The following is a 144,179-nucleotide window of genomic DNA, read 5'->3' on the forward strand; positions in this document are numbered from 1 at the left end:
ATCCATCTCACACTTCGAAGTACCTTCTTCAGAGTTAAGGAGAGCTGCTTTATAAACAGTGTGGTCAAATATAGCCACATATGTAACAAACACTCCCGCAGTGTCATTGAGTCCCTCTGTGAACAGTCTGCTCAGCTGGCACTAAGTACTGTGGCGTGCTGGCCTGGCTCTGTACTTCAGGTCACCTACCGTCTAGGACTCCCTGCCTACCAGAACCCGGGTGTCACTGATCTTGCGAAGAAACTTCTGAGCTTGTTCTGTGACACATATAATTTAATTTACTGAAGTTTTTAAAGACTGAGAGATATCTGTGAATTTCATATGCAAAAATAAAATTTAAAGTGTCCAGATAAATTGTGCTACGCAGTTTTATTTACAACTTGGATGACTTTATGATTGCTCAGAATCTGACACAGACTAATAAGTTTTATTGTCTGAAAATACTCATAAAATACCTCATCTCCAAAATAATTCAAATGAGTAATTAAATGAACGTTTTGAAAATGAGTTTTCAAAAAGGAAAATTAAACACATTTTAGTAAATATACATGTTTTATTTGTCAAGAGTAAATGTCAGTTTTATTTAGAATATTCAAGTACAAAAAATGAAAATTTATATATCTATGACTGTTAAGAAATGTTAGAAATAATTAAAATGTTCTGAGAATACTAGCAAGGCACTGAATGCAAATACCACCTGAAATATGAATTATGTGTATTTTCATATCTTTAATATTCAGATGTTCATAGTTATTTTCTCAAAATGTATTTTTAATAAAATGATTCAACCTTATTATTTTTCCCCTGGAAGACAGAGTTTAAACAAGTATGTAATGAAAAGTTTTCCTAATGAAAGCTGTGATACACTCATACTCAAAGGTACTTTATCATTAGGAAAAAAGAGTTTATATATTTGGATGTTTTAACTTTTAAAGATATTTTGTTCCACCAGAGTAATACATCAGCCATAATAAGGCATAATAAAGCATGAAGTCATATTAAATAATTTGACATAAAAGCTTAAGATCGTATCACCAACTGGGTAACTGTATCAAAAATTTTTAAGTTCTATAAAACTATTAAGAGGTTAGAGTTTCAGCTCTATAATACATCCCAAAACATATTCCCCAAAATTTTTAGTATAAAAAAGGTTCATCTTGGAATATAAATGCAATCATATAGTCACGATATTAATGGGTTCTGTATTTTCAATGGCACTGACACTTCGCTCTTTGGTATAATGCACTGCAGTGACAATAGCTTGGTAGCAAGACAAAAGATTTAGATTCATCACAAAACAGCAACTTAAAAATTTCTAACAACAGTGAATATATATGAATATATAGGTACAAGCTGAGTATCCCTTATCCAAAATGCTAGGGACCAGAAGTGTTTTGGATTTCAGATTCTGGAATATCTGCATATACACAATGGGACCTGACTAATTACATAATTCATGTTTCACATCCACCTTATACATATAGCCTGAAAGTAATTTATACAACATTTTTAATAATTTTGTGCAAGAAACAAAATCCGTTTAAACTGAACCATCAGAAAGCAAAGGTGTCAGGTGGGGAATTTTCCACTTGTGGGGTCAAGTCAGTGCTCAAAAAGATTGAGATTTTGAAGCTTCTGGATTTCAGATTTTTGAATTAGAGATGCTCAACTTGTAGTATCACTCACTCTGGCTTATGTATTGACCTTGTACTTGAAAGTACTTTTCCATAAATATCAGTAACTGTGGCCGTTCACCAAATACAGAGTGATAAAACAAATACAAACAGCAAAATCAAAGCACACTTCTAGTTTTTTTTTAATGAAGTTTGCTTGTGATGATGACCTTCTGTGCTCTGGAACTTCTGTTTTACAAAAAATTGGAGCTGTAAAGAAAAAGAACCTTTTGATTGGTACACTTTGAAAGAAAACATTCAAGAAGTAAAAATTAGCAAATACGCATCTAGTATATTATAGGATATCCGGCTATGGGACTTTGAAAAAGCAAAGAAAAAACCAAAAACACTAAACCATATTTTCTTGAAGATAAATTCCTCTAGAGAGCTCTCAAAAAATATGGGTTTGGCCCTGATTTTGCAAACAACAGCACGGTTCTCAAGTGGAGCAGGGTGATAATTTTTACAAGGTAAATGTAAATTATCTTTCATATAGGCGAAAAAATGGGAAATCTAATTTTAGTAACACTGGGTTAAGATGAAAGGAAAAAAGGTATTAATAAAAGATCCATAAGCTTTAAAATCCAAAGCAGGTTGAAAAGCAGTAATAAATTTATAGTTTATCTTTTGAAATTCAATGCTTGAATAAAATACAGCTTTTATACTACTTATTCTTTAAAAAGTAATTGCATGCCTACTATGTACCAGACAACTGCTCTAGGCTCTGGGGATGGTTATATCAAGGAACAAGATAAAGATCCATGCCCTTGGAGAGCTTACATTAAAAGATCATACATGCGAATTCCTTCCTCTTTTCAAAAAAAAAAAAAAAAAAAAAAAAAGTGTAAAATATATAAGCCAATAAAACCTGCCAAAGTCCTGTGGTTTACTTCTCCATGTTTAAAAAATTGAAAGCCACCAATGGGCCAAGATTATGTTTTACTATTTTAAAGTTGAGTTGCAATATTCTGAAAATGGGTCTGACATAGATGCAGTGAGAGCATTAAACCAGATGTGTTGCTCTGTGGGGAACATGGGAGCATGAAATGCTGCTAGCACAGAGGCAGCTAGAGTAAACTGAGGCAGAGTCCCCCAAATGAGCATTCTGAGCAGAACAAGGCATGATGAATTTCCTCAACAGCCAAAGAGTTAAACCGACAGGGACATCTTAAGTGGGAGAAATAAAACAAGGGATACAAAGTACAGAAGGAAATTATCAAAAAGGAAAAATAAACTTATTTTCTAAAACTTGGGTAACTGATTTTAACACATACCCCAAACCTACACGCCTTGTGATTATCATCCACATGCTACTCATGGCCGCCCCCTTGCACTGTGGCCCTCTCTACCTTTCTCTGCATCTTTACGTCCACCACTGTTTTCACAAGTTCTGACATCAACGCACAGGAGTTCGAATCCACAGCCTGGTTCCCTTATTAAAATAAAAATTCTCAGAAAATCAGTATCAGTAGAATTTGTTCTAAAAAAATGAACCTAAGAATTAGTTTAATAAAATACTATCTATGTCTATAATTCCCCAACAAAGGGCACAGCTTCATTTAGACATGAAATTCAAAATAACTCATGGGGTCAGCAGCCATTAGCTGTGTACTAGGGTCACGGCTGGGCTATGAAATAAGAGCAGCCATTTTCCCCCAGCTAACTGATCCTTTCTACACTGTGATGTATTTTTATTTTGTTCCTTCATTCATTTTGGCAAACACTGAACACATAACATGTGCCAGGTGCTGTTCTGGATGCTGGGGAAACCGCAGTGGACAAGAGAGACAATGTCTCTCCTCTCCAAGAGCTGACATTTAGTTGGAGGAGGCAGACAAAGCATAAGGAAGCAGAAGTAAGAAGCGCAAGGAAGATCCGACGGGGCCATGTGACAAGTGCGGGCAGGGCTGCCAAGGAGGGTGGCTGGGTCTCTTACTTCTTACGGTCCTTGTCCTTCCTCAGGTTGCTGCCTGTTGCCACAAAGGACTGGCTGTGAAATATCTCGGAGGTAGCTTTCTTTTTAGAGAAAGCAATTATTTCTTCTTCCAAAAGTCTTCTCTTTTCTTCAAGTTTCATTCTCTCTTCTTGGTGAAGTCTCTTAAGGTGCTCAAATTTGGCCTGTAGCTGGAAACAAAAGTGCAATCCCCACTACTGACACAGCACGGCAGCAGAGGCACGCTTTCCAGATCAGCAACACAAAGGCAGACCCCACAGCACAACACAGAATAACCTACACAGTCAAAGTCTTCCTCAAGTCTCAGAAGTTCACAGTTCAAGGAAAAGTTTACATATGGAATTCCCTTGGTAACTTTAATTCTAAATGAGTTCCCATGCAAAAAATGCTTAAACTAAATATAATAAAAATCATAGCTTTATGAACAAAACTGTTTTTAAAACACTGTGACCTTTTCCTAGAGTTTTTATTTTCTTGGTGTATATTTTCCCCACAAAACTTCTTAAAGTCTCTTAAGTCCATGCTCAATAAAAATAAGAGATGCAAAGTATAGAAAGAAATCACCAGAAAGGAAAAAAACAACAACACTATTTTCCAAGTAAAATATGTGCAGTAAACAGTTATTGAAAACTGTACTGGTAAACATCACTGGAAAGCAAGTGTCAATTGTCAACTATGTCAAGAATGTCAAAACTGTATTCTATTTTCCCAGTCTTTCAATGTCTTGAGATCTAGGCTTAAAAATATCCTAAACTCAGAGAAAGTTTTACATATAAAAATACTCATCATAGTAGAATTTACACTATCCAATAAAGATAAAGTCAAAGAATACATTAATGCTAAACACATCTGATGAAGCTGTAGGAGAGCAGAATGTGCAGGACTGTTGAGCTGAGAGCAACTAAGCAGCAGCAGATACAGGAAAGCTCTCTGACCTCCCTTTAGGTACCTAAAGGCAGGATATAGATGTACAAAGACAAAAGGTATCCAGCCCCCTTCCCCAACCAGGGAGAACAAAGGTTAACCACCAAAGACAACTTCAGACTCTTTTGGGCCTGGAGACTGGAACCAGACAGCTCTACATTAACTAGCTTTGCTGACTAGCCTTCCTCTGCCAGCTACGTGCCTTCCTCCAAGTTGCTGTCCCTAGAGACTCCAAGTCCTTTTCCTTTGTCTTGTCATTTTTGTAAAAATTAACTGTTCTTTGTTGAAGTTGCTATAGAAGGTAGAATGCAGTCACCTCTTTGAGAACTACTCACTGACTGTATCACCCATGTATATGTGAAATACACATGTTAATAAACTTGTTTGTTTTTCTTTTGTTACTCTGAGAATAAGGGGTCATTCCAATGAAGAACCTATAGGGTTTATACTTCCCCTATACAACTGTTAAATGAGTTTCACAAAAGTTTATAACATTACAAGAGATTTCTCTTAAGTGAAAAAAGCAGAAAAAATTATTTAAAGAATAAAATTCAGTAGTTTTTCATCTCCTTGGGGCTGGAAATCACTTGATAAACCATATAAAGGGAGCAATGTCACCTTGGATGTCAACTTAGGGGCAGGTCTTTTACTTTATATTTTTCCACAATTTAAGGAATGCCCTATATGGATCATAGAAGGCATATTTCTCAAAGCTATGAAGGGCATAAAACTCTGGAAACTCACAAATAAAAAGGAAGCTTTAAAACAACTGGGATATACCAAAAGAAAAATTCTATCTAACGTTTTTACCAGGATGGCTGGCATTGAGTAAGCACTCAATAGATATTACCCATTGTTAATAACAAAGAATAGGAAACTTAGCTTGCTCCAACTGCCACCCTGGGTAGTTCTTTGTGTGCCCTGTGCTCTGTTATAGGTGCAAAAGAGAAACCCTTAGCACACATGTGCTGGGCTAACTGTGGGAGCAACGTCTCCCTGAGGATTACTTAGGAGCTATGTCTTTTTTATTTTTATACCCCCAGCACAGCACACAATGCTGCTCATAAAAGAATTCTAAAAGATGTAGAAGAACTAGTAATGAGAAGAAATACAGATGAAAGTTATGTGAAGTTCTGCATGCAAGTTCAAAGAGACAAGGTCCAAGGAAGAATGTAGGTGGTCCTGGTTTAATTGTGGCTTACCTCAAAAAAAAAAAAATCTAGGGTCTTAAGCCAGCTCCATACGAATCAGCTGTGTGCTGTGCCCTCTAACAACACAAACACAGTGTCTAGAATCTACATTTTAAAAGATAACCTTATTTTTGGTCCTCTGATCTGGTTAGGTAAATCTAACATTAACGTTTTAGTTCCGGGTAGAAACCTAGCATTCATGCAAACAAAGCAGGACTTGGTGTCTAGAAAAAGATGACATAGCTGGACTGTGGTAGCTCATGGAGGTTTACAGGCATGAGCCACCGCACCTGGCTATGTCATTAAGACACCAAGGTGTCTAGAAAGGGGGAGACCTTTGGGAGGTCAAGGCGGGTGGACTGCCTGAGCTCAAGAGTTCAAGACCAGCCTGGGCAACACGGTGAAACCCCGTTTCTACTAATACAAAAAATTAACCAGGTGTGGCGGTGTGCACCTGTACTCCCAGCTACTCAGGAGGCTGAGATAGGAGAACTGCTTGAACCCGGGAGGCTGAGGTTGCAGTGAGCCAAGATAGCGCCATTATACTCCAGCCTGGGCGACAGAGTGAGGCTCCATCTCAAAAAAAAAAAAAAAAAAAAAAAAAAGGATGACATACAACATTTGAGGAAATATTTCACTGAAAATCAGAGACTGAGGGAAGAAACCAGAGAGCTAAACTCTGGTCTAATAAAAGTGTTATGTTCCCAACACGGAACAGGTTGTCCTGTGAGCCAGCGAGCACCTGACAGGAGAAGTATTCCAAGGGAAACAAGGTTAAAACAGATAATCGAATAAGGCCCTTCTAACCTAAGATGCTTTTATTCCAGAGGATGTCTTTTCAGAGAAGCATCAGTTCCTTAGTATTTGTTTATTTAAATGGTTCCTGCTTTTAAAAAAGTTATATGCTAGGTACATGTGTGTGTTTAAAGGGCACGCTACCCAGATGTCATTCAAATCAGTGGCACAAACAGAGTGACAGTTTTCTGCACACGTGTGCACTGGTGATGTGGGAGAGGAGCAGGAGTGGGGTAAAGTCTGGAAAGGAAGTGGCAAGGGCAGGTTTCTATCACGTGACTAGAGATAGCTCTCTGGTTACTCAAATGGAGGTTGCGTACCTCATATGCATATTAAAATATCTTGAAAGGTCACAGAGCCCTTCATACATCATTCATGAGGTTGACTAAAAATTTCCAGGAAAACTATAAAGAGGGAAACATTAAACAAGATGGTGGGGAGGTGTGAATGTGACTATTATTCACATTGTGTGGCATTTCCAGCTCTGGCTATCAAGAACTATTCCATACACATGAAGCATGCATTCTTGGTTCCATTATTCACTATGACAGGCAGTTAATTCAAATACATTTTCAAATTCTCAAAAAATTAAAAACAAGGGATCTTTTGTGCTATCAACAGTCACCAATTCTCTTAAGAAGATTAAGTTATCAATATGGTACGACAGTCTCCCCTTTTCCATGGGGGATATATTCCAAGACTCCAGGAGGATGCCTGAAACCACAGGTAGTACCATACCCTATGCTTTTTTCCTCTATATAGACACCTATGGTAAAGTTAAGGCACAGTGTAAGAGACTAACAATAACAATTAATAATAAAATAGAACAATTAATATATGTAATAAAAGTTATGTGAATGTGGTCTCTTTCTCTCTCTCTCTCAAAATATCTTATAGTAGTATTTTCAGACAGTGATTGACCACAGGTAACTGAAACCTCAGAAAGCCAAACTGAGGATAAAGGGGGACTACTGTACAATGCTGTATCTTTTGTAAACACTACTTTTAAGGATACTACACATTCTGTCACTCAAAGATCCTTTTAAAAGTATCTTTTTTCTTTGGGAGGCTGAGGTGGGCGGATCATGTGGGGTCAGGAGTTCGAGACCAGCCTGACCAACATGGAGAAACCCCGTCTCTACTAAAAATACAAAATTAGCCGGGCATGGCGGCGCATGCCTATAATTCCAGCTACTCGGGAGGCTGAGGCAGGAGAATCGCCTGAACACAAGAGGCAGAGGTTGCGGTGAGCCGAGATTGCGCCACTGCACTCCAGCCTGGGCAACAAGAGCGAGACTCCGTCTCAAACGACTTTTTTTTTTTTTTTGAGACGGAGTCTCGCTCTTGTTGCCCAGGCTGGAGTGCAGTGGCGCAATCTCGGCTCACCGCAACCTCTGCCTCTTGTGTGGAGTCTCACTCTGTTGCCCAGGCTGGAGTGCAGTGGCATAATCTCGGCTCACCTGCAACCTCTGCCTCTTGTGTTCAGGCGATTCTCCTGCCTCAGCCTCCCGAGTAGCTGAGATTACAGGCGTGCACCGCCATGCCCGGCTAATTTTTGTATTTTTAGTAGAGATAGGGTTTCACCATATTGGCCAGGTTGGTCTCGAACTCCTGATCTCAAGTGATCCACCCGCCTTGGCCTCCCAAAGTGCTAGGATTACAGGCATGAGCCACCATGCCTGGCCCCATTTTTAGAAATTAGAAATAAATACTAGGGAAAATATTTCTCTCTGCTGAGCTAGCACATGACTTCCATCTAAATTCTGTGTGGTCCCTTCTGCCCTGCCCACCTAGAAGTTAGAGCCTTAGAGCCCAGTCTTCGTGTTCACTTAAAAATTCCCTCGACCAGGGTTCTCAGCTGCCCTCTGTGCAAACCCCTTCTTCATACCCTGTATTATAAGGCTCCTGTTCTCCTCATGTTCATGGTTGTAACGTAGCTGCATTTCTAAATTGCAAATTACTGAGCATACTTTTTGGAAATATGAGGGGCATAAATGTTAAATGAAAAAATTATCCCAAGATATAGACTGACATATCAAATCGGGTAGTAATAATAACTTAATGATGGTCATGTAACCTGAGGGATAAATATAAACTGTAGTTTTTCTTAAAGTGGGGAGGGTATATGAGAAATCCGTGTGTCACACGCAACATGCCTCATGAGTTCTTCTAGAATGTTGTCAATAAAGGAATAGGGAAGACAGAACGTGAACAATATTTGGAGACATCATTTGTTCTGTGCATCTCCCCGCTCATCTAATGTTCACACACTATTATCTAAGCATACATCATTTTACTAACCTACCTATAAAAATCTAGATTTATACAAAAGATAAGGGATAATTGTTTCACAACAATATTGGCAAGGACATATTTAAATAACAGTCCTTTATTATAGAATTAAATAATGTTTTGAGTGGTATCTTTTTTAATAGTGAACTAGGTAAAACTAAGAGTCATGCTATATAAGAAACTCTTGAATAAAAGAAACTAAACAAACATAATACCCAAGTACAATATGTAATCAGTGATTGCATCCTGGTTCAAAAACAAAAACAGAAAAATCACCAAATAAAAAGGAATGATTTTGAAAGCCAATCTTGGGACAACTAGGGAAATCTGAATAAGGACTGAAGATTGGGTGAGATTATGGTATTCCTATTTTCTTAGGTAAGGGGAAGGACATAGGCATCCTATACTTTCACTTTTCTGGTGTTTGAACTTTTTCCAAATAAAACATCAAAATTCGAATTATAAATAAATCAGTAAACTATTACTTTTACAAAACCATTTCCTGCACAGTTCACTTACGCAGCAAGTACTATAAGTGTATCTGAAATAATAAACTAGCACAACTGGATTACAGATTAACTCTTCAAGAAATCACGTATTTCCAAGAAAATAGCTTTACTCAAAACCTAAACTGCTGCTTGAGAACTAGAAGCAAACAAAACTACGGAAGTTCAGTGGTGATTTTTTTGGTTCCAGGACTACCCCAAGGTCATCTAGACCAGGGGTCCCCAATCCCCAGGCCACGGACCAGTACTGGTCCATGGCCTGTTAGGAACCGCTGCACAGTATGGGGTGAGTGGCGGGCAAACAAGCAGTATTGCCTGAACTCTGCCTCCTGTTAGATCAGTGGTGGCATTAGATTCCCACAGGAGAGCAAACTGCGCATGTGAGGGATGTAGGTTGTGCGCTCCTTATGAGAATCTGATGCCTGAGGATGTGAGGTGGAACAGTTTCGTTCCGAAACCATCTCCCCTGGTCCGTGAAAAAACTGTCTTCAGGAAACTGGTCCCTGGTGCCAAAAAGACTGGGGACCACTGATCTAGACCACCTAACTACACCCTGAGAGACTGAGAGACTGGGTTCAAATGGGAAGTAAAGCTACTTCACAGCCTTCACAAATCCCCATTTCAGGGCAAACAACCACCCCAGTAACACTCAAAAAAGGCTTTATTAAGCCATAGAAAAAATGTTTATGGCTCATGGTTAAGACACTTCTCAGTAACCTAGTCCATTACAAGCCCTTGATAAACTATTTCAAATGGAAGAATATTTGCTCAAAAGGCCAAAATTATCTTTGGTCTCAGTTAAAGGAGTGAGATGACAAAGGGAAGGTCATCGTTTGGAAAGCATCACAGTAAGACGCATACACTGTGTTGCCACTGTGGCTGTGAGGCCTACCACCTTCAGGAGTTGGCCTGTGGCAAATGTGGCTTGCCCTGCCAGGCACAAGAAAACATCCAGTGGTGTTTCTTCTTTTAGCTTTGGCACTAACAAAGACAAACCACCACTGAGACTGGTTGAATAAGGCACCTAAAAATTGTATACTGTGGATTCAAGGCATGATGGATTTCATGAAAGAAAAATGTCTGCACCCAAGAGGGTAGCTGCTGCAGCTTCCAGTTCGTTATGAGAATTTCAACGATTAGTCACTCCATAAATGCACTACTTTTAAAAAAAAGAAGGCCAAAGTTTTCATTTAATTTCAGGCTATGATTTTAAGTCAATATTCAAATACTATGTGTTGGAAAAGCTACTCTTTAAAGAACAAGTAGCCTACAAAAGCATCTCAAGCGAATTCTTGGAATAAATCCTCCAAATTAATAGGACATCTAAAAAATAAATGCAAATCACATCAAACCAGCATACTTGCCTCTCTCTCAGTTTCTTTCAATATGGCTTCTTTCTCCTTTACTCGCTGCACAAACATCTGCTTCATTTCTTCTTCCTTCCTCTGACGTTCACCATGGAACTCATGTCTTTTGGCTTCATAGGTCTCTTGAAGACTAAAAAGTTATTTGTGTTACTCTCCTGTTAAAAAGTGATATAGGCCGGGTATGGTGGCTAACGCCTGTAATCCCAACACTCTGGGAGGCCAAGGCAGGTGGATCACCTAATGTCAGGAGTTCAAGACCAGCCTGACCAACATGGTGAAACCCTGTCTCTACAAAAATACAAAAATTAGCTGGGCATGATGGCAGGTGCCTGTAATCTCAGCTACTTGGGAGGCTGAGGTGAGAGAATTGCTTGAACCCAGGAGGCAGAGACTGCAGTGAGCCGAGATCATGCCATTGCACTCCAGCCTGGGTGACAAAGCAAGACTCTGTCTCAAAAAAAAAGTGGTATAATTGGCCAGGCCTGGTGACTCACACCTGTAATCCCAACACTTTGGGAGGCTGAGGCGGGAGGATCACCTGAGGTAAGGAGTTCAAGACCAGCCTGGCCAACATAGTGAAACCCTGTCTCTATTAAAAATACAAAAAATTAGTCAGGCATGGTGGTGTGCACCTGTAGTCCTAGCTACATGGGAGGCCGAGGCAGGAGAATTGCTTGAGCCCAGGAGGTGGAGGTTGTAGTGAGCCAAGACCATACCACTGCATTCCAGCCTGGGTGACAGAGTAAGACTCTGTCTCAAAAAAAAAAAAAAAAAGTGATATAATAAACTTTAAAAAATACAAGTGCTCACCTAATGCCATTAACAGGTTCTTGAAAACTGTAACTTTTAAGTGAAGCGACGTATAATTAAACCGATTTTTACCGTAGGGTAATTGATATAAACAAGAATTAAGTTCCTATGGCATATTTCTGGTCACAAAAACACTACCAAACTTGTAAGTAAAGACTCAAAACCTTCCTAATATTAAACATAGAAATAAATGTTAGCTATATACACATTTAAGAAAAATTAAAAACAAGTAGGACAATTAATTACCCAATTTTTGGTGCATCAGTGAGTGATGGCAGTCATCGTGGTGGAGGCGAAATCAGGGAATAAATGTTTGCAAAGGGAAAACTGTAAAGATCATCTCCTACCATAATGTAATTCAAAAACAATAACGACAAATACGGCAGGCTCACTGAGTTCTTTCACACCACATTGCTTACTGTCCTACATTTGTGTACTGTATAATTAATAAATTTTTATGTTACAATAATATGTATTCATTCATTCTTTCTCCAACCTGCTTACTCCAGTTCAGGGTCATGGATGGCTGGAGCCTATCCTGGAAGCTAAGTGGGAATCAGCCCTGGACAGCACGCCATTCCATTGCAGGGCACACTCACACCACCCACACCCAACTCAGACTGGGACAATTTAGACATGCCCATGAACTTAACGCTGACAGCTTTGGGATGAAGAACCCAGAGAAAACCTGTAGATACAGGGAGAATGTGCCAACTCTACACAGACAGTGGCCATCACTAGGAATCAATTTTTTTTCTTATCAATGTTATAACAAAATGACATTGAACAAAACATTGCTATTTAAGAACCTACCATACATCTCATGTTCAGCCTCATATATATAACAGGTACCAATATCTTTTTACACATGGTAACCCAAAACATGAAATTTCCTATAGCATGAAATATGAAGTCACCCGTGTTAGTGCTGATATGGAGTACTAGAGTCCTGAAGTCTCTGCTTAAGCAACTCCTTTACAAGAAATACCCTCGTTTCAGCCTAAACACGTCCCTCTTTCAATCTCTGTTCACTGGAATCACTGTGTGTAGAAACTTGGAAATCCTGAGTCATCTTTCACTCTTCCCTTACCCTATCTCCCTATCTCATCACCAAGGTCCATTAGTTCAGCTTCTGAAGCTAAGCCTCTTAATATAAGCTTCTTTCCATTTCTACAGATTATCTGATTACAGCCAAACCTGATCTTTGTGATTTTCTGCCTTCACTACTGCAACAATCTCCTAATTCATCTCTGAGCTTCTAGTTCCTCTTTCACTTTGTTCTTGTCACTCTCTAGATTTTCCACCAAAAGCACAGATCTCATTATCTTTTCCCACCACATTAAAGTTATGCTGTCTACAGAATAAGGTCCCACCTCCTTTAAACTGCACTCAAGAAACTTTATATCTGGCCTAATTTTACCTTTCCAGATTGATTTCTCACCAAGCAATTCTGATACCCTCAGGTTTCAGTCACACCAATGAACAGCCACATCAGTTCACTGTTCCTAGAATGTACCTGGCATTTCAGGCTTCAATTTGTGGCCACTGTCCACTTTCTACCCCCATGCTGCCCTGCTAATCTTCTGCCCCTCAAGGGCAAATTCACATACAACTTCCTCTGTAAAGTCTTCCCCACTCTCCCCTGTTGCAGGCTGAAAAAATGAGGGTCATGATCAACTCAGTATACCACTGGAGGCTTTATAAGTAAAGAGCAAACTGTTCTCATAAATCCAGAATGTTACAAACTGACAAACTGCGTCTGCCGTCCAGGAGGAATGCTGAGGGCAGTCACAACACAGGCACAAGTGTTTCTTGTGACCATCTACAGGGCACATCTGAAGCCTGTTAGCAATAATATGAACCTGTGATCAATTAGGCAGCTGACCAATCATTACCTCTTCCTCCCTGTTCTTTCTACCCAATAAATATGAAGGGCTGAAGAAGCTTGGGGTAGCTGCCTTTGCCCACTAGAAGCAGTGTGCTCTCTTCTTCCCCTGGCCCCTTCCTTTAAAACAGTTTAAGTTTTCATTTCTGCGTTTGTCCTCCTTCGTTCAGTCCTGTAGTGACTGCCACACTCCCCAGTTAGAATTAACTGTTCCTTCCAAGCACTGCCATGGCATTTATATCCTGCCTGCCTCTCCTTTCTCATAGATCAAAAATCTTGAGAACAGGAAAATGAATCCTTATTCATCTCTGTGACTGACTATCCAGCAGAACTCTCTAGACATTTCAGTTTCTTTATAAATGTTCATTCCATGACAAATTTCTGGGAGAGGGGAGGCAGACTGAACCAGCATAACCAGCAAAGAAAGGACTATCCTGGAACTCTACTGGTAGCTGTCCTTTCCTATGTGTAGCATTTTGGAGGTATAATTAACCTTCCTATATGTCAGAAATGCTGAGCCCTTCCATTTGGGCTTGCTATCAGAATATCCCAAAGGTTTGACAGAGAACACAAATTCACTTTCCAGCTGCATTAGTGAGAAATTTCTATTGCTTATAAAAATAAATCAATTTCAAAATATGATGAATTAAGAAATCTTATTAATCTTAAATTTTATAACTGGAGACATCAAGCTTTTAAGTATAGAATTCTGTAAGTTCAAAGAAACACAGAGTAAGAAATACTACACAACAGCTACCATGGCTGAGAGGTGAGTGTGAGGCATGCACAGGAGGGGTTCCAAGAAGAAACAGATCCTAAACACTTGCAGAAACATGTTCTTTAAAAGAAGAGATTACAAATGTGCAAAATACCCTAGATATCACATGTCTCACACCCCAAGGAGGCATTTTACTTAGTACCAGGCTTTTTGCTTGTTTGTTTTGATCTTTTTTTTAAAGAAGCCCCTGTATTTATCAGCTACTTTAATCATCTTTAGAAACTTCACTACATTTCACTAGTCCAACATGACTGATAGTCTTTAAAGACAAGCTTGATGTAAAAATATCTTGAATTCATAACAAACGTAAGTTTTTTTTAAAACAATGCTTCATTAATCTATACAAGCATTTGAGTTGTTCACAAGGAAAATACACCTACCCGGTGAAGAGAAGAGACCTAACATTTGCTGAGTATCTGCTACTGGCAGGATACTCTTCTGGACTCCTTTATGTTGACTATTTAATTCCCACAGCAACCCCGAACAACAAGCCCTGACATTCTAAATAAGAAAACTAAAGCACAGAGAGTAATCTGCCCAGAGAAACACAGCTGAAAAGTAAAAAGCTGGGATTTGAACCAGATTAGACTTGTTCCAAAGTTCATATTCCCAACTACCACAAATCAGATTGCCCCAATGTGATGTCTCAGCAGAAGAAAGTGATGGACTGCTTCCGCATATTTTGCATCTTACTGTGCTGCTTTCCAACTTCTGACAATGTAAATTTACAAGGCCAATTTCAAGTAAAGAAACTTGTACTATTTTTCAAAAGGTGGTAAAGAGTCAGATCTAGAAGACAATGGTCTATAAAGTTAGTATTCTAAAACTAATGCAATCATTGTTTCTTATAGATTTATTAAATAAAAATAAAAACATTTTCTTGCTATACTATTCCCTTTTCTAGCATAAAAGTAGCTTGCCATCATAATTTTTTTTTTTTTTTTTTTTTTTGAGATGAGCTCTCACTCTGTCATCCAGGCTGGAGAGCAGTGGTGCAATTATAGCTCACTGTAGCCTCTACCTCCTGGAGTCAAGCAATCATCCTGCCTCTATCACACAAGTAGCTGGGACTGTATAAGCATGCCACCACAGCTGGTTAATTTCTGTATTCTTTGTAGAGATGGAGTTTTGTCATGTTACCTAGGCTGGTCTCAAGCTCCAAAGCTTAAGTGATGCACCTGTCTGGCCTCCCAAAGTGTTGGGATAAGGCGTAAACCACTGCGTCTGGCCTGTCATGAATATTTAATGCCAACATACTACTATTGTTGCAAATCTCACTGATTTAAAGTTGAAAACCAAAGAGAAAGAAAGAAAAAATCTCAGATGCTCATGTCATCAAGAAAAGTCCTTTCCTTCAATTGGGACATGTTTGTGATTCAAGTACAGTTCCAATAAGCCTAGTGAACTTTTTCCAAGTCTACTATGGACTACCTGAAGAACTATTTAGTTCTTGAGAGTTCCAAAGACATTAAGTTTTACTAAAATTACGTCAAACACTTAAGCAACTCTAAACTACTACGCATAAATCTTCCTTTCAAAGCTATAGGTCCCACAGTACTTCAATGACAGTGATTTTGTGCTAAAAAGTTAAAGGTGATTAACTGTGGGAAAGAGATTAGTTAGGTTAATCTTTATTAAACTTGGGGATTTAAAAAGTTTTATAAAGGCATGTTTCCAATGGTTGAAATAATTAATATAAAATGTTAAGATCAGTTCATTAAACTGTAAGACTATAATGTTATTTACGTGGGGCTCGTGACAAGCCTACAATTGGTGCTGGCAGATTAGGATACCCACTATGACTCAGCATACACACTCAATAAAATGTAAGTGGAAAAACAAACGGAAGTTCTGGCAACAAAGAGGGCCAGGAAGTACAGTGACATAAAGGTCACCCAATAGGTTCGCATCACTTGTCTTTATTGCTAGACAGATGTAATACTGGGGGACAGATTTTACATGCCAACCAAATTACAACTACCAAATTAAATGGGAAAAGACTCCCCAGAAAACAGACATAAATTCTTTTTTTTTTTTTTTTTTTTTTGAGATACAGTCTCACTCTGCTGCCCAGGCTGGAGTGCAGTGGTGTGATCTCAGCTCACTGCAGCCTCCACCTCCCAGGTTCAAGCAATTCTCCTGCCTCAGCATCCCACATAGCTGGGATTACAGGTGTCCGCCACCACGCCCAGCTAATTTTTGTATTTTTACTACAGACAGGGTTTCACCATGTTGGCCAGGCTGGTCTTGAACTCCTGACCTCAGGTGATCCACCTGCCTCGGCCTCCCAAAGTACTGAGATTACAGGCATAAGCTACCGCACCTGGCAAGATATAACTTCTTGAAACTATAAAAAACAAAAGTTTCCTAATACATCAGACTATAATGAGCTACAAAAGCCTTATCAAATCATTTAATCACATACGACAAAGCACCAGAAGAGACATTTTGCCTCAACTTTACCCAAGTGATCCAGAAATACCGTAGAAAGGTCTACTCTCTCAGAAGACAATACTGAGCTACTGCTCCCACTAGCTCTGTAGCCTGACCTAAACTTACTGAGTTTCTTCCAGCCGCTGCTCCCACCCAGTCCATAGCCTGACCTAAGCTGAAGAACCTCCCTTTCTAATTTCCTCTTCTTTGTGTGATCAGTGAGCAGATGCTTCCCAACCTGAAGAAATGCTCAGTAAATGGATGTGATGGGCAATCTATGATTCCTGACTGCCTATCATTGAGCCCTTTCCTCTTGGTAGCATTATCCTCATTACCTTTTCGGGGGTTACCTGTCCCCCATGGGATACAGTCTTGTGGGACAATTAATCAGGTTCATACTCACTCCTAAACATGAGATGGGAACATGACCTACATTGGGCCTACTGGACTTTCTTTCCCTGGATATGAATTGTGAGCAGTGAACAAACAAGGCTGGCAATGGTTTCAGTTCATCCATTCTACTCCCAGAGCTAGAACGAAAATGGTTTCTTCCTGTTGTACGCCTTCCCTTCAAATCTGCAAGTCCAGACCTATGTAGCCTTCCAACCACTGCCTTTTTTTTCTTTTTTTTTTTTGAGACGGAGTCTCGCTCTGTGGCCCGGGCTGGAGTGCAGTGGCTGGATCTCAGCTCACTGCAAGCTCCGCCTCCCGGGTTTACGCCATTCTCCTGCCTCAGGCTCCCGAGTAGCTGGGACTACAGGTGCCCGCCACCTCGCCCGTCTAGTTTTTTTTGTATTTTTTAGTAGAGATGGGGTTTCACGGTGTTAGCCAGGATGGTCTCGATCTCCTGACCTCATGATCCACCCGTCTCGGCCTCCCAAAGTGCTGGGATTACAGGCTTGAGCCACCGCGCCCGGCCATCTTTTTTTGTTTTTTTGAGAGGGAATCTCGCTGTCACCCAGGCAGGAGTGCAGTGGCATGATCTCGGCTCACTGCAAGTTCCACCTCCTGGGTTCATGTCATTCTCCTGCCTCAGCCTCCCAAGTAGCTGGGACTACATGTGCCCGCCACCAAGCCGGCTAATTTTCTGTATTTTTAGTAGAGATGGGGTTTCACCGTGTTAGCCAGGATGGTCTCGATCTCCTGACCTCGTGATCTGCCTGCCTCAGCCTCCCAAAGTGCTCGGATTACAGGCGTGAGCCACTGCGCCCGGCCCCAGCCACTGCCTTTTTGAACTGAACACAAAGTGGTCTTCATTATTCTCCGAGAATTGTCAAGGAAGCACCTCTGTACTTGTGCAGCATAAACTTGGCCCTCAACTTTGACACAGCAGCACACTCTCTCTTTCTTGATCCCCTCTGTCAAGTTTCAAGACGTGACACTGCTGGTTTTCCTCCTCCTCCTCCCTTCTCATGCTCTCCTATCTGCTCCGCCAGCTGACAAATACTAAAGTGACTCAAGGCTGTTTCCGAGTCAACTTTCTTTCTAGATGTACTTCTCTCTACAGGCAGTCTTATCTCTGGTCACACTTAGAATTAATCATTTAAATGCCCATGACTCTTAAGCATATTTCTTTGGCCCAGCCCTTCTCTGACCTCCAGAAAGATACCCCAAAGTGTTTACTTGTAATTGTCACTTTGCTGTTTCAGAGGAAACTCAAAGTCAACAGGTCCCAAACTGTGACCTCCACTGTGCCTACCACTGCTGCCTCACACACACAAAAAAGCTAGTCCTCCTTCAGCCATACCTATCTAGATGAATGCAGTAACTATCCACCTAACCATGAAACCACAAATTCAGGAGACTAGGAGTCTCCTTCTAGCCTCCTGCTTTCTCAGTTTATTAATATCCAAACAACTACTAAGTTCTTCCAATTTTATCTTCTAGTCATCTCTCAAATATGTCCAGCTCTTTATTGTCATTGATCTCACTTTAGTCAAAGAAATGCTCTCCTAACTGGCCTCTCCTAAGCATCTCTGCACACCCCTTCAATACCTCCTTCACATTAGAGCAAAGAATAATTTTTAAAATGCAAATATTATTCCTAAAATAAAGTTGCCTTCCCCTTAGGACAAAGATCAAAATCCTCCCCAGGGCCTCCATAGCTGCTGCCTGCCTGTTCTCTCCTCTCATCTCATGCGCGCCCAGACCTGCCTCATCTGTCCTGCTGTACTGCGGTGCACTGATCTTCTTCCAGATGCCATTCTCTCTCCATCTTCAGCCCTCTGTATATGTCTTGCTCTGTTTTCCCCAAGTTATTACAGCTCAAAATAGTCACTGCCTCAAGAAAGTCTTCCCGAATTTCCCAGCTTAAATTTGGAACCCCCCCACCCACACCACCCATTTTACACTGTCTACCTCTCCTTTAGTGCTTATATCACAGCTACAATGTACTGTGCAATTAGGTGTTTAATTTTTGAACTCCCCTACGAGAACGTAAACTCCATGAGAAATAATAGTAATCTCTAGCATTTAGCAGAACCTTTCAAAAAATACTTAAGATTTTACCCAGTATTATTCACTGTTGACTCCCAAATTACTATGGCAGCCCTAACTTCTCCCTTGCTCCAGATTCATGTTTGTAATAACCTACTCAAACTCTTCAACTGAATATTAAACAAGCAGCTTAAATGTAACATTTCTGAAACCTCTGAATTACCAACTACACCCCTAAACTCTCCGATTTCCATCCTGCTCTGGTCAATAAAGATCACCACCAGTCACCCCACTTTCTAGGTCAAAACGGTGACAGTTATCCTTGATTCCTCTCTTTCCTTCAAATCCCATATCCAAAAATAATTTATCAGTGGGTCCTCCTCTCTTTCCTTCAAATCCCATATCTAAACTTAATTTATCAGTGGGTCCCACAGACTTTAACTTTAAATTACATATCCTCAGCCAGGTGTGGTGGCTCACGTCAGTAATCCCATCACTTCAGGAACCCGAGGCAGGCAGATCACTTGAGGCCAGGAATTCAAGACCAGCCTGGCCAACATGGTGAAACCCTGTCTCTACTATAAACACAAAAATTAGCCGGGGGTGGTGGTGCATGCCTGTAGTCCCAGCTACTCAGGAGGCTGAGGCATGAGAATCACTTGAACCTGGGAGGTGGAGGTTGCAGTGAGCCGAGATCACGCCACTGAACTCCAGCCTGGGCAACACAGTGAGACTCCATCTCAAAAAAAAATAATAATAAAATAAAATTAAAAAAAATTACATGTCCTAAGCATACTTCTCACCCCTCTGTCACTACCACTCTCTTTCATGCCTCCATCTTCTCATGGCAACCTCCTAACTTGGTCTCCCCACTTCTGCCTCCCTCCCCCGAACTCTCTTCTTCACATAGGGGTCCTCCTCCCAGCCCACAATACAGACTGTACACAGAGAGGGTCTCTTGTTTGATCCCACAGTGCACATATACCCAATGGCTAGCATTTGGCTGAGCAGACAGCAGACAAACTAATTATTTGCTGAATGACTAAGAATTCTGACTGCAGACTTCTAGGCTTCATCCCTGGAAATTCTGACCCTGAATTTCTTAATCATCCACAGGTGACTGATGATGACTCCACCAGACACCCAGGCCCATCTCCTCAGGGAGGACTTCAAAGCTGTCCCTGCATGCTCTTACTCAGGATCCCTTCCACCTCAGTGCACAGAGGCCTCTGAAGTGACCTTTGGAAGAAATGAGAAGAGAGCCTCCTCTGAGAAACACTAGGGAAGCTAAGTCAAGATGATTAATCTTTAGTGAAGACAGTATCATAAGAAAACTGTCAGTTTACCAGAATGACTGGCCCATAACCAGAAGCATCCTATGCCTGAATTTGGTGAGGGTGGGTTAAGTACATACAATGTTTTTTTTTTATTTTCTTTGAGATGGGAGTCTCGCTCTGTCGCCCAGGTTGGAGTGCAGTGGCACAATCTCAGTTCACTGTAAACTCTGCCTCCCAGGTTCAAGAGATTCTCCCACCTCAGCCTCCTGAGTAGCTGGTTTTACAGGAGTATGCCACCACACCCAGCTAATTTGTGTAATTTTAGTAGAGACAGGGTTTCACCATGTTGGCCAGGCTGGTCTCGAACTCCTGACCTCAAGTGGTCTGCCCGCCTTGGCCTCCCAAAGTGCTGGGATTACAGGCATGAATCATCACGCCCGGCTGTAAGTATACACAATTCTTAATTCACTATGCTACCAGAAGTGAAAACATTAATTAACTCCATAGACTGAAGAAATTTAAAATTTTAACTTCATCTAAGATTAAGTCTTCCAAAAGCTTATATGCAACAGCAGCACTGATTTGATGCACTCCTCCTCCTTTCGTGTTTACTCAAGAATCAGGGAAATAACAAATGCAAACAATGCAATGGAAAAGGAATCCTCAGTCTCATTAAGAGAGTTTAAAATAGCATTTGTCCCAAGGATCTCATGCTTTCCTCCATGCAAACACTGTTCTGGAATGCTACATCAAATCGACTTGATTCAGTACACTAAGGATTCGAGTTTCATAAAGTCTGGGATACAGCACCATATGAAATTACCAAGGAAGTTTCTACAACTTTTAATGCTTTATATTACTGAGCAAGGAGGTGTTCGGATTCTAAAATTCTTATAACTACGCTGTAATATGGCAAGAAACAATCTACTCTCCGACTCCCTACAAGCACTCTCATTCTTCCTCTATAATACGTTTTGCTAAGCTTCACTCATTCCAAAACCTTTACAGAAGAAAAACCAACAGAAAATGTTTTAGTTTATTTTAAATGATTCCTGAGGACTGGTATGGAGGCTCACATTTGTAATCCCAAAGCTTTGGGAGGCTGAGGTAGGAGGATCACTTGAGGCCAGGAGTTTGAGACCAGCCTGGGCAGCATAGTAAGACCCTGTCTCTACAAAAAATAAACAAATAAAAATAAGAAAATGATTTGTGTTCCAACTTACCTTTATGAAAACAGTTAAATATATCATCTGTCTCAGATAAATACAAAAATAAATCAAATAATGAGGGTATTTTCCTTCAGTTACTCACGTCAGCATGAACTGAAACAGGGGGCCTCTGTCATACATTCTTCATTGTATTTAACTCTTTCTGAGTCAGACAAGGACTTAAAAAGCAAGACTCTTCAAAAGCAAGAAGGAGTCAAGTGATTCAAGAAGCACAATAATTAGTCATTACCAAATGATTCTATATCGTGGTTTTGGGAGATTCTAAACAACACATGCCCCATCACCCTGGATATATAAAAATATGCAATCCTTTCTAACTTCCTCTTTGGTTGGCTTCCCAAGAACCCAACCCTACCTGACCGGCTTGTTTTCTGGGCCCACATCTGTAAAGCCCATTTCCTCCAGTTTGCAGCGCCTGTACAGCTCATAGTGCCTGGTATGGGTCTGCTCTCGCAGGTCCTCCATGTTTGTACAAATGAGCATTTCCCGCAGCTTTACAAAGTCACAGTGGTTTTCATTTTCCACTAGCCAAAAAAAAAAAAAAGAAAAGAGCAACACTGGATTTTAATTCCTGGCACACAATTAAGTGTTTGCTGAATGAACAAATAAATGAAAACATGTGAAATAACAAATAGCAAAATGATCAGTTTGTTTAATTGCTACGATTATTTTATACAGGCAACCAAGGAAGAAACTCTTGCAGTATAAACCCTGTATCATAGGCAATGTGAATTAACAGACCAGGAGATTTACTTTAAATTTAGTAGCCAATGGACCACCAGGAAATAGCAAAAGAGACAGAACTTATTGTTAACCAACTGTTCTAGTTATTTCACACTAATATTTTGTTAGCAGTTTACAAACTATCCTGAAGACGTTTCACATAATGTTTAAAAAGAGTATGTAATATTAGTTCACTAAAACTTCAAAGTAGTAAATTCTACAAACTCAAGAATACTATCTATCCATGCTATAATTATCAAATTCTTTTTATACAACACATTTATGATCCTGTGTTAGACACTATTCCAAATTAGTGAACACACTTACATGATCCTTCTTCTATGTTTACGGTGACTAGAGGACTACAAATAAATATATGTTATTGTGACCAACACTCTTTAGTATAATTATTACTTTTATATTTTTTATAAAATTAAAAATGTTACATTTTCTCGATATTTTTCATTAATTACAAAATTTATCAATTAAGAAAAAAATCAGCATTTGGAAATCTATACTAGTAAAGGTTATCTATTCACCATTAATTAGCACTATAAGTAAATGAACCATACAGTACTACTTACTTACTCATTATAATGTCAGATAAATAATCTAAATGTCAAGTGGATTTAACTTTTTAAGTTGGCTGACTGGTTTATTCCGGAAATAGCTGGCAATACTTTTATCAGTAAAAATAAATAAATTTATAAGATGGTTAACCGTCCTCATAGTTAAGTGGTAATTAGTGATGTTTTATGTCTTAACACTAGTTTCTACATTCACATTTTGGTCAGAGTGCCCCACTGTTGTTTCCCACCTACTAACAGGGTACCACGGGGAGGTAATGTTTGTGTGGCATAATGAGAAGGGGGAGGCTCTACATGGCCTCCAGACTTTGGCTAAAATAGTACACAGCCAACTCCTCTGACAACCAATCACATCCAAACTAAGCATCACCCCAAAGAAGGCATGAAAGGCAGCTTTGAGATTACTAGATACATACTTCTATTCATCCTTTGTCTCATTTACCTTGTACAACACCCCAAGGGTACTGGCGAGCTTTGACCACCTTGTTTCCAACTTTCACCTCATCCATACTTCCCACAACAGCAAACGGCAACAGTCCCTGAAAAAGAATAACAAACACATCTCATACCAGTGTGATAACTGACTAGATAAAAGACATTTTATGTAAGAGAGAAGAGAATAATTTATTAAATAACAAACCTATTAAAATCAAATGGTCAGCTATGCCTCAGATTTTAAAACCTGCCAGTGAATATGTGCTAACTGTTCTACAAGAGTCATCTTGGCCGGGCGCGGTGGCTCACGCCTGTAATCCCAGCACTTTGGGAGGCCAAGGTGGGTGGATCACGAGGTCAGGAGATCGAGACCACAGTGAAACCCCATCTCTACCAAAAATACAAAAAATTAGCCGGGCGCGGTGGCCGACGTCTGTAGTCCCAGCTACTCGGGAGGCTGAGGCAGGAGAACGGCGTGAACCCGGGAGGCAGAGCTTGCAGTGATCCGAGATTGCACCACTGCACTCCAGCCTGGGCGACAGATCTAGACTCCGTCCCCCCGCCAAAAAAAAAAAAAAAGAGTCATCTTTGGGCCCCATAAAGAAAAGTATTTACATGCAAGGCATTATGCTATTGGGAATACACACAAACAAAGAAAATCTTATTTATTTATTTTTTTTTGAGACAGTCTTGCTCTGTCGCCCAAGCTGAAGTGCAGTGACATGATCTCAGCTCACTGCAGCCTCCGCCTCCTGGGTTTCAGTGATTCTCCTGCCTCAGCCTCCCAAGTAGCTGGGATTACAGTTGCCCGCCACAACACCCAGCTAATTTTTGTATTTTTAGTAGAGACGGGGTTTCACCATGTTGGCCAGGCTTGTCTCAAACTCCTGACCTCAGGTGATCCGCCTGTCTTGGGATTATAGGTGTGAGCCATCTATAATCCCAAAATGCTGGGATTATAGGTGTCAGCCACTACACCTGGCCGAAAAACAATCTTCCCCTAAAAGACAAAGATAATGTTGAGGAAATTACACATATACACACCCACAGTATACATACTGTATATGTGACTACACAATAGTGTATTCCTATTGTGTGTGTGTGTACAGTGTGTGTGTGTAGATATGATACTAATATAAAGTAGTATACAAAGTCCCAAATTAATGTCAATATAGTAAATGTCCTAGAAATTGAGAGGAGTGAGAGATCACTGGGAGCAGGAAGATAAAGCTAAGCCAGATCAAGAAGAACAAGATTTAGATGGATGAGCAAAGTGGGAAGAAATGGCTTAGAAAAGGAAAAGATTCTGAACAAAATGCAATAGCTAGGTTCAGGGGCAGGAGTAGACTGGTCTGTCTGAAGTTGAGGATTAATACAGGGGAAAAGTCTAATGTAAAAAGTATTAATTACTATGTTTAATATTTTTAAATTGACATAGTTTCTTAATGGTGGCTTTCTGAATATTCTAGGTGAGCACAAGAAATAAAATTAGATGTAAAGACAATTTAACATACAGGAATTAAGATCACCTCATTTACATTAGTCAGTTTTTTTATAGACTTAGTTTAGGTACATTAATATAAAAGTGGTATGAAAAATCAGAAAAGGAAAATAGAAGAAATGGAATGAACAATTATTCAAAGTCACTGGTAGGCGCTTAACAAAGGTGACATCATTTATCCCTCACAACCACCCTTAAGATGGGCAGTATTAACCTAACTCTGTAGATATGTTAAGTCTCAGGGAGGTTAATAACTCCAATGAACATATGGCCAAGCCTGTCGGATTTCAAAATCCATGATCCTACAAAACATAACCAGGTGTTTTAAAAATGTGTTAGCTTCAAGAAAGTAAAATAAAGAACCTAGTAACCTTCCATTGTATTAAACTACAAGTTACATGAATGTAATTTGGCACTATAAGAGAGGAGGAGCATAAATACTAGCTTTAAGAGGCCTCCTTAAAGATTTTAAGATTCTACAGCATGCAAAGAGAGGCTATAAAGTCTTCTCATGTTTATAAAGACAGGGTAGGAAGGTGTCATCTTTCTAAGGCAATTACATATGGTTCCACAAAAGGTATATCCCAGTCTCACAAATGTATCACTTTATTTTGGTGAAAGCAGGGTGAAAGAAAGAAAAATATGCTTAAAAATAAATTCTCCTTACACTTTTTCCAACTTAAAAAATAAAACAATTTCTCATACTGGACTTTTTGAAAATTCACCTTGTTTGAGGTCTTTTTGGAAGACACAAGTGAAAGTATATTAGTAGCAATATTACTAATATACTATATTAGTTACAGTATATTACTAATATACTATATGTTACAGTTTTATTTTCACATGGAAAACAGAATTAACATTCAATCAGGAGCTCACATTCATCGCAGCATTGTCCTTAGCGATAGTGTCATCATCCGTTGGGAACTGGTATATCTGGACGCCATTGCTGACCAATTCACTCATAAGCTTGATCTTAAACTCCTGTAATTCAGTTTTAGAAACCGTATCTGCTTTGGCAATCACAGGTATAATGTTTACCTATTAAGAATAAAGAAAAACAAAATCTTATTGAGGATTTTTTTTTAATCCTGTAGCTGTTTTTTCACTCAAAACCGTTCATTCTTTCCCTAAACCTAGATTGGAAGGCTGGCAAACTACGGTCCATCTCGCTGTTGATTTTTATACATAAAGATTTACAGGAACACTGCCATGCCCATTTGCTTGTGTACTGTCTACAGTCGCATTCACACTACAACAGCAGAGATGAGTTACTGCTGCCAGAAACCACAGAGCCTATGAAGCCCGGTGTATTCACAGCCTGGCCCTCTGCAGAAAACGCATGCCAACCCAGACCTAGATGGCCACTCTCCTGTATATATACACCCCTTACACGTTCATTCCTACAGATGCTGGCCACACAATCTTTTTTTTTTTTTGAGATGGAGTCTCGCTCTAATCCAGGCTGGTGTGCAGTGGTGCAATCTCAACTCACTGCAACCACTGCGTTCTGGGTTTAAGTGATTATCTTCCCTCAACCTCCCAAGTAGCAGGGATTCCAGGCACCTCAATCAATGCTTTCAGAAAGCAGAACTCTTGTAAGATTAATCTTTCATTTGAATTTAGGTTTAGAAATCTCACATTTTCTTTTAAAATCTTGCAATTTCATCATATACTTAAAAAGTAAAATGTGATAAAAGGTAAACTGAATTGGCTCCTTAAGTCACTAAGAATTTCTATTTTTTAATAATCTAAGCACTAAGTAACCAGGGTGATTGATCCCTCAGCAAAACTAAAAGACAGGTGAAGCTTCTCTTTCTGCCTCTTGTTTCAGGACTGACTCCATGCCTACCTGTGCCCCATTGTCACAGACTTACTTAGACAGCAGAGGAAGGAAACCGTACATACTAATACCAATTAAAAGTGTTCATGATGCAAAGGAATAACTTCCTCAATATTATTTAAAGTCCTATCACTGACAGAGGGGAAGAGATTTGGGATTGTGAAGACTGAGTAACTTGTAAATTTAGTTCTATAAGATTAATATCCCCACAAAAGACTGATAGCTCCACAAATTTGTGACTGGTGGTTAAGTTTTTTAGTTTGTTTTTCATCAAAAACCTCAGGCTAATCAGTCATATGTATCAAGAGAGTAAAACCACAATGTAATTTTCAGATTAAAAGTAAAAAATTGGCCAGGCATGGTGGCTCACGCCTGTAATTCCAGCACTTTGGGAGGCTGAGGCAGGTGGATCACCTGAGGTCGGGAGTTCGAGACCAGCCTGACCAACATGGACAAACCCCATCTCTACTAAAAATACAAAAAACTTAGGTGGGCATGGTGGTGCATGCCTGTAATCCCAGCTACTCGGTAGGCTGCAACAGGAGAATTGCTTGAACCTAGGAGGCAGAGGCTGCAGTGAGCTGAGATCACGTCATTGCATTCCACACTTCAGCCTGGGCAACAAGAGTGAAGAAAATGTGGCACATATACACCATGGAATACTATGCAGCCATAAAAAAGGATGAGTTCATGTCCTTTGTAGGGACACAGATGCAGCTGGAAACCATCATTCTCAGCAAACTATCACAAGAACGGAAAACCAAACACCGCATGTTCTCACTTATAGGTGGGAATCGATCAATGAGAACACCTGGACACAGGAAGGGGAACATCACACACTGGGGCCTGTTGTGGGGTGGGGGAGCGGGGAGGGATAGCATTAGGAGATACACTTAATGCAAATGACGAGTTAATGGGTGCAGCACACCAACATGCCACATGTATACATATGTAACAAACCTGCACGCTGTGCACATGTACCCTAGAACTTAAAGTATAATAAAAAATCAATTAAAAAGAGGAAAAAATTATAATTCCTATTCTATTCTTAATTTTTTTTTCTTCTCAAATTTCACATTGATGCCAAGTATATATCTGAATGTATCAGTCTTCCATATGCTCCAAAGGAGAGAAATGTTTTCTATCTATCTATGAAATTAATGGCAGAATACTTTCTAGCAATCCTAAGTAAACAACTCTCCTGTTAAATTAGTCAAAGTACATAAACATTTTGATGCCAGGTCCTTAGTTTCAATATTATATACTTAGGTATTCAACAAATTATGCCAAGTTAATAACTTAGAATTGCTTGCACAATAAACTGCAGTAGACTGAATACTAAACATCAATGTTTACATGACTATTAGAGGGAAGGAAAGTAACAGATATTGCCCAAAGAGGGTCACTTGCCACCAATGGCATAAGAGAAGATAACTTTCCATGTCAAGCAGTTGAGTGTTCTGATTTTGAGGAAAAGAAGACAACTATCCGGCGGCAGCCTGGGGAGTGGAGATGAGGTCAGCAAGCACACCTCTCATCTTTATGTAGTGCCCTTGTGTAAGTTAGAATTTCCCTTACACCCGCCAGCTGCCCCTACAAAAAATCTGTGTATTGCTATTTCCAATGGGCCAAATCAAGTAATTTAAGCATATCCTGGTTTTTCCTTTAAACTTATAACAAAGCTTAGGTGTTAACTTCCTGTCTAGTTTGTACAATAGAAAGATAAAGGCAGGATTTTGATAAGGGAGTCCCAATTTTAGAATTCGTCTCTCATCAACTGAATAAGGCAGAAATGAGTAGTGACAATCTTTAAATGAGTGCATGATACCCGTGACCTTTACTGTTACCATAAAAGATTTCATATTGGTTTGAATGAAATAAGGTATTGGTCAAAAGGTAGTATTGTAAAGCTCATCAATGTCTTTACAGCTGCCCCCCTCATCATCTGTGGGTTCTGCATCCACAGATTCAACCGAGGATCAAAAATATTAGGGGAAAAATTTTTTTTAATGACAATATAATAAAAATAATACAAATTTAAAAATACAGTATAACAACTATTCACATAGCATTTACATTGTATTAGATTTGTTTTTTTCAAGATGGAGTCTAGCTGTCACCCAGGCTGGAGTGCTGTCACGTGATCTCGGCTCACTGCAACCTCCGCCTCCCAGGTTCAAATGATTCTCCTGCCTCAGCCTCCCCAGTAGCTGGGATTACAGGTGCCTGCTACCATGCCCAGCTTTTAGTATTTTAATTTATTTATTTATTTATTTATTTATTTATTTATTTATTTTTTGAGACGGAGTCTCACTCTGTCGCCCAGGCTGGAGTGCAGTGGGCAATCCCGGCTCACTGCAAGCTCCGCCTCCCAGGTTCATGCCATTCTCCTGCCTCAGCCTTCTGAGTGCTGGGACTACAGGCGCCCGCCACCTCGCCCTGCTAATTTTTTGTATTTTTAGTAGAGACGGGGTTTCACCGTGTTAGCCAGGATGGTCTCGATCTCCTGACCTCGTAATCCGCCTGCCTCGGCCTCCCAAAGTGCTGGGATTACAGGCGTGAGCCACCACGCCCGGCCAATTTTTTGTGTTTTTAATAGAGGCGGGGTTTCACTATGTTGGCCAGGCTGGTCTCGAACTCCTGACCTCATGATCCGCCCTCCTCAGCCTCCGAAAGTGCTGGGATTACAACCATGGGCCACCACACCTGGCCTGTAGTAGGTATTATAATGAGTAATCTAGAGATTATTTAAAGTATATGCAAGGATACAAGTAGGTTATATACAGTCATGTGCTACTTAACCATGGTGACATGGTTTGGATGTGTGTCTTCGCCCAAAATCTCATGTAAAATTGTAATCCCCAGTGTTGGCGGGGTCTGGTGAGAGGGGACTGGATCATGGGGACAGAGTTGCCCCTTGCTGTTCTTGTGGTAGTGAGCAAGTTCTCACGAGATCTGGTTGTTCAAAAGTGTGTAGCACCTCCCCCTGCTCTCTCTTCCTCCTTCTCAGGTCATATAAGACATGCCTGCTTTCCCTTCACCTTTCGCCACGGTTTTAAGTTTCCTGAGGCCTCCCCAGCCAGGCTTCTTGTATAGCCTAAGGAACTGTTAAGTCAATTAAACCTCTTTTCTTCATAAATTACCCAGTCTCAGATAGTTCTTTATAGTAATGCAAGAACAGACTAATATACACATGTTGACAGGAATGCGAATATGACCTTAGGTGATTATGATGTTGTGTGAACATCACAGAGTATACTCTCACAAACCTTGATGTTATAGCCTATGACACACCTAGGGTGTATGGTATGGCTCATTGTTTCTATACTAGAAGCCTGTATAGCATGTAACTACACTGGATACTGTAGACAACTATAATACAATGGTAAGTATGTGCATATGTAGGCAACTATAATACAATGGTATGTGTGTATCTAAACATACCTAAATACAGAAACATATAATACAGTACAGTAAAAATAAGGTATAATCTTATGGGACCACTATTCTATATATGGTCCCTTGCTGACTAAAATATAGTTTTGCACTGCAAGACTGTCCTACACTATTTTATATAAGGAATTTCAGCATCCTCAGGGTATTGAAATCAATCCCCCTTGGATACCAAGGGATGACTAGGAAGCATCTAGAATTAGTTATTACAAGAGTTTGCAGGTTGAACTGCTGGTTCAAGGTGGACTGCCTCTGAACAAGTGCTCATTAGCTCTTCCATTTATTCCTGAAAATCCACTAAGGGAATACATCAATATAAATTGCTAGAAGTACCATATGACCCAGCCATCCCATTACTGGGTATATACCCAAAGGATTATAAATCATGCTGCTATAAAGACACATGCACATGTATGTTTATTGCGGCACTCACTATTCACAATAGCAAAGACTTGGAATCAACCCAAATGTCCATCAGTGACAGCCTGGATTAAGAAAATGTGGCACATATACACCATGAAATACTATGCAGCCATAAAAAAGGATGAGTTTGTGTCCTTTGTAGGGACATGGATGCAGCTGGAAACCATCATTCTCAGCAAACTATCACAAGAACAGAAAACCAAACACCGCATGTTCTCACTCATAGGTGGGAACTGAACAATGAGATTACTTGGACTCGGGAAGGGGAACATCACATACCGGGGCCTATCATGGGGAGGGGGAAGGAGGGAGGGATTGCACTGGGAGTTATACCTAATGTAAATGATGAGTTGATGGGTGCAGCACACCAACATGGCACAAGTATACATATGTAACAAACCTGCACGTTATGCACATGTACCCTAGAACTTAAAGTATAATAATAATAATTAAATAAATAAAATTGCTCCTGGCTAACACTTCTTAAAGACTTCTGATGACTCAAAGGTGGGTGGGTTGGCCAGTACCTCGAATACCAATACATAAATATCCTCAATAAACTGTGCCTGTTAATTTTTAAATAAGTTTTAAATAACAATAAATAACAGAGGTCCTTCATATATGCCAGGCATTGTGCTAAATGCTTTGTAAGGTTCATCTCAGCTAATCTTCCCAAAAGTCTTAGAGTGAGCTCTCCCTAGCCCTTTTTTTTTGAGATGGAGTCTCGTTCTGTTGCCCAGGCTGGAGTGCAGTGTCGTGAATTCAGCTCATTGCAAGCTCCACCTCCCGGGTTCACCACATTCTTCTGCCTCAGCCACCCAAGTAGCTGGGACTACAGGCACACGCCACCACACCCTGTTGATTTTTTTTGTATTTTTAGTAGAGACAGGGTTTCACAGTGTTAGCCAGGATGGTCTCGATATCCTGACCTCGTGATTCGCCCGCCTCAGCCTCCCAAAGTGCTCGGATTACAAGCATGAACCACCGCGCCTGGCCTCTAGCCCTATTTTACACATGAAAAATTGAATCCGAGTTCATCTAGGGCCACAGAGCTGCTAAGTGGCGGGGCTGAAGCAGAATCCAGGCAGTTCAGCATGACGGCCATGTCCTAACCCCTCTTGACTGCCTGTTTTATACCCGGGGAGACCTCAGCTAACTTTTAAGACAATCTTCTGTTTTTTTTTTCAGATGGAGTTTCACTCTGTTGCCCAGGCTGGAGTGCAGTGGTGCAATCTCGGCTTACTACAACCTCCACCTCCCGGGTTCAAGCGATTCTCCTGCCTCAGTCTCCCGAGTAGCTAGGGCTACAGGCGTGTGCCATCATGCCTGGCTAATTTTTGTGTTTTTAGTAGAGACAGGGTTTCACTATGTTGGCCAGGCTGGTCTCGAATTCCTGACCTTGTGATCCGCCCGCCTTGGCCTCCCAAAGTGCTGGGATTACAGGCATGAGCCACCATGTCCGGCCCAACAACCTTCTTATGTAAAATAAGAGGCAGGTAGTTTTACAGGGTAGTTTACACTTTTATCATAAAAAATAAAGAATATATTTAAATCACCAAAGTTGGAAAAGATTAGATAATATATACTTACACAGTATACTAAAGCAAACTTCTATGGCAGATAGGCTCTTACTGAGCATGCCTATTTGCTAAACCCTCTATTTACATGGATCAATTTAATTAATTTTCATATCTGCCTCTTGAGGTAGTTCTTCTCCCTAGTTTTTATTTAAAAGTGGAAGACACTGAAAATCACTTAAGTTCACTGAGGCTCAGAGGGCTAAAGAAACTTGCAAGATCAGACAGCTAGTAAATGACAGAGCCAATATTTAGAGCCATCCTCCACTGACACCAGCTTCTATAAATCTTTATACAAACTACCTCACGTTGCTCCACTCTAGCTAAGACAAAACTGCACACTCTTGTTTTTATGTTCCTTTAACAAATATGAATTTCCATATAATCAGACTCAACTATGAAAACAACTGGTTAAACGGTTAGAACATCTGATCACACGTGATCAGGTGAACAGACTGTCATATAAGCTACATCAATTTCTGCTAAAACCAGGGGACCAAGTGATTAGTCAAAAGTAAATCGACTGATGTGCCAAAGCTTCACTAGGCAGGCCTTCAGGCTTTCCATACAGGTTTCTGCAGAGAAAGAAGCAGCATCCAGAACCTTGGATTTTGAATTCAACTTACACAGTTAGTAACCAGGATCATGAAAGCTTCATTTTGCATACCATTTGAGATTACGGAAAATTCTAATGTTTCTTTAATATAAGATTACTGTCTTTAGCCATCTTTTAAACAAATATAAAAATCTGAAGTGAGTTAGTTTATGAATTTTTCTATAGCTCCCCTAAATTTATATATAGCTCCTTGACTCGGAAATTCAAAAATAGGTTTTCTCAGTATGGTCCAAATTAAAATGTATTTTATGACAATATCTAATGAAACATTAGACCTTAATCCTTGTTAATGAAGTTCTTCTCACTTAATAGTTTCATAAAGTAAAATTAGTATCAACTAAATTCTGCATTAAAAATGTAGAGAATACCAATGTTCTTGGCATGCAATTTAAGCACTAAAAAGGGAACTACAATTTTATTGCAATATTCCTTCTTTGCATCTCATCTTCCAAATTGAATTTCTCTGAAAAAATAAGCTAGATGGAAATATAAAATGTTTTAAAGATTTCCAGGCACTGGGCATGGTGGCTCATGCCTGTAGTTCTAGCACTTGAAGAGACCAAGGAAGGAAAATCACTTAAGTCCAGGAGTTTGAGAGCAACTGGGCAACATTGCAAGACACCCAACTCTATATAAAAAAAAAATTTAAAAAGTTAGCTGGTGTGGTAGTACATGCCTACAGTCCCAGCTACCTGGGAGGCTGAGGCAGGAGGATCATTTGAGCCCACAAGTTTGAGGCTGCAGTAAGCCACGATCTCACAACTACCTCCAGTCTGGGTGACAGAGTGACTCTATGTCTAAAAAAAAAATAATTAAAAAAAGATGCACAGGATAAAAGTTACAATACATACCCATATTGTAAAAATATTTTAATAGTTCAAAATAAATATGAAAGTATGGTAAGTTGATTCCTTTCCTCAACCCACCTTGCTGTCAAGGTTCTTCATGGTTAAGAGATCAAGTGTCTTCAGAGAGTGGCCTGTTGGTGAAATGAAGTAGAGGCACACATGGATGCGAGAATCATGGTAGGTAAAGAGAGAACGCTTAATCTTCAGCTCTTCTTGGAGATAGGCCTCAAACTGAGCATCTATGTAGTCAACTATTGGTTGGTAGCTGAAAAATTATTTAAATGTTTAATACAACATTATTTGTGCTACCTTACGATATCTGTGCAACTCTTAGAAGGCTGAGGTCTATATTTTCATTGATTAATAAACAGTTAATATCTATGCTGAACAGATAACTGTAGTGATAAAAAAATGTGCAGAACATGCACAAAAGCTATACAAATGCTTCTCAACTTACAATGGTGTTACATCATGAAAAATCCATCACATAAGCTGAAAATATTAGCTGAAAGGCATTTAATATCCAAATAAACCTATCATAAAGTTGAGAAATCATTAAGTCAAACTATCCTAAATTCAGTATCATTTGTACTTCCAAAACCGTCAGGGTAATCTGTGCTTGAAACGGTATTGAATTTACATTGATTCATTCTCATAGTCACTCACACACTGAGTCCCTTTCTGACACAGCTTCCCACACTTACCAGACTGCTGAAAGAGGCTGGCAGCAGTCTAATTTGTAATCAAACTGGTACATGGCTTATTATTTACCTAATTGAGAAAATGCATAGGTATCAATACTCAAAAGATATTTAAGTCAAAGTCCATGACTCCTTGCCTCTTAGATTTACAGGGCACGAAAAGCGTAAGTAAAGAAGAAAGGCATACATCAGCTGAAAGTATCTAACTAGTAATGCTGGCATGTTCTTATTTTTATTTAATTATAAATAAAGGAAAGGCCAATTACATCCTCTGCTCAGATAACTCCTCCCTGGAAATGCAGTCTTCCTTCTGGCTGTCTCATGTTATTCAGCCTTCAAGATGCAAATCAAATCACAGTGCATGTGCAGAGCAGTGTGCTAATGCTGTTCCAAGAATAGTCTGTGAGCATTCCAAGTTCTGATATGTTAAACCACTGTCTTTGCAACTTACTTTTCTACTCTTAACTATTCTCATTAAACAAATCTGGGTTTCCAAGTGAAAATAACAGCAAACAGTTCCCATGTCAAATTCCCTGGAAACCTTTGTAATTATCCTTCTAGCCCTATAATGAACCAGTACCTTGAGCAGCTGAGGTACTTAATAAATGTGTACAGAATTAAATTCTTCTATAAAGTTGCCTGACCTAGTCCTTGAGGATCATCACTTCTTTTAAAATTATAGAATACACATTGTTCTCCCTATGCAAATGGTAAACAATGTGAGGACTGAGACAGTATCTTATACATCTGTGTTTTCCACTAGAACTAGCATAGGCTAGGCTCAGTGGCTCACATCTATAATCCCAATGGTTTGGGAGACCAAGGCAGGAGGATCACTTGAGGCCAGGAGTTCAAGAACAGCCTGAGCAACAACACAGCAAGACCCCCTAAAAAATTTTAAAAATCAGCCAGGCATTGTGAGGTGCCTATAGTCCTAGCTACTTGGGAGGCTGAGATGGGAGATCCCTTAAGCCCAGAAATTCAAAGCTGCAGTGAGCTGTGATTGTGCCACCAGCCTAGGTGACAAAGCAAGATTCTGTTTTAAATGAATGTTTTAAAAAAATTCATTTAAACACAGGGTCTCGCTGTGTTGCCCGGGCTGGTCTTGAACTCCTAGCCTGAAGCAATCATCCTGCCTTGGGCTCCTAAAGCACTGGGATGACAGGCATGAGCCACCACACCCGGCCTCAAAAAATGATATATGTTTTAATAAGTAAATAAATTAAATAAATAGCATAAAACCTTGAACATTACAAGAATTCAATTCATCATCAGAGTGATTATTATAACAACAGTAAGTGGTCCTTCGGAAAGTGGTCTAAATGTGACCCAATAGGATTCACTTCCCAAAACAATAAAATGGGAAAAATTAATATGTTAAGTATATATTTCAAATAAACAATCTAAAGAAGCTTTTATTAATGACCTGAAATAGGTCAGTAAGAGGACCTATTATATGACCTAAATAAATAACCATAAATATACCTCTATCTGAATGTTTTGTCTTATGCTATTCAAGAATGAAAACCGTAAAGATTTTCTGCTAAATAAATAATATGCCATTCTTTCATAATCTGGACAAAAAGATAAAAATATGAATCAGAGAGATTAAAAGACACAAGATATAATGAGAAGATCTAACATACATTTCATCAGTTTTCAAAGAAAAAAAAACAGAAAAAGGGGCAGAGGCAATATTTACAGAAGAAATGTCTGAGATTTTTTAAAAAGAACTGACGGACACTATTCAGAGTCAAGAACTCAAACATATCACAAGCAGGGTAAATTAGAAATTTAAAAAAACCCAGATACAGCATAGCAAAATTGGAGAACAATAAAAACAAAGATCTTAAAAGCACTGGAGGAAAAAAAGGAGAGGACCCTTAAGGGAGACTCCATAATAGCAAAGATAAAAGCCAGGAGAGCGTGGAATGGTATTTCCAATGGAAGAGAACTGGCAACCCAGAATTGTATATCCAACTAAAATTTCAAGTATGTGAGCAAAACAGAAATTTTTGGTTAATAAATGGTAATAAACATATACTGGTCATATAATAATACCTTGTGTAGTTAAAAAACAGAGAACTCGGCCAGGCATGGTTGCTCACTGTAATTCTAGCACTTTGGGAGGCCAAGGCTGGAAGATTACCTGAGGTCAGGAGTTCAAGACCAGCCTGGCCAACATGGTGAAACCCTGTCACTACAAAAATACAAAAATTAGCCAGGCATGATGGCGGGTGCCTGTAATCCCAGGTACTCAGGAGGCTGAGGCAGGAGAACTGCTGGAGTGCAGGAGGTAGAAGTTGCAGTGAGCCAAGATCGCTTCATTGTACTCTAGCCTGGGTGACAATGAGACTCCACCTCAAAATTAAAAAAAAAAAAAAAATAGAAAAAGAGAGAGAGAACTCGGTCAGGTAGTGGCTCACGCCTGCAATCTCAGCACTTTGGGAGGCCAAGGCAAGAAGATCGCTTGAGGCCAGGAGTTTGAAATCAGCCTGGCCAACATGGCAAAATCCCACCTCCACTAAAAATACAAAAATTAGCTGGTGGGGTGGCAGTCCCAGCTACACAGGAGGCTGAGGCTTAAGAATCACTTGAACCCAGGAGGGGGAGGCTACAGTAAGCCGAGATCGCACCACTGCACTTCAGCCTGGGTGATGGAGTGAGACTGTCTCAAAAAAAAATAAAATAAAAAGAGAGAGAGTTAATATATAATAGTAATCAGGAGAAGGGATTAACAAAATTTAACTGTTCTAAATTTAATTTCATTGTCTATTTGTATTATCAAGGAGAAGTATAAACACTCATCTTCAACCTTAAGTGAAAGATCATATGTGATAATGTGTAAGAGAACCACTATAAGCATAGAAATCAGGCAAGAAAGGAAAAATAAATATAGAACTGGCAGGACAAATGGGAAACACAAAAAAAGATGGTAGATTTAAACCTAAGTTTATCGGTAATTACATTAATTGTGAAGGAACTACACGATCAAATAAAGGGTAAGCATTTTCAGATTGGGCTTTAAAAGGACAATATACTCAATAAGAAACATGTCTAAAGCACAAGGGCACAGAAAGGTTCAAAGTAAAGGGACTGAAAAACTACACCAAACATACATAAGAAAGCTGCACACAACACAGACATGGAAGGAAGCATTACAAGAGAAAAAAGGTCACTACATAATAATAAAAGTGTCAATGCTTCAGGATAAAATAAAAATGGAATTAGAAATCTACTGAAGTTGGCTGGGCGCGGTGGCTCAAGCCTGTAATCCCAGCACTTTGGGAGGCCGAGACGGGTGGATCACGAGGTCAGGAGATCGAGACCATCCTGGTCTACAAGGTGAAACCCCGTCTCTACTAAAAAATACAAAAAACTAGCCGGGCGAGATGGCGGGCACCTGTAGTCCCAGCTACTAGGGAGGCTGAGGCGGGAGAATGGCGTAAACCCGGGAGGCGGAGCTTGCAGTGAGCCGAGATCGTGCCACTGCACTCCAGCCCAGGCGACAGAGCGAGACTCCGTCTCAAAAAAAAAAAAAAGAAATCTACTGAAGTTGTTGGCCGGGCGTGGTGACTCATGCCTGTAATCCCAGCACTTTGGGAGGCTGAGAAGGGTGGATCACCCGAGGTCAGGAGTTCGAGGCCAGCCTGGTCAACATGGTGAAACCCCGTCTCTACTAAAAATACAAAAATTAGCTGCGTGTGCTGGTGGGCACCTGTAATCCCAGGTACTTGGGAGGCTGAGGCAGGAGAATCGCTTGAACCCGGGAGGCGGTGGTTACAGTGAGCCAAGATCACGCCACTGCACTCTATCCTGAGCAACGGAGTGAGCCTCTACCTCAAAAAAGAAAAACACATCTGGAGAAAGCACCCAAGTTCCTGGCTAAAGATTGATATGTACATGCAGGACAGCAAAATACCCATGACCATGGCCATTTCCTATATTAGAGCTATGCTAGTGGTTACAACATGCTATACACTTCTGAAAATTCATTTTGAATGTACACTTAAAATCAGTAAAGTTAGGCCGGGAGAGGTGGCTCACGCCTGTAATCCCAGCACTTTGGGAGACCAAGGCAAGCAGATCACTTGAGGTTAGGAGTTTGAGACCAGCCTGACCAACATTGTGAAACCCTGTCTCTACTGTTTCAAAAATTAGCCAGGTATCATGGCGGGCACCTGTAATCCCAGCTGTTCGGGAGGCTGAGGCATGAGAATCACCTGAACCCGGGAGGTGGAAGTTGCAGTGAACTGAGATTGTGCCACTGCACTCTGGCCTAGGTGACAAAGCGAGACCCTGCCTCAAAAAAAAAAATCAGTAAAGTTTATTCTATGTAAAGTATACATTAATAAAGCTTATTTAAAAAGAACTAAACAAAGGTCTGGGGAAAAAAAGCCTATTTCAGAGCAATGGCTCCTCTGGAGGAAGAAACGGGACTGAACACACGGGAATGGCTAAAGTGTGTTCCAACTGATCTACACCATTTGATATTTTCACAGAATCATATTTATATATTGCTTTGGTAATTGATAGAATACAAACAATCCAACAAATAAGTTAATGAGAAAAAACAAGTTATAAAATGGGCAAAAGGAGAAAGCATTCCCCTTGAGAACTGAAACAAGATAAGGACGCCTGCGCTCACCACTCTTATTTCACACAGTACTTGAAGTCCTGGTCAGAGAAATCAGGCAAGAGACAGAAATAAAAGGCATCCAAATAGGAAAGAAAAAGGCAAATTATATCTTTGCAGACAATATAATTTCATGCCTAGAAAACTCCAAAGACTCCGCCAAATGGCTCCTGAACTGATAAACAACTTCAGTGAAGTTTCAAGATACAAAATCAATATACAAAAAATCAGCAGCATTTCTGTATATCAATAATGGTCAAGCTGAGAGCCAAATCAAGAATACAATGCCATGTACAACAGACACACACACACACACACACTCAGTCACTCACTCACGCAAAAGCCTAGGAATATATCTAACCAAGGAGGTGAAAGATATCTGCAAAGAGAACTACAAAACACTGCTAGAAGAAATCACAGATGACACCAACAAACTAAAAAACATTCCATGCTCATGGAATCAATATAGTTGGAAGAATCAATAGTTAAAATGGCCATACTGCCCAAAGCAATCTGCAGACTCGACGCTAATGCCGTTTTTTTTGTTTTGTTTTTGAGACAGGTATCACTCTGTCCACCCAGGCTGGAAGGGCAGTGGCATGATCACGGCTCACTGCAGCTTCGACTTCCCAGGCTCAGGTGATAGTCCCACTTCGGCCTCCCAAGTAGCTGGCAGTATAGGTGCCCACCAACATGCCTGTTAATTTTTTAAAATTTTTTGTAGAGACAAGGTCCCACCATGTTGCCCAGGCTAATATCAAGACTCCTGAGCCAGCGATCCTCTCCTTGACCTCCCAAAGTGCTAGGATTACAGGCATAAGGCACCACAACTGGCCTCAACGCTATTTCTATCAAACTACCAATGTCATTTTTCACAGAATTAGAAAAAACTATTCTAAAATTCATAATAGCCAAAGCAATACTAAGCAAAAGAACAAAGCCTGAGGAATCACATTACTTTACTTCAAACTATAAGGCTACAATAACCAAAACAGTATGGTTGTGGTACAAAAACAGAGAAATAGACCAATGGAAGAGAATAGAGAACCTAGAAATAAAGCCACACACCTACAGGCATCTGATCTTCAACAAAGCTGACAAAAATAAGCAATGGGGAAAGGACTCTCTATTCAATAAATGGTGCTAGGACAACTGGCTAGCCATATGCAGAAGAATGAAACTGGACCCCTACGTTTGACCATAAACAAAAATTAACTCAAGATGGATTAAAGACTTAAATGTAAGACCTCAAACAATAAGAATCCTGGGAGAAAACCTAGAAAACACCATGCGGGACATTGGCCTTGGAAAAGAATTTATGATTAAGTCCTCAAAAGCAAATGCAACAAAAACAAAAATTGTTGAGTGGGACCTAATTACACTAAAGAGCTTCTACATAGCAAAACAAACCATCATCAGAGTAAACACACAACCTACACAATGGGAGAAAATTTTTACAAACTATACATCCACCTATAGTCTAGCAGCCAGAATCTGTAAGAAACTAACAATTAAACAAGGAAAAAACAACCCCATTAAAAAGTGGCCAAAAGACATGGACATACAAGCAGCAACAAACATGAAAAAATGCTCAACATAACTCATAAGAGAAATGCAAATCAAAACCACAATGAGATACCATCTTACAACAGTCAGAATGGCTATTATTAAAAAGTCAAAACATAACAGATACTGGCGAGACTGTAGAGAAAAGGAAATGCTTGTACCCTGTTGGTGGGAATGTAAATTAATGCAGCCACTGTGGAAAGCAGTTTGGAGTATTCTCAAAGAACTTAAAACAGAACGACGATTCGACCCAGCTATTCCAACTTAGAATATATCCAAAAGAAAATACATCGTTCTACCAAAAAGACACATGTACTTGTATGTTCATCATAGCTCTGTTCACAATAGCAAAGACATGGAATCAACCTAGCTGCCCATTAATGTGGACTGGATAAAGCAAATGTGGTACACACATACCATGGACTCCTACACAGACATTAAAAAAAACTAAAATCAAGTCTTTTGTAGCAACATGGATGAAGCTGGAGGCCGTTATCCTAAGCAAATTAACTCAGGAACAAAAAACCAAATACCATATGTTCTCACTTGTAAGTAAGTGGGATCTAAACATTGGGTACACATGGATATAAAGATGGCAACAACAGACACTGGGGACTACTAGAGTGGGAAGGAAGAAGTGGGGTAAAGGCTGAAAAATTAACTATTGGTACTATGCTCACTACCTGGGTAATTGGATCACTTGTACCCCAAACCTCAGCATCACACAATATACACATGTAACAAACCAGCAATTGTACCCCAAATCTAAACAAAAATTTGAAATTGCTTTTTAAAAGGAAAAAAAAAGATACTTATAAAAGTGGAAATAAGACTGGGAGCAGTTGCTCACGCCTGTAATCCCAGCACTTTGGGAGGCCGAGGCCGGTGGATTGCCTGAGGTCAGGAGTTCGAGACCAGCCTGGCCAACGTGGTGAAACCCCCGTCTCTACTAAAAACATAAAAAAATTAAGTGTGGTGCCAGGTGCCTGTAATCCCAGCTACTTGGAAGGCTGAGGCAGGATAATCCCTTGAACTGAGGAGGTGGAAGTTGTAGTGAGTTAAAATCACGCCACTGCACTCTAGACTGGGTGACAGAGCGAGACTCCTCAAAAAAAAAAAAAAAAAAAATTGAAATACATTTCAAAAAAGAAAATGAAACAAAAAGTTATTGCTTTACCAATCCTTTTCCCCCTTTTATAGTTTAAATTTGATACAGAATCTCTACTCAATCTTTATACGAGCTTAGGAGAAATATGAAAAGAAATAGAGACATTAGGTAAAATATAAACTAAAATTTCACTATCAAAACTTTCCTGCAATGATTAATAATTTAACTGGCTAATTTGATTAGAATTTTACAAAAAATTCACACATCAGGTATTTGGCCATTGTCTATAATTGTTCTTGTATGTCTTACATTTTTTTTCTTCAAGGAGATAAGCCCTGCCTGAAAATTAGTATAATTAATATACATTGAATTTGCATGTCAGGAAATAATTAAAGCTACTTTCACTGAAATGCATATTTTAATAAGGTGATTCAAATTATTCTAAAGAAATTAGACAAATGGATAGAAAAATGTCAATGTGCTAATAAGAACAAAATATTGCTTAATTATTTTATTGTTAAAAATCAGTGTATGGAAGGAAAGGTATGGATTACCATAGGAGAAGATCAAATCATAGTTCATAGGGCTATAAGGCAAATGTCTTGAAATAAGAAAAACTTGTTTTATTACAAGAAGAAAACACGTACCTCTCTTCTTTATTTATTTGGTCACCAAATCCCACTGTATTCACAATGGTCAATTTCAATCGAACATTACTTTCCTGGAGTTCATATGTCTGAGCTTTAAGTTTAACATTTGGACAAAAATGTGAGGATTCATAGTCTTCAAAATTCGTATTAAACAATGTGTCAATCAGTGTTGATTTTCCAATTCCAGTTTCCCCTGAAACACACAAAGGTACATCTTTATGGTTGTATGAATGGCTGAAAAGAAATATAACTGAAAATGCCTAGAGTGGTTTCAAAGATCTCAAGTATTTCAAAGGCCAGGGTACGCATGAAAGAAATACACACTATGGCTGGTCCCCCAAGCCATTAGCAGAGCACAGAGTAAGTGTGCCACGCTACTCAGGACTCTTGACGACAACACTGAAATGTTTATAGAACAAGCCAAAAGTTTAAAGCTAAGAAAAACAAAACTAACAGAATCTAAACAACTGAAGAGAATCCCTGGGATCATGATTTCAAATTGATAACATAAGCATTGTTCTGCCCATGACAAGAATGAAGTGAGTACAAGGAATATGAAGGAACAACTTAGAGGAAGATAAGGTGGCACGTACCCACACAGAGAATATTAAAGCAGAAACCTTGCTGAATGGATCTGTTCACCAGCTGATCAGGCAAACTCTCAAAACCAACATGGCCAGACATAGTCAAGGAACGAATGTTTTCTCTTTTCTGAAGGAAAATAAGAACAAAAACAACAGCAATAATAATAGTAATAAAAAACTTTGACTTAAATAGGATGTAGGCACACTTGAAAGGATAAATATATCCAATAAATGAAAAATTTTATAATCATTATACCTCATCTAAGATACAAGTGATTAAGTAAATTTTCAGGAAAAGAAACCTGTGTCCAGATCCTCAAAACACACATTTCTTATCCCTTTCATACAACGAGAGTCTAGCACTATGTGTAACATTAAAACATTCGATTTCCAAAATAGGAAAATATCCAACTATGGCATATTCACTTACAAAATAAAAAGTTAAAGTCCATTTGTTTATAAATTTTTAACAACTTAGAAAATTCTTACATTAAAATGTCAAGTGAAAAAAAAATACAAAACAAAAGTACAGATACAGGTTCAGCTCCTGGTAATGGCAGAGTAACTTAGGTCAAATTTACCCACCTACTGATATTACTATTACAAGCAACCCTTTTAAGTCACTAGAGTGCAACCAAAGGCAGACAGACACTGGACAGAATAAGACTAGAGGGAAGAAAACTTATCAGGTGAGATGAGTTTATCTAGCTTTTTCCCTGAAGACACTCCCTAGTCATTATGGCAAAAGGAAGACAGAGCTCAGGAGGGAAGTTATAGTCTTCATGGGTTAAGATGTCCATTGGAGATTGGGGCAAGCAGATTGGTTGGAAATTCAGGGAGAAAATTCTAGAAAGAAGGGAGTCCAAAATCTACAAACACACTGTACTCAAATCCATGGCTGATGGCCAAACTGCACACATACAGAGGGAATACAAAGATCCCAGAAGGGGGAAAATGGAAATTGGGAGGAGTTATGCAGAGTTTTCAAGTGCCATCTTGAGGAGATGAACAGAGCTTAAATTTTAAGCCTGTAAGTTAAAGGGTCTCCTGTAAACACCCTAGCCTTCTACTGAAACCCTAGGAGTAAGGTCCATAACTCAGCAATCAGAAAGCATAGCTGAAGCAGACGTGCCTTAACAAAGCCTTTAACAAGGCTCAACATGATCAATGTGATCAGTCAGCAATTTAATTACCTGTTAGAACAAAGTTCAACATTCTGCAGAAGAAAACAGAATCTAGCATCTCCATAGTATCTACTATACAATAAAAAATATTATGACAGGGAAAAAAACAGAAAAATGTGATTCATGGTCAAGAAATAAAGTCAACAGAAAGAGACCCACAATGAACCAGATGTTTAATTAGCAGGTAAGAACTTTAAATAATGACAACAAATATGCTAAAGAATCTACAGGAAAAAGATGGCTATCACGGGTGGCATGACAGGGAATTACAGAAAGATACGAAAGAGCTCGCAACAGCAAAAAGCAGCAGACAATTTCTAGAATGTAAAAATGCAACATCTGAAGTAAAAAATATATTTAGTACTAACAGCAGATCAAATAATGGAAGAGACATTTGTTCAATAGTTATTATCCAAGCTAAAAATCTCACAGAAAGAAAAAAGATAAAACCATGCCAGTCTTAAAAACTTGTGTGAGAGTATCAAATGGTCTAACATACCAGTAATTGGAATACAAGGAGAAAAGTTAGAGAAAGAGGAGAGAAGGTGAAAGTGTGGGGTAGGAGGGAGGGAAAAAACTATCTAAGTAATAGTGACTGAAAACTTTCTAATTTTCTAAACTTGAACTCAGAACAAGAATTTTAGCAAACTACAAAGAGGAAATATCCAAAGGAACCCACATCTAGGGACATCACAGCAAACTGCTAAAAAACAAAGATAATGAAAACTTTAGGCCCGGCGTGGTGGCTCATGCCTGTAATTCCGTCACTTTGGGAGGCTGAGGCAGGTGGATCATGAGGTCAGGAGATTGAGACCATCCTGGCTAACATGGTGAAACCCTGTCTCTACTAAAAATACAAAAAATTAGCCAGGTGTGGTGGCGGGCACCTGTAGTCTCAAGCTACTCAGAAGGCTGAGGCAGGAGAATCGCTTGAACCTGGGAGGTGGAGCTTGCAGTGAGCCGAGATTGCACTACTGCACTCCAGCCTGGGTGACAGAGCGAGACTCCATCTCAAAAAACAACAACAACAACAAAAACACGAAAATTACCCGGGCGTGGTGGTGCCTATAATCCCAGCTACTCAGGAGGCTGAGGTGGGAGGATCACTTAAAGTCGGGAGAGGGACATTGCAGTAAGCTACAGATGTTGTTTAAGAGACAATGCAAACCAGAAGACAAAACAATGACCCCTACAAAATGCCAAAAAAAAAAAAGACAACGTAGAATTCTAGAGCCAACGAAAACATCCTTCAAAAATGAGGGCAAAATGAAGACAACTTCAGATAAATAAAATCTGAGAAAATCCACTGCTCGTTGGCCCACGGTATAAGAAATGATAAAAGCTCTTCAAGAGAAAGGAAAATGACAACAGATCTACAAAAAGGAATGAAGATCATCAGAAAGGTAAATATGTGGGTAAATGTAAGAGAGGTTTTTTTTTTAACTTCTTGAAAATAGAAATGTTTAAAGCAATAACAAAAACAATGTGTTACAGGTTACATGCACAAGTAAAATGTATAAGAAACACAAAATACAGGAGGAGGACTGAAGGAATATTGTTATAAGGTTTCCACAGTACACATAAAGTGTTACATACATACATTGTTTTTTGAGATGGAGTTTTGCTTTTTTGCCCAGACTGGAGTAAAGTGGTGTCATCTTGGCTCACTGCAACCTCCGATCACCAGGTTCAAGGGATTCTCCTGCCTCAGCCTCTCGAGTAGCTGGAATAACAGGCGCCCACCACCATGCCTAGGTAATCTTTGTATTTTTAGTAGAGATGGGGTTTCACCATGTTGGCCAGGCTGGTCTCAAACTCCCGACCTCAGGTGATCCATTCACTTCAGCTTCTCAAAGTGCTAGGATTACAGGCGTGAGCCACCGTGCTGGGCTAAAATTTTATATTGTTTGAAGGTTGGGTGTGGTAAATTAGAGCCTAGGTCAATTACTATCAAAAAAAAAAAAAAAAGCCAAAGAGGTATAGCTAATAAGCCAAAAGCAGAAATGAAATGGAGTCATAAAAATTCTCTATTAATCCAAAAGAAGGTAGGAAAGAAGAAAACGAAAGGACAATGGCACATATAGAAAACTAGTTATCAACAAAATGTACAATGTCCGCCTCCCGACTTTAAGTGATCCTCCCACCTCAGCCTCCCGAGTAGTTGGGATTAAAGGCGCCACCACACCCGGGTAATTTTCGTGGTTTTGTTTTGTTTGTCTGTTTTTGTTGTTTGTTTGTTTTGTGTTTTGTTTTTTGTTTTTGAGATGGAGTCTTGCTCTGTCACCCAGGCTGGAGTGCAGTGGTGTGATCTCGGCTCACTGCAACCTCCACCTCCCAGGTTCAAGCAGTCAGGTCAGGCGTGGTGGCTCACGCCTATAACCTCAGCACTTTGGGAGGCCAAGGCAGGCAAGTTACTTGAGGTCAGGAGTTTGAGACCAACTGGACCAGCATGGCAAAACCCCATCTCTACTAAACATACAAAAATTAGCTGGGCATGGTGGTGCATGCCTGTAGTCCAGCTACTCAGGAGGCTACAGAATGAGAACCGCTTGAACCTAAGGCGGAAGCTGCAGTGAGCCAAGATCCTGCCACTGCGCTCCAGCCTGTGCGACTGAGCAAGACTCAGTATAGTGTCTCAAAAAAATTCATAAAAATAAAAATAAATAAAAAGTAAATTGAATATCCAAAAAAGCAGCTAAAATAAAAAGGCTGAACATGTCAAGTGATGGAGATAACGAAGAACTGGAATGCTGATAAATTTGCTAGTCTGAATGCAAAATGGTACAGTTGCTTTGGAAACTAGCTTGGCAGTTTCTTATGAAGTTAAAAACATGCTATCATATAGCCAAAAAAAAAAAAAAAAAAACCCGCTTGGAGGTATCCAAAATAATGAAAATGTATGTCCACACAAGAACTTATGCATCAATGTTCATACCAGTTTTATTCCCAATGGTCAAAAACTGGAAACATCCCAAATATCAAACAAGTGGGGAATAGATAAATTATAGTATACTAAACTACTGATATATGTCACAACATGGATGATGAGCTAGGTATTCCGACAGTGATTTATTTACTGAGGTTTGAGATTTTAAAAATATGCATTATGTGCATTTTTCACATAATCATATATTCATACATATATACACACACACACACACACACACACACACACACACACACACAGATGTAAATGTCTCAAAGGGTGATGACAGACTATTGAGAGTGGTTACCAGTCAGCAGTAGACTAACAGGCTGGGGTGAGAAGAAATTGCTATTTATTGTATATAGTGGGCAGAATTCTAAGATGGTTGCTAATACTGATGCCCCTGGTGCACACAAACTTTCTCCCAGTTATTAAATCAAACGCTAACCTAGGTGTCACTGAGAAGAGATTTTACAGAGTGATTAAGTTCCCAAACCAGTCAGTCAGCCTTCGAAAGGGAGATTATCCTGGGTGGGCCAGACCTAATGAGGTAAATCGTTTTTGTTTTTTTTTCTTTTGAGACAGAGTTTTTGCTCTGTTGCCCAGGCTGGAGTGCAATGAGGTGGTCTCAGCTCACTGCAACCTCCGCCTCCTAGGTTCAAACAATTCTCCTGCCTCAGCCTCTCAAGCAGCTGGGATTATAGGTGCTTGCCACCACGCTCGCCTAATTTTCATATTTTTAGTAGAGACAAGGTTTCACCATGTTGGTCAGGCAGGTCTGGAACTCTTGACCTCAGGTGATCCACTCATCTGGGCCTCCCAAAGTGTTAGGATTACATGGGTGAGACACTCTGCCCGGCCATGAGGTAAATCCTTAACAGGGCCTGGACACTTCCTGGCCAAAGACCTGAAGCATGAAGGGAACGCCACCTGCCAGTTCTCCCTTGCTGGCTTTCAGAATGGAGTGGTCTCTAGGAGCTGACAACAACCCCCAGCCACTAGGGAACTAAATTCTGCCAACAACTGGAAAGAGTATGGAAGGAAAGCCTCCAGATAAGAACCCAGCAGCTGACCTCGTGAGCATCAAACCCAGAGCAGAGAAGGCAGATGGGTCACATCTGGCCTTTGACCTACAGAACTGTGAGCTAACAAACAGATGCTGTTTTAAGCAGCTAAATTTGTGACGATTTGTTATGCAGCAACAGAAAACTAGTATACTAGATTCTCTTTTGTGCCGTTTGAATCATTTGTAGTCATGTAAGCATGTTATCTTCATATATTTTTAAAGAGCGCTGAAGAAGCACTAGGCTTCTTCCTCGTGAAAGTGTTCAAGATGATAAGAACTTCATAACTTGTTAAAGTTGCTATCTGATAGGCATATGCTTATTACATAAAAGTTGAACTAAATGGCCTCTAGGATTCCTTCTAGTTCTACAATGACAGGATTTTAATGCCACCGGAAAAAAGAAGTATTTCAAAAATGAGGGTGTGGTCCCCATGATGTAACACAGAAGAGGGGCCAGGGAAAAAGAAACTAAGCCAACAGTCACTGGATGGACTAGTCACTAAAGATTACTAGTGACTCTGACAGTAATCTCTGGAGGATTAAACATCATTCAAAAAGTCTGTGAGGAAGATGGAACAGACTGTTAGTACCACTGATATATGGAGAAAGAGGGAAAAACAAGAAGAGACTACAGTTATCGGAGCACAGAACTAAAGAAAATTATTTAATCTTATTGAATTACTGGCCAGGCGTGGTGGCTCACGCCTGTAATCCAAGCGCTTTGGGAGGCAGAGGCAGATGGATCACTTGAGGCCAGGAGTTCGAGACCAGCCTAGCCAACATGAGCGAAACCCCGTCTCTAATAACAATACAAAAATTGGCCGAGTGTGGTGGCACATGCCTATAATTATAGCTATTTCAGGGGGCTGAGGCATGAGAATTGCTTGAACCTGGGAGGTGGAGGTTGAGTGAGCCGAGATTGCACTACTGCAGTCCAGACTGGGCAACAGAGTGAGCGAGACTCTGTCTCAAAAACAAACAAATAAAAAACAACTTACTGAATTACCCATGTTTGTATTTGCAATTTTCTTTCTAGCTAAAGTTTAAAACGCTCCTCTTTCACCAAATTAAATTTACTTCCTATTTTTAAATACAAATTTCAATATGAATTACCAAAACCCTCCCTGCAGATCCTTAGAAGCATCAGGTCTAATCTTGCATCAGGGAGGCATCTGGCAGGACCACCCCGGGGCTCCCTAAACTCTGCCATTCACAGGAGTTCTATGCACCCACCACATTCTGCAGTGTGCTCAAAAAAGAAATAACAGCCGGGCGTGGTGGCTCACACCTGTAATCCCAGCACTTTGGGAGGCTGAGGTAGGCAAATCACTTGAGGCCAGGAGTTCGAGACCAGACTGGGCAAACTGGCAAAACCCCATCTGTACTAAAAACACAAAAATCAGCCAGGTGTGGTGGCACACACCTGTAATACCAGCTACTTGAAAGGCTGAGTCACGAGAATTTCTTGAACCCAGGAGGCAGAGGTTGCAGTAACCTGAGATTGCACCATTGCATTCCAGCCTCGGCAAGAGAGCAAGGCTCTGTCTCAAAAAAGAAAAACAAACAACGAATGAAAAATGAGCCGGGCGCGGTGGCTCAAGCCTGTAATCCCAGCACTTTGGGAGGCCGAGACAGGCGGATCACGAGGTCAGGAGATTGAGACCATCCTGGCGAACACGGTGAAACCCTGTCTCTACTAAAAAATACAAAAAACTAGCTGGGCGAGGTGGCGGGCGCCTGTAGTCCCAGCTACTCAGGAGGCTGAGGCAGGAGAATGGCATAAACCCGGGAGGCGGAGCTTGCAGTGAGCTGAGATCCGGCCACTGCACTCCAGCCTGGGAGACAGAGAGAGACTCCGTCTCAAAAAAAAAAAAAAAAAGAAAGAAAAATGAAACAGGGCTGGGTGCGGTGGCTCATGCCTATAATCCTAGCACTTTGGGAGGCTGAGGTGGGCAGATCACTTAAGGTTAGGAGTTCAAAACTAGTCTACCAACGTGGTGAAACCCCATCTCTACTAAAATACAAAAAAAATTAGCTGGACGTGGTGGTAGTCACCTGTGATCCCAGCTACTCGGGAGGCTGAGGCAGGAGAATTGCTTGAACCCAGGAGGCAGAGGCTGCAGTGAGCCGAGATCACACCACCCCACTCCAGCCTGGGCGACAGAGTAAGACTCCGTCTTAAAAAAAAAACAGAAAAAAAAATGTCCTTAATGTCAGAATATTGTGTATACTCAATTATTCAATCCATCACTGACTTTTCACTTGAATCAACAGAAAAATTAATTCATGTCGGAGGTGAGTACAAACAGAAGTCTCTATCACAAGAGTCTATGAGCACTCCAAGTAGTTATTTTAAAATCACAGAAGCATTTACAGTACAATATGGTATCTATTTAAAAGACATACTCACTCTTTGTTCATCATCAGATCCTTGTGAAGACATACAAGTTGTTTTCGTTGCCATGTGAGACTGAAAGAGCTAAAAAAGGAATACAAAGGCTTAAAAGGAAACAGAAACATTCCTCCCCAAAACCCAATATCTAAATAATATATTTACATGAATAAGGTGTTATAATACTGTTGTTATCACCAAGTTTTGAAGTGTAGTCTACATTATTGAATCACGTTTGAAATTGTGGCTTTCTTGCTGGATAGGTATCTACATAAGTAAATCACATATAATATTCAACACATATGATAATATACTTACACACAAAAAAATTGTAAGAAATTAGTAAACTTCCATTTACAAGTAGGGAGACAAAGAACTTTTTTTTTTTTTTTTTTTTGAGACGGTGTCTTGATCTGTCACCCAGGCTGGAGTGCAGTGGCGTGATCTCGGATCACTGCAACCTCTGTCTCCTGGGTTTAAGTGATTCTCCTGCCTCAGCCTCCTGAGTAGCTGGATCACATGCGTGCGCCACCATGCCTGGCTAATTTTTGTGTTTTTAGTAGAAACAGGGTTTCACCATGTTGGTCAGGCTGGTCCCGAACTTCTGACTTCATGATCTGCCCGCCTCGGCCTCCCGAGCACTCCCTGCTCGGATTACAGGCGTGAGCCACCACACCCTGCCTTTTCATTTTTAAAGATACTCTAAAGAGCCATGAAGTCCCTCAAAATTAGGTATGTTCCACTGTAGCGTGTCAGAGGAAATATAAATGTCAAGAATGCTACAATTGCAGTGTGGTGGGGAAAGCAGGGATTTTATAATTTTAACAACTACCTTTGTCACTAAAATAATCATTTATAGAACTCATATTACACGTCCATATCACTATGCTAGCTCGTTAAGTTCATTTTCTTATTTAATCCTTACATCTGTGCTATACATATTATCATTCCCATAGTCTAGATGAAAAAATTCGGATTCTGAAAGGTTGAGTAATTTACCCAAAATCATACAAGCCAGTAGGGTGTAGACACAGGTCTGATTTGACTGCCAAACTGGTGTTCCTTCTACTGCCCCAAGCTGTAAACCAAATGGATATTCACTGTTCCCAACAATAGAGAATGAGGGAAGAGAGGTACAAAAAAACTGTACTAATTCCAAGGTGCTGCTATCCTACTTCTGAATACAGCACAAGATACTGAGGAAATGTCACATTATTTAAAAAGTAATATTAATATGAATGTGGTAAAAAAATTGCAAATGGTATCAATGAGAATATAGCGCACATTACTCCATTCCCACTCTTGATTCTCTAGCAGCTCAGCGCTCTTCCCGAGAGGCACCAGACCCTTACGCATTCTTCCAGAGAGGCTGTGCATGTCTAAGCAGGCCTCCTTTGTTTATATAAATAGTAGCTGTCTACTGCTCTGTGCTGTGGTTTTTTTTTTGCTGAATCTTTCCTGAGACTGTTTCGCAGTACTATTTAGATCTACCTCATTCTTTCTACAGCATAGTGTTCTCCTCTGTATACTACAGTGTGGTATATATACGGACGCTCTTCATTGAGACTGTCCTCTCCTCTGTACTTACAATGAACCATGCTGCAACAAATGGCACTGCAATGAAAGACAGAACTTGGGTGCTCCCACCATCTCACCCTGATCCTCTGCGTGCGCGCACACAGTGAATGAATCCTACACAGACAAAATAGTGCACATCGTGACTGACAATCTTTTGCTGGTACATTTTGATAAAACAGGCTGACCTTGTAACTGAACACTCCGAATAACAGTGTTTTTTTTGTTTTGTTTTGTTTTGTTTTGTTTTGAGACAGAGTCTCGCTCTGTCACCCAGGCTGGAGTGCAGTGGCGCAATCTCAGCCACTGCAACCTCTGCCTCCTGGGTTCAAGCGATCCTCCTGCCTCAGACTCCCAAGCAGCTGGAATTACTGGCAAGTGCCACCATGCCTGGCTTATGTTTGTATTTTTAGTAGAGATGGGGTTTTCACCACGTTGGCCAGGGTGGTCTCAAACTCCTGACCTCAAGTGATCCTACCGCCTTGGCCTCCCAAAGTGTTGGGATTATAGGCCTGAGCCCCCGCGCCCAGCCAACAGTGTTTTCAAATACTAAGTTTTTCCAACACAAAATGATGCTTGTCAGTTGGAAGATGCTCCTATATAAAAGCATGCAAAAGCTCATTGAGGGACACAATGGTCCTGGTTGTGTTTTCACAATCTGAAAAGTGAAAAGTATGTAATGATACAAAGCACATCAGAGACTAGCCTGATTTTAATACCTGGCCTCAGGCTTTAACTTTTAACTACACATATACTTCACTTACACCCTGCCATTCTGAAAGGCCCCCCAATCCCAGTCACCATGTGGTACCTAAGCAGTATCACATCCCTCGTCTGTAGAATACAAGCAAAGTGAGGAGCCCCTGGAAACAAACAGTGGTAGTTACAGAAATTTGGAGAAATTAGACATCATTGAAGGCAGGAGTCAAAGAAGAAAATGACTTTGAAGCAAGTCAGGAAAGAGGTAAAGATCTGGATGAGACATTTAAGGTAGAAAAAAAAAATCCCTAAATACCACAAGGCAGAATTTCGTACTTGAAGAAAGCACAGTAAGTGTAAGAATTGGAGGGAAAAAAAGGAACAGATTAGGGACAATACCTGAGTGGCAGACTGAGTAAACCGGAAGTGTCCATTTAGAGTCTGACTTTCTGCTAAAGGCTAAGAAGTGCCACAGATAATATGTGGCTAGGGGCCCTGTTCAGAGCCCTGCACTAGACACAATGAGGAGTAGGGTAGAACATTCCATGCTTGTCATTAATTCCGGACCTAACATACTACCTGCTTGCCTCTCAGCATCTGTCTCTACTATAAGTGATGCACTACACATATAATTCACTGAGGCTGTATTATTTTCACTTGTCAAGTATAGAACTCTGGGGAAAAGTTTAATTTTTATTTTATTTTAGAGACAAGATCTCCCTCTGTTGCTTAAGCTGTAGTGCAGTGGTGCGATCACAGCTCGCTGCAGCCTCAACATCCTGGGCTAAGGCAATGCTCCCACATCAGTCTCCCAAATAGCTGGGACTACAGGCACGCACCACCACACCTGGCTGCAAATCAAACTTTAAAAATTACTGGTAAAAAAAGTGGTTTTTAGTTTTTAATATAGTGATGCTATATGATCAGCATATGATGAGTTTTGGTAAAATGTTGCTTAGTGTTGATAAGTAAAATTTGCTTAGAAAAAAATTAGAGGCTTTAGGCCAGGCGCGGTGGCTCACGCCTGTAATCCCAGCACTTTGGGAGGCCGAGGCAGGTGGATCACGAGGTCAGGAGATCGAGACCATTCTGGCTAACATGTGAAACCCTATCTCTACTAAAAATACAAAAAATTAGCCAGGTGTGCTGGCAGGCACCTGTAGTCCCAGCTACTTGGGAGGCTGAGGCAGGAGAATGGCATGAACCCAGGAGGCGGAACTTGCAGTGAGCTGAGATCACGCCATTGCACACCAGCCTGGCAGACAGCGAGACTCCGTCTCAAAAAAAAAAAAAGAGAAAAAAGAAAAAAGAAAAAAATTAGAGGCTTTATACTCATTTACCATTAAATTTAAATAAAATACAGGTTAAATTTCTGTCATTTATGTAAGTTCATATCAAATATCTGCTTTTGTTTATTCATTTACTGTGTTTCTGAACATCTGCCAAAAAGCCTACATAAAATCTCAGTGGATGAATGTTTTGATCAGGAAGTTCAAATGAGTCACATTAAAGTAATATGAATCATTACTTCAAATATTTTCCACTAGTACTACTTGGTCAGTTAAATTTCCAAAACAAGTTTAATACTGGAAAAGGTTTTAATTTTTTTTAATTTATTAATTTAGTTATTTTTGAAACAAGTTCTGGCTCTGTCACCCAAGCTGGAGTGCAGTGGCACGATCTCGGCTCACTGCTGAGATCCTCCACCTCCCAGGCTCAAGCTATCCTCCTGCCTCAGCCTCCTGAGTAGATGGGACCACCGGCACATCCCAGTATGCCTGGCTAATTTTTTTGTAGAGACGAGGACTCACTCTGTTGCCCAGGCTGTTCTCGAACTCCTGAGCTCAAGCAACTTGTCTGCCTCCGCCTCCCAAAGTGCTAGGATTATAGGCCTGAGCCACCGTGCCCGGCTGGAAAAGGTTTTTAATAAATTAGCAGGAAAAATAACAATAGGACAAGTGTTGGCTGAATCCCTCTAATGGCAAACAGAGCTCTGTGTAGGGCTAAGAAACACTAAATTAGAAAAAAATTAAAAATCTGCAAGAGGAATTCTGGCCTGCTCTACCGCTGACCACTACTTAGTATGTGTAAACCACTCAGCTAGGCTCTGCAGTCTCAACAGTAGTAAGATATGGCCCTTGACCTTGTGACTGTGTCTCAGAGAAACATGAATGTACAACAGGCAACCACAATCTCGTTTCAGCGTACAAGGGGGCAAGGAGACTAACCATCTCAACCCACCTTTGACTACATAGTCAATTTGCTTTTCCTGTAGCTTCTATTTCAAAGATACATATATCACACACACACACACAAAACCTATACATGGTTTCCCAAAAGGAAAAATCCCATACAGTAACTTAACTCCTGGCAAAGTCTACCATATACTTTTTAAAAAGTTGTATTATCTATGAGTCCTAGAAAGAAGTGCCAGACGTGGGACAGCTGGAGGAAGGTCAGGTGCTCCACCTTCTTTAAAATCTCAGTTTGTGGGATACAGGCAATGTGAGAGACACACAATTCATCCTGGGGCCCTTGGGAGACATGGCCTTTTCCTATCCACCAATTACAGATAAACTTATGATGGTTCTTTCACAACAGGCCCCTAGATAACAATTTTCCTTACCCTGCTGGGAAACATTTCTGAAAATGCCTTACAGCCGCCCCTTAAGCAGAACAATGAGGCTCAGGCAACAGAATCCTAACTTAGCTTTATAATCTTCACTTTGTTTTTGTTTTGTTTTGTTTTTTTGAGATGGAATCTCGTTCTTGTTGCCCAGGCTGGAGTGCAATGGCATGATCTCAGCTCACTGCAACCTCTGCCTCCCGGGTTCAAGCTATTTGTCTGCCTCAGCCTCCCAAGTAGAGAAGCTGGGATTACAGGCATGCACCACCATACCCAGCTAATTTTTGTATTTTTACTAGAGACAGGGTTTCTCCATGTTGGTTAGGCTAATCTCGAACTCCCGACCTCAGGTGATCTGCCCACCTCAGCCTCCCAAAGTACTGTGATTACAGGCGTGAGCCACCTGCGCCTGGCCTTATAATCGCTTCCCTTTAACTTCACTTTTCCAAAATGTTTTATTATTATAAAGTTAGTCCAAAACATAGAACCAAAGTTTTTAAACCGTCCCTTGGGATTCTATGAGCTGTTTCTTGGCATTCTTTAGGACAATACGAGCAAGAGTGAGAGAGAGAACAAAAAGCAAAAAGTGGCCTAAATAATTATCATCTGGAGGCCGGGAGTGGTGGCTCAGGCTTGTAATCTCAGCACTTTGGGAGGCTGAGGCGGGTAGATCACTTGAGGTCAGGAGTTCAAGACCAGCCTGGCCAATATGGTGAAACCCGGTCTCTACTAAAAATACAAAAATTAGCCAGGCGTGGCAGTGCATGCCTGTAATCCCAGCTACTCAGGAGGCTGGGTTCAATTAATTTGCTCATTTGCTCCATTTACCAGGAGGCAGGAGAACTGCTTGAACCTGGAAGGCTGAGGTTGCAGTGAGTCAAGATCACACCACTGCACTCCAGCGTGGGTGACACAGTGAGACTCGGTCTCAAAAAAAATAAAAATTAAAAAAAAAATTATTATCTGGGCCTATTTTATGACTTTCAGGAGGGTGGGGTATTTGGCTTGAAACAATACTTTGAAAGATTCCACAGACTCATTATTTAAAATCATTTTATAAAATCTTCAGGTTATGGGAAAATTCAAGTTAAAATAAAGTTACAGATTAACAGTGATCCAAAATTTTCCTAAAACAAGTAGTAACATTAAGTTATTCAAGTTAATGCAGACCATACTGCTAGAAGGGGATGCTAATTACAGCCCAGAAAAAAAAAGAACTCAAGTGGAGGCCAGGCTCGGTGGCTCACACCTGTAATCCCAGCACTCTGGGAAGCCAAGACCAGCAGATCACCTGAGGTCAGGAGTTTGAGACCAGCCTGGCCAACATGGTGAAACCCTCTCTCTACTAAAAATACAAAAATTAGCCAGGCTTGGTGGTGTGCGCCTGTAATCCCAATTACTTGGGAGGCTGAGGCAAGAGAACTGCTTGAACCCGGGAGGCGGAGGTTGCAGTGAGCCAAGATCGCGCCACTGCACTCCAGCCTGGGCAACAGAGCAAGACTCAGTCTCAAAATAAATAAATAAATAAAATAAAAGAACTCAAGTGAAATTACCAAGAGTGAGCAACATAAGATAGCAGCAAGTTGGCCTCCAGTGTGCGTGGCCTGTTTGCATATCCCTGGGAGGATGTCAGTACAGAAAGGCTTAGAGTTGTCCAATCCCATCAAAATAGCACCTCCATTATATCATCCAACTCCAATAAATACATCAAAAGTTAAAGGATAACTGCAAATTCTACTTTTTAATCTCAAAAGATCATCAAGATGGGGAAATTCTCGAAGTAGTTCATATAAAAGTTAAGAGTCTCAAGCTTAACAAAAGCTTGCACTACAACAATAACAGTTGAAAATACAAATGCAATTTTATTTTAAAATTACTCCTCCTAATTAGAAAAGTATTTATTATAGAAAAAAATATCATTTCTAATTTGTGCTGTTTTAGTAACATTGTAATGAATGTTCCAATTTGTGCTATTTTACTAACACTACAACGAACTTCCTCTCATGGCAGCCAAAGAGGTGTGCCATTCCGATTCTCCCTTCAAGCAATACCTAGTCCTGTGCCTACAAAGATTGCAGCTCGCTGACCGTCTCCACCTGCAGAGCCTTCGGAATCTGCTGCAGTATAGACCCAAGACCACTTTCTCCCTAGGCAGCTGGTAGGTGAAGACTGGGCACAGGATGTCAGGGCTGCCTGGCCCAGACTTTGTCAGATCCACACTGTTTTGCAGCTCTCACTGCCCAACTGGGCTTCCTCCCTTCTTTCCTTGCATGGCTATCAAGATCTGGATCAGGGTCTGAAGGCTTCCTCCCCAACACCCACATGTCCTGCTTTCTTCCCTCTTCAACTTTCATAGGCAATATTCCCCCGTCCCTCATCTCCAAGAAATCTCCTACACTGCTAGCTCCTCCTACATGTCTGCTTCCAGAATTCCACCCAACTCACCAGTATAACCATCAATTATTCTGTGCATCTGACAATATCTTCGTGATAAATTCCTAGAATATCATTCCTGTTCCAAGCAAACTGCCAAACTGCCCCTCAAAAAGACTGGACCTGCTTATATTTCTAATATTAGCAATGAGTTGAAAAAAAAAAAAAAACACAAACTGTTTTCATCTGCTCTCACACAACACAGGATAATTTTGTGACCAAATGTGGGAAGTTTTTCCCACCCACCAAGCAAGAATCAGTTTTGCAGTGGACACTAGCTGGGTGCCCTCTAATTTAATTCTGACACTATCCACTTGGCAATAGAGTCAGATCCCACAGACTGAGGGCTCGTCCCCAAGACTGCCCCATCCCTACTCGACTTCTGCTCATTGCAAGTAATAAATGGCTAGAAATCAGGATTCCCACAACCCCCATCACAGGTTCAATTAATTTGCTCATTTGCTCCATTTACCAGTTTATTACAAAGAATATTTTAAAGGATACAAATAAACAGCCAGATAAAGAGATACAAAGCTCAAGATCTGAAAGAGTCCCAAGCCCAGGGGCTTCTGTCCCCATGGAGGGGGGTGTGCTACCCTCCCAACACATGGATGTGTGTAAGCCTCCACGTGTTTGGCTATCTGCAAGCTCTCTGAACCCAGTCCTTTGTTCTTAAGGAGCCTCCATTATACAGGCATGGTTGATTAACCATTGGCCACTGGTGATCAATTAACTCTCAGCCTCTCTCCCTTTCCTAGAAACTGCGGGATGAAGCTGAAAGTCCCAATATTCTAATCTTGCCTTGTTCTTTCTGGTGACCAGCCCCATCCTGAAGCTACCTAGGGGCTGCCAGCCACCAGTCATCTCAGTAGCATACAAAAGACATCACTTTGGAAGTTTTAAGGATTTCAGGAGTTGTATGTCAGGGGTCAAAGACCAAATACGTATTTCACAATAATCACAAATGTATAAAAGGGTCCATTTCATTATATATTAATCAGTACAGGGTATTAACAATTTTTAAATTTTTGTAAATTTGACAGGCAAAACTGACATCTTAATTTGACTTCTGGTATTTTAAACATTTTTTGGCTTACTGGCCATTTCTACTATATTTCCATAAATCACCAATTCATGTTTTCCCACCTGCCTATCAGGGTACTCCTTTGTTTCTCTTACTAGTAAGAGCTACTGAGTAGTGTAACTCTTTGCTTGTCATGTGTATCATAAATATCTTTTCCTGATTTATTACTGATCTTTCCAGTTTTCATAAAGTCTAATGTATAAATCTTTTCTTTATGGCTTCTTCCTTAAATATAAAGCTTAAAATATCTTTCTACACCCTGAAGTTAAAAAAAAAAAAAGTAACTAAATTTTATTTTATGATGTCTTACATATTAAGTTTTGTAATACTCTACGAGTTACTTTCTAGTACTATATGAGTCAAGGAAACATGACTTTTTCCCAATATTGTTAGCCCATTGCAGCATAAGAGGATTAAGGGACAGCAAAGTCTGTCATATGGAAATGAGCTTCCCAAGGGAAAAACCAGGACCCATGAATAGACTAGTGAGGCAGATTTTGACACAAGGAAGGGAAATGACTGAAGAACTCAAGTTGTCTAACAGAAATGAGCTGCCAAGGAAGCACTGAGCTCAGGCCCTGGAAGGGTTCCAACAGCGGCACAGTAACCCCTATCAATACTACAGAGCTGATTTCTGTACTATGTGGGTAACAAAGGTAACAATTTTCTAAGATCCCTTTCAACTCAGATTTTATGACTATAACTTGGAACAAGCAATGAGAGAAAGTATGTGACGTGAAGAATGAAAACAACTTACAGAAACTGCATGAACAGAAAGGGAGATTCAGGACAGTAAGATTAAGATTAAGACAATAAAATTGCATCTTATTGATGTGAAAAGACCCTGTGGAACTAAATCTCAAGGCTTACTTAAATAAAAAGTAGGCCGGGCACGGTGGCTCACGCCTGTAATGCCAGCACTTTGGGAGGCCAAGGCAGGTGGATCACCTGAGGTCAGGAGTTCGAGACCAGCCTGACTGAAATGGTGAAACCCTCGTCTCCACTAAAAGTACAAACTTAGCTGAGTATGGTGGCGCATGTCTATAACCCCAGCTACTCAGGAGGCTGAGGCAGGAGAATCGCTTGAACCTGAGAGGCAGAGGTTGCAGTGAGCCGAGATCACACCATTGCACTCCAGCCTGGGCAACAAAAGCGAAACTCCGTCTCAAATTAAAAAAAAAAAAAAAAAAAAGGATTACTAGATGGCTTGAATTCCTTCAAAAGAGAGCATGTTCCATGCAGACTAGGTGACAGAAAAGCCAATGAAATTTGAGAAGGCATTAATTTAGCCCAGGAAAAGCAAATGAGAGAGGAGCTGAAGAAAAGAGGAAGGAAGACAAATAGATACACATTAAAAGGACTTAAAGCCTGAACAACATGGGCAGATCCTGTCTCAAAAAAAAAAAAAAAATTTAGCCAGGCACAGTGGTGCGTACCTGTAGAAACAGATACTTGGGAGGCTGAGGCAGGAGGATCATCTACGCCTGGGAGGTCAAGGCTGCAGTAAGCTGTGACTGTGCCACTATACTCTGGCCTGGGCAACAGAGCACGGCACTGTCTCAAAAACAAAAACAAAAACAAAAAACAAAATGAAAAAGCATTAAAAGGACTTAGAGTTGACAGGAACATCTGAGGAAAAAAAGAATACTTAGGAATCAGTGAGAAGTCTATCAATGCTTTTCACTTATTCCACAAATGTATACAATATTATCATTATTATTATTATTTTGAAACAGAGTCTTACTCTGTCACCTAGGCTGGAGTATAGTGGCGCAATCTCGGCTCACTGCAAGCCCCACCTCCTGGGTTCACACCATTCTCCGGCCTCAGTCTCCTCAGCAGCTGGGACTACAGGCACATACCGCCATGCCTGACTAATTTTTTTGTTTGCATTTTTAGTAGAGACGGGGTTTCACCGTGTTAGCCCAGATGGTCTCAATCTCCTGACCTCGTGATCCGCCTGCCTCGGCCTCCCAAAGTGCTGGGATTACAAGCGTGAGACACCGTGCAGTGCCTCACAATTTAAAGCCTTACATTTTAAGGACAGAGTAACAGACCCCAGGCATTGTGGATCAAAGCTGTATAAATCAATATTCTTGCAATTTAAATCTTAGTACAATTGGGAGACATACATAAAACTAAAAATATGGAAAAGACACTCAGGGTATAATGAAATCTGCATAGTCAGAGAAGGCACTGGCAAGAAAAGGCTTGAACAGAGACTTGAAGAAACAGGAAATTTCCTAGCAAATAAAGACAAGACTGGCTGGGCGCGGTGGGTCCTGAGGTCAGGAGTTCGAGACCAGCCTGGCCAATATGGTGAAACCCCATCTCTGCTAAAAATTTTTAAAATAATTAGCCAGGTGTGGTGGCGGGTGCCTGTAATCCCAGCAACTTGGGAGGCTGACACAGAAGAATTGCTTGAACCTAGGAGGCGGAGGTTGCAGTGGTTGAGATTGTGCCACTGCACCCCACCCTGGGTAACAGAGGACTCCATCTAAAAAAAAAAAAAAAAAAAAGAAAGAAAGAAAGAAAGAGGCCAGGCGCAGTGGCTCACGCCTGTAATCCCAGCACTTTGGGAGGTCAAGGCAGGTGGATCACAAGGTCAAGGAGATGGAGACCATCCTGGCTAACATGGTGAAACCCCGAATCTACTAAAAATATAAAAAATTAGCCAGACATGGTGGCGGGCGCCTGTAGTCCCAACTACTTGAGAGGCTGAGGCAGCAGAATGGCATGAACCGGGGAGGTGGAGCTTGCAGTGAGCCAAGACTGTGCCTCTCCAAGCTTGGGTGACAGAGCAAGACTCTATCAAATAAAATAAAAGACAAGGGGAGGGGAGGGGTGGGGAGGGGAGGGATGGGGAGGGGTGGGGAAGGGGAGGGGAGGTGAGGGGTGGGGAAGGGGAGGGGAGGTGACAGGTGGGGAAGGGGAGGGGAGGTGAGGGGTGGGGAAGGGGAGGGGAGGGGAGGTGAGGGATAGGGAAGGGGAGGTGAGGGGTAGGGAAGGGGAGGTGAGGGGTAGGGAAGGGGAGGTGAGGGGTAGGGAAGGGGAGGGGAGGGGTGGGGAATGGGAGGGGAGGGGAGGGGTGGGGAATGGGAGGGGAGGGGAGGGGAGGGGAGGGGAGGAACATACAGCAGTGGAATCAGCATGTGCCAAGGGTACAAATATAACCGGTATGGTTGGAAAATCACAGTGAGTTCATCATTGAAACCCAAGGAGGCTTACATGTAAATGCAAGGACAGCAGAAAAGGTGAGGCTGCAAGAGGCCAGGAGTCCCTTATGACTCAGTGACTTCATGATTCTGAGTCCAAGTGACTCAAACTAAGGTCACTGGAGAGACGTCACTGTGAAGCAGGAAAGAGAATAGGAGAGGAATCAGCACAGGTTTGATGCAATTTTGGAACTAATGAGTTTATGGTTCCTATGAGCACCCTGGATCCCTCAAAGAACTTTTATGTAATCACCCAAATCTTTAGTCAAGCATATATACAATTAGGGTAAATTTTACATTATCAAAAACAAATATACGTGGCCCAGTGGTAATTCTCACTTCTCTTGAAGTTTCCACTGATTCCTTCAGACTGGAATTGTTCTATATTGATAAGAGCACTAAAGATTCAGCTTAATTCATCAAGCCAGTTAGGCTTAGTTTTTAGGCTGAATATAATTATACCATATTACTAGTATCAGGCAGCAGTTTATAAAATATTATCTCATTTTTTTTATTTTTTTATTTTTTTTATTTTTATTTTAATTTTTTTATTTTTTTTGAGACGGAGTCTTGCTCTGTCGCCCGGTCTGGAGTGCAGTGGCCGGATCTCAGCTCACTGCAAGCTCCGCCTCCCGGGTTTACGCCATTCTCCTGCCTCAGCCTCCGAGTAGCTGGGACTACAGGCGCCCGCCACCTCGCCCGGCTAGTTTTTTTTTTTGCATTTAGTAGAGACGGGGTTTCACCGTGTTAGCCAGGATGGTCTCGATCTCCTGACCTCGTGATCCGCCCGTCTCGGCCTCCCAAAGTGCTGGGATTACAGGCTTGAGCCACCGCGCCTGGCCTATCTCATTTTTATAGTTAGAAAAAAAATCGTCAAAGGAAGAAAAAAGTTGCATATATTGAAATGGGGGAATTATTACTACAATGGGCAATTACTACTACAAAGATTAGAAGAAATAATAAAATTGAGAGAAATGGATATGTGACATTAAGCAGTAGAAGAATACAGGTTTGTGCTGTATTAACACCATGGTTAAAAGTAAAAATGACTTCTGCATATGAACAAGTATTATGAAGTCTGATTCTTGGAGGGGGAATAAATATTTCCCTTTCTTTTTGATATCTATTAATATTATTACTTATGTGAATTTAACAAAGACTAATACAGAAAAAAGCCTACAGGTCTTCCTCAAATATCTATAAAAATGCATTTAATCAGCAGCTATATATTGAGTGCCTACTATGTTGCAGAAACTGTCTTAAGTACTGGTGATGCATAAGTTAAAAAATAGAAAAATCTCTGCTCTTACACGGCTCCTATTCCAGTTAGGGAAAGACAGACAAAAATCTAAGTAAAGCATACACTTGCTAGAGGATGATAAATGAAATAAAGAAAAATAAGGCAGGGAAAGCGGATAGGAAATGTGGAGGTGGCATGAGCAAGGGATGGGCACCTCTACCCTGTGTGTTTACCCGCTTAGGGGGGCACAAGGAGAAGGGCAGAAAACTGAAAAGGTGGGGACTGAAAGGATAATCTATGCAGATGCTGAAATCATCCAGAATTCTGACAGGTCTAATGTTAGAGAATTATAGGCAGTCAGTAGCTAAACCATCAGGCACCAGGAGAGGTGGTATTTCAGATATGACTGCAACAAAGGCATGTGGTTAGCAGACAGTATGACAGCTGAGTGAGGGTCAGAACTGTTAGCGGGCAGAAGAGGAGGATCTGGAAATTGACGTGAGGAACATGGTAATCAACTGTTCCATCTATAGATTCTAGGGTACAAGGTGAATCCATCAATGACAGAAAGTTTCCAGACATTCCCTCTGGGAAAAAGTTCAGTCAACATAAAATTAGTCAGATATTTCTGTATTCTGACTAAAATCACGAATACATAAAGGAAGGTATGGCCCACTTAACCAAGAGTAGCAGCGGGCAAAACTTCCTAGGAAGCTGTGGAACAAGACACAGGTAACAACGAATTGAAAACCGTCACTGATGATCCCTCTTTCAGCTATGCTGACAAACACATGATTCCTGTTTCAGCTCAGAGGCAATCCTTTTGTCCTCAGTCATAGCCTCTGGTTACTCCAGCTGCACCCAGGCCCTGCGGGATCTGGCCCCACCTAGTCTCCAGCTTCATCTTGCTCCTGATGTCCTCCTCTGGCATGTTTCAGACACACCAAAGCTCCACTAACCACCAGCCCTTTGCAATGCCATTCCCTCTACCTGGATGCCCTTCCCATCCTTTGTCCCACACAAAGGTTCTTCCCCTCAAGTGGCTTACATTATAGTGAGGAGACAGAGTTAAACAAGAAAACAAACGATGTAAGTGCTGTGAAAGAAAGAAGTAATGTGATAAGAGTGTAACTGAGGTGGTAGCAGGGAGGAGATTTTCACAAAGGCCCAAATGCAACTCAATGGAGAAAGTAGAGTTTAAAAAAAAAAACAAAAACAAAAACAACAACAAAAAAAACAGTGCTGGAACAATTGGACGCCCATATGCTAAAATGAGCAAAAAGAACCTCGATTCATTTCTGGTACCACATATAAAAATTCATGCAAAATGGAGTGCTGACCTAAAAACTTCTAGAAGAAAAGGTATAAAATCTTTGTGACTTTGGGTTAAGTAAATACTTTTTAGCTACAACACCAGAAGCACAATCTATAAAAGAAAAAATGAACTGGACTTAAATAAAAAACTTCTGCTCTTCAAAAGATGTAGTTAAGAGAATGAGCTGGGCACGGTGGCTCACAACTGTAATCCCAGCACTTTGGGAGGCCCAAACAGGTGGATGGCTTGAGTTCAGGAGTTCAAGACGAGCTGGGCAACATGGTGAAACCCCGTCTCTACAAAAAATTTAAAATATTAGCTAGGTGTGGTGACGCATACCTATAGTCCCAGCTATTCAAGAGACTGAGGCAAGGGGATCAGCCGAGCTGAGAAGGTCGAGGCTACAGTGAGCCATGATCATGCACCCTGCCCTCACTTCAGCCTGGGAGACAGAGGGAGACCCTGTCTCAAAAGAAAAAAGGGACTGAAAAGACAAGAAAGACAAGACACAGACTGAGATAAAACAGCTGTAAATCATCTGTCTCATAAAGGACTTATACAAGAAATACATATATGTATATATATTTTTAAACTTGTACAACTCAATATTTAGATACTAACCCAATTAAAAATTGGGAAAAGATGGAACACTTGACCAAGGATGTACAGATGGCCAATAAGCACATGACAGTCATTAGGGAAATGCAAACTAAAACCACAGTGAGATATCACTACATACCTATCAGAATGACTAACAAACAAACAAACAAAAAACTGACAATATAAAGTACTGGCAAGGACGCAGAGCAACACACTCTCATTCATCACTAGTAGGAAGACAAAATGGTACAACTAACTTGTAAAACAGTATGACAGTTTCTTATTAAGTTAAACCCACACTTACTATACCACTCAGCAATCCTACTCCTAGACACTGACCAAAGTGAAATGAAAATTTACATTCAGCTGGGCGTGGTGGCTCACACCTATAATCCCAGCACTTTGGGAGGCCGAGGCAGGTGCATCAACTGGAGGTCAGGAGTTCGAGACCAGCCTGGCCAACATGGTGAAACCCTGTCTCTACTAAAAACACATAAATCAGCCAGGCATGGTGGCCCGCACCTCTAATCCCAGCTACTCGGGAGGCTGAGGCAGGAGAATCACTTGAACCCAGGAGGCGGAAGTTGCAGTGAGCTGAAATCATGCCACTGCACTCCAGCCTAGGCGACAGAGTGAGACTCCATCTCAAAAACAAAAATCACATTCAAACAAAAACCTGTAAGTAAAGGTATACAGTATCCTCATTCATAACTGCCAAAAACTGGAAACAGCCCATATGCTCTTTAAATGGAGAAAGGATGAATAAACTAAATTGCGGTACATCAATATAATGGAATATGACTCAGTGATAAACATGGATGAATCTCAAAGGCATGGCATTGAGTGAAAGAAGCCAGTGCAAAGGCTATGAAAATTCCATACAACTGACACTGCGGAAGGCAAAACAATAGAGGCAGAAAACTGGTCAGTGGTTGTCAGAGGAGGGTGGGATAAGAGATTGACTACCAATAGCACAAGGACATTTTCGGGGGTTATGGAACTAGCTTAAATAGCTGGTGGTTACACAACTGTATGCCTTCACCAAAACTCAATGAACCTTATACTAAAAAGGGTAAATTTACTGCATATAAATTGTACTTGAGGCCGGGCGCAGTGGCTCATGCCTATAATCCCAGCACTTTGGGAGGCCAAGACGGGCAGATCACCTGAGGTCAGGAGTTTGAGACCAGCCTGCCCGTGCTACTAAAAACACAAAAATTAGCCAGCCGGGCATGGTGGCGGGTGCCTGTAATCCTAGCTATTCAGGAGGCTGAGGCAGGAGAATCGCTTGAACCTGGGAAACGGAGGTTGAAGTGAGCTGAGATCGCACCACTGCCCTCTAGTCTGAGCCACAAGAGTGAAACTCCATCTCAAAAAATAATAAATGAATAAATAAATTGTACTTGTATAACAAAGTTAATTCATAAAAGTATAACAATTTTCTGACTAAAAGGTAGGTAAATGGCAAAGTATAGCTAAAAAAAACTAATCAGAATATCTGAGGATAAAACTAAATAATATCTGTATAATTTTTGTAATCAACGAAAAAGAAAATATATAGCAAAATATGCAAATATAAAGCAAAATTAAAATATTTTCTCCAACTGTTCAAATTATAATGCTGTCTTAGGTTCTTTGGTCCTCAGAGTTACACAGAAACTGTAAATTATAATTCTTTTCTATACAACAGAATTTCTGTTACTATATGACAAGCAGCCTATCTTCTACCAAAACAGAGAGCCCCTAGAAATTCTCTCAATGACCCATGTCACAAAGGAGAAGAGTTAACATGACATCAGTATAAATGTATGTTAAGAAGGCTGTTAGAATTAACTGTTTATAGTAGCAACAGATGCAAAAAGCTGCATCATTAAGAACTGCCAAAGCCTGGAATGAGGTCTGGGGCAAGGAGGTACAAAGACAACATGGAGGAAACAAGAGACATTTTGTGCAAGGATGTGTGAAAGTTGCATCTCATCCAAAAAACTGGAGATAACAGTACTCAGCTCATGGGCTGGGAGAATAAAATGTGATAACACAGGACGGGCGCGCTGGCTCACGCCTGTAATCCCAGCACTTTGGGAGACCAAACAGGGTAGATTACAAAGTCAAGAGATTGAGACCATCCTGGCCAACATGGTGAAACCCCGTCTCCACTAAAACTACAAAAATTAGCTGGGTGCGGTGGCACATGCCTATAATCCCAGCTACTCAGGAGGCTGAGGCAGGAGAGTTGTTTGAACCCAGCAGGCAGAGGTTGCAATAAGCCGACATTGCACCACCGCACTCCAGTCTGGCGACAAAGTAAGACTCTGTCTCAAAAACCAAAAAATAAAAAATAAAATGTGATAACACAAGGGAAGTACTTGCCATGGTGAATGCACTTCAGCATCTGGTAGCATTCAATTACCACAGTGGACATAGTTATAGCCACAAAGAACAAGTCCACAGAAAAATATATCTTAACTACTTTATTACCTGCAAAGATCTTCAGAGATTACTGGTCCACTAAAAGTTAAAAATAATAGCTAAAAAGTTCCCTTTTATTTAAAAAAAAAAATTGCACTAAAAATTTTAAAGCTTTTTTTTTTTTTTTTTTTTTTGAGATGGAGTCTCACTCTGTCACCCAAGCTGGAGTGCAGTGGCATGATGTCAGCTCACTGCAACCTCTGTCTCACAGGTTCAAGCGATTCTCCTCCCTCAGCCTCCCAAGTAGCTGGGACAACAGGCACGCACCACCACAACAGGCTAATTTTTGTATTTTTAGTAGAGACAAGGTTTCACCATGTTGGCCAGGCTGGTCTCGAACTCCTGACCTGAGGTGATCCACCCACCTCAGCCTCCCAAAGTGCTGGGATTACAGGCATGAGCCCCTGCGCCCAGCAAAGCTATTTCTTTCAGGAATAGTGAAGAATTGAAAGGCTTCTCATGTTATCTTAAGGCTGAGCATATAAACAGTGTCAGACAGTGAATATTCTTCCTGTCTAAAATGTCTAGCCTGATCTTCTCCGCTAATCCGTGCCCATCTCTTCCTTTACTATTTAGCTCAATATTGAGCTTTTGTAAAAATCATAATCACACAAATAATTTGTATTTTCCAAAAATTCATATTAGTAAGCTGCTTGCAGTAAGAATACAGTCTCCATAGAACAATATTACAAACAGCTAAGGTCCTGAGTAGGTTCTCGAATGCCTCATTTAACTTATAATGTACAGAGTATTTAGTCTTGGACTGTTTTCAAATCTAGTAGCAGACTAAGAAGAAAAAACATATGTTGCCCTATTGCTAGGATGGCTAACTATAGATCATGTATTCTCAATGGGGGCAGTACCTGTATTATCTCTCCCACTAAAGAGAGCAGAAATTGGTTCTTGGGAGGACAAAATAAATAAATAAATAAATAAATAGTCTGTGGCCTTCACCAAAGCTCAACCTTATCTGAAAAATGTATATGCTTTAGTACTGGATTCCTCCCACTAGGGAGAACTTAATTACTTGGATTAATTTAATAAAAATCAAGTGTTATTAATTAATTACATTTTATTTAAACTTAATTTTTCTCCTGAGGGAACAATAATGAAAAAAATGTTGAGAAACACTGTTCTAGACAAACCTTGAAAAAGGCAAAGTTTAGATTTAGTCTTTTCCCACCTCCCTTTTTGCAGCCCTCCCCTCCCCTGACTCCTCACCCAACTTGCCCTAAATCAAAACTACCTACCTGTGTTCACCCTTAGGGAAACTCTGACTTCCTTGATTCCCAGGATCTCCCTAGGCATTAGGAAAGTCACCCACTGACTAACCTCCCTGGAAGTATCTATACTTTTGTAAGACGACAAAAGGACTTTCTATACAGTAGATTTCATACAGTGCAAACGGAAAAAAAAAACTGAAGATTATGCTGGAGATGGAGAAAAGTTCAATGTCTGTTTCTGAAGCCGTGACTCATTCAGAGTGAGCAGAACTAGCTACTAATTTGTCAATGAGAACATTTATCATCTATTCACATAGAATTATCTTAGTCAACTATTCCTCTTAAAGGTCCTTTATAACAAAAGCAGTTTTTTATTTTAATTTTCAAAAATCATTTGAGTTAATTCTGGCCTAACTTAAGAGCTCAAGGTAATGTTCCTGCCAAATAGTATATATGCAGCTAAGGGAAAATGTCATCATGCACAGCTTCTATTTGTCTATGAGAAAACTGGATAGTTTTCTCATGGACACTCACCAAACATTCAAGGTATCCATCAATATACTCCCTACCTAATACTTCACAATTTGTGAACTCTTTCTATGTAACAGACACTCTAAGACAATAGGACTTTCTTGCTATCCCCATAAATACAGACCACACAGAGGGCAGGATAAACTTGACCTGATTCTTAAGGGAGGAAGGTAAAGGAAATCAGAGAATAGCCACATTTCCACCTTATCTTTGATAAGCTCCTTGGTCATGTGAAGTTAGGCTGAAACTAGTGTGGAGGGGCTGGGAACCCCATCCTACTTGGCACAGACCGGGTAGCCTATTTACTAAAAATAATACCAACAAAGTATAAGTGCTATATCCCAAGCTATTAAATCGTATTTGCTTTAAGGTGTTTAACATTAGAATTTAAAATAGTTTACTTTTGTCATTATGACTATGAGATACGTGATTCCTTCTCCATAATCCTTAAATCAGTAGTAGATACAAATCCTAAAAAGTATTAAATTTTCTAAATAAAGCATTATCTAAATCAACCTTCCAGATGTAATCAGAAGAAAGTGAAAGAATTTAAGTTCTCATTACAAAAGCTTTGCACATCAGGCATTTTATACTAGGAATGCCCAAAATCTAAAGCAGAGACAAATTACATTAATATGGTTGAAAACAAGGGTCCTGTACGTATTCTTGAAGAGAAGGAATCCATCCTGCAGTAGATTATAAAAATTTAAGAGCATCCTTCTCCTTCATTCCCACACATCAAAATATATCAATCAATCAATCAATTAATCCAAACAGAGTCTGGGACTATGTTATAAGGAAAATCAGTCTGGGAATATCTGAAAAGCATGAGACTATCAGTATTACAGCCTAGGGAAGGTGGGGCTTCATTAGAACATACATGTAGATGAACAAACAGCTCCTGGTTGCCTGCAAGCATTTATAATTTATTTATTTAACATTCAGCAAGAATAAAATTGTCCAAGATAACATACTTTTCATATAAAAAAAAAAATCAACACCTGTCCTCAAAGATATATGAGTATGGCTATGGAGGATACAAAGAATAACACAGGTTGCTCTTCCTGAAGGCAGATAATTAAGGACGAAAAAATGCAGAACTTACTTGATGCAAAAGGTTAACAATACAAAAACATAAATTAGGAGGTACTGCAAGGTAGCATATGACCAAATGCCAAATGAGAAGTAGCCTGGCTGCCAGGGGCTGGAGTTCTCTGGGAAAGCTTCAGAGGAAGTAGCATGGGAACTGAGTCTTTCATTATACTACAATGATTATAGGATCTCCAGATGAAGAGACGGGAATATCCGAAGGCGCGGAGATGGTAATTAACAGGACATGAAAGAAAAGAATTAAGAATCACAACTTCAAGACAGAAAGTAAAACAAATGAGAGAAGCCTCTGAGATACAAAAATTATCCTCACTGAAGCCTCTTAGATACAAAAATTATCCTCACTGAAGAATAACTGAGAAGGAATGAGAAAAAAAGTTCAGAAGCATTGTAGCTAAAACAGAAAACGACAAATGTGGACAGGAATTGCAAAGATGTAGACACCACTTAAAAGGTAAGGATAACTGAAGAAGTGGAAAATTAGGGCTGTTTCTCCAGCGAGGAAAAGGCAGTCAGTGGACTGTACTCAACACTGTTTCAAGATCCACTATCTCAGTCAGCAATAACTAATTATACAGCCAGGATCTCCTGAATCATAAAATGATGCAATTCCCTAATAAGGGGCATGGTGGAGATAATGGCAGGGACAATATGACACAGAGTAATCTCACGATCACTAGCTGTGATTCCTTAAGTGAGACACTAAACTTACCTGAGGTGTTTTTTTTTTTTTTTAAAGACAGAGTCTCGCTCTGTCACCAGACTGCAGTGCAGTAGTGCGATCTCAGCTTACCGCAACCTCCACCTCCCAGGTTCAAGCAATCCTCCTGTCTCAGCCTCCTGAGTAGCTGGGACTACAGGTGCACGCAACCACGCCCAGCTAATTGTTGTATTTTTAGTAGAGATGGGGTTTCACCATGTTGGCCAGGATGGTCTTGATCTCTTGACCTTGTGATCCGTCTGTCTGGGTCTTCCAAAGTGCTGGGATTACAGGTGTGAGCCACTGTGCCCAGCTACTTCCCTGAGTTGTAATATCCTCTTCTATTAATAAAAGGTCTGGGCTGGGCATGGTGGCTCATGCCTGTAATCCCAACACTTGGGGAGACTGAGACAGGTGGATCACCTGAGGTTGGGAGTTCAAGACCAGCTTGACCAACATGGAGAAACCCCGTGTCTACTAAAATTACAAAAAATTAGCCAGGCGTCGTGGCGCATGCCTGTAATCCCAGCTATTCGGGAGGCTGGGGTATGAGAATTGCTTGAACCAGGAGGTGGAGGTTGCAGTGAGCTGAGATCACGCTCTTGAACTCCAGCCTGGGTGACAGAGCAACACTCCGTCTCCAAAAAAACAAGAGAGAGAAATGAAGAGAAATACTATGTACATGAGTTAGAAGATTCAACATAATAAAGCTATCAATTCTCCCTAAATTGATATACATTTAATGTAATTCCTCTCAAAATTCCAGCAAAATCATTTGTAAATATAGGTAAGATGATTCTAAAACTTACACAAAAAGGAACAGAACTAGAGTAGCTAAAAATCTGGGGGAGAGGGGAATCAAGTGGGAGAAATCAGTCTACCTTATTTCAGACGTACAGGAATCAAGACTGTGTGCTAATGGAGAACCCAGAAACAGACTGAAATAGACCCACACAAATATGCTCAACTGACTTTTGACAAAAGTGCATCAACAATTCAATACTTGAAAGCGAGTCTAGTCAACAAACGGTGCTGGAGCAACTGGACATCCATAGGCCAAAAAATGGCCCTCAACTTAAGTCTGACACCTAACAGAAAAATTAGCTCAAAATGGGTCATAACATAAATATGAAATATAAACTATAAAACTTTTAGGAAAAAAATAAGAGAAAATCTTTGGGATCTAAGGTTAGGCAAAGAGTTCTTAAACTTGACACTAAAAGCACAGTCCATAAAAGGAAAAAATGACAAATTTCAACAAAATTTAAAAATTTTGCTTTGCAAAAGACCCTATTAGAAGATGAAAAGATAAACTACAGACTGAGAGAAAACATTTGCAGATGACATATCTGAGAAAGGACTGGAATCTAGTACACCTGAAAAACTTTAAACCCAACAGAAAAAAAAAAAAAAAAAATCTAACCAGAAAATAGGCAACATGTTGGGAGGCTGAGACTGGACGATCACTTGAGCCCAGGAGTTTGAGACCAGCCAGGGCAACATGGTCACACCCCTGCCTCTATAAAAAATACAAAAATTAGCCGGGTGTGGTGGTGCACACCTATAGTCCTAGCTACTTGGGGTGGCTGAGGCAAGAGGATCGCTTGAGCTCAGGAGGTCGAGGCTGAGATTGAAGTGAGCCATGTTGGCACCACAGCACTCTAGCCTGGGTGACAATGTGAGAAATGCAAGTTAAAATCACCATGAGGTGTCACTATACACCTATAAGAATGGCTAAATTAAAAATAGGGACAACACCAAATGCTGGTGAGGATGTGCAGAAACTGGACCTCTCATACTCTTCTGGTGGGGATGGAAAATAATATAGCCATTCTGAGAGAGTTTGGCAGTTTCTTATAAAACTAAGCATGCAATTACCATATGACCCAACAACTGTATTCCTGGGCATCTATCCCAGAGAACTGAAGACTTATGCTTACATTATGAGTTACTGGACATGAATGTTTATAGCAGCTTTATTCCCAATAGCCAAAAACTGAAAACAACCTAAATGTCCTTCAAACTGTGGCACAATCATACCATGGAATACTACGTCAGCAAACTACAGATACATGCAACAACCTGGATGAATCTCCAGAACTTTGCTGAGTAAAAAAAATCCAATCTCAAAAGGTTACTAACTGGGTAATTCCATTATATAAGTCTTGGAATGACAAAATTACAGGAATAAAAACGAATCACTGATTGTCTGGGGTTAAGGAGGAGGCAGGGCAGGAAAGAAGTGAGTGTGGTTATAAAAAGGCATTATGGGATCCTCCTGGTCCTGGGAACATCGTTTATCTTCACTGTATCAATTAATGACAGTATCTTGGTTGTGATATCATTCTATGGGTTTGCCAGATATTACTGTGGAAAGCTGGGTAAGGGGTTCTCTCTATATTGCATTATTTCTTACAACTGCATACGAATCTACAATTAATGCAAAATAAAGTTTAATTCGAAAATAAGTTAGTCTCAAAGCAAATTAAGTACAATTAAAAACAAATCTAACATCAGCTAAATGAAGTGCTGTCTTCTGCTCAAGCTTGTCTGGATACGTACTCTACGAATCAAAAAGTTTATAAAACACATTTTCCTCGCCAGGACCCCTCAGTTTTCCCTCACTCACACATGCACACAAACACAGCAACTGAGACAAGGGGGTCCAAACAGAAAATTTGAGATTTTTAAAAAATACGTGATAGAATGAAAAGAGACCTGGGCTGAATCGGGGAAAAAATCTTTGTCCACGTTCTATAAAACAAACCAACGGTGTCACTTTGGACGGATCCTCTAATCTCTCAGCCTACAATCTGAACTCTTTCTACAATTTAAACTTCTCATGTAGGAGGCTGCTTAGGAGAGTAGTTCTCAAACTTTTTGGTCTCCAGCCTCCAAAGGGCTTTTGTTTACATAGATTAAAACCACTAATGTTTACTATCAGAAATTAAAAGGGAGAATTTGTTTTTAAGAATACACAGACCGGGCCGGGCGCGGTGGCTCAAACCTGTAATCCCAGCACTTTGGGAGGCCGAGACGGGCGGATCGGGAGGTCAGGAGATCGCGACCATCCTGGCTAACACAGTGAAACCCCGTCTCTACTAAAAATACAAAAAATTAGCCGGGCGAGGTGGCGGGCGCCTGTGGTCCCAGCTACTCGGGAGGCTGAGGCAGGAGAATGGCGTGAACCCGGGAGGCGGAGGTTGCAGTGAGCTGAGATCCGGCCACTGCACTCCAGCCTGGGCGACAGAGCGAGACTCCGTCTCGCAAAAAAAAAAAAGAAAAAAAAGAATACACAGACATCGGCCCTCCAAACGGTGGTATCATTCCGTATCATGTAGCCTTTGGAAAACTCGATGTACAGGTCCTTGGTACTATTACGAAAATAGTTGTAACCACACTTTGAAAACCGCTGGCTTACTAATAAGCGAAATAAATATACAAAAGTAACTGGAAAGGTTCAAAACAATGAACAAACGCGTTCTTTTAGAGTACAAAAGAGTCAAGGCGGGAAAAAAAACGGTTCAAAATCCTAATGGAGGAAAACTTGGACGACCACACCATTGGGTAAAACGGGAAAGCTTTTGAAAAGCCAGGGAAGCCGGGCTTTCTCCCGGGGGCAGGGAGGCTGGGAAGTGCTCACGGCTGTAAAAGATCACCGCTATTCAATCAGTCCGCACTGCGCCCTCAACACCGTTACAGCCATGAGAGACCCACAATCACCGCTGCGGATTTAACTTTTGGCAAAGACCGGGAAGTCGTTCAAGAAGAACTCTCCCACCGTCCCGACGCTGGCACCGCCGCGCCCCGTGCCCCGCGAGCCGGGGTCCGGCCGCGCCCAGGTTCCACAGAGGCTCCTCTCCCGCCCCAGGCGCCCGGCCGCCGCGGAAGCCGGGAAGAACTGGGCGGGCGGTGCCCGAGGGGGCGCGGGTCACAATCCCGGGACGGGCCAGGGGGCCGGCGGGCCGGGGTCGCGGTCCGGGAAGTCCCGCGGGGGCCGAGGAGCTCGGGGCTGGGGCCCCGGCGTCGGCGGGACTCACCAGGTGCCGCCCAACCTCGGAGGAGGCCATGGTCGCGGGCAGGGGCGTGGTGAAGCGGCCGTATCAGCCCGGCCCCGAGCGGCTGGTCCCAACAACGGCGGCGGGAAGGCGGGAGCGCTGCAGTAACGGGCAGGGCGCGAGGCGAGGCGGCTCCGCCACAGGGAAGGGACAGAGGCGGGGCCGAGCTGGAGGCCTCCGGGGACGGCGGACGGGGGGCGGAGTCGGGGCGGACGCCCTGTGGTGCGCGCTGAGCGTTTTGAGTGCGCCAAACGAGCCCCTCGCGGGAGCTGCCCTCGACGACTGAGGACTGAGTGTCAGTGTTGGGGGGTGCCGAAGGAGAGCCGGGACTCCAGGAAAAAGGCGCGAGGAATGCAGGCGGGAACTGCGGAACAGTGATTGCGGCCCACGCGAGGCCGGAAGTGGGCGGGCCCTGAGGCGAGGCCGCCCTAGGTGGGTGTGGCTGATACAGCGGGGAGCGGAAGTGGGCGTGGCCTGTTGGCGTGGGCGCGGGGCGGGGATGCGGGGGGCGTGTCCCCCCGGGCGCGGCCCAGTGAGGCGGTGGCCGAGTTCTCCGGCCTGTGACGCCTAGGCTGGCAGCGCGCTGAGCCCGCCAGACTCCGCCGTCGTCGGGAGACGGCCGCTGGGAGCCCGCCGCGATGGGACCGCTCTGAGCCGCCCGCTGGCGGGGGAGCAGCGCGGTCTAGGATGGAGGGGTCGGCAGAGTGGGGCCCCGAGGCGGTGCTGGGCACCGAGGCGGTGCTGCGCTTCCTGGCGGAGCGCGGGGGCCGGGCCCTGCATGCGGAGCTGGTGCAGCACTTCAGGGGCGCACTGGGCGGCGAACCCGAGCAGCGCGCCCGCGCCCGCGCGCACTTCAAGGAGCTCGTGAACGCCGTGGCCACGGTGCGCGTCGATCCCGCCGACGGCGCCAAGTACGTGCACCTTAAGAAGAGGTTCTGTGAGGGGCCGTCCGAGCCCTCCGGGGACCCGCCACGAATCCAGGTTACCGCCGAGCCCGAGGCCCCCGACTGCCCGGCCGGGCCGGAGGTGCGCGATCGGCTCCCCGACGCAGCGGCCCCGGAGGCGCTCCCTGGACAGGGCCACGAGCTGGGCGAGGGAGAGCCCCACGCCGCCGCTCACGGGCCGCCCCTGAGCGCCGGGGCTCGCAGGAAGAACTCGCGACGCGAAGTGCAGCCCCTGTCCCGGACTCCGGCCCCGGGACCCAGTGAGGACCTGGAACCCCCGCCCCGTGGCTGCGAGGAGGCGGACAGGAGCAGCTCCCTTGGGGGGGCCACCGCACAGAGGCCGGCCCGCCAGAACTTCCGCGACCTGGTGATGGGCAGCTCCCCGCAGCTGAAGAGGAGCGTGTGTCCCGGGGGTAGCAGCCCGGGCAGCTCCTCCGGGGGAGGACGCGGCAGAGGCGGGGGCGACTCAGACAGCGCATCGGTGGCCTCGTCGTCCGCGGAGGAGGAGAGCAGCGGCGGAGGCTCCGTGACGCTGGACCCCCTGGAGCACGCCTGGATGCTCTCTGCCTCCGATGGCAAGTGGGACAGCCTGGAGGGCTTGCTCACGTGCGAGCCCGGCCTGCTGGTCAAGCGGGACTTTATTACCGGCTTCACTTGCCTGCATTGGGCCGCCAAGCACGGAAGGCAGGAGCTTCTGGCCATGCTAGTCAACTTCGCCAACAAACACCAGCTGCCGGTGAACATCAACGCCAGGACGAGCGGGGGTTACACCGCCCTGCACTTGGCAGCCATGCACGGGCACGTGGAGGTCGTGAAGCTGCTGGTGGGGGCCTACGACGCTGATGTGGACATCAGGGACTACAGTGGGAAAAAGGCCTCCCAGTACCTGAGTCAGAGCATCGCCGAGGAGATCAAGAACCTGGTGGGAGCCCTGGACGAGGGTGACGGGGAAAGCGCCGCGGGTAGCGGCGGTGGGCGCTGGAGGCTTTCAAAGGTGCTTCCCTCGCATCTCATCACCTACAAACTCTCACACGTCCTAGATGATGGAGGAGACCATCACTACCATCACCATCACCAACATCACCACTTGGCTGAGGGGTGGGTGGGAGGCAAAGCCAAGGACCCAGGGCGCAAAGCCTCAGGCAGCTCTAGTGGACGTATAAAACCCAGACTCAACAAAATCCGCTTCAGAACCCAGATTGTCCACACCACACCCTCTTTCAGGGACCCAGAACAGCCACTGGAGGGTGGGGGGGAGGAGGAAGTGGAGGAGGAACGGTCTGTTAAAGGCCACTCGTCCTCCTTCAAATTGAGACCAAAGTCCAATGTATTTGGGTAAAAATTGTTTCTTTTAGAAAATGCAAAGGGTTATTTGTCTTAGGAAATTGAATACTAGTTGCTGTAAGGAAATGAGACCAGAAAGACAAGCTAAATTATGTATTCTTACTTGAGGGACTGGAATGGATGGGGCGGAGTTCCCTTCAGGTTAGCCTTCTGGAGAAAGTGGATTTCTTTTTAAGAGATTCATCATACTTTGACCTTTGCCTCTTTTCTGCCCTCCACTTCCCTGCCCTGGAGCCCGTTTCTGGAGACTAGAAATGTATCTAAATTGGGGGAACAGAATGAATGAATGTGAGTTCCTTTGCTTTAACCATTCCTGGATGTCTGCAAAGTAAGGAATAGTGCACTTTTTATGTTTCTGATTTTATAAGGGGTTACTCTTTCAAGAGCAACAAAAAAATGCAAATTGTAATGAAACGTAGTATTTCTGAGTGTGGAAATGACAGGCTGCCCCATTTTTTACTAATTGCATTTGCGTTTTAAGGTACTACTGAAGGTCAGATCGAAGTTGAAATGCAAAAATACTAATTAGATAATAATAGGAATAAAATGGGAATCCTCTTAGTATTTTAGGTGTATTGTAAGTAGCAGTTAAATTATTTTTTTAAAAGCAATTTCAGTTTTAATCACTGAACAAAAGAAACAGGCAACATTCACTTCTGTAGTATGGTTTCCAGCTATCTCAAACACCACTATTATGGTACACCAGTGTTAAGATATATTAATAACTACACAAAATTTTATTTAAAGAGGGCACTTAGCAGCCTATGATAGTTTTAAATAAAATTTGCCTCTCCTTCGGATCCTCACTAACTTGTGTTACTATTCTAAAAGTTTGCATTTGCTGGGGTGTTTATTCTGAGGATCATATAACCATTGTTCTACTTGGCATAACCCTGTTTAATGGTGCTTAGAGCTGAATTACCTACAGAAACTGTTTCTGGCTTAAATAATTAGCACAAATTGGCTCATGAGCCCATGTTTCTGTGAAGTAATTATTAAACCAACTTAATGATCCTCAGGTAAGGTACACTTTTTATTTTACTACATTGGTAGTCTCTATGACTTGTAGCAATGTTTTACAAATGTTTAAAATGCTAAACTTATTTTTCCAACCCTTTCTTGACAATTAGATACCTATCCTGTAGTTACTGAAAATGGGTGGTAAATCTACCCAGTTAAAATGGCACTTTATAAAAGGGAATAGAGAAGAGATGGGACTATTTCTATATTTAAATGCTGCTGGCTATTAAATTCCTTTGTATATAAATGAAAAATACCAATCATTAAAATTAAGGACTAAAGTGTGGTTCTTAATTATATTTCATTCATTTATATTAGAGTAAATGGCTTCATAATTACTTTAAAATTTAACCCACAAGCATATGAAATCTGTTTGTCATAAAATTGGAAAAAATTTTCGAGAGGGACTAATTTAAACAAGTCCTTCTCCTTTAGTCTTTTGGGTCACGTAATTGCTGAAACCTAAGTACCTACAGACTACAGGATAACGAAGTTCACAGCCTGCAGGGTGAATGAACCCATGTGTGAACTGCACAAAACAATTCATAGAAAATGCATAGAAATTTGTAACACTTTTGTCACATCTGTCTCTAGATGCTCATTGAATTTGTTTAAAGATGGATGAAAGGCCGGGCATAGTGAGTCATGCCTGTGATCCCAGCATTTTGGAAGGCCGAGGCAGGCAGGTGGATCACTTGAGGCCAGGAGTTTGAAACCATCCTGGCCAACATGGTAAAAACGTGTCTCTTCTAAAAATACAAAAATTGGCCGGGCGCGGTGGCTCAAGCCTGTAATCCCAGCACTTTGGGAGGCCGAGACGGGCGAATCACGAGGTCAGGAGATCGAGACCATCCTGGCTAACACGGTGAAACCCCGTCTCTACTAAAAAATACAAAAAACTAGCTGGGCGAGGTGGCGGGCGCCTGTAGTCCCAGCTACTCGGGAGGCTGAGGCAGGAGAATGGCGTAAACCCGGGAGGCGGAGCTTGCAGTGAGCTGAGATCCGGCCACTGCACTCCAGCCTGGGCGACAGAGCGAGACTCTGTCTCAAAAAAAAAAAAAAAAAATACAAAAATTAGCTGGCGTGGTGATGCGTTCCTATAGTCCCAGCTATTTAGGAGGCTGAGGCATGAGAATCACTTAAACCTGAGAGACGAAAGTTGCAGTGAGCCAAGATCATGCCACTGTATTCCAGCCTGGGCAACGGAGACTCTGTCTCAAAAAAAAAGAAAAAAGATGAACGAAAATATGAAATATCTAAACTATTATCCATTCATTTGCCTTTTGTTGTGGGATTTTAGATATGAACTGTGTAAATTTGAGAAGCACTTATGCATACATGTGGGTGAAAAACCAATCTAATTTTGTATAAATAAAAATAGGCTCCTGGAAGGTAAGAAGTAGTCATTTGTGCTAAATCTATACACATTGCCTGTATCTAGTGCGGAATAAGCTATGACGTCCCATCGAGGAATCTTAAATTTCATAGACATGTAAAGCTGAAATAACTCTAAAGAGTAGATGTTTCAGAACCATCAGAAGGTTCTGGTGAACAGTCAGTATTATCTCTTAAATGTATATGTTGGTCACTAATTGCACAAAATCTATAATTTGCTAGGGCTTTAGAGATTGAGTCAATATGTCATTTACCGTGGTTTTCCCCCCTAAAGGCTTTAACTTTTCTGATAAAATAATATTTTAAATTTTCAAAAACCCGTTTCTGAGGGGAACTGCTAGCATTCCTTTTCATGATGTGCTTGTTTATGCAGTAAGTAGCATTTTTGGCTACTTAACTCTACATTCCTCTTATTTTTCAGTTTCCAGTCAAGATTATAAAAAGCAAGATTATAATTTGACATTCATAGAGTTGTGCCTACCTTTCATGGAAAAATGTATGTCAGATACTTAGATGTTTATTGATATGAGACCATGTGGTTAAAAAACCCAAGTATGTCCATGTGTTTCTTATAAGGTACACTTGAAACTAGTGAGTGTTTGTCACATTCCACTTTCATGGTATGTAAAATGCAGTTCACATACATAACTTGAATATCTGGTACTAGTTTTTTCATGCCTGAAATCTTGGAGTCTAGGTTACCTTGTCTTTCCTTTTTTTAAATAAGTGAAATTTGGGAGATTGTAAAATCTGTAAAGTTTGTTTTGTCAAAATAAAATATTCACAGTAGAATTTTTCACTGAATTGTTTTAAGTTTCTGTCGTCCTTTAGACTTTTTACATATACTGTGTTTTACAGTTCACAAAATGCTTTTTGAAGTTTCAGTTTATTTGACCCTTTTCCTATCCCTTAAGATTATGGGCCATATGTTCTTGACTTACAGATAAGAAAATAAAGGTTAATGGTTGTTCAGGGTCACACAGTAAAAAGCCGTTAGTAAGATCTTAAGAGTCAGTGTTTTCCCACAATGTTACCTTTTCTGCACGTTGAATTGCCACATTTTTAGCAAAACAGCTGTAGTTTGGCACCAGTGATGGAGGAATCAACTAGGAGAGAAGGTAATACCTCCACCACTACCTAAAAAAAAGCTGTATAGGTTTTGCACACACCATCCGCCATAAACCCTCCCTACCCAGGGCTGACTTCAAGACAGGTGTAGGAATACTGTTTTTCATTTTTCAACCTCTGTCAAGCATTGAGAGTTAATTAATTTCCTCATCAAGGCTGCCTGTGATCTGTATTTTTAGCAAAATTCAACTCTGTTGAATGGCAAAGGGATGTGGTACTCCTTGGTGTAATCGCCCACTATTGCTCTCTCCAGGAGATCCCACTATTATGGCTGCTGGGGTTTTTGTTGTTTTATGACAACCCATAAAATATTTTTCAGGATAAGTGAAAGACTAGATAAGTAGTTTCTTTTTCTAGAATAACTTCTTTCCTTAGAAGTACATGTCTTAAAAGGATTTATTAACCAGTTCACTTAAAGATATTTTTGAAATTTTCCTCGTAAAAATTATTTTTATTTTGCTAAGTAAATAGCATTATTTGGAGTTTCTTACATGATTAATTCCAGTATTAAATACTTGGAATTTGCTGCAAACCAGCATTCCTTCAATGATGACCCAGGTCTTCATAAATCACTGAATATTAGAGGGTTGGAAAATGACTCTACAGGAACTTGTTTCTCAAGATACGGAAGTCATATGGTTCGCATAACTACCTGCTTTTTCCCTGAAGAACACTATACTTTTTTTCTCGATCTTCTCTTTAAATGTCAGTTTCACCTCAGTAAGTAGCTTTCCTATTCTGTTAACTAATAGCCTATTTTTCCACATCGATGCATTGGTAAGGAATGTGTGACAAATGTTCCCACCCTTGCACAGTACCTGGCAAGTTGAAGGTACTCAGTAAGGGTCTTTTAAAGGAAAACATTAAATATTTTATAATATTACATAATATGGAAAATTCAATAACATGCGTTCATGCTATGCAAATAAAGTTATTTTTTATGTAACATGACTCTTAAATGCCAGCCTACCAGTTCATCTGCAGCTCAGCCAAAAGAACAGCAAGTTATTCCAATCCTGAAGATAAAAATCAACTTTATTAGAATTGTACTTCATGAGCGACTTAACAGATTTTCAAGAGTAAATTTGCTTATAAGAAAGTTTTGCTGTATGTGGTGGCTCACACATGTAATCCCAGCACTTTGGGAGGCTGAGGCGGGAGCATCGCCTGAGGTCAGGAGTTCAAGACCAGCCTGGCCAACATGGCAAAACCCCATCTCTACTAAAAATACAAAAATTAGCTGAGCATAATGGTATATACCTGTAATCCCAGCTACTTGGGAGGCTGAGGCAGGAGAATCACTTGAACCAGGGAGGCGGAGGTTGCAGTGAGCCGAGATTATGCCATTGCACTCCAGCCTGGGCGTCATAGCGACTCTGTCTCAAAAAAAAAAAAGTTTCCTTACAAGCTGACTCAGGTCCATGACCTGTAGGAGAATCTATTCTAACTGGCTTTAAATTGTCTTTAAAGTATTGTCAGTTACACAAATGACTACTTATTCTGTGGAATCCCAAAGAACAGATGAATAGGGAAATGAAGTTTAGTTTAGCATAGAGAACTTTCTAATAATCATTTGAAACATACCATGGACTGCCTTGTGAGATAGAACATTCAGCCTTTGGAGATAATGTGTCAGAGGTTGCATGAGCACCTGAAAATTTAAAATTGATCATTTTAAAGCACACTTGTGACCAGTTCTGTCTCAGGAAACACTGCTCTAAACCATATTCATTCTGACCAAAACTTTGGGCAAAAGCAGCCTGACTTAGGATAAAGTTAACCAGTACTTTGCCAGTGGTATAAAGTATGATCATTTAAGTTGTTGGTTTGTTATTGTTGTTTTCTGTTTGAGATGGAGTCTTGCTCTGTTGCCAGGCTGGAGTGCAGTGGCTTGATCTTGGCTCACTGCAAACCTCTGCCTCCTGGAGTCAAGTGATCCCCCTACCTCAGCCTCCCGAGTAGCTGGGACTACAGTTGCGCGCCACTATGCTCAGATAATTTTCTGTATTTTAATAGAGACAGGTTTCACCATGTTGGCCAGGATGGTCTCGATCTCCTGACCTCGTGATCCGCCTGCCTCGGCTTCCTAAAAGTGCTGAGATTACATGCGTAAGCCACTTTTTGTTTTAAGTCAACTTTATGCTATTCTGATCAAAGAACCTGGGGGCCCTCCATTAGAATAGTCTTCTGGGTCTCTAAGAAACTTTGAATATAATAGTTCAGAAACGTAGTTGAGCATTCTGGAGATTTGTCCAGAAATTTCTGATATTGATGTGGGATCTTTGAAATTTGCATTTAAGAGACAATTATGGCGAGGGTAGTGGCCCACACCTGTAATCCCAGCACTTTGGGAGGCCAAGGCAGGCGAATCACAAGGTTAGGAGTTCGAGACCAGCCTGGCCAACATGGTGAAACCCCGTCTCTACTAAAAATACAAAATATTAGCTAGGCATAGTGGTGGGCACGTGTAATCTCAGCTACTTGGGAGGCTGAGGCAGGAGAATCGCTGGAACCAGGGAGGCAGAGGTTGCAGTGAGCTGAGATCGTGCCACTGCACTCCAGCCTGGTCGACAGAGTGAGACTCCGTCTCAAAAAATAAATAGATAAACAAAGAAATAGGGAATTATTTGGTTGTGGTCAGTTCAGTACTATTGAGCAAAGAATCACCTTTGGCTGTCAGGTTTAGAATCACCTAAGTGCTGACTTGGCAGCAAGACTAAGGTTAAGACTAAATGGCTAAGACTTTCAGGAAGCTTATTGTATATACCCGATGAGGTTTCAAGTACTTTATAAAAAGCAAGCTGTTTAACCCTCATAATACCCCTTCCCTGATTCTAGTAGCCTCACTTCTATTGATGGAGAACTGAAGTACAAAAACCCAAGTAGCTGCTACTTGCCCAAGGTCACAAAGCTAGTTCTTAGCAGTTCAGCTTTGCGCTCAGGCAGATTGGCTCGAAGGTTTGTGGGAAGCGCTAGTGGTATAGGAAATACCACTTCTTTGGGAACGTAAGAGACAGTCAACTGGCCTGAAGTTCATGGGGCTAGCACCTAACGAAGTACAAATGATATAGGAAATTCATACTATTGCAGAAGAGAGCAAACTAAGAACCAAAAACAAGCACTAATGATTGAGACAGATAATGACTTTAACACTCTTTTATCACTGCACAGCAGTAGGGTTAGAACTGGATTTTTAGAAGTTTGCATTTTCTGGTGTCACCTAGGATCAGGAAAGAATATTTGGGTCAGGAAAGAATATTTCTTTAGCTCAGAATGGTGGAGCTGCTAAAATATTTGAGGTGTAGTTATACTTCTTTCTTTAGGCTCACCTCCCCTCTGTCCAGCCGCCTTTCACTTGTCTGAGTACTTAATAACAGAAGGGCTTAGCCCACTTCCACATAATAATGAGATTAAAGGCCAGTGTAGAAGAAAACCAGCATCTGGAAGAAAACACGGCATCTGGTTTTCGTACTATACATTTATAAATTTGCAGCCCACTAAAATAATTCTGATAGTTCATTTTGAGACCGGGCGCGGTGGCTCATGCCTGTAATCTCAGCACTTTGGGAGGCTGAGATGGGCAGATCACCTGAGGTCAGTAGTCTGAGACCAGCTGGCCAACATGGTAAAACCCTGTCTTTACTAAAACTACAAAAATTAGCCGGGTGTGGTGGCACATGCCTGTAATCCCAGCTACTCGGGAGGCTGAGGCAGGAGAATCACTTGAACCCTGGAGGCAGAGCTTGCAGTGAGCCGAGATTATGCCATTGCACTCCAGCCTGGGCATGATGAAACTCTGTCTCAAAAAAGGAAAAAAAAAAAAAGTTCATTTTGGCACAGGCAGGAGTGTTATGTTTGTTCTATCGGAATCTATTACAAAGGGTGCTATTTTCCCTGCGTGTAAATCCCTGGTGGCTTCTTCCTTGAGCCCATACCCATACCCAGCCACTCGTCATTGTCCTCGTCTGCACCCCTGCATGTCCCTCTCCGGTGCACCACCAGTTTTCTTGCCCACTGTGCAACTGCTCTCCAGAGTGGATGTCTCAGCCACACAGCCATCCTGAGCAGGCTTGTACTCAGGGGCTGTTTATGGGTTAACAGAATGAACGGCTCTTCTTGCCAGCTGGCCTCCGGCGGTCCGGACTCTGCCCCCCTGTTCTTGGATCTCTAAGAGGGTGACCTATCTGGAGCTTCCCCTAACCAAAACCCAGAGTGACTCTCATGGACGGCTGTTGGCAGGCGACTCCAGTTTCTGTGTGGTCAGATGGAATCTGCCTAAAAGCTATCCTACCCTGATTATTCTTCCCAATGTCTGACACCCTGAAATGGCACGTGGCTTAAGGTGTGCACCCAGGTGGGTGCTGTGAGAGAATTCTGTCCAGGAAAGAGAATGCTCTGGTCCATAATCAACCTCTAGAAAACCATGATGCCTTTATCAAGAAGGTGGATACCCCCATGGAAGCAAAATCAGTCTCCTAAAAGAACTCCAAAAACAAGGTTGGTAGGTTTGGGGTGGGGAGAGGAAAGGAGAAGGGAGAGGACCCAGGAGAGCCTAGGATGGGGTCTGGACAGCCAAGAGGTGCTCATGGGAGTCTTTGGCAAACCACAGGGGTCTTCTCCTATGTCGTCTTTGTGCCCATTTAATTTTAAAACAATGTGATGGGTGCCTTCTGTGCACTGCACAGCTCGGGAAGGAGCTGGGTCTGCTGTTGATTCAGAGCTTTGCAAGCCCACTTCTTCAAAAGAGGCCAACGGAGCATGGAGGGTGGCCTGAGGCTAAGACAAAAATAAACACCAAAGTTCAGCCCATCTTACAAAATTGTTTTGAGATAACCTTCACTCAGGTGGTGCTCCAGGGAGGGGTAGCAGGAGGCAAGCACATTGGAGCAGGTAGGGGCCATCGGGAAGAGTACTTTGAAAGCTAGCCTGAGAAATTCATACAGAAAGAGGCTCTGGGAAGCTTTTTGAGCAGGAAGGTAACATGATGAATATTGTATTTTAAGAAATTCATCTGGAAGAATCAACTGCTTTTACTATTCTGACCATTATTCTGAACCATGACACATGCTTTCAACGGAACTTGCCCATCTCACAAACATGATTTCACTCCTAGACTGTTCTTCAGGTTTCCATCTACAGCCATCTGTGAGTTGTCTGGGGAAAGTTGCTGGAGGTCTGCTCCTCTTTTTCTTTCCTTGTACGGAGGTAATGAATAGTCTAGATATCTGAGAATCTTGTGATTGTGGTCTGATCATACCAAGTGCTGCTAAAAATGTGGTGCAACGAGAACTCTCATACGCAGAAAGGGTGTAATTAGTGCCACCGTGGAGGGTAATGTGGAAAAACTACTTGGAAACGTAGTTGAAGACACACATACCCTTTAACTCAACTATTTCACTTCTCATCACATATGCTGCACCAGTGGTGCCCTTGGGACCAGCAGCATCCTCTTCTTAGACATGCAGAATCTAGCCGGGCATGGTGGCTCATGCCTGTAATCCAAGCACTTCAGGAGGCCAAGGTGGGCAGATCACCTGAGGTCAGGAGTTCGAGACCAGCCTTGCCAACGTGGCGAAACCCCTTTTCTACTAAAGATACAAAAATTAGCCTGTAATGGTGGTGGGTGCCTGTAATCCCAGCTACTTGGGAGGCTGAGGCAGGAGAATTGCCTGAACCCAGGAGGCAGAGCTTGTAGTGAGTGGAGATGGCACCACTGCACTCCAGTTCTGGTGATGTGAAAAAAATGGGGGGGAAGGGAAGGGAAGGGAAGGGGAGGGGAGGGGAGGGAAGGGAAGGGAAAAGGAACGGAAAGGAAGGGAAAAGAAAGGCAAGGCAAGACAGAATCTCAGGCCCCTCCCAGTCCTACTAAACTGGAATCTGCATTTTAGACCCTGGGAACTCCCAGGCACTGGCCTGGAGATCTCAAATATATGTGCATATGTCTTTGTTGCAGTATCGTTTGTAATAACAGTAGAAAAGAGAACAACCCGAATAGCCAACATATGGAGAACAGATAAATTGTGATGCTGTCATACAATGACATGCATAAAGCAGTTAAAAATAAATGAAGTAGGCCAGGCACAGTGGCTCATGCCTGTAATCCCAGCACTTTGGAAGGCCGAGGCAGGTGGATCGTGAGGTCAGGAGATCAAGACCACCCTGACTAAGATGGTGAAACCCCGTCTCTACTAAAAATACAAAAAAAAAAGAAAAAATTAGCTGGGCATGGTGGCACATGCCTGTAGTCCCAGCTACTCGGAAGGTTGAGGAAGGAGAATTGCTCGAACTCGGGAGGTGGAGGTTGCAGTGAGCTGAGATCACGCCACTGCACTCCAGCCTGGGCAACAGAGTAAGATGCCATCTCAAATAAAATAAAATAAAAATGCACATAAATGAAGTAGAGCCGTATATGCCAGCATGGGTTGCATCCAAAATCATAATATGAAGGGAAAGAAAAGCAATTTGCAGACTGAAATGTAGAGTAGGATACACTGTATACAAAATGTAAAAACAAAACAATATTCTGTTTCATCTGGGGATACAAGCATGCTTAGTCAGAGTATTGACCACAAAGACCAAATTAAAGACATGGTTACCTCCGGGAGAAGGGGAGTGAAGTGGAGAAACTGAACTAGATCTGCAGTGTTCCCTTTAAGAAAAAAATTAGAATGAAACATAGCAAGATGTTTAAATATGATAAAGCTAGGGTGTATATTTGTCTACTACATTTTTCTGTGTTAGAAATACGGTATAAGGGGAAAAAAGAACTAAAATGACAGATGGACCTTGGTCTCCCTTGCCATAACCTTCCTGTTCTTCCTTATTTTGTTGTTTCTTGAACTCATTGACAGTAACATCTAGATGATAACATCCAAATGCCCCTGAGAAGGGCCGGGCGCAGTGGCTTACACCTGTAATCCCTGCACTTTGAGAGGCCGAGGTGGGTGGATCATTTGAGGTCTGGAGTTAGAGACCAGCCTGACCGACATGGTGAAACCCCGTCTCTACCAAAAATACAAAAAATTAGCCATGTCCCTGTAGTCCCAGCTACTCGGGAGGCTGAGGCAGGAGAATCACTTGAACCCAGGAGGCAGAGGTTACAGTGAGCTGAGATTGTGCCACTGCACTCCAGCATGGGCAAAAGAGTGAGACTCCATCTCAAAACAAAAAATAAAACAAACAAACAAACAGACAGACAAAATGCCCCTGAGAAGGTTGTCTTTCCATTCTCGACACACCAGACAGAACTGAACTGAAGAGGTGGACATCAGCAACATCAGCCAGTTGATGGGGAGGTGAGTCGATGAGGAGGTTAGGCTGCTGTGCAGAGTGGCCACTTGATTCCATTCCAGCCCACTTGCCCAGGACCCCATTCCAGAAGCTGGTACGTTTCTTAGGCTCCCTAGGACACTGCTCAGACCTGCACTTCTGAGGATTTTCAGTAGATTGGCTTCTGCCAAGCTGCCTTGCAGATGAGGAAGGTAAAAGTAAAGTGCAGGCTGTTTTTCTGCCATTGTCACTCTTGCAGGCAAGCCGGCAATAGGGCCTTTCCTGGGCAGGGGAGCCGTTGTTGGGACTTTGGCTTTGTGGGTGTCCAGAACCGTGTGCAGGTGTCCAGTCTGCTGGAGTGGACTGCAGCTGGGTGGTGTGTGCCCAGACCCATGGTGGAGGCAGTAGTTAAGGAGTAGTTGTGACTTAAAAGCAAACGAACAGGGCTGGGTGTAGTGGCACACACCTGTAATCCAAGCTATTTGGGAGGCTGAGCCCAGGAGTCCAGGAGTTCCAAGCTATAGTGTGCAATGATCACACATCTGTGAATACTCACTGCACTCCAGCCTGAGCAATTTAGCAAGACATCAGATTACAAAAACAAAAACAAAACAATTATTTGTGTATTTATTTATTTTGAGATGGGGTCTCACTCTGTCACCCAGGGTAGAGTGCAGTGGCGCTATCTCAGCTCACTGCAACCTCTGCCTCCCAGGTTCAAGCGATTCTCCTGCCTCAGCCTCCCAAGTAGCTGGGATTACAGGCATGTGCCACCACACCTGGCTGATTTTTGTATTTTTAGTAGAGATTTTGTATTTCGCTACTTTAGTAGAGTAGCTTCCCAAGGTGCTGGGATCATAGGCGTGAGCCACCGCCTGGCCAAAAACCATCTTTTTTTTTTTTTTTGAGACAGAGTTTCGTTCTTGTTGCCCAGGTTGGAGTGCAATGGTGCAATTTTGGCTCACTGCAACCTCCGCCTCCCAGGTTCAAGTGATTCTCCTGCCTCAGCCTCCCAAGAAGCTAGGATTACAGGCATGCATCACCATGCCCGGCTACTTTTGTATTATTTTTAGTAGAGACGGGGTTTCACCATGTTGGCCAGGATGGTTTAGAACCCCTGACCTCGGCCGGGCGCGGTGGCTCAAGCCTGTAATCCCAGCACTTTGGGAGGCCGAGACGGGCGGATCACGAGGTCAGGAGATCGAGACCATCCTGGCTAACACGGTGAAACCCCGTCTCTACTAAAAAATACAAAAAACTAGCCGGGCGAGGTGGCGGGCGCCTGTAGTCCCAGCTACTCGGGAGGCTGAGACAGGAGAATGGCGTGAACCCGGGAGGCGGAGCTTGCAGTGAGCTGAGATCCGGCCACAGCACTCCAGCCTGGGTGACAGAGCGAGACTCCGTCTCAAAAGAAAAAAAAAAAAAAAAAAAAAAAAGAACCCCTGACCTCAGGTGATCCACTCACGTTGGCCTCCCAAAGTGCTGGGATTACAGGTGTGAGCCACCATGCCCCGCAAAAAATAATTTTTAATGAAGAATATAAAACACCTGAATAAAGCACATACATTCTGTATATATAATGATGATTTTTCATAAACTAAACACATCTGTGTAACCAGCACCCAGAACAAGACAAGAAACATCAGCTCCCCAGAAGCCCCTCTTGTGTCCCTGTGAGGCGTGATCTTCTTCACAAGGGTGGCACCATCCTGACTTCTAACACCTTAGGTGATCTTCCACACTTTTGTATGTCCACACAAATGGAATTATGAGGTACATATTATGTGTCTGACTTTACTCAGCAATGTTTGTAAGATTTATCCATATTGTTGCTTATAGTTGTAAACAGATGGCCTATTCTCGTTGCTGTATAGCTGTATGACTATAACACAATTTATCCCTTCAACAGTTGATAATCAATTGAGTAGTTTCATTTGGAGGGCTATCATTTGGGGGTGTCACTATGAACATTCCAATGAAAGATTCATGGTGAACATATGTATAATTTATGCATTGCTGGGCTGGAGAGGGTGCGTAAGTATATCTTTGATGGACATGGGGCAGTGACTTCTTGATTCTCTGTCTTCTGGATGGTAACAGTGGTGGCTGCTCCTGTGGCCCATCTCATGGACATCTTCTGGGAGGATCCTGACAGCTGGGCCTGCAGCCACCCTCCATTATGCAGAGATGCTCCAGGCTACTAAACCACCGCAGAAAATCACATTTAAAAAGATGGATTCCTGCTGGGCGCAGTGGCTCACGCCTGTAAGGCCAGCACTTCAGGAGGCTGAAGTGGGTGGATTACTTGATGTCAGGAGTTCCAAACCAGCCTGGCCAACATAGCAAAACCTCATCTCTACTAACAATACAAAAATTAACTGGGTGTGGTGGCTTGTGCCTGTAATCCTAGCTACTCTGGAGGCTAAGGCATGAGAATCGCTTGAACCCAGGTGGCGGAGGTTGCAGTGAGTGGAGATCGTGCCACTGCACTCCAACCTGGATGACAAACTGAGACTCTATCTCGATAAATAATAAATAAATAAATAAATAAATTCCCATTATTCCCAGTATGGCCACATTCAGTTTATACGAATTTAAGCCTCCATCATTTATATCCTCATTTATATTCTAATACTTTCTCAGGTGGATACATTTTTTTCTGCTAACCTCGTCCTCTTTTTCTCAAAGCTCTCTGCTTGCTTATATATATTCCAAGCCATCCACATTGTGCTTTAAGGCACTTCACCAATAAGATGACATGGTACTTTTTCAAAGCACATCCCAGGTAGCGTGTTTATCTACTTTACTAGAGTAGATTTTTTTTAACCTCACCAAAAAATACTTAAGTGAGTGAGAGTTATTTTTCTCTTCCCTTTTGAGGAATTTCGGGCTCTTGGCAGGCAGGTTGGCAATCATTTAAAATGTCTAACTAGGTTGGGTGCAGTGGCTTACGCCTGTAATCCCAGCTCTTTGGGAGGCTGAAGTGGGTGGATCACCTGAGGTCAGGAGTTTGAGACCAGCTGACCAACATGGTGAAAACTTGTCTCTACTAAAATTACAAAATTTGCTGGGTTTGGTGGCAGATGCCTGTAATCCCAGCTACTCGGCAAGCTGAGGCAGGAGAATCGCTTGAACCCAGGAGACAGAGGTTGCAGTGAGCCGAGATCCTGCCACTGCACTCCAGCCTGGGCAACAGAGCAAGACTCCATCTCATTAATAAATAAATAAAATGTTTAACATTTAAATACTGAAGGGCTGCCAGCAAGTACAAATGTCACTTGGCCTAAAGATATATGTATATATATACATATATTTTTTTCATTTTCCTGGGCCTCATTTTCACAAGCTTGAAAAATGGTAAATCTCCACCTTAATATAACAATTAACTTACAAATATTTACTAAGTTGAGAATTGATTTTTAAATCTCAACACCATGCTGTACTAATTTGAATAGTAAGTATGAAAATGTGTGTATGAGGTCAGGCACAGTGGCTCACACCTGTAATCCCAGCACTTTGGGAGGCCAAGGCAGGTGGATCATGAGGTCAGGAATTCGAGATCAGCCTGGCTAATATGGTGAAACCCCGTCTTTACTAAAAATACAAAACTTAGCCAGGCATGGTGGTGCATGCCTGTAGTCCCAGCTACTCAGGAGGCTGAGGCAGAAGAATTGCTTGAACCTGGGAGGCAGAGGTTGCAGTGAGCCATGATCACACCACTGCACTCCAGCCTGGGCAATACAGCGAGACTGTTTAAAATAAAAAAAAGAAAATATGTGTATGAGTATGGCTTGGTAAAGACACATATATGTTATGTACCCTGCTGATATTTATTCATTAAAAAGCAATTCTAGAGCTCATACTGGGAGCAGCAGTGCCTCTGCTGTGGAGAACACAGTGAGCTAGATGTCCCAGGCTCTGCCCTGAAGGGACTCACAGTCAGAAGTAAAACACAACACACCCACACATCACTGAAGGGCAAGAAAGAATGAGAAGAAAATCCATGTGGGCTAGACAAACAAGGCAACACTAAGGTTTAGGAGACAGGAGAAATTCTAGCTGGAGGACTGCATATATTATGTGTGTGCATGTGTGTATAATTACAGTCCTCTAGCTGGAATACATATATGTGCATATATGTACATATTTATGTATATTATGATGTTTTGACATCTTTAAAAAAAACCCTCCCTGGGGCAGCCAGTTCTTGGAGATAAGAAACAGGCTCAGGTTGGAGCATGCCTTTGATAGGCAAACAAACGACCCAGAGCCAGCACTCCTCTAGCTGGCCTGCAAACCCTAGCAGACAGCTCCTCTACCTCAATCATCCCAAGGCCAGGTAGTACCCCAGGCAACAGGGGACCATCCCTAGAGTCCAGAGCCCACCAGAATTCTCTGCACTAGCCAATCCTATACTGTCCACTCTGCCCTGCCTTGCCATTCCTGTGGAAACCACCATAAAGGCCGTGGCCTGACCCTTCCCTGACTCTCGTCTTCCGCCTCCTGGCCACCCTGGTGTCTGCTGTGTGGCCTGTGTAGCGAGGCATGCCTCCTTTCTCCGGGACCGATGAGTATAACGCACTTTGCTCTCCCTAGTCACTCCTTTGTTGCCTCTCATAGCCACACCTCATTGATGATTTCCTAAAAGAGTACAAAACAAGGATCAGGAAAGACTTTGTGGAGGTAATGTTGAGGGATGTATAGCACAAGTATGGAAAGTTTTCAAGATTGAGGCTGGGCGCAGTGGCTCATGCCTGTCATCCCATCAGTTTGGTAGGCCAAGACAAGTTACCTGAGGTCAGAAGTTTGAGACCAGCCTGGCCAACATGGTGAAACCCCATCTCTACTGAAAATACAAAAATTAACCAGGCGTGGAGACAGGCACCTGTAATCCCAGCTACTTGGGAGGCTGAGGCAGGAGAACCACTTCAACCCAGGAGGCGGAGGTTGCAGTGAGCCGAGGTCACAGCACTGAACTCCAGCCTGGGCGATAGCGAGACTCCATCTCAAAAACCAAAAACAATGAACAAACAGAAAACAAAAAGAAACTATCCAACATTAATAACTTGAAAAGGAAAAAGGGCTAGCTATTGATGATTAAACAGACATGGCATCATTGCTATGTGACCTGGATGCTGACTGTGCCAGTCACAGGATTGCAGATGTCGTCTCATTCACCTCCGAGATAAGGGATAAGTCACCTTGTGGCAGAGCCAGGACTTGGACATACAACTGCGGATGCTCGGCCCTACATTCCTGCTTCCATGTAGACTATTTCCTATGAATTGGACAAATTATACTTTCTTGTCATATGGAATATTTTGAAAAGAAGTCTTATTTGTAATCCCAAGTCTTTTTGGAAAGTGAGTTAAGTATATAGAAATCAATTAACAGATTGAATTATGACATCTATAATAATTTGTCAAATTCTGGCTGGGTGCAGTGGCTCACACCTGTAATCCCAGCATTTTGGGAGGCCAAGGCAGGCAGATCAACTGAGGTCAGGAGTTCGAAACCAACTTGGCCAACATGGTGAAACCCCATCTCTACTAAAAATGCAAAAATTAGTGGGGCACGATGGCGGGCACCTGTAATCCCAGCTACTCAGGAGGCTGAGGCAGGAGAATCACTTGAACCCAGGGGGTGGAGTTTGCAGTGAACCGAGATTGTGCCTCTGCACTCCAGCCTGGGTAATGAGCGAAACTCAGTCTAAAAAAAAAGAAAGAAAAAGAAATATCATTATCTCTGTTGTATAACAAAGAATTTATATTTTTGTATAACAAAGAATTTATATCTTTTTATAACAAAGATATAATTCCTGAATTCCCGGTAGGGAGCTCTAAAAATCCTTGGGGTTTTCTGAGTGGTAGGGCTTTGCTATGCTACTGAGGCAATGGTGGACGCCTAGACAGCCTCAAGATGGGTGGATTAGCCCAGCTTGGTGATTAGAGGGTTGGGGAATTTGAGTCACCTGACCTTGAAGAGAGGAGGGGGTCTGGAGGTTGAGATTAATCACAGGTTCGGTGGTTTAATCACTTGTGCCTACAAAATAAAACTCCAGTAAAAGCTCTGGAACCGGAGGCTTCCAGGGCCTCCTGGTCGGTGAACATGTTGATGTGCCAGGACAGTGATGTGCCCTGATTCCACAAGGAAAGGCCACTGAAGCTCTGCATTTGGGACCCTCCCATATTTGTGTGCTTTACAGTGAAACTAATCATAAGTGTCATGCTTTCCTGGGTCTGCCAGTTGTGCTAGCAAATGATCAAACCTAACGGGGTCATGGGAACTCCCGAATATGCAGCCATTCAGAGTACAATTGTCCTGATGACCCTGTGAGATTTGTGGCTGGTGTCTGAAGGGGACTGGTGGTCTGTGGTGAACTTTGCCCTCAATTTGTGGCATCTGCACCAGCTCCGGGAAGTTAGTGTTGGAACTGAATTGCTGTACACCCAGCTGGTCAGGTCAGTTTGGGTGGAAACAGAATGTCATATTATCCATTTAAAAGTTGACGTCCAGCCAGGCGTGGTGGCTCATGCCTATGATCCCAGGACTTTGGGAGGCCGAGGCAGGTGGATCACAAGGTCAGAAGTTCGAGGCCAGCCTAGCCAATATGGTGAAACCCCGTTTCTACTAAAAATACGAAAATTATCCAGGTGTGGTGGTGGGTGCCTGTAGTCCCAGTACTCAGGAGGCTGAAGCAGGAGAATGGCTTGAACCCGGGAGGCTGAGGTTGCAGTGAACGGAGATCATACCACTGCACTCCAGCCTGGGCAACAGAGCGAGACTCTGTCTCAAAAAAAAACAAAAACAAAAAAAAAAAACAAAACTTGACGTCTAAGATGAAATACACAATAATCATTTTAGATTTGTTTCCCTTCAAATTATTTCAGTTCCCAACTTTTACGAGTTGCCACAAATGTGATGCCTTCTTTGTATTGTACTCATGCTCTGTGGAGAACATCATGGCTTGGGGAAGGGGAACTGCGTTAGGCACGGTTTTGATGGGAAATAGAAGGCACACCCACTGGAATTTCTTTTTTTAAAAAAAAGTTTTGAATGAAGACGTGATTTTAAAAAGACCAGACAGGGACGGTCGTGGTGGCTCACACCTGTAATCCCAGCACTTTGGGAGGCCAAGCGATGGAATCACCTGAGGTCCGGAGTTTAAGACCAGCCTGCCAACGTGGTGAAACCTCGTCTCTACTAAAAATACACAGATTAGCCCGGCGTGGTGGCACTCACCTGTAGTCCCAGTTACTCAGGAGGCTGAGGCAGGAGAATCACTTGAACCCAGGAGGCGGAGGTTGTAGTGAGCCGAGATCGTGCCACTGCCCTCCAGCCTGGGTGACAGAACGAACGAGACTCTGTCTCAAAAAACAAAACAAAACAAAACAACAGACAGAATGAAGGGAACAGGTGGGAAATGATGCTGAGGCGCCCAGGGAAGCAGCTACTACCCTCAAGCCTGAGGTATCATCAGTGCCTGGGTGGCAGAGGACCTCAAGAAGGGGCCATCCAGCAGGACCTGCCATTGCAGAATGACACAGCCCTGCAGCGCCACCACCAAGTGGGAAGGGACAGCCCCAACCTCTCTATTCTCTCCTCTCCCGAAATAAAGCCAAGATAAAATGGAAACCCAGATGACTCACCTCCCAGGTAGAGGATGAAGCTGGGAGAAATGAATGATTTAGTGTTGAAATGAGCATAGGTCATTGTAAGAGACTGCTAGATTCCAGGACTATCACAGATGGGTTGATGTTCAAAAAGCCAGCCTGACGCGGTGGCTTACACCTGTAATCCCAGCACTTTAGGGAGGCCGAGGCGGGTGGATCACGAGGTCAGGAGTTCGAGACCAGCCTGGCCAATATGGTGAAACCCCCGTCTCTACTAAATATACAAAAATTAGCCGGGTATGGTAGGCAGGCACTTGTAGTCCCAGCTACTCAGGAGGCTGAGGCAGGAGAATCACTTGAACCCAGGAAGTGGAGGTTACAGTGAGCTGAGATTGTGCCACTGCACTCCAGCCTGAGCGACAGAGTGAGACTGTCTCAAAAAAAAAGATGCAATAACTTTGATTGAATGTATTCGAAGATATAATATCCAGGAATATTTCCCAGTTGATGAAAAACAACAGTCACTGATCAGGAAGTCCAACAAATTGCAAGCAGAATAAATAAATAGACCAGGAGGCCGGGGAATGAGAGCTTCAGAGCACGCACAGAAGTAGCTCTCAGCTGTTGCAGAAGGTGGAGCTTCCAGGACTTTCTAGATGGAGGGCAAAATAAAGATATCTTTCAAACAAATAAAAATGGAGAGAGTTTGCCTCCAACACAGTTACTCATTTAAGAACTATACTGGGGCTGAACTAAAGTAATCCCAGATGGAAATCCTGAGATTCAAATGGTGATGTGTATATTGGTGCATATATGTAGAAAAATCAAAAGAACATTGACTGCATAATACAATAATAACAATGACTCATAATGTTAAAAAGTAAGAGAGAACTAATATGGGAAGGAGGCTTAGATTAGCATAAAGACTATAACCAGTATTCACTATAACACTAATTATTTGCACGTAACACAAAGTCACAACCACGAATGCATATTCATGAAGAAATGAAAGAATAAGTAAACAAGTATGATTGTCCCTTTATGATTAAATATTCATTTGCTGACATATTTATTTACTTTGTCATCTACCAGCAATCATTCACAAATAGGCTGTGGCAATAGTCTAAGTGATAGCACACATTGATGGAGAAACTTGAAACTAATGATACTCTAACATTTTCTGTAAATTGCAAAAATAAGGTTTTGTCGCTGATTTGTTTAATCTACTGTGTAAAACTCCAGTGTTAAAAAAAAAAAAAAAAAAAAGGACACTCCAGTGTTCAGCAGAAGTGAAAGAACTCCTTGGCATATATGATTTTGTTTGTTTGTTTATTTATTTATTTATTTATTTATTTATTTATTTATTTATTTATTTTGGGACGGAGTCTCACTCTGTTGCCCAGGCTGGAGTGCAGTGGTACCGTCTTGGCTAACTGCAACCTCTGCCTCCCAGGTTTAAGTAATTCTCCTGCCTCAGCCTTATGAGTAGCTGGAATTACAGGTGCGTGCCACCATGCCCAACTAATTATTGCATTTTTAGTAGAGACGGGGTTTCACAATGTTGGCCAGGCTGGCCTCGAACTCCTGACCTCAGGTAATCTGCCCGCCTCAGCTCTCCAAAGTGCTGGGATTACAGGTGTGAGCCACTGCACCCAGCTAACATATTGTATTTTAAGCAGGCATTTGTTCAATAATCCAACACCTATCAAGTACTGGAGTGAGCGGCAGATCCTCACTGTGAGAGCATTTTCTTAGTTCATGAGGAGACCCAGATGCTACATCCAAAAAGAGAGCTGAGCCCTAAGTGGGTTGTCTGACCCTACCTCGTCTCAGATGGTCGATGGGGGACACAGAGCAGAAGTCAGAAAGCTGGACTGTGCAGATGAAGTGAGAGTACTCTCTCCCGCAAAAAGAATTCACTCAAAATATATTATTGGATACCAAATAGATGCCATGCACTTTGCTGGGTGCTAAGTTGTAAACATGAAAAAGATATGCTGTCTAACTTTTCCCACTACTGGAAAGTGGTAAGTAAACACAGAATTGTATTATGGTTATTAAGTGCTATGGCATGAATGTTGGTGTACCTCCAGAATTCCTGTGTTGAAATCTTCACTCCAACATGATGGTGTTAGGAGATGGGGTCTTTGGGAGGTGATTAGGTCACAAGGGAGCCCTCATGACTAGAATTAGTGACCCTACAGAAGAGGCCCCAAGAACTCCCTCTCCCATTCCTCCACGTGAGGACACAGAGAGAAGGCACCATCTGTGAACCAGGAAGTGAGCCCTTACCAGACACTGAACCTGCTGGCACCTTGATCTTGGACTTCCAGCCTCCAAAACTGTGAGAAATAAATGTCTGTTGTCTATAAGCCACCAAGTCTGTGACAATTTGTTCTAGCAGCCCAAATGGACTAGGACATTAAGAATCTGATGATGGTTTAGAACTCTCATGGTTTTTTTCACTGAGAAGAGCATACCAAGATATATTTTTTCTATTAAAAATAATATGCCTTCTGATAGGATACATATTACTTCTATGAAAAGAAGAACACACTACTTCTATGAAATCTTTGCCAAAAGTGCATAACCCAAAGGAGACAGTGAGGAACACTTGACAAACCCAGATAGAGGGACTTTCCTAATCCTGGCATGTACTCTTCAAAATGCCAATATTGTAGAGGACAGAGAGACTGTGGAGCTCTTCCAGATTAAAGGAGACCCAAGAAATATAACAACAGAATGCAACATGTGACTCAGACTTCTGCTATGAAGGACATTATTAAGATAATGGCAAAATCTGAATAAGATCTGAAGATTAAAACAGTGTTGGCCGGGCACAGTGGCTCACACCTGCAATCCCAGCACTTTGGGAGGTTGAGGTGGGCAAATCACCAGAGGTCAGAAGTTCAAGACCAGCCTGGCCAACATGACGAAACCCCATCTCTACTAAAAATATAAAAATTAGCCGGGTGTGTTGGTGGGCACCTATAATCCCAGCTACTCAAGAGGCTGAGGCGGGAGAATCGCTTGAACCAGGGAGGCGGAGGTTGCAGTGAGCCGAGATCACACTACTGCACTCCAATCTGGGTGACAGAGCAAGATTCCATCTCAAAAACAAACAAACAAACAAACAAAAAATAGTGTTGCGACGATGCTAGCTTCCTTATTCTGATCATTGTTCTGTGATTGTGTAAGAGGATATCCTTGCTGCTAGGAAATGCATGCTAACTATTTGGGCTAAACAGCATCATGACTATACATGACTGTACTTTCAAAATACAAGCAAGAGATAGAGAAGGATAAAGTAAATGTGGCAAAACGTTAACATTTGGAAGCAAGATGAAAGATAACATGGGAGGTCTTTGTAAGCTTATTAGAACTTATATTTAAAAAGGTAAAAGAACAAGAGTTAAGAGTTAGGCTTTTCAAGGATTCCTAGCACTCATTAGAAGCAAAATGAGGTTCGTTTAAAGAAAGGGGTAAACACTACGTTTGCTCTCTGAAAATAGTTTCAAAGAGGCATAATTACTCCCTGAAACTTTCATTTTCATGTTCCATCAAAGCAAGCTCAAGTTCCAAATTCCCCACCAGGTGTGCATGTTATGTGTTTGGATGGGTGTGGGGTTGCTTTGTTTTTCCTGAAGGTGAGTTCCAAAGTGGAGCTGAGCCATCTACAAAAAGATAGCAGTGATCTAATTGCTGGTCTCCTGCATGACCTCTTCCCATTGACTAGCTTAAAAATCAGTTAGATTTAGCTTTCAAGCATGTGTCAATAAAATAAATTCCAGATTTCCTAGGTAATATATTTCCAAGTAGTAGGTTTGCACAGTAGTACAAAAACAAAAATTGTTTTTGAATGGAGTCTCAGTAATAGGGAGCCTGTTTTTCAATTCTCTTTTCGATTCTGTTAATGGCTCATTCATGGGGGCTTGATCTCAGCTGCAAACACTGAAAAAAAAGAAACAGCCCCATAGCTCTAAATGGCTAGGAAATTGCATTGCTGAAGTGATTCTCTTGTAACACTCTCTGGTTCTTTTGCCGACCCCCTGAGATGATGCTTCTTGGCATACATAGAGACTGGAGACTTTTTTCCTACCTCCAGTAGAGGTCTGGCCTTACTCCAAAACAAAGCCTGCACCCAGTAGATGTTGCTACTAAGAGACGTCGCCTGGAATTCCTACCCAATCTTCTTTGACAGAAGGGGCTAGTTGACTAACACTTAGAATGATTTTTGTCATTGTATATTCCTTTCACATGTCAAGGTAGTTTGATCTCCAGCACCTACTCATTTGCAGATATTCACTCATATTTTTCCTTCTGAATTGAGAAATTGATAGTAATCAGCGATGGATTTAGCATTAGGCCAAATCTACCCTAAGAAAATAAGCAGGTGTTTCTCTACCTCAGTGGATAGCGTGGAAAAAAGAATTCCTCTAAAATATTCTACAGGCTTTAATAAGTGTTTATTGGACCCCAGAAATCATATAAGAAATATTGGCTCAGCCGGGCACGGTGGTTCATGCCTGTAATCCCAGCATTTTGGGAGGCCGACGTGGGCAGATCACGAGGTCAAGAGATCTAGACCATCTTGGTCAACATGGTGAAACCCCGTCTCTACTTAAAATACAAAAATCAGCTGGGTGTGGTGGCACACACCTGTAATGCCAGCTACTCAGGAGGCTGAGGCAGGAGAATTGCTTGAACCCAGGAGGTGCTGGTTGCAGTGAGCCAAGATTGTGCCACCACACTCTAGCCTGGCAACAGACTGAGACTCCATTTCAAAAAAAAAAAAAACTGGCTGTAATCTCAAGGCTTTTTATAAAAGCCTGTTAACAGGTCATTTATGTTTTCTAACAATACTAGATTTTTTTTTTTTGAGACGGAGTCTTGCTGTGTCACCTAGGCTGGAGTGCAGTAGTGATCTTGGCTCATGGCAACCTCCACCTCCTGGGTTCAAGCGAGTCTCCTGCCTCAGCATCCTCAGTAGGTGGGAATACAGGCGCGTTCCACAATGCCTGGCTAATTTTTGTAATTTTAGTAGAGATGGGGTTTCACCTTATTGGTCAGGCTGGTCTTGAACTCCTGACCTCAGTTGATCCACCCACCTCGGCCTCCCAGAGTGTTGGGATTACAGGCGTGAGCCACTGCACCCGGCCACAATACTAGATTAAGGTCAGAAAAGAACCCAAGTAACTTCCTTCTCCGCAAAGCTGTGAATATCTCTTTCCTTCTTCTTCTGTCTTTTTTATTTCTGAAAGCATGCACTAAGCAGAATAGAGGAGTCCCATGAATGCTTTGAAATGATATGATTCTAGCCCAGCATGGTGGCTCACGCCTGTAATCCCAGCACTGTGGGAGGCCAAGGCAGGCGGATCACCTGAGGTCAGGAGTTTGAGACCAGTCGGGCCTACATGGCAAAACTCTGCCTCTACTAAAAATACAAAAAGTAGCCAGGCATGCTGGTGCATGCCTGTAATCCCAGCTACTTGGGAGGCTGAGACAGGAGAATCGCTTGAACCCGGAAGGCAGAGGTTGCAGTGAGCCAAGATCGTGCCACTGCACTCCAGCCTGGGCAACAGAGCGATACTCCATCTTAAATAAATAAATAAAACCATTCCTTTTGTTTTCAAAACCCAAGTCTCCTTTAATATTTCATCTTTCCTCACAATCAGTTTGACCAGTAAGCATGTGTTTCAGGATCCCTTTTCTGAACAGACTTCAGCCTGATGGAGAAGCTTATTCTCCAAGGGCCTTGTGGGACTGCAGCACGGCAGCAGGGTTCACTGTTCTCAGCTCCGGACAGTGCCTTCCAATTGCTCTTAGGAGTCCTGGCCACACTCAATCATAAAGTAGAAGGCTCAGATTCTTGGGCTCTGTCTTCCTCCCGTCTGACCGCTGTTTACTGAACAGTCATACTAAGTCCCTAAGCCTGGAGACTGAGCATCTGCTGTTCTCAGTCAGGCCCAGGTGTAGCAGGAAGGACTGAATCCTATGACTGAGTGCCTGTCCACAACCCCAGCCCTTCCTCCCAAATCGACTCTTAAAACCTCCTGACACTTAGAGGCTGTGGCTTTTAGGTGGGGCTTACTAAAGGATAGAAATGGAGGGTAGATCTTTGAGAATTAAAGTGGGGAAAAAAAGAGATATTTGGGATGTCTAAAAAGTACATAACTACAAATAATGGCCTCCAAACATAGACTGGGCTCAGTATATACCAAAATAATTGAAAGCAGAGACTTGGGTTTTGAAAACAAAAGGAATGGTTTTATTTATTTAATTGTTTGTTTGTTTGAGATGGAGTATCGCTCTGTTGCCCAGGCTGGAGTGCAGTGGTGCGATCTTGGCTCACTGCAACCTCTACCTCCTAGATTCAAACAATTCTCCTGTCTCAGCCTCCCAAGTAGCTGGGATTACAGGCGCGCACCAGCGTGCCCATTCATCGCAGCATTATTCACAGTAACTAAAAGACAGAAACAACCCAGAGGGATGGATGAATGGATAAGCAAAATGTGGTCCACACACACAATGGAATGTTATTCAGCCTAAAAGAGAAGGAAATCCTGTCACATGCCACAACATGGGTGACCCTTGAAGGCATGATGCTGAGCTAATAAGTCAGTCACAAAAAGGCAAGCACTGCTTGATTGCACTTATATGAGGAGCCTAGAGTAGTCAAATTCACAGAGACAGAAAGTACAATGATGGTTGCCAGGGGCTGGGAGGAAGGGGCAAAAAGGAGTTATTTTTAATGAGTGAAGAGTTTCAGTTTGGAAGGATGGAAAAGTTCTCCAGATGCATGAATCCAAATTAGGTTCCTGTATTGCATCTGGCTGATGTATCTCTTAAATCACTTTTAATTTATAGTTCTTGCTCCACCCCATCACCATCTTTTTTTAAATACCTTGCATTGTACTGTGACAGTTGCACAATGTGAGTGTATTTTATTTTATTTTATTTTATTTTGATATGAAGTTTCACTCTTGTTTGCCCAGGCTGGAGTACAATGGCATGATCTCCATTCACTGCAATTTACGCCTGCCGGGTTCAAGCCATTTTCCTGCCTCACCCTCCCCAGTAGCTGGGATTACAGGTGCCCGCCACCACACCTGGCTAATTTTTGGGTTTTTAGTAGAAACGGGTTTTCACCATGATGGCCAGGCTGGTCTCAAACTCCTGACCTCAGGTGATCCACCCTCCTGGGCCTCCCAGAGTGCTGAGATTACAGGCGTGAGCCACAGTGCCTGGCCATGAATGTATTTTATATCACTGAACTATGCACTTAAAAACGGTTAAAGAGGCCGGGCGCGGTGGCTCAAGCCTGTAATCCCAGCACTTTGGGAGGCCGAGACGGGCGGATCACGAGGTCAGGAGATCAAGACCATCCTGGCTAACACAGTGAAACTCCGTCTCTACTAAAAAATACAAAAAAAAACTAGCCGCGAGGTGGCAGGCGCCTATAGTCCCAGCTACTCGGGAGGCTGAGGCAGGAGAATGGCGTAAACCCGGGAGGCGGAGGTTGCAGTGAGCTGAGATCCGGCCATTACACTCCGGGCGACAGAGCGAGACTCCGTCTCAAAAAAAAAAAAAAGGAAAAAAAAAAAATGGTTAAAGAGGGCTGGGCGCGGTGGCTCATGCCTATAATCCCAGAACTTTGGGAGGCCAAAGCGGGTGGATCACAAGGTCAGGAGTTTGAGACTGGCCTGGCCAAGATGGTAAAACTCCGTCTCTACTAAAAATACAAAAATTAGCCGAGCACGGTTGTGGGCACCTGTAATCCCAGCTACTCGGGAGGCTGGGGTAGGAGAATCTCCTGAACCTGGGAGGTGGAGGTTGCAGTGAGCCGAGATCACGGCATTGCACTCTAGCCTGGGTGATGGAGCAAGACTCCATCTCAAAGGGAAAAAAAAAGAAAAAAACTGGTTAAAGAGACTGGGCACGGTGTCTCACACCTGTATTCTCAGCACTTTGGGAGGCCGAGGCGGGCAGACGGCAGATTACCTGAGGTCAGGAGTTCAAGACCAGCCTGGCCAACATGGTGAAACTCTATCGCTACAAAAATTAGCCAGGTGGAGTGGCACACCTGTAATCCCAGCTACTCAGGAGGCTGAGGTAGGAAAATAGCTTGAACCTGGGAGGCGGAGGCGGGTTGATCACCTGAGGTCAGGAGTTCTAGACCAGCCTGACATAGATGGTGAAACCCCATCTCTACTAAAATACAAAAAAATTAGCTGGGTGTGGTGGCAGGTGCCTGTAATCCCAGCTACTCAGGAGGCTGAGGCAGGAGAATCACTTGAACCTGGGAAGCAGAGGTTGCAGTGAGCCAAAATCGTGCCAATACTCTCCAGCCTGGTGGAGTGAAACTCCATCTCAAAAAAAAAAAAAAAAAAAAAGAAAAGAAAAGAAAAGAAAAAAAATGGTTTAAATGGGTAAATGTTATACTAAATATACTTTATCACATTTGGAACAAGCCATGTGGATTGGAGAGTAAAGGGACAGTATTCTAGCCAGTCATGGAAATGGCAGAGATAGGCTCTTTGTTTCTCCAATAATCATTCCCTTCTCTCCTTTGGCTATTCGAAACGCATTACAGGAATTAGGATTAAAAAAAGAAAGCCGCTGAGTGAAGCAGTTCAGGTATTTCAGCAGATGCTGTGCTGGGCCACTGACCATTGGCCGCAGAATGCCTACTGCAGGCAGGAAATAAAAGTCCCTTCCATATGCAGGAAATGACAGTTGGTTTAGAGTCCAGGAGGAAATCTGCTCATATCTGTTAGATTCTGCTTTAGGGTCATAAGGCAGAATCTTCCCAAACTAAGCTCAAAGTATTCAGAAAGCTGTCACCAGGTAATGGTGACGTTCCTCTAAGCTTTCAGTTTTCCTTTTTTTTTTTCTTTTGACTTTTGTTTGTTGTTGTTGTTGTTGAGACGGAGTCTGGCTGTCGCAAGGCTGGAGTGCAGTGGTGTGATCTCAGCTCACTGCAACCTCCACCTCCCAGTTTCAAGTGATTCCCCTGCCTCAGCCTCCCGAGTAGCTGGGACTACAGGCACACACCACCACGCCCAGCTAACTGGTTTTGTTTGTTTGTTTGTTTGAAATGAAGTCTTGCTCTGTCACCCCGCCCAGGCTAGAGTGCAGTGGAATGATCTCGGCTCACTGCAACCTCTGCCTCCTGGGTTCAAGTGATTCCCCTGCCTCAGCCTCCAGAGTAGCTGGGACTACAGGCGTGCACCACCACACCTGGCTGAGTTTTTGTATTTTTTTTTTTTTTGAGATGGAGTCTCACTCTGTCGCCCAGGCTGGAGTGCGGTGGTGTGATCTCAGCTCACTGCAACCTCCGCCTCCCAGGTTCAAGCGATTCTCCTGCCTCAGCCTCCCAAGTAGCTGGGATTACAGGCGCCCGCCACCACGTCTGGCTAATTTTTGTATTTTTAGTAGAGATGGGGTTTCACCATGTTGACCAGGCTGATCTTGAACTCCTCACCTCGTGATCTGCCCGCCTTGGCCTCCCAAAGTGCTGGGATTGCAGGTGTGAGCCAATTTTTGTGTGTGTGTTTTAATAAAGACAGGGTTTGACCATGTTGGCCAGGCTGGTCTCGAACTCCTGACCATGTGATCCACCTGCCTTGGTCTCCCAAAGTGCTGGGATTATAAGTGTGAGCCACTGTGCCTGGCCACTTTCAGCTTTATTTTTCCTAACTTTACTTTCAGGTGTCATCATCTTTTTCCTTCCAAGCTTTCAAAGTTCTACCACTAGCATTTAACTGATTATTAACATTTAAGTCAACCAGATTCATTGACCACTTACTCTGGACTGTAGTGCTGTGTGTGCCAAAAAGTGCTAAAGTTCTTGGTCTCGGTAATTTATAACCTAGATGGATAGGAAAGTCATATGTACATAGAAAGGTAACGAACAAGGCCAGGAGCAGTGGCTAACGCCTTAGGCTAAGTCATGTGATGACTTAGACTTAGGCTAAATCATGTGATGACTGAACGCTTGGTTCCAGCATAGGACGGTACGATGTATGTACTCAAAGTCTGGAATCTGCATCTCATATTGGAAGATAAAGAATAGTCTTGGCCGGGTGTGGTGGCTCACGCCTGTAATCCCAACACGCCGGGAGGCTGAGGCAGGTGAACTGCTTGAGCTCAGGAGTTTGAGATAAGCCTGGGCAACACAGTGAGACCCTGTCTGTACTAAATTTTTTTTTTTAATTAGCTGGGTGTGATGGCTCACACCTATAGTCCCAGCTACTCAGGAAGCTGAGGTGGGAAGATTGCTTGAACTCAGGAATTTGAGGCTGCAGTGCGCCGTGACTGTGCCACTGCATTCCAGCATTTTAGCCTGGGTGACAGAGCGAAACTCTTTTTCAAAAGAAAGAAAGAAAAAAGGTCGTCTCCCAGCTTGGCTAGAAAAGCATGTACTAGTATATAAATGTTCCATAAACATAACATAAACTCCAGTTCAATTGTCAGAGGCGTTTGAATCAGAGCAACTCCATCTTGAAGAGGGGCTGGGTAAAATGAGGCTGAAACCTCCTGGGCTATTTTCCCAGACAGTTAAGCATTATAAGTCACAGGCTGACATAGGAGATCGGCACAAGATACAGGTCTTAAAGACCTTGCTGATAAAGCAGGTTGCAGTAAAGAAGCCCACCAAAGGCCGGGCACGGTGGCTCACACCTGTAATCCCAGCACTTTGGGAGGCCAAGGTGGGTGGATCACCTGAGGACAGGAGTTTCAGACCAGCCTGGCCAATGTGGTGAAACCCCATCTCTACTAAACATACAAAAAAAATTAGCCAGGCGTGGTGGCACGTGCCTGTGGTCCCAGTTGCTCGGGAGGCTGAGGCAGGAGAATCACTTGAACCCAGGAGGTGGAGGTTGCAGTGAGCTGAGATCGCACCATTGCACTCCAGCCTGGGCAACGGAGCGAGACTCTGCCTCAAAAAAAAAAAAAAAAAAAAAAAAGAATTCCAGTCCCCTACACAGCTGACTCTGCATGAATCTCTCTTATCTCTCTTTCACTATTGCAATTTCCCTGTGTTGATGAATCTACTCTGTCTAGGCAGCTTGCGAGGTGAACGCCTTGGGCAGTTACAATGGTATTGAAAACCATGGCCTCTTATCAGATCACTAAGGGAGAGAATTTGGTTAAAGAAAAGTAGTTTGTGTTAGAGTTGGGGTTTTTCAGAATCTAAGGAAAAATTGCTTAATAACTGCAAAATAGCTCCAAGGCAAAAAGAGAAAAGAAAGTGGGCTTTTGTATTAACCGCTGTGAACTGTGAACTGGCTCCTGTTTTTCTTTTACCCCCAAGGGCATGTGAAACACTGTTTCCCAGGCAGTCACAGCAAGGCTGCCTGGATGCGGCCACTGGGACTGGAATTTCAGCCTGTGGCCTGCCCTCCGCTTTTCTTAGCCGAGCTGTCATCTAAACCTGGACCTTGTTTTCTGCCCTGCTTCCCCCAGCTGCTTGTCAATATTTGCTTTCTACATCACAAGATCCTAAGCCTCAAGGCCTATCGCTTTAAACAAACAGAAGAGGAAGTCAGCAATAACCACTCTGGTGAAGCTGTCTACTTTAGGGATGTTTCCCTAGTTGGTTTGTTCCTGCCAGTTCCCACTCCCAGGAAAAGCACTGCAGTGCTAACTGAGCAGCTTTGTCTGCCTCCCAACTGTGTGGCCTCCAGCAACTATGCCAGGATTCGCAAGCCAGCAGGATACTAAATGTCTGTGTGCATGGCGGCAAGGTTGCTCTTCAGTCTGTTGGCAAAATTCTTCCACAGCACTTTTCTCAGCCATGCCTTCATGGACCCCAGAACTTAATTCCTTGAAGGCTGTTGTGGAGCCTTGGTTACCAGCAAGTGGCAACCAAGGTTAAAATGTAAATTAGCTTACAGAGTGAAGGGAGGTTGCAAATACCCCTCCATTTAGTATGTAAATTCAGCAACCTTGGTCTAGAACAGCAAGGAGTATTACAATTGGCAGAGTGGGCACCCAGCCCCTTCTGGCCAAATCCCTGACGAGAGATGCCTGAAATTCACCCTTTCAGCCTGAGATTTTGTTCTCTGTGTAAAGCCAATTGTTGCTGTCATTAATAAGCGAAACTACGCCTTACAAAAGTAAATGCGGGTCCTCCTTGATTTGCTTTAATGCGACCCCCAGAGCAAATGCCAGAGAAAAGGCAAGTAGGCAAGGCAAAAAAACATTATTTACAAGCCAATGTGAGGGAGGGGCGAGGTTCACTGGTCTCTGGTGGTGGAGGCCAACGAAGTCGCTCCGGCGTTCTCGGGCAAGGTTCCTGGGTCCCGCGTACGAGGAGGGGCCGAGGAAGTTCGCTCCGGCGTTCTCGGACGAGGTTCCTGGGTCCCGCCTACAAGGAGGGGCCGAAGAAGTTCACTCCGGTGTTCTCAGACGAGGTTCCTGGGTCCCGCGTACGAGGAGGGGCCGAGGAAGTTCGCTCCGGCGTTCTCAGACGAGGTTCCTGGGTCCCGCCTACAAGGAGGGGCCGAGGCTCCGCGTGCCCGCCGGGAGCGGCTTTTATGTCCTGGGCCCGGGAGTGGGCGGGCAGTGGGCGGGACATAGGCGGGCCGGGGGCGGGGAGGTAGGCGTGGCTAGGCGGGTTCCGGTTTCTCTCCGTCGGAAGTCGGGTTGCGCCTGCGCAGTCGACCCGTGTCTTTCCCGGGCGCGGGAAAGTTGACAGTGAAGAACCCGGAACTGCGCCATCTTGCCTCCGTTCATCTAAACACTCCTAAGTTTGCATCTGAAAGAAGGCTTTCCAGGAGGGGTAGGTGTGCTAAACTAAGCCTGGCTGTACCCGCAAGCTCAGGCTGCTACATGGTCTGAAGCTTGGATTCCTGAGAGGTGGGACAGGTTCAGGGTTCCCTGCCTGGACTCAAGAGTCAGCCTGTCTAGATTGGAATTCCCGATCCATCACTTAAATATGTAGACAAACCTCTTTCTGCCTCAATTTCCTCATCAGTCAAAAATAATTATTTCTAGTGCCTACCTCCTAGAGCTGCTTAGAGGTTAGAATTTGTGAACATAGATGAAGCTCCTAGACCTGTGTCTATATCCAGTAAGTCCAGCATGAGTGTTCGTTTTTTGATTATGGCTGTCACCCACATATTGGCTCTCAGGGGTGCGCCATTCCCATTTCCAACTCTATGCTCAGAGTGTGGACAGAACTCTCAACACAGCCAAAAAAGACTGAAATGCTCATGAAAACTTCACAGACACCAGGGAGAACTCAAGGGAGCTAAAGTCAAAGGAAACGTGAAGCCTGACACCAGTTGAGCTCTACTAGCTAGGGCTGGAATGCTGTCCCCAACCTTCCCTCCTCTGGCATTTGGTCCTTCTGAGGCAACCTACCATGCTCTCACCCTAGGCTATGTTCTGTTAGTTGGTTTTATTTCTGGTCTTCTCCCAGGTGACTGGCCCTTATCCGGAAGGTGAGAGCTGACCTACTTCACCCAGAAAGTGGCCGTGGCTTCAGACCAGGACCAGGGTCAGGTGTGTGAGTGAGATGCTCACCTCAGGTGCAAAATGTAAGGGGGCAAAAAGTCATCCAGATAAATGATATTTTGATGCAATATTTTTAAAAATTAAATGAATTTTTAAAAAACCATCACAAATGAAATATTACTATTTTAAATACAGACAGTCTCTGACTGTGTCATGCCCAACCACATTGGAGCCTGGGGCAAAAGGAGTAATGCTCTCCCCTGTATTCATGTTTGCATGTATTTGTAAACAGCTAATAATTTTTTTTTTTTTTTTGGATGGAGTCTCACTCTGTTGCCCAGGTTGGAGTGCAATGGCACAATCTCGACTCACTGCAACCTCTATCTTCTGGGTTCAAGTGATTCTCCTGCCTCAGCCTCCTGAGTAGCTGGGATTACAGGTGCCTGCCACCATGCCTGGCTAATTTTTTTTTTTTTTTTTGTATTTTTTGTAGAGATAGGGTTTCACCATGTTGCCCAGGCTGGTCTTGAACTCCTGTCCTCAAATGATCCACCCGCCTCAGCCTCCGAAAGTGCTGGGATTACAAGTGTGAGCCACTGCGCCCAGCCATAAATGGCTAATAATTTTAAGAAAATATTGTTGTGAAGGGTTTGCTTCCGTCAAAGCCAGGAAGGTAAAATGGTAATTCTATTTTGGGTGTAAGCAAAATGTTTACATTGAAAACAATACTAGGAGTTTTAATAAACTTGCTTTTCAAATTTTCAGTATTTTTTCACTACTTCAACATTCTATGGAAGTTTTTAAAATCGTGGAAGAGGCCGGGTGCAGTGGCTCAAGCCTGTAATCCCAGCACTTTGGGAGGCCGAGATGGGCGGATCACGAGGTCAGGAGATCGAGACCATCCTGGCTAACACGGTGAAACCCTGTCTCTACTAAAAAATACAAAAAACTAGCCGGGCGAGGTGGCGGGCCCCTGTAGTCCCAGCTACTCGGGAGGCTGAGGCAGGAGAATGGCATAAACCCGGGAGGCGGAGCTTGCAGTGAGCTGAGATCCGGCCATTGCACTCCAGCCTGGACGACAGAGCGAGACTCCGTCTCCAAAAAAAAAAAAAAAAAATCATGGAAGAAATACATAAAATACCTGTAGATGAGATGAAGTTTTTCGTTTTGCCTGACCCCACAGGGCAGGGTGCTGGGCTCAGCTTCCCAGCCCAGACCTTCCTTCGCGTGACCCTTTTGGGAAGTGTCAGCCAGTCAATGGCTCTCCTCACTTTTTTATTTTTTTTTGAGATGGAGTCTCGCTGTGTCACCCAGGCTGGAGTGCAATGGCACGATCTTGGCTCACTGCAACCTCTGCCTCCCAGGTTTAAGCGATTTTCCTGTCCCAGCCTCCCTAGTAACTGAGATTACAGGTGACCACCAGCACACCCAGCTAATTTTTTGTGTATTTGGTAGAGACGGGATTTCACTATGTCGGCCGGGCTGTTCTCAAACTCCTGACCTCAGGCAATCCACTCGCCTCAGCCTCCCAAAGTACTGGGATTACGGGCATGAGCCACCACGCCCGGCTCGGCTCTCCTCACTTAAACACACTTCCTTCATCCCAGCATGGCCCTGGAGGTCCCATCTGCAGTTGTAATCCTATTGAGGACTGAACTTCTAACTCTGGATGTTCCAAGCAGAGTAGATCTCGTTTGAGAATTGGGAACTGGGACCAGAGAAGCCAGTCCATACTGGAGACATGTTGGCTTGGAAGCAAGGGCACAGCTGTAACCACTTGTGTGAACAGTCTCAAGGACAACAGGGGCAGATGTGCAGAGGAGAATGGAGATGAGGCCATGGGATCGGGAGCAGAAGCTGGAAACAACTTCCTAGGTCCTGTTTGTTTTCTCACGAGATGGCTGCACAGCTGGCATGGGTAGATTTCTTACACCGGCTATTACTTAGAGTAAAAAATCCTTGAGGTAAATTTGGTGAGTCAAATAGGACAGTCGTGGCCTAATAGCAGGGCTACAACTTGTAGGCCTGTCACTGACAATGACCAGATTCTACATGAATCTAGACAATGTATGCAAAAGGTCAGAGAAGGCAGATGCTAATAGACTGATTTGCAGGTGTAAAGTAACAAGGGCTATATCGAGGTGGCCATTCCAAGCAACTGCAAAAAGCCTGATGGACTAACCCTTAGGTTGCAATTTAAACACTACTTCTTCAGGGGATCCTTCCTTGACCCCCAGACAGAAGTGAGTTCCCCCCAAATTAGGTAAATATGTATAAGGCTGTGAGGGATGGCTCCTGCCTGTAATCCACTTTGAGAGGCTGAAGGGAATGGATTACCTGAGGTCAGGAGTTTGAGACCAGCTTGGCTAACATGGTGAAACCCCATCTCTACCAAAAATACAAAAATTTAGCCAGGCATGGTGGCATGTGCCTGTAATCCCAGGTACTTGGGAGGCTGAGGCAGGAGAATCGCTTGAACCCAGGAGGCAAAGGTTGCAGTGAGCCAAGATTGTGCCATTGCACTCCAGCCTCCGTTTAAATAAAAAAAAAAGTGTAAGAATGTTTTAACTTCTGTCTTCTCTGCTAGAATGGAAGCTCCCTGAGGGTGGGCACCTGTGTCTGTTTGCTAGTAATTTCACCACCCCCAGGACCTGGACAGTGGGGAGAGGGGGCATGTCAGGTGCTTAATAAATACTAGTTTACTAATAACATAGGTTAACAAATACTTTGGGTAAGACAGTATCTTACTGCAATATCATGACCCCCAAAGCAATCCTATAAGTTACAAATCCATGTTATAAGAGAGTCTCATTTATTACAAATAAATATTTGTTTTTAGATTGAATAGAAACAGCTAGTGCTTAAGTAGTACTTTTTCTGTGCCAGTACTATTAAAAACACTTACAAAGTTAGCATTTTAATCCTTACAACAGCTCTACTGGAGAGCCGAGCAGGGCCAGGGTTTGGATCAGCTCCTCCAGCTTCAGAGACTACATCACCTCTCTTTTTTTTTTTTTTTTTTTGAGACAGAGTCTCACTCTGTTGCCCAGAATAGAGTGCAGTGGTGCAATCTCGGTGCACTGCAACCTCCGCCTCCCGGGTTCAAGCGATTCTCCTGCCTCAGCCTCCTGAGTAGCTGGGACTACAGGTGCTCACAACCATGCCAGGCTAATTTTTATATTTTTAGTAGAGGTGGGGTTTCACCATGTTGGCCAGGCTGGTCTCAAACTCCTGACCTCAAATGATCCATCCACCTCAGCCTCCCAAAGTGCTGGGATTACAGGCGTGAGCCACCATACCTGGCCTACATCACATCTCTAACTGGATGAATTGAATGCATGAATGCTGAAACAGAAATCTTTAAGGTCCTGTGTCAATCATCATTTACACCTTATTGTGAATGGAGCGCCTGAGAAATTCCAATAGGGAGACCAGAAGAGGCTTCCCACGCGCTGGCCTGTGCAGTGGGTGTAGTCATGTAAATTGAAGCCACTTGCATACAGAAAAGGACATTTGCTACTCCCCAGATCCACAACATTAGAGCCAGAGAAGCAAAATTAGGCTTGCTTGTATGTCCTTCCTTCTTGAAAGCCTTTGGCAATCTGGTCTGACCAAGAATTTGAGAACAAGCTTCATTCCACAAATGCTCATTAGCTGCCTCACTCAGCGCCCACTGAGGCCTGGCCCTGGGGTGATGCATCACATACCCTAACCCTTCCTTGAGCTGCTTAAGTATGTTGGAGGAGGCAGAAAATAAACAAGTGGGCAAATTAGCAGTAATCACACATTAGGAGGAGTTATAGGATGGAAACAGAGAGGGTGCAAGAACCAAGTGGCCAAGGCTGGCCTCACTGAGAGCATGAGAGGCACAGCCCCACAGAAGGGACGGTGACCGTTTGGGTCCTGGGGTGGCAATGCTTGGCGTGGGCTGGGAGCTGAAGGGAGAAGAATGCGAACACTGAACCACTGAACCAACAGCAGAGGACTCAAAGGCAAGAAGGACTTGGCTGGCCGCAGCCTGGCAGGGATCTGTGGACAACATTCTCTGTGCAGTGGGAGTCCTTGGAAGATTTTAAGCAGCAGAAAGACACCATCTGATTTACATCTTTTTCTTTTTCTTTTTTTTTTTTTTTTTTTTTTTGAGACAGAGTTTCACTCTTGTTGCCCAGGCTGGAATGCATGGCACAATCTCGGCTTACTGCAACTTCTGCCTCCCAGGTTCAAGCAGTTATCCTGCCTCAGCCTCCCAAGTAGCTGGGATTATAGGCATATGTCATGATGCCCGGCTAATTTTGTATTTCCAGTAGAGACAGGATTTCACTATGTTGGCCAGGCTGGTCTTGAATTCCTGACCTCAGGTGATCCACTCGCCTTGGCCTCCCAAAGTGCTGGGATTACAGGTGTGAACCACCATGTCCGGCTGATTTACATCTTTTTTTTTTTTTTTTTGAGATGGAGTCTTGCTCTGTTGCCCAGGCTAGAGCGTGGTAGCATGATCTCAGCTCACTTCAACCTCTGCCGCCTGGGTTCAAGTAATTCTCTTGCCTCAGTCTCCTGAGTAGCTGGGATTACAGGCACGTACCACCACACCTGGCTAATTTTTGTATTTTTAGTAGAGATGGGGTTTCAGCATCTTGGCCAGACTGGTCTTGAACTCCTGACCTTGTGATCCACCCGTCTTGGCCTCCCAACGTGCTGGGAATGTGGAGTGCTGGGAGTGTCTGCTGTGTGGAGAATGGACTGGTTGCGGGTGAGAGGGCTGGATGTAAAGGTAGGACAGCCAGGTAGGTGGCTATAGGCATAACAACAGCCACCTGCACCAGTTGATGGCCTGGTGCTCCCTAACTATTTTCACCCCCAAAAGACAAAAGGGTAATAAATAATGCTCACTAAAAACCATAATTTTACAGTATTTATTGAGAACTAGGAAATAAACACCTGATTACCAAACCATTTAAAGAATGAGAAAAAGCAAGATTCATCAAAGCTGGTAACAGCAAAACTGAAAAATTGCTTGCAAAACTACAGTAGTTTGATTGGCTCCATGACTGAAGTCCGGGAGACTAAATGAATGAAGCTTAAGTTGAAGCTTTCTAATGTGAGGTATGTGTTCCTGAAAACGGTACTTTAAATCTATTGTAGGGATTTAATATTTAAAGACATTATGAATTTTGTTTTTGTTTTTTTGGGTTTTTTTTTTGAGACAGAGTCTCACTCTGTCGCCCAGGCTGGAGTGCAGTGGTGTGATCTCAGGTCACTGCAACCTCCGCCTCCCAGGTTCAAGCGATTCTCCTGCCTCAGCCTCCCAAGTAGCTGGGATTACAGGCGCCCACCACCATGCCTGGCTAATTTTTGTATTTTTAGTAGAGATGGGGTTTCACCATGTTGGCCAGATGGGTCTCAAACTCCTGACCTCAGGTGATCTGTCTGCCTCAGCCTCCCAAAGTGCTGGGATTACAGGCATGTGCCCCCATGCCCAGCCAGTATTATGAATTTCATACCTTCCTAAAGTGAAGATTTTTGTGTAAAGCATGTGATTACTTCCTTGATGATCTATTGAGAAAGTTTCAAGTTTTTAGTACCGCATTTTCTTAAGACCTGATTTCTAGAACACAAATTTTCTTTAAGAAAAATTTCCTCTGATGTGTTTAAAGAAAAACGTTGGCTACTTCTGCAAAAATGAATCTTGGAAAGCCATTGCAACAATACGTTAGCCCCTTGGAGGCCGCGGCCCCACCCTTACTGGCACGTTTTACGAGACATAATGAAATGATAATTCTAGACTGCAACCACTTGTTGCAAAACAATTGTGACCTTGTCTGAGGGCAAGGCTGCAATGATCCTAAAGTTTCTCAGAACAGTCTCAGTTTTGGATATTCCTCGTGGGACAGTAATATGGGTGACTTTGTTTTCTCAATTGACTCACAGATATTTGTGCTCCTTTGTATTTTGTGGGAAGCAAAAGTCGCTGAGATGATGGAAATTCATAAGGCTCATCATCATACATTCTGGTGAGGCTATAGCACACACAGCATGAATTGGGTTTGGAGAATGGAGCCTATGCCACACAGATAGTAATTTAATCTAGGGAATTAGGAACAAAATTGGCAGCTGACAGAGCAAACAATGGAAGGTAAGGGATCCCAGAGGTTAGTCATTGCAAGAAGCCACTAGTCTCCCAAGGCAGAAAGACAAAAAGCGGAGGTGAAGCCAGGTGTCCAAAAGCCAGGACCACCTATGTGAGCCAGGACTCTGGGGGAGGGTCTTCCCGGGCAGAGCTCTAGCACTGAGGAGAGACAGCTGGAGATGCTACTTGAGTGGGGAGACCAGGCAGGGGTCCCACTTCCCTCCTTGCCAATCTTTCACCAGTCCCTCCCACAGGACCACTGATGTGGTTTGGCTGTGTCCCCACCCAAATCTCATCTTGAATTGTAGCTCCCATAATCCCCATGTGTTGTGGGAGGGACCCAGTGGGAGATCATTGAATCATGGGCGGAGCTTCCCCCCTGTTGTTCTCATGGTAGTGAAGAAGTCACATGAAATCTGATGATTTTATAAGGGCTTTCCCCTTTCTCTTGGCTCTCATTCTCTCTTGTCTGCCACCATGTTAGATGTGCCTTTTGCCTTCTGCCATGATTGTGAGGCTGCCCAGCCATGTGGACCTGTGAGTCCATTAAACCTCTTTTTCTTTATAAATTACCCAGTCTCGAGTATGTCTTTATCAGCAGTGTGAAAACGGACGAATACAACAACCTGGCAAAAAGCTGGTGGGGGAGTCTGGGAAATGTGGTTTTGAGGGACAGTCCCCACTGGTGCAGGGCAGAGAGTGGAGGTAAATGGCTGGCACAAGCATGCCCTTGCTGCCCAGTTTCGATTTTCATGGTTCTACCCACATTTAACTCCTGCCAGGACCAACTTCTCCTTCATACACCAACTTCTTCTTCATACATCCTCTCCCCACAAAGGGAGAGGCAAAGTCCCAGCAACCCCTGTACTCATCTCAAAATGAGTTGCAAGGTAATAATGAGAGGGTTCACTACCATTTCCACCCCTTGATTCCTGGGCCTATAAATGTCTTCTGTGGAAGAAACAGTACCACATCTTACTCACTGGCTCATGGCATTCTGTAGGGCTTGGCTCCCAGATGGTTCCATAACTGAATATATATAAGACTGGGCTCAAGCAAGTTCAGAAGGTACAAGTATTGAGCAGGTGACCCAGTGTTCCATGACACATACTCCTGCTGCATTGCTCTCCCAAACAAATGGAAGCTCTTTATGACCATACAAGAGGAGAATGAAAGCTTGGGTCTGGTTTACAATTGGGTCTACATGATATATTGGCACCAACAAGAAAGAGACTGCTGTTGCACCAAGCACTTCTCAAGGGTGGCCCTGAAGGACAGTGGTGAAGAAAAATATTCCCAATGGAAAAACTTTGAGCCCTTTCCCTAAAAGGAGCAGTCACCAGAGGTGAGGATCTGTGCTGACTCATACACCTTGGCTAATGATTTGAGTGGTTGGCTGGGGACTTAGAACAAAATTGGAAGATTTATGAGAAGGAGGCCTGGGAAGAAGCCAGACCTTTCAGAATGGGTAGAGCATGATAATGTTTGTGTCCTGCATGATTGTTTCCCAATTGCATCCACCGCAGAGGCTTTTAGAAGTCGGGTAAACAAGATGATGGCGATGATGATTCCTACTAGCTCCGCACCCCAGCTTGCTTCGTGGTCCACGTACAAAATGACCCTAGCAATGAGATGAATGTTGCACACGTGTCAGCAGTGCAGCCCCACTCTCACCAGGTCTGACCCAGCTATTACCCCTGCTGACAGCCCAACCTGCAGTGACAGGGGCCAGTGCTTCCTCCCCAGCACAGTACCATTCCTGAGAGCAGGTGGTGTGTGGCGGCTCCATGGTAGTGGGTTGCTTACGTGAGACCTTTCCATCATTGGTAGCATTTGTCCTTACTACATTAGACAACTCTGCTGTCTGTGGGTTTGCTTCTCCTGCCTGCTGTGCTTCTGCTAACCCAACTATCCATGGACTTAAAAGGTTCTGTCTCTCATCACCATATCCTGAGAAACCTCACGCTGACCAAGTGTTGTGGGAAGTCAGGGACCCCAAACAGAGGGACCAGCTGGAACCGCGGCAGAGGAACATAAATTGTGAAGATTTCATTTTAATATGGACATATATCAGTTCCCAAAATTAATACTTTTATAATTTCTTATGCCTGTCTTTACTACTGCAATCTCTGAACATAAATTGTGAAGATTTCATTTTAATATGGACATTTATCAGTTTCCAAAATTAATACTTTTATAATTTCTTACACCTGTTTTACTTTAATCTCTTAATCCTGTTATCTTCATAAGCTGAGGATGTACATCAGCTCAGGACCACTATTGTGTTAACTGAACAAACTGATTGTAAAACATGTGTGTTTGAACAATATGAAATCAGTGCACCTTGAAAAAAACAGAATAACAGCAATTTTAAGGAACAAGGGAAGACAACCATAACGTCTGACTGCCTGCAGGGTCGGGCAGAATAGAGCCATATTTTTCTTCTTTCAGAGAGCCTATAAACAGACGTGCAAGTAGGGAAGATATCATTACATTCTTTTCCTAGCAAGGAATATTAATAATTAAGACCCTGAGAAAGGAATGCATTCCTGGGGGGAGGTCTATAAACGGCTGCTCTGGGAGGGTCTGTCTTATGCGGTTGAGATAAGGACTGAAATATGCCCTGGTCTCCTGCAGTACCCTCAGGCTTACTAGGATTGGGAAACCCCATGCTGGTAAATTTGAGATCAGACCAGTTCTCTGCTCTCAAACCCTGTTTTCTTTTGTTTAAGATGTTTATCAAGACAATATGTGCACAACTGGACACAGACCTTTATCAGTAGTTCTGTTTTGCCCTCGTCCTGTTTCCTCAGAAGCATGTGATCTTTGTTTCCCTTTTTGCCCTTTGAAGCATGTGATCTTGTGACCTATTCCCTGTTCTTGCACCCCCTCCCCTTTTGAAATCCTTAATAAAACTTTCTGGTTTTAAGGCTCAGGTGTGCATCACGGTCCTACCGATATGTGATGTCACCCCTGGAGTCCCAGCTGTAAAATTCCTTTCTTTGTACCCTTTCTCTTTATTTCTCAGCCGGCCAACACTTATGGAAAATAAAAAGAACCTATGCTGAAATATTGGGGGTGGGTTCCCCCGATAACCAAGGGACCCCTACACAACAAAAGGAGGAAGACACATTTCACGCGATGATGGATTCCTCCTGCACGCGCACAGCCATGTGACTGGGTGGGTCAGACAGCACCCAGTTCATGATGGCAACTTGAGTTACCTACCAATCCAGTGTCCCATGGCCAACCCTTCAGTCTCTACCAGAGGCCAGGAGGAAGCCAGAGAGGTTTCTCAAAAGCATAAATTATAGTTCCCTGTAGAAGCTATGGATTTGCTCTCACTGGCAGAACACAGAGATGTTTCTCATTCTAGAGATTAGCATCAATATATATTTAGTGTTCAATAAGTCCCCAGTGTCTTAGTGCTTCCCTTTCCTAGATGCACAGTCAACCTGGTAAGGAGGCTCCTCCTCCTTTAGGGGAGGACTTGGAGGAAGATTTCTAGATGATGTTATTTCAGATAGAACTCAAGTTTCCTTCCTAAGGCTCCTGGGCTCCTCTTCAACATGGGATCAGTGCCCCTGTGAGCCAGCAAAGGTCTGGGAATTGAAAGAGAAATAATTGCCTTTTGTGGTTACTCAAGGCAGCTTCTACTGATCAGCCTAGAATTTCTCTGCTTCTATAAATGAAGTAATGCTTTAGGAAGGTGCCAATTTGTTCCATTTCAAAGATGACTGTGGCTGGATGTGGTGGCTCATGCTTATAATCCCAAGACTTTGGGAGGCCAAGGTGGGCAGATCATGAGGTCTGGAGTTTGAGATCAGCCTGGCCAGCACAGTGAAATCCTGTCTCTACTAAAAATACAAAAATTAGCTAGCTGTGGTGGTGGGCACCTGTAATCCCAGTTACTTGAGAGGCTGAGGCAGAAGAATCACTTGAACCTAGGAGATGGAGGTTGGAGTGAGCTGAGATCACGGCACTGCACTCCAGCCTGGGTGACAGAACTAGATTTTGTCTAAAAAAAACCCAAAGGTGACTGTGATCCCTGTCATTCACCCTTGTCATGTATGACAGGCACTGCAGCCCTTGTCTGCTGGCAGTGCTGTTGGCTGCTAGCCACTGCTGTAGCTTCTCATCTTTCCCACTGGATCAGAAAGCCCATTTTATGGGAATCTCCCACTGTCATTCTCACAGGGCTGGCCAAAGCTGCTGGCCCTCCCCTCAACAAAGCATTTATCAAAGCCTTTGTAAAGGGTGTCTCTGAGTCCTCATGGGTGACATAGGTGGTGGGTAAGTGGTCACACAAAATACTTTCCTTTCAATTTTCTCATATTCCTAAATCTTTGAATTCCCTCCTTGACAATATGCCAGGGAAGTCCTGGCCTCCCTATTTTGTGTAATGCTGTACACTGTTAGGCCTAGGTTTCAGTCAAACAAACAGACTGCTAGGGCCTTTTCCAGCTCTTCAGATAGCACTCATCTCCAGAATCTTATTGATAAATGTAGTCCAGTCCAATAGTAAAGTCTTGCAGTTGCTTTGGTAGTAAGCTGTGTTCTCTGGGAACACACCCGGGAAGCATGGATCTGATTCTATGGGTCTGGAAGTAATAAGCAGAGGTGATGAACAGGTCTTTAGGAAAACAGGAGTTCCCTTGCAAGGCAATTACTCCAGGTGAGGTCCCTGAGCAACGAATGGTGTCCTCAGACAGTGTGGGAGGGGTTATTTCTGCTGGTTGGGAAGCCTGGGTGGATTTGGAGTTCAAGGCTCTCAGATTCATACAAATCCATCCAAATGCTCCCATCTCAATCTCCAGGTCCCACTACCCCCACTAACAAGGTTCTACTCTCCCTACCTAACCTTAAATAAGAGACATAACAAGGCCGAAGGCTGAACTCATCTTGTAATTTGGAAGTCTACAAAACTAGGTTTGGGGTCTAGTCCTCTGCTTGTGCTATGGAAATAAAAAATGTTGTCAGGGTCACCATGGAAATTCTCAGTTTCTTTGGTCATGCCTTCACTTGAGCTAAGAGTTCAAGACCCTGAGCTTAGCATTTTTTTCCCTTTTCATTATGAGCTCTCTAGTACATGAAGAAGCCAGCCCTTCTTCATTACTACCATATCCATCATTACTACCACACACCTCATTACTACCACACCACCTAGTGCAGCAGCTGCTTATGTACCAAAGCCTTGCTTTTTACTAGCCCTTTACTGAAAGCAAAGATGACAATTTAAGTCATTGTGATATCATGGAATTGATAGAGCTCAAATAGGTAAGCAATCCCAGAATTCCTCAGACTGCTTCTGGGATCATGAGTTATGCCAGTTAGGAATCAATCAGGGCATGGAATACACCTGAGGCTGAACAGACACATCTGGCATAGTAATGGGGCACACAGTTTGCACTTGATGACTTACCAGCTGGGTAATCCTTGGAATGTGGTGGGACCTCTTAGAGTGCTCTAATTTGTAAAGGGAGGTGATCTGATTTTTCTTTTCTTTTCTTTTTTTTTCTTTCTTTTTTTTTTTTTTTTTTTTTTTTTTTGAGATGGGTCTTGCTCAGTCACCCAGGCTAGAGCACAGTGGTGTGATCTCGGCTCATTGCAACCTCTGCCTCCTGGTTTCAAGCTATTCTCCTGCCTCAGCCTCCTGGGATTACAGGCACCCACCACCATGCCCGGCTAATTTTTATATTTTTAGTAGAGACGGAGTTTCACCATCTTGGCCAGACTGATACTGAACCCCTGACCTCGTGATCCACCCACCTCAGCCTCCCAAAGTGCTGGGATTACAGGCATGAGCCACTGCACCCGGCTGGTGATCTTATTTCTCTGTCTTACCAGATATGTCCTCCCAGGTGGCCATGAATCATGTGTCTCCATTCCCACTGCTTTCAACCACAGTTCTTTGGAACTGGGAGGATGTCAGAACACAGTTGATAGGTGACTGGCCTTGAAGGGCTGTGTCCAGATAGAAAACCTGGTCCAATCAAGTCTCTCACTCAAGAAATAAAATGGGCAAGGCCTGAAAGCTCCTTGGGTTTGGGAAAGTATTGGGACCATGGATGAGCTGATGAAGAAACAGAGGTGACTCATGCACAGGAAGAGGATGGGAGGGGAGAAAACTTGGAGGGGCAGAAACTGGGGTGACTGCAGAGACAGTGAGACCTCCATCGAGGGTCAGCACCCACCCAGTGTGCATTCGGTTCTGCCCTGTTCCTTCATTTGGGTTCCTGAGAGTCCCCTGTATCTTTATTTTAAAGCAGAAACAGTAACAACAAAAAACGCTCTCTTCCACTTGAACTGTTTGTGTGGTCTCTCTTCCTTAAAGCCAAAAGATTCTGGCCTGGGAACAGAAAGATCATGTCTCCTACATCATTGTATTAAATGAGGAAGCTTGTGGGAAAGCCCAAGTGTACTGAAACGAAATAAGCAACTCGTTTTCAGAGTCAGACAGGTTAGGGTTCAAATTCTTGATCTACCACTTATTATCAACCTGGCCTTGGGCAGCTTCACCTCCCTTTGCCTCAGTTTCCTCAACCGTAAAATGAAGATAATTCTATTTGGAATGCCCTTCTAGACCTGTCAGCTTTGATTTGTAAACTGCTAACCATTCTTCTAAATCTAATTCAAGTGACATCTCCACAAATCCTAAGTCCCTAAGGGGAGTCCCCTCTCTTCCCTGCCTCAGCAGGATGATCCTATTCTGCCCACAGAACACGAATTTACACATCTGCAGTATCTTTGCTACTGCACCATGACCCACAGCAGGGGCCATGCCAATCCCCCTTCTCCCAATCAGGCACAGCAGAGAGCCTCTCTGAGATGAGGTGCTGGATAAACACTTCTTGAATGAGTAAAGTGTATACTATCCATTGGAACCACATTCTCTCTTTTTAATTTGCAACTTCTTTTCTTAAAATTCTGGTTTTTTGTTTTGTTTTGTTTTGTTTTTTGAGCCCAGGTCTTGCTTTGTCACCCAGGCTAGAATGAAGTGGCACTATCTTGGTTCACTGCAGCCTCTGCCTCCCAGGTTCAAGCAATTCTCCTGCTTCAGCCTCCAGAGTAGCTGGGATCACAGGCATGTGCCACCACGTCCAGCTAATTTTTAAATTTTTTTTTGTATTTTTAGTAGAGACGGTTTCACCACGTTGGCCAGGCTGGTCTTGCACTTCCGACCTCAGGTGATCCAACCTCCACGGCCTCCCAGAGTGCTGGGATTATAGGCGTGAGCCACCATACCTGGCCTTTTTCTTAAAAATTCTAAAGGAAGCGCAGACTGATTTGCTCAGGTGCTTATCATATATGATTATTTCTGAAATGTATCCCACATGATAGTTAACAATTATTAAATTAATTTCCCCTTTGGTGTTAATGAATGTCATGTGAGTATTCTGAGTTTTCTTCAACTAAAACATCAGTGAATGCAGAATAAGGCCTCAAGAATGGAAAGAGATAAATGGAGAGTAGATGAAGCATGGTCTACTGTGATTCTGCTAAGATGATGAAAATAGCTTAGAAAAAGTAGGGCTGTTCATAGAAGAAATAAACAACCCCCAGTGGAGAAGGGAAAAATGCAGATGGTAAAAATTAACTATTGAATGGGGACAATATTCTGGCCCATTATTTCAACAATTGGGCCAAGAAAATCCATGATATGATTGGAAATATGAAGTCATTTCAGTCAATTAGAAACAACCTCTGGATTCCCTAATTTCACGAATGGCCCAGCCCTAGGTATCACCTGAGTGCCCAGCAGTTTGTGACTCTGCTCTGTGGGGGACAGGCCAACATCCTAGCATTTCACCATGCCAGACACACTTTGGGAGGCTAAGGCAGGCAGATTGCTTGAACTCAGGAGTTTGAGACCAGCCCAGGCAATGTGGAGAAACCTGGTTTCTCCTACAAAAAAAGGTAAAAAACTAGCCAGATGTGGTGGTGCATGCCTGTAGTCCCAGGTACCCAGGAGGCTGAGGTGGGAGGATCACCTGAGCCCAGGAGGTGGAGGCTGCAGTGAACCATAATTGTGCCACTAAACTCCAGCCTGGGCAACGGAGTGACACCCTGTCTCAAAAAACAAACAAAAGCAAAAACATGGCAGACAGCTGTTTGTGAAGCAGAATTAGGCTGCTCCCAACCATGTTTTCTATATTCTCACAGAGAGAAAATTATAAAAATGTAATATTTATTTTAAGTTGGAGTGAAGCTTAAATTGGCTATAAATTCCTCAGTTGCATTTAACTAGGAATAAGATTGGTATCTTTCAAGGGGGAGGAGGCAATACATTTTCAGAGGGAACTGAATTGATGGAAAGCTCCAAAGGCATGAATTCGCTGAGGTTTTTTATTTTTTATATTTTTAGACGAAGTCTCACTTTGTTGCCCAGGCTGGAGTGCGATGGCACAACCTCGGCTCACTGCAACCTCCTCCCGGGCTCAAGTGATTCTTGTGCCTCAGCCTTCTCAGTCTGGTATTACAGGCACGCACCACCGCGCCTGGCTAACTTTTGTATTTTTAGTAGAGAAGGGGTTTAACGATATTGGCCAGGCTGGTCTTGAACTTCTGACTTCAAGTGATCCGCCTGCCTCAGCATCCCAAAGTGCTGGGATTACAGGCATGAGCCACTGTGCCCGGCCTGAGTTTGTTATTGTAATAGTTATTTGATGTGGAGGTCTCACCCCAAGTTCATAACTTTGAAATTAGCCTACATCAGAGTTCATGTAGAGAAACTGATTCTCACTTTTTTCCTTGATATAATGATTTCATTCTTAATAGGCATAAATCGGCCAGGCACGGTGGTTCACGCCTGTAATCCCAGCACTTTGGGAGGCTAAGGCAAGCAGATCACGCGGTCAGGAGTTCAAGACCAGCCTGGCCAAGATGGTGAAACCCCGTCTCTACTGAAAATACAAAAAATTAGCCAGCCATGGTGGCAGGTGCCTGTAATCCCAGCTACTCAAGAGGCTGAGGCAGAAAATTGCTCGAACTTGGGCGGCAGAGGTTGTAGTGAGCTGAGATCATACCACTGCACTCTAGCCTGGGCGACAGAGCAAGACTCCATCTCAAAAAAAGAAAAGAAAAAAAAAGCTATAAATCAGAACCACAATATTCTCTTTTTATTTAAACAGACAGACACCACAATATCCAGAGATAAGATCCTTTCAGAACGAGGTTGACTCGTGGGAAAGGATCTTATTAAAACCATTCAGAGACTGGCAAATGACATTGGTGATATTCCAAGAAGGAAATTAGTTAAGAAAATCAAATAAACTCTGGCGGGGCACAGTAGCTCATGTCTGTAATCCCAGCACTTTGGGAGGCTGAGAGGGGCAGATCACCAGCCTCTGATTCGTCACCTCTTGCAACCAATCAGTTTGAGAACAGAACAGCCTGGCCAACATTGGGAAACCCCATCTCTACTAAAGAAACAAAAAATTGGCTGGGCGTGGTGGCTCACACCTGTAATCCCAGAACTTTGGGAGACTGAGATGGGTGGATCACGAGGTCAGGAGTTCGAGACCAGCCTGGTCAACATGGTGAAACCCTGTCTCTGCTAAAAATACAAAAACTAGCTGGGCGTGGTGTTGTGTACCTATAATTCCAGCTGCTTGGGAGTCTGAGGCATGAGAATTGCTTGAACTTGGGAAGCGGAGATTGTAGTAAGCCAAGATCAAGCCATTGCACTCCAACCTGGGTGACAGGGCGAGACTCTGTCCCCCAAAAAAAATAAAATAAAAAAATCAAATAAACTCACAGCCAGGCGTGGTGGCTCACGTCTGTAATACCAGCACTTTGGGAGGCCAAGGTGGTTGAATTACATGAGGTCAGGAGTTTGAGACCAGCATGGCGAACATGGCGAAACCCCATCTCTACTGAAAGTACAAAAACTAGCTGGGCATGGTGGTGCGTGCCTGTAGTCCCAGTTACTCGGGAGGCTGAGGCAGGAGAATTGCTTGAACCTGGGAGGCGGAGGTTGCAATGAGCCAAGATCATGCCGTTGCACTCCAGCCTGGGCGACAGAGAGACTTCATCTAAAAAAAAAAAAAAAAAAAAAAAAAATCAAATTAACTCAAATAACAGCACCCCTGTGGCCCCAGGCTCCTTTCCATCTCAATTGTAGCCCTGTCTTCCTGGAGGGGGGATGTACTGTGATTTATCCAGGGCTGCAGTGCAGGTGGTCAGCGGTTCACAAGGACGGTGAGAGCAGCTGTGGGTGGGACAGATGGTGGGCTAGGCTGGGGGCTGGACAGACCCCGCAGCAGCTGCTGAGCAGAAGGAAGGTTTTGTCTGGCAGACAAATCTGAAAGCCCAGGGCCAGAGCAAAAACAATTCCTACATTAGAAAATAAAACAAATAAACATAAATCAGTAGGGGGCTCCGGATGAGGTATGGACTCTAACTGAGGGGGCCGTGGGGCCAGGAGCCCTGAATGAGTGTGCTGTCTCTAAGCCCCCAGTCTACGATTCCTAGAAGGGGAACAGCAGTAAAGCAAATCTCCAATCTGGGAGGGCTGATGCCAGGCAGCCAGGCCCCGGCCAGATATGAGAGTTGGGCACCAACTATGGCTCAGTCTCAGGCACAAGCAGATGCCCAGATAGCATAGTTGGGGCACAAGATAGGGGCCCACGCTGAGCAGCAGGTGCTAAGCTGTTGTCTCAGGCTGGGATTGGTCCTGGTGAGGCAGAAGAAGAGGGCCTGGAGGCAGAGAACTAAGGCCAATTTGTGCTGATTTCCTAGAACTGAATCAAAAGGAAAACACCACTTCTCCACACCAAGTAAGGAAAGGATCAGAAGCTACTCCCTTTGTACTGTGTCACAGATGAAAAATGGAACGTACCTCTGATTGTTCCCTTTCTGCAACCAATCAGACTAGTTGGGTCAAGTGTTCATGTGTAACTTTGTAACTTCACTTCAGCCTCTGATTGGCCACCTCCTGCAACCAATCAGGCTGATTGCAGGCCAAGTCTTCATTTACATAGAGTATAACCAAGTAACCAATGGGACACGTCTAGAGGGTGTTTAAACACCAGAAAACACTGTAACCAGCTCTCTTGAGCCACTTGCTGCATCCTGATCCCACTCTGTGGAGTGTACTTTCCTTTCAATAAATCTCTGCTTTTATTGCTTCATTCTTTCATTGCTTTGTGTGTTTTGTCCAATTTGCTCAAAACACCAAGAACCTGGATGACTCATAGTCAAGACCCTCCACCAGTAACACCAGAAAACCAAAGGGAGGAAAAGCTGAGCCTACAGGGAGGGGTCAAGTAGTCCCCATGCCCCAGGCAGATGGGGGACTGCTGGATGAGTAGTAGCCAGTTGGCCTGGCGTGGCCCAGGGAGGGACTGACGGCTGCCAGGAGCCTGAGCCGCAGAGTGCTGGTTATGCCATCACAAGACCTTAGCTAAATCTCTTGGAACCTCATTTTCCTTTTCTGAAAAACAGTGATAATAACTTCAACTCCTCCTAACAGTCTGAGTTAAGGTGTCGGTTTCCTTCCCCAGCTCCTGGTGATCCATCTGGCCCTTGGGTGTAGAGAAGGTGCTAGCTGAGTGTCTGTCTTAAGCACTCTTCTCTCATTTTGTGCTTTCTCCTGAATTATCTTTACTCCTATAGTTACATTACAGCTCTAGCCTTGGCCTCTGTTTCAGACCTCAGTGTACTAATTAGGCATCCTTAGGTTAGTCAGGGTTGGCTTATCTGCTAAAACAGATATATGATAAAATAGATATGGCCTGAACACAAAGGCAACACTTCAGCCTCTGAAAAACCCAAGGCTATAGGCAGAGGGACTCTCTTCTATGAAGTCACTCAGGGACCCAGGTTTATGGAAGCTCTGCCACCTTCAACATGAAGCTTCCTGTTTGCCCTGTCAATGCAGACTAATGGAAGGTGAAGGGGCATGAGGGAGCATGAGTAGAAGGGCTTTTTTTCTTTTTTTCTGAGACAGAGTTTCACCCTGTTGCCCAGGCTGGAGTGCAATGGTATGGTCTCGGCTCACGGCAACCTCCGCCTCCTGGGTTCAAGTGATTCTCCTACCTCAGCCTCCTGAATAGCTGGGATTACAGGCACATGCCACCACGCCTGACTAATTTTTTGTGTCTTTAGTAGAGACAGGGTTTCACTATGTTGGCCAGGCTGGTCTCAAACTCTTGACCTCGTGATCTGCTTGCCTTGGCCTCCCAAAGTGCTGGGATTACAGGCATGAGCCACTGTGCCTGGCCAAGTAGAAGGTTTTATGGGCCAGGAATGGGAGTGTCACACGCTTTTGCTCATATTCCACTGTGGGGAATCCGTCATATGGCCACACCTACCTGCAAGGAATACTGGAAAAGGTAGACAGGGGTGAGCCTACAAAGTGCAAGACATGGGGCACAGTGAGTAGCTGGAATTCTGCTGCATTTATCCTTGACTTTCAGCTGTCTGCAGGATATATGCCTTGGATGCCCTGCAGGTATCTTAAACTAAACCTGTTCAAAGTCTAACTCATTAATGTCCTCAGTAAAGCCTGCTCCTCCAACTCAATTTCTTCCTCTGGTAATAGTATTATCACCCACCCAGATGCCCAGCTACAAACCTGTGAGTAAGCTTTACTTCTCCCACTTTCCTAGATCCACCTTCCAGTAAGCTCTTGGTGGTGGCCATAAAGATGTACAGTTCATGACTCCTGCTGCAGGGATCGTAATTGGTTGAAGGACCCAGCTACTGCCCTTCAGGGTCCGTCTCTGTATCTGCTTGCAGACCACCCTTTCCGGACCACGACTGAGCACAAACACCCATTTCTGCCACAGGCAGGACTCTTTCCGAGGGAGACTTTGGCTCAAGAACTCCCCATTGCCTGGCAGAACTTTCTTAGGTCTATATTGAGTCTGAGCCTTTGCTTTGTCCTCCTCCTTCCTTTTCTCTCCTTCACCAAGGTCAGACCTGCATTGCAGTCTGAAAGATCTTCCCACCTTCTCTGGTTCACCCTATATATTTCTTTCTTTCTCTCTCTTTTTTTTTAAACGGAGTTTCTTTCTTGTCACTGAGGCTGGAGTGCAATGGCGCGATCCTGGCTCACTGCAATCTCCACCTCCCAGGTTCAAGGGATTCTCCTGCCTCAGCCTCTCAAGTAGCTGGCACTATAGGCACCTGCCACCATGCCTGGCTAATTTTTGTATTTTTAGTAGAGACAGGGTTTCATCATGTTGGCTATGCTGGTCTTGAACTCCTGACCTCAGGTGATCTGCCTACCTCAGCTCCCCGAAGTGCTGGGATTATAGGCGTGAGCCACCATGCCCAGCCTCACCCGCTATATTTCATAGGTGTTTCCCTCAATAAATCTCTTGCAAATAAGCCTAACTCCTCATTGATATCTGCTTCTCAGAGGATGTGAACTAAAGCAGTTTTCAAAGTTGTCCTCTTTTCTATTCCCACCGCCTTCTCCCTTGGTGATTGCTGTGGCTGCCTAATGATTCCCTGGCCTCCAATCTGGTTCTTCTCAAGCAGAGCATCTGTACTGCCACAGTGCTCCACTTCCAAAGTAGATATTAACACTCAGCTGATCAAAAGACTTCCATTGCTCCTACCTGCCATCTATGGACCCCACCTAAGTTGCTTGAAACATCATTCAATTTAACCTTCAAAATCTCTCCTTGGCTTTGCCTCCACCCAGCATCCTTACCTCTCCCACACTTGGACAACTAGCTTTTGCCTGAAGGTACTTTGGGCTACTCCCTCTACCTGAAATGCTCCCAGTGATTTCTCATTCTATCAAAATCCTATTCATATTCATTCATTAGAGCTCAGCTCAAAACCCTCCTTAATCCTCAAAGACCTTTTTCCTCCCTCTTGTGGGCTCTTACAGCACTTTGCACATACTCTGTACCTTGTATATCTCTATTTAAGAGCATGTCTATCTCCTCCATTAGCTGGGGATATTTGAAGGCAAGGAAGGTGTTTCATTCATTTGTGCATTCATTTCAGCAATCCATTGTTGAGCACCTACTGTGCCCTGCTTCTTGTCCTGGGTGCTGGAAGTAGATCAATAAAACAGATAAACATTCCTACTCCTATTGGCTTCTTTCTAGTGTATACCCAATGTTGAGTTGTGCTCTTGCATAGAGCAAGTGTCTCACAGTTTGCTAAAAAACTAAAAAGGAGATCATCATTTTAAATGCCCCTACTGATCATATACAGAGTTCATGGCAATGCTGAAACTCACAACTATATTAGGAAGATAAAATGGAATTATAGCTGGAATGTTGGCAGAAACTGCAGAAGAACCATATAAACAGAAGTGAATTTAGCCTAAATTAAGGCCAGGAACACTTGAGGCAAAAGGTGGGAAGGTTGATAGAACAACCAAATTAAAGGGAACAGCCTCTGTGTTTGAAGCTAACAAGAACCCACACGTCAGCAAAGAGAACAGACGTGTCTAGGAATCATTGCCTGAAATAACCCCTCCTCCAGTTGGCTTTGAGTGAAAAGCTGTAATGAGACCAGTGCCTCCCAAATGTTGCTGGACGGTAGCCAACTGCAGCATAGTCATGGCTTCAGACGCATGAACTCAGGGCTGGAGGCATGGGGTGAAATCTCTGCAGACAGCCCTTCATCCTCTTCTGCCGGAGTACTTCCAAAGCTAGTGGATCACTCTTCTGTGAAGCAGGCTGCTCTGTTCTGTTGCTGGGCAGGCCCCAATTACTTTTACTCCTCTTCTAATATCTCTTGGTTTTCACCCATCCTTCCCATTGAAAAAGGTCTTTTTACTTTGCAGCAAAATTTCTAGTGATTTCCGTAGAAAAGATGCATACATTATAGAAAATCAAACAACAATATGAATTTAAACTCACCTTAAATGTTACCATCCAGAAAGAACCTTTATGAATATTTAGCAAAGATTCTTATAAAAATCTCTCGGCCAGGAATGGTGACTCATACCTGTAAACCCAGCATTTTGGGAGGCCAAGGCAGGCGGATCATGAGGTCAGGAGTTCGAGACCAGCCTGACCAACATAGTGAAACTCCCATCTCTACTAAAAATAAAAAAATTAGCCTGGCATGGTGGTGGGCGCCTGTAATCCCAGCTACTCAGGAGGCTGAGGTGGGAGAATCACTTGAACCAGGGAGGAGGAGTTAGTTTGCAGTGAACACAGACTGCACCATTGCACTCCACCCTGGGTGACAGAATTTTAATTATTATTAAAATAAATAAATAAATAAATAAATCTCTCAATGTAGGCCGGGCGCAGTGGCTCATACCTTTAATCCCAGCACTTTGGAAGGCCAAGGCAGGCAGATCACCTTAGGTCAGGAGTTCAGGACCAGCCTGGCTAACATGGTGAAACCCCACCTCTACTAAAAACACAAAAATTAGCTGGGTGTGGTGGCAGACACCTGTAATCTCAGCTACTTGGGAGGCTGAGGCAGGAGAACTGCTTGAACCTGGGAGGTAGAGGTTTCAGTGAGCCAAGATCACACTATTCCACTCCAGATTGGGCAACAAGAGCGAAATTCCGTCTTAAAAAAAAAAACAAAAACAAAAAACAAAACAACAATAACAAAAAAACTCAATGCATAACTGCACATAGAAAAAAATAATTATACCAAAATGAGGTATCACAATTCTACTTTTAAATTTTAATTTTAACCTTATTATCAAAAAACCTTTACGTAAGTACAGCATATGTACATACTACCAGCTTGGGAACAAATTGAAATTGCAAAAGCAATAATTATCAGAAAATGGCTTTCTCTGCTCGTGTGCGATGTGATGGCAGCAGGTGTGGCTTTGAGATGCAGAATGACAGTGGTGAGTTCGTGGGCCTGTATGTGCCATGGAGATGGTCCGATAGCAGCTGCATCATTGATGCCAAGGACCACAAATCCATCCAGAAGAACTGGACCAAGGTTGACAACGTCACAAGCAAGTTTTTTTTCTTTTTTTGAAACAGAGTTTCACTCTTGTTGCCGAGGCTGGAGGGCAATGGTGGAATCTTGGCTCACCGCAACCTCTGCTTCCGGGTTCAAATGATTCTCCTGCCTCAGCCTCCCAAGTAGCTGGGATTACAGGCACATACCACTATGACCAGCTAATTTTGTATTTTTAGTAGAGACAGGGTTTCTCCATGTTGGTCAGGCTTGTCTCGAACTCCTGACCTCAGGTGATCCTCCCACCTCAGCCTCCCAAAGTGCTGGGATAGCAGGCGTGAGCCACCGCGCCTGGCCAGATTGCAGACAGGTTTAACAGCCAGTTTAAAATGTATGCTACCTGTGGGGCCATTCGCAGGATGGGTGAGTCACATGACTCTATTTTTCAATTGGCCAAGGCCAACAGATTTTATTAAAGAACTTTTGACTGGAAAGAATCACGGATGTCAAATATTTGTCATAAATAAATAGTAAAAACCTAAGAAAGGCCAGATGCGGTGGCTCATGCCTGTAATCCCAGCACTTTGGAAGGCCGAGGCGGTTGGATCACCTGAAGTCAGGAGTTCGAAACCAGCCTGGCCAACATGGTGAAACCCTGTCTCTACTAAAAATAAAAAAACTGGCCTGGCATGGTGGTGGGTGCCTGTAATCCCAGCTACTCAGGTAGCTGAGGCAGGAGAATCGCTTGAACCTGGGAAACGGAGGTTGCAGTGAGGCAAGATCATGCCATTGTACTCCGGCCTGGGGAAAGAGGCAGACTCTGTCACAAGAAACAAAACAAAATAAAATAAAAATAAAAATAAACTAAAAAAAAAAAATTACTGAAAGATAAATACACCTGTTCCTGCTAGAAACAGAAGTCTCACAGACATCACTCTTTCCACAAAATAGTTACTGAAATTTTGGAACACCTTACATGAATTTTTATTAAAACATACTTAGGATGTGGTGCCCATTGTCCAGCTTGTGATGCCACTTTTTTTTTGCGAGGAGGAGATTTATCTGAATTCTTTAATTCTAAAGCAATATGTGTTCCTAAACAGTTAATATGGAATATTATTGTGGATGATGTCCTTAATGATAAATTTAAGGGCATAGGAGAAATATTATCTGTATAGTTGACCCTGGTGAAACGACTAGGGCACAACTTTCAACTTATTAATAATGTTTCTGAGGCAGTCAAGAATTTTGATCATCTTAATTAATGAAACATAAAACTTAAATTAATCTGAAAATTCAATGTACAGTGTTTGCCTTTGTCTGTTGTTCAGATCTCACTTTTTAAAGCCAGGTTCCCATCAGAAACAATAAAGTTAAAGCTCTTAATTAGAACCAGGGATGAAGACATGTTGGCTGCTAATTGGAGGAAAAACTATGTCCTTAAATCCAGAGAGGTTGACAGTCAAGATGAAAAGCCAGATTATTATACTCATTAGGCTGAAAAAAAATAATCACCTCAGTGGCCCAAAGACAAGGTCTGAATTTTCCATTAGAGGAAACTGGATCTATGCATCTGCTGTGTAGAGACCTCATAGTTTTATACTATAGAAATGGGCACAGTTGGTTTTCTGGAAGAGTTGTAAGTATAAGCTATTTGTATTTGTTCCTCTGTCTGCCTAGAATTGTGGGTGTCCACTGAGGCAGTCCATATTTGATGGATGATTGAGTCCTGATTTCTGAGAGTCAGCTGATTCGAGTGTTAATGATCTTATGGAAAAGTCAATTCAGTGAGAAGGTTTTGTGGGTTTCAAATACACATAGATCATAATCTAAATAGGTCCCAGTTTTTGCTTTGTTTTACTTTTCAGCCAATCCTGAGGCATAAGAAACATTTTAATTCACTGCACATTCCAAAAGCCTTGCAGAAAGCCCTACCATTTAAGAACAAGCCCAAGACCCAAGCAAAGGCAGGCAAGGTGCTGAAGGCCAGGCAGAGACCAACCATTCACACCCAAGCCTTGTGAAAGGAAGGGCCTGTGGCTGATTGACTGCTGGATAGGAAAATAACACTCTTGGCAGTACACTTTGTGTTTCTACTGTAAGTCAGTTTTGATCAGGAGGGGATAAGGCCAGAGTTATTCACGGCACTAGAACTATGGGTTAGAGGCAGAGCTGCAATCTATTTCCAGTCCTTTGCTTGGCCCTGTTCTGCCCTGTGCATTTTAATGTGGAGTCATAGGCACAGCTGGGGAACCCTTCTGTCCTGGTTAGTGGCAGAGAGAGCCCATAGAGTGATGATGAACAGAGGTGGTTTTGTGGTAAAGGTAAATGTGCTCACACCTGTATTTCCATGCCAACAATGATTTCGTAGCTCAGGATGCATTTTCAAGTCGTTAACATTCATTTGGATCCTGGGTTGCCTCTATCTTGGATTCTGTCAGCTGAGGTGCCTGGATGGGAGTGTGCGATGTCTGTGAGAGTATTCTGAGGTTCACCAGGTTTTGTCCCTGTCAGGTCCTTGCACTGCTGGACGCTCTGAGTACAGTTCACAGTCAGAGGGTGAAGAAGGCCAAGAAGCAGTGGCACCTAAAAAATAAAGAGCACTTTAAAGTACTCCTCAAGCAGAAGGAGGAGAAGCTGATGCAGCAAGAGGACCTCAGAAGAAGCTCTTCTGAATTCAGGGTCAGAGGGAAAGAAGAAGCCAGAAATCCAGTCTGAAGTGGGCTGAGGAGCAATTGCAGTGAGCCTTTGGAATGGGAGGGCTGGCCATAGATCTACAGAAATGGGCGATTTCAAACATCACGGTGTTTGTGACTAACAAGTCAGGGGGCGAGAGCCCAAGAGATGTTCTTGTTGGACACATCATACACACTGTGTCTTTGGGAGGAGAAATGAAGCCTGTAGTTGCAGGACCCGGGTTCATTTTCAGCATCTGGAGCTGCCAACATTTAAAGTGATGTAAATTATGGTTATGTGGATTCTCTTACTTTCTTCTGCCTGCCTCAGTTTAATTATTTTGTACTATGAAAATATAATTAAAATACTTTCCTGTTAGTTTTGGCTTAGTGGGTTTCATTTGGGGTGAATGCCTGACAGTGGATTGTGGATAATTGTTTATCCTAGAAAAATGCAGTAAAATCATCACCTCAAAGCAAATATGTTTTGGAAATTGAAAACTACAAAGTATTCTCAAGTCAATACATCACAGAAGGCATGATACCTGTATAAAGAAACAGCAATGAAAATCCCACAGGCAACACTTATACAGTGCTGCTGAGGGGCTACCAGAGAAAGTGGGATGCTAGGCTGTGCATTCAGTGTGCACATATGAGAAATGAAGATGGAATAGATGTGTCACATTCTAATGCAATCTAAGAAAAGAGAAGAAAGCAACCTTTTACATACAGAAAGCAAAATGAAGGCAATGATCCAATTTAAAGATAATTTGATGACTATAGGCCAGTTTTGCTAATTATATTACAAACAACATCGAAAATAAATGTCAAAGCAAATGAAACCAAATAGATATTTGATACTGGGAGATACAAAATGAGAGCAGGCACATGGAACCACTGGAACCCTCCTAGCCCATTGCTAGGACTAGAAATCAGAAAGGGCCATTATAAACACTTCTTAGCCAATGTTCTTGCATTCATGAATGGGAAGGATAAAGCTGGAGTTATCACACTACCTGACTTCAAAATGTACTGGGAAGCTGTAGTAACCAAATCTGCATGGCCATGTCCTGAAAACAGACAAATAGATCAGTGGAAGGGAATAGAGGACCCAGATATACATGCACAGACTTACAGCTAACTCATCTTTGACAAAGACACCAAGAAAATACATACAATGGGGAAACATAATGCACAAGAATGAGACTAGACCCCAACTCTCATCGTACATGAAAATAAAATCAAATGGATTAAACAGTTATGCTGAAGACCAGAAACCATGAAACTACTAGAATAAAAACATTGTGGAAACACTCCAGGATGCTGGTCTAGGCAAAAGTTTTTGGTTTTCAAAAGCACAGGAGACCAAAGCAAAAATAAACAAATGGAATTCTGTCATCCCAAAAATCTTTTAGCACAGCAAAAGAAACAACAAAGAAAGGAGACGACAAACAGAAGGGGAAACAATATTTGCAAACTCTCCACCCCTGAAGGGATTCAAAACTCGAATATATAATAAGCTCAAACAACTCAATACCAAAAAACCTCCAGAAAACCAAAAATAATCTGATTTAAACATGAACAGAAGATTTGAATAAACATTTTTTTGAAAGAAGACACAGGGAACTACTAGAACTCTCTTATCCCCTGCTACAACTAGAATTCCGAACGGCCACTATGAATGCCTGTTAGGCCATGTTCCTACATTCATGAATGAGAAAATAAGTCTAAACCAGAGAAGACCTCAAGATAACCTCTAAGGTTCTGACATCCCTCACCACCTCTGGCTCTCTGACTGGCTCCCTGGCCAGTGGCCTAGGCCTGGACCCCTCCCTCAGGGCCATGGGAGGTGAGACCCTGGATGGTGTACCTAACCTGCTCCCTGCCATGGGCAGTACATCCACAGATAGCACCCCCAACCAGTCGCTCCACCCCCCATGCCCTGGATAGCACCCCCAACCGGCTCCATGCTGCAGGCATCAGGCGACCCCAAGCCACCCCCTACCACAGGCAGTGCAGCCTCCGATAGTGCACCTACCCCACCACCTTTCTACCACTCTGGTCACACTCCAGTCTCTGTCGCAGAGAGCAACTGCAGGGAGGCGAGCTGCGATGCCACAGGCTCCAGCCTCCAGGGTGCGGCAGATGATTCCTTCTCTTCCTCCTGTAAGCCAGGCACAGAGTAGCTGGTCTACAGCCACAGAAGAGCCTGGAAGGGGGCAACATCCCCTTAGCATCCTTCACATTCTGAAAATGTGCAAATGAGCGTCCTGGACTACATGTTATGATTGGATGAGACAAAAACCTCTAGGCCTATGCTCCGTCGTGGGGGACAGGTTAGGGGCACTATTGGGGGCTACACTACCTGTGGCGGGGTGGGGGTGGAGGTTGGTTGAGGGTGCTATTGGGGACCGGACTGCCCCTGGCGGGGGGCTGGTTGGGAGTACTATCTAGGGTTGCAGTACCCATGGCAGCTCGTGGGGGAGTGGGTTGGGTGTGTTAACTGGGGCATAACTGCCGAGGCAGAGGTTGGGCTGGGGGTGCTATCGGAGGATATGAGGATTAAGGGTGATATCGGGGACTGCGCTGCTGGCAGTGGGTGGCAGAGGCAGCAGTGACAGCAGTGGCCTCCAAGGCAGTAGCTGTTGTCCTCTCCCTGGTCTCCAAACTCTAGAGGCTGACCTCCTCCTGCTGCTGCTGCTGCTGCTGCTGGAAGCCAGTGGGGTGCACAGTGTTTCCACAGGAATCCTGAGCATGGCAGGGTCCCCACACCTGCTGTGGGCCCAGGGCTTGTGCCCTCTTCCTCTGTTTTGCAGAGACCACCTGGGAGCTCTGGGCATGGAGTCAGGGGGATTCCAGGGGGACAGGGCCCTGTGGGTGGAGGCATCAGGAATGGTAACCGTACTTCAGTTGGGGGGTGGCTGGGTCCGAGTTTCTTCTGCTCCTGCTCCCCAAGGAGTGCAGCCCCAGTGGGCCCAGTGGTTCCTATGGAGTAGGGAGCTGGGCACTATAGTGTCTCTAGTCCCCACCCCAGGCCCCAGTGCCTGGCCAGCTTGGGCCAAAAGGAGAGGTCGGACTTTGGAGGGTGGGTGTGAGTGCCTTCACTGAAACCGGCCCCTGCCACCCAGTGGACAGCATGACAAGGTGATGCTCTAATGCTACCACTTCCTGCATCCTGTTCCAGGTTTTTCTGGCTTTGCCTGCCCTGCTGCTTCCTGCTAGGAGAAGGAGGATCCACCTGCCAGATGTTGGAGGCTGGAGGCTGGAGCCTATGGCCCTGTGGCTTGCCTCGCTATGGGTTGGTGGTGGTGACAAAGACTGCAGTAGGAGGTGGCCGGCTGTGGCCAGGGCAGGGGCAGGGCTGTGGCAGCAGCCTTGTAGGGAGGGCCAGTGCATTGAGGGTGACAGCAGTGGTGGTTGTATTGGCATCGCTGCCAGTGGTGGCAGCAGCAGCAAGTCTGGGGGCCGGGAAGGGGGAGTGGGAACTTCAGGGTCTGGCTTGCCTGGGGTAGGTAGGAAGCTGTGGGTGTTGTACCATGGGCCTTGTTGGAGGTGCAGCCAGGACAAGGAGGAGTCCTCCCCCTTCTCCTAGAGAATCTGGAGGGTGCCCTCTTCCTGCTGGCACCCGAACCAGGCATGAGTGGAGCATTATCTCACTCTTAACAAAATTTAAGAGGTGACTCTTCAGGGGGTGTATTTTTTTGCTTGTTTTTTTGTTGGTGGTTTTGGACTTTTTCAAATTTCATGAATTGGGAAGGGGAAAAAAGGAATCTTATAGGCCATCTGATTTCCTTACCTGTTTTTTCTCCTTTCTTCCAGTCTGTTTTTTCTTTTTCTCATCACCATCATCTAGTTCCTCTTCATTTGCTTATGCTGGTGCTTCTATTTCTTGTTTCTATACTTTCTCCTTCTCCTCCTCCTCCTTCTCCTCCTCTTTTGTTTTCTTTTTCCCAAGCAATGGCCTTAACAAACAACAAACCAAAACTGAGTTAAAAATAAACTACTTGTCAGTGTGTTGCATTTTAAAAATAATCGGTCCATTACCATGTTTTAGAGATGAGGAAAAAAAATAGTTGCATAATTATTTAGTTCCTTGAATAGCTATGCTTTCCTGATTCTGTTAATGCATTGCAAGTTGTTATTCAAGGAATCAAAAAATGACGCATCAAATAAAATATTGGTAGCAAACAGCCAGTTCATCTCTCTCGCATATTAGTCTGGAGATACACAAGAGGCAGAGTGGGTAATAAGTTCCACTTTATGAGATCATTAAGTGAACCATATCCCCTTCATTTTATTTCTCTGCCACCATTTTCAAGAGTATTGTCATCTGCATGAGCAAACCTTGTTTCATCACCACATCTTTGCAACAAGAAAAGGAAGGGGAGGATTATGTATATAATTGTTTTAAGACCAAGGTCAATAACCAAAAACAAGGCTTTAGTAACTTTTGTCTTTAAGAACCTGCAGCGTTGGGCTTTCTTTTATTCCTGGTGTTACGTATTACTACCTTCGGTATGAACTCTTTTTTTAAGTGATTACTCTAGAAGTTTATGTATTTTATTGACTACTTTAAAGAAACAAGTATATTGTATCATTTCTTTCAAGACCACAGAAATGTATACAGCCTGTAATTTTGACACTTTTCAATTATTTTAAGGTTATGATATGTAAAATACTGTTGATATATATACAAATATGCATAAGTATCAATAGCTAGCTTATTTTGAAGACATAGTGTCTAAATTTTTGTCCAGGGTAGATTGGTTGCAGTTTCTTAGGTGTGTTTCTCAATACATTGCCTCAATGTTTTAAAGCATATAGAAATTTGAATACTGTTAAACCTCATTTAGTCCTTTGTTTATAGGTTGTTTGATATTACTAAAGACATCACAGCCCCTCTTGAGATTCAGAAATAATAAAATTTGAGATCTATAGAGTTAGAATCCAACAAATTCAGAGGAAAATTGTTAAATTACATAGCTGTAGAGCAGGAATGAAACCCAGGTTCTAAGCTCTAAGGGGGCCATTAGCTACCATCCAGGTGCCTCGGTGACCAGGCATAGAGTCAGCAGAATTACAGGATGGTGAAGAGTGAGCTGTGGAGCCTAACTCTATGTGAACATGAATTTTTAAACTGCATGGTGTCTCAGTTTATCCATCTTTACAATGGGCACAGTACTAAGTGTTTCTTTTTCTTCCCAGTAGACTGAATTATTTCCATAGTGTGTCTTGTTGCCACTCTTATTGCCTACATGAGAGGACCTAAGGTAATTTCTGACAACCTGGGGTGCTTTGGGAAAAACAGAAGGTGCCACAGACCCCATTTTGGGAGAAACCTCTGTTTTCCTCACGGAACCCCAAGAGCTGTAAGCAGACAGGTCCCTCTCAAAATCTAAGGCTCTGCTCTGTTTTGCATTGCTTTACCTGACCTTTTTGATTTGGGCAGCATCAGAAATTAGTAGGGGAGACAGAGCTAAATAAAGTTGTGGATGTGGGCTGTGTGTGGTGGCTCAGGCCTGTAGTCCCAGCACTTTGGGAGGCTGAAGCAGGTGGATCACCTGAGGTCAGGAGTTTGATACCAGCCTGGCCAACATGGTGAAACCCCGTCTTTACTAAAAATACAAAAATTAGCTGGGCATGGTGGTGGGTGGAAGAAGGAGAAAGAGAGAGGGAGGGGAGGTGGGGAGGGGAACAAACAGTGTTCCCAGCTAGCTATACCCATTTACCCTGTTATCAACAATGCATGAGAGCTCCAGGGATCTCCATTGTCTACACTTGATATTGTCAGGTTTTCTCCCCCCTTCATTTTGGCTATTCTGAGTGTGCTACCATAGTTTCTTGTGGTTTTAATTTGCATTTTTCTGAAGACTAATGAGGTTGAGCACCTTTCCATGTATTTATTGGCCAATTAAGATACTATCTATTTTGTGAAGTGCCTGTTCAAGTCTTTTACCCAATTTGTTTCTACTGGGTAGGTTTACCTTTGTTAGTATTATGTTGCAAATACCTTTCACATCCTATTGGCCTCCCCTTGAACTCCTTTAATGTTGTTTCTTGATGACAACTGTTTCTTGATGACAGCTTCTTATTTTATGATTAGTGCCTACGTCCTACTTTAAACAAAAAATGTTGAGGGTAATTGTACTTGAATTTAACAATCCCTCCCCCCGCAAAATGAAGTAAAATGGTAGAAATTGCTGAATTTCAGAGAAATTATTTCCTCATCACAAAATATACTAGTGGTCCCAGGTACTTGGGAGGGTGAGGCATGAGGATCGCTTGAGCTCAGTAGTTCAAGATTGGCCTGGGCAACATGGCAAGACCTTGTCTCTACAAAAAAAAGAAAAAAAAAATTAACCGAGCATGATGGCATGTACCTGTAGTCTCAGCTACTTGGGAGGCTGAGGCAGGATTGCTTGAGCCCAGAAGGTTGTGAGGCTGCAGTAAGCTGTGATTGCACTGCTGCACTCCAGCCTTGGTGACAGAATGAGACCCCATGTCAAAACAACAAAAATAAGAAAAAAGAAAAAAAATACTAGTTTCTAAAATAACTTGCTAAAATTAAGGAAAGGGTTTATGAAAAATATTAATAAGTAGCAATTATTTTATGTGTTTTAATTATAGGCAGTAGCTACTAACTCCTTGTTATGAATAAGGAAATTGGCATTCTTACATTTCCTCTTCCCTCCTCTCCTCAGCCCCCTGAGTTTGCTAGCTTTCTGCTGTCAAGATTTACATTTTATTCTGAAACCACAATTTCTTCCATAGTCTAGCTTTAACTATTTGCTTACATGGAGTCATCTCTCTTACCAGTCTTTTCCCCATGGCCTTTCCCTCACTTCATTTCTTATTTTGCTTCATCTGTTAGTTGGCCAGACTTCATTGTCAGCTACTTTTTTGCTTTTAGAGACGGGGTCTCTCTCTATCGCCAAGGCTGGAGTGTAATGGTGCAATCATAGCTCACTGTAGCTTTAAACTCCTGGACTCACAGGATCCTCCCACCTCAGCCTCGCAGTAAGCTGGGACCACAGGTATGTGCCACCATGCCCAGCTAATTTTGTGTTTTTACTTTTTGTAGAGACGGGATCTCACTATGTTCAACTACATTTTGAAAGGGCCCTGGGTGCTGTCTCCCTCTGATCTTGGAGAATGTTTGTCTGTCACCGTTATACTCGAAGGACAGCTTGGCAAAGTGCAAAGTTCTCGGACCGGGCTCACAGGCGAGGTCATCTTTATGCCTCCCACCATCAACAAGGAAACCAGCCTTCTGGCTTACAAGTCCTGTGAGTGCGAATTAATTTCCCACAGACACCTTCCTTCCTGGTATACTAACAGCACCACTTTCTGAATCAAATCCGCAGAGGCAGAGGCCAAACCCTTAGCAGAGATGGAAACTGTGGCAACTGGCCGGGCACAGTGGCTCATGCCTGTAATCCCAGCACTTTGGGAGGCTGAGGCAAGTGGATTGTCTGAAGTCAGGAGTTGGAGACCAGCCTGGCCAACAGAGTGAAACCCCGTCTCTACCAAAAGTACAAAAATTAGCTGGGTGTGGTGGCAGGCACCTGTAATCCCAGCTACTTGGGAGGCTGAGGCAGGATAATTGCTTGAACCCAGGAGGCAGAGGTTGCAGTGAGCTGAGATCGCACCATTGCACTCCAGCCTGGGCAATAAGAGTGAAACTCTGTCTCAAAAAAAAAAAAAAGAAAAAAGAAAAAGAAAAAAGAAACCGTGGCAACCTCAGTGGTAGCCCAGGCATCCTTCCTTCCTTTGCCTTGCTCGCCCTGCCTCTCTGCTGAGGGTGGGTCTGTTTGACAACTGTGGAACAGAACAACCCCAGGCGGTCCCGGCCCCAGAGCACACTCCCGTCCCCACCCCGGGGTGTGTCTGGGAGGGCCCAGAGAGCTGTTGTGAGGTTCCACCTCGACATGGACTGTTTGGTTCCTGTAAGAACAGAGGGAGCATATGGATCAGCAAGAACACCATAGCCAGTGAAGAAGACTGGATCTATGCACCCGCGCTGTCCATTCCTTCAACAGACACTGGTACGCAAGGTGGCTCCTCATAACATCCATCAGTCTTACTTTGTGTGTGAAGTGTTCACGAGAAGCCTTTCCCAACCAGCTGGTGGGATCAGAGCCAGACGGCCCCCATGCCCTTCCCTCTTCCAGGGCCATACCCATGCTCTGGGAGAAGTTCTTGCTTTTCGCTGACTTCCATGTCCACCCACATGCCCTGGAGGGTGTGGGTGAGCCTGGGAGCCAGGCTCTCCGTTAGCACCTCCATTGCCCTTTAAAGGCGCTTTCCCAGCGCCCTCTTCCACTGTCACAATGGAAATGCTCTCAGGCACTCCAACTCAGTAAGTAATTTTGCAGAGTGCCCCATAATTGTCCTGAAGCAGAAGCCGGATGTACCTGGCAAGTGCAGACACATTGAACGCACCCATCCGCGGGGCGGGCTGCTCAGTGTTGTTGAACAAACTTTGTCCTAGTTCAGCACGGCCAGGTAGAAGGGTCGGCTTTGCCTGTACCCTGAGATGACTGAGGCAGAGCAGACACAGGGAAGCTGGCAGACCAACACAGGGCAACCACCACAGGACGGGAAACTTACTGAAGGAGGGGTTGTGCACTGCCAGGGACAAGAAGTAGGTTTTTGTCACCCTGAAATAGGAGGCAAGCCAGATAGATACTAACAACGCAAGTGCCTTGCAAACTGACTCAGCAGGCCAGATAGCACAGTGCAAATTTTGAAAAGTTGAGTCCTTTGTGAGCTCTGCCACGCCTAGCATCAGAGGCTGCTCTGGAATACGCTCTTAGGCAATCTTCTTGAGAGAGGGTAATGGGTTTCTCTTTGGTGTCTGTCTATCTATCCAGCCATCATCTATTTCTGGATACGGCACCACTTTTGAAGGTAGACAGGGCCATCCTGGTGTGAGATTTGAATTTGAGAAAAAAATATAATCTTTTTCCGAAGCTGGGGTATCATGTCTGAGGTTTTCCACCTTTGCCCCACACCTCACCAAATGACAACTTCTCCATGTTCAGAGGTTTGACACCGATGGGCAGATGGGCCTTTGCTCCCTTTGCTTGGCTGGAGCCCTCTCATCAGCACCTCCTCCTGTCTCCTCCTGTGGGAGTTTGCTTAGCATCACCTGCTCTGAGCACCTTTCCCTGCCTCCCAGGCAGAACTGGAGGCTCCTCCCCCCATTTTTGTCACCAGACAGCCAGGAGTCGGTGGGGGCTCCCCACCCTTCAGACCTGGATTGGACCAATTCAGATCCCACCACCCAGCTTCTCAGACTGGAGTCAGTGTCCTGCCCGACGTTTCTCTGAATTTTGGGGGTAGGAGGCTTGTGTTCTCAAGGTCGCCTTTGTGCCAATTTTCAGCCGTGGTCAAGTTGTTCTTTGTCTCTATTGGTGGTTTTTCCTTGACCTCTGCCGCGGCACGCACTCAACAGAGCCCCTTCTCTTTGATCACTGCTTCCGTGGTAACAGTGAGCAGAATTCTGCTGGGAGCCACAGAATGTTTACTGAAGCTTTATGGCTCACCAGAGGTACTTTTAAAAGCAAAGCACTTAAAAATCCGTATCACTCTTCAAAGCAGCCCTCCAGCCAGGCTTTCTCACAGCTGGGCCACCTGTGCACGTCCTGCCTTCTCTTCCCCTCTCTTTCAGGAACTCCAACCACTAAGCCCTGTCTCTGACAACATCCGTGCCCTCGTGAACCAAATTGCTCTGCTGCAGAAGTTTATCAAGATCTTTCCTAAATAAAGCCAGTACCCTCCTGATGAAGAATTCTGAGGTCAACTGTTGAGATGATACAGTTTTTTGTTTGTTTCTGTATCTCGCTCTAAACCAGGCTGAACTCCCGCTGAAGGCAGAGACCTCAACTTGGAATTTCTGTATCCCTGGTTCCTGGTAAGGGGATTTGTAGGTGCTCAAGAGGTCCAGCTGCTGCAAGAGTGAATGCCTGTGATCAGAGGGGAGTGAAACGGGCATCAGGCAGTGCACCCGCCGTGGCTCCCACAGCAGGGGGGTCGTACCCTGCCACCTGTTGCTAGGAGATGATGGGCTTCAGAAGGATGTGCAGTGTTGCTTAGCAACACC

At 43.2% G+C, this 144,179-nt stretch overlaps 2 protein-coding genes across 2 annotated transcripts; one reads left to right on the forward strand and one right to left on the reverse strand.

Moving 5' to 3' along the window:
• Nucleotides 1-533: 533 nt before the first annotated feature.
• On the reverse strand, nucleotides 534-75,650 carry SEPTIN10 (septin 10). Its single transcript, XM_030921457.1, has 11 exons — nucleotides 75,229-75,650; nucleotides 50,387-50,455; nucleotides 42,810-42,927; nucleotides 42,214-42,409; nucleotides 33,634-33,820; nucleotides 25,675-25,836; nucleotides 23,302-23,398; nucleotides 21,905-22,073; nucleotides 10,699-10,831; nucleotides 3,610-3,797; nucleotides 534-1,883 (listed from the first exon to the last, which is right to left on the reverse strand). The coding sequence occupies exons 1-11, from the start codon at nucleotides 75,256-75,258 to the stop codon at nucleotides 1,868-1,870; spliced, it is 1,365 nt and encodes a 454-aa protein (XP_030777317.1). The 5' UTR covers nucleotides 75,259-75,650; the 3' UTR covers nucleotides 534-1,867.
• Nucleotides 75,651-75,760: 110 nt separating this feature from the next.
• Nucleotides 75,761-78,832, forward strand: SOWAHC (sosondowah ankyrin repeat domain family member C). Its single transcript, XM_010368869.2, has one exon. It carries the CDS (start codon nucleotides 75,934-75,936, stop codon nucleotides 77,527-77,529), a length of 1,596 nt encoding a protein of 531 aa, XP_010367171.2. The 5' UTR covers nucleotides 75,761-75,933; the 3' UTR covers nucleotides 77,530-78,832.
• The last annotated feature ends 65,347 nt before the right edge of the window (nucleotides 78,833-144,179 follow it).

This window comes from Rhinopithecus roxellana, chromosome 17 (genome assembly GCF_007565055.1).
Source record: "Rhinopithecus roxellana isolate Shanxi Qingling chromosome 17, ASM756505v1, whole genome shotgun sequence".
Taxonomy (NCBI): domain Eukaryota; kingdom Metazoa; phylum Chordata; class Mammalia; order Primates; family Cercopithecidae; genus Rhinopithecus; species Rhinopithecus roxellana.

Coding starts and splice junctions, on each gene's coding strand:
- SEPTIN10 (XM_030921457.1), bottom strand. CDS start 75,258: ATGGCCTCCTCCGAGGTTGGGCGGCACCTG. Junction 42,928..50,386: donor GATCTGATGATGAACAAAGA/GTGAGTATGTCT, acceptor ATTTTCCTTCAG/AAAAGAGAAAACATTCGTTC. Junction 10,832..21,904: donor CCAGAAAACAAGCCGGTCAG/GTAGGGTTGGGT, acceptor ATAACTTTTTAG/TCTTCAAGAGACCTATGAAG.
- SOWAHC (XM_010368869.2), top strand. CDS start 75,934: ATGGAGGGGTCGGCAGAGTGGGGCCCCGAGGCGGTGCTGGGCACCGAG.